At 42.2% G+C, this 144179-nt stretch overlaps 1 protein-coding gene across 1 annotated transcript; it reads right to left on the bottom strand.

Annotated features, from left to right (window-relative positions):
• Window positions 1-60156: 60156 nt before the first annotated feature.
• Window positions 60157-126249, bottom strand: LOC126095661 (myb-related transcription factor, partner of profilin-like). The gene is made up of 3 exons (XM_049910418.1): window positions 126192-126249; window positions 123216-123516; window positions 60157-60514 (listed from the first exon to the last, which is right to left on the bottom strand). Exons 1-3 carry the CDS (start codon window positions 126247-126249, stop codon window positions 60157-60159), a joined length of 717 nt encoding a protein of 238 aa, XP_049766375.1.
• Window positions 126250-144179: the final 17930 nt, after the last annotated feature.

The raw sequence follows: 144179 nt of genomic DNA, 5'->3' as shown, positions 1-144179 counted from the left end.
GCGACTTTAGCGTTTACATGTAATTACACAATCTCTGTATTTTAAAAGAAAAAGCAACGCAGTTCCCCGATCACTAGCATACAAAAGCCCAAGAATAGTTAGCAGCTATCTGAGCGTTGAGAGAGGAGGAGTAGGGGTGGATGGGCAGTACAAACTAGTATTTCACTAGAATGCTACTTGAGAACCCTTTTCTATTATAAGCACACTTTAAATTTGCACTTGCATGAGGGCTGCTGGAGCGAATGTAAGGTATTCTATCGTATTCGTCCATTCCTAGCATCGATCGCTCGAAGTGCAAGTTGCTGCCTGCGTGTAGTAAGGTAGAATACTTTGAATTCCTGCGGAGATGTAGACATTGGCTAATTATAATGGCTGTGCTCCAAAGCTACGATTGTTTCAAGACACGAGATTTCTACGTGTTTTAAAATATCCATTTTATGACCTGTACCAGACTATATGGTTTGCATTGCGTTTCTATTTAGGTCATCACCCCTAATGCTGATTTAGCGCAACGCTTCTTTCGTATAGCTTGCTAGCTGTCCTCTTCATTTTTAGGGTACATGTTGCATCCCACTTCATATACGATCTGCCTTCCATAATCATACTCAGACCTACCCTTGTCCTATTTTCCTGCAAGCATCGCCTCTAATAATGTTTCAGTAACAACTTGTAATGTTGATGCATTAATTTGTTCTGAAAGCGGTGCTGATATTCAAGACAATAAAAGCGGGTTAAAAGCTGTGAGCAACTGTTTCACCAGGTATCCAGTCTAGCTTACCAAATTCCCAACCAGACTAAGATTGATGATCTTAGTTAGGGTTACGGATCATCCACACGTGGTTCCACTTTACTCGCAAAGTAGTGACAAAGCAACTACTGGAAGATATTCTGAACTTCACACTCGAATTATACTGCGTTGCAATTTAAGATAACATTAGATATTTTAGATCTAAACCTGAAATAAGGGTGATTAAATTTTCAGTTAGGCTGAACTTAAAAAAACCATTGTCCTATGGACTTCGCAGAGACGCGCTTAGCCGGAGATCTTCAGACGCTCGCCGCGGACAGACTGCCGTGGGCCCCTACCAAGGGTGCTTTCAGATACAATACGGAAGTGACCAGAGAGGCAGCTTCCTATACCAACATGACAAGGGACGGACAGGGCCATACTAAGAATAGAAACCCCTCTGCTTTTAGAAAGCGTAGCTACCTTTTCCGACGTTGGTCCTACTGTTCTCTAGCAGACAGGCTTGTCTGCTACCATCAAGCATGCAACTAGAAATACATTTGCTCATTCATTCTTTCACACAGAAGGGAAGGGGGATGACAGTATCTAATCCTATATAGTACATAAAAGAAAGTGGATGTAGGTTCCGTATGAGACTGTATGTCATCAATTACATATAAAATGTGTTTTAAAGTGTAGTAGTATGACAGATCGTTCTTGTTTATGTGTAAAAGTAACACGTTCCACTGTTCAGTCTCCTCCCAGATAGAGTCAGAAACACCACAGTAAATTTAGAAGTGTAATATATGCCGTAAATGACAACAGTTTTAAGAAATTAACATAAAAAGGAATCCAAAAGAGTCGTTTCAAACTCATGTCGTAATATTTTATCTCTCTGTTCCATTATAGACATTATTCCCTTTTGACACGATGTAGAAAGTCTTAATTCCTTAGTCGATCAGTCAGTGTGATGGTAAACAGTCTGCTGTGAAACCACATCTCGCAGCTCCTAAACCATGCATATCTGCCTTCCCCCATAATCCACTTTTGCACAGGTGTAGAGCTGAGTTGCAAATATGATTTTCCGTCAGTCTTTTTGCTTGCAGTGTATAGATGTGGATATAATGGAAGTTAGCCTGACCGACAGATTCGACTAGTTTCATGCAGAGGACGAAAAGTTCCACTTAAACGCCGCCTTGCACACCGCGTGGAGAAAAAGTGACAAAGACGACGTTTTATTTGCTTCGGGGGCTGACCTGCGACTGGAACACGTGTGAGGCGGTATGGCGGCGCAAAGGCTGCAGTAGGACCCAAGTTTTCCTGGCATTTATCACCTGCTGTGTGGCCGGCACCCCACGGCGCGGTTTAAAAGTTTCTCCTCCGGGGCAGACTGTACATATTGACTCGTGTACCAGTGTGAGGGGGAGCAGATACCCCTGCTAACCGGCGGCACATCAGTAGCTGATAGGCTTTTCGGAAAGGGTGGAAATACATTACCCCTACATCGTTCTTCCACTTCAAACGTGTGCGGCGTATTATCAGCATTTACATAATATTTCCCAACACAGTAAGTCACGAAGACCGCACTAAGTAGAGAAATGTCGCACAGTGCTGCCGCACAGAAGTAAACGGTTCCATAAAAATTTAGGCCCGTCTGCTAAACTGCGAACGTGTGTGGGCTTAGATTCAAGATGAACAAAGGATGGGAAAATACGCTTGTTTGGGGAACCATAGTTATAGCTTAGATTTCAGTAGATGCCTTCCCGTCATTTATCACGGACAGTGACAGTATTAGCCGGAAGTCAAGAATCCAGTCTCCCAACTGAGACGATACATCATAGTCACACAATTTGATTGGAAGCCACTTGCGAGGACAGGTGAAATAATAATTCGTAAATCTAGAAATTTGGAATCAGCTTGAGATTCCCTGTCAGTAGCACCCATTACTTCGTGTGAATAAAGTGCCAGCTGCGTGAGAAAAGAATTATACTCTTGAAACCATGCTGGTTATGTATCAGTAAATCATTTTAAGTATATCATAGTATGGGAGCGCACTATTTGTTCGAAAACATCATCAGATTCAATCAGCTGTTTTTATTTCATGAGTACTGCCAATATTGCGACTGATGTGGTACGTGCACCACCGGGAATCGCTTGCAGCAAATAACGCAGCAAACGCATACGAATACCATGCCGCTGAAGCGTTTAATTAGTCGAAAGTAAAAGAATACATGCAGCATGTACAGTCGTAATACCTCTTTAATCTATCATGAATACAATGCATTGCTGTAGGCAGCGAACTGCATTTCCGAATATTCACGGCGTGCAATGTAGTTTCATAATGGCACGTACATTTCGAGTATCCACTCGTATTTCGACGTGTAAATCAAATAATGCTCTAAGGACCTGTTATCAACTCATTTGTATTGTCGGAAGCCACTCTAGCATTTGCAATCTGTGGCAGATATACACTCATCAGCGAGAAGGTAATGACCCTCCAACTAATAGGGTGTTTCCAGAATGAGTTTTCACTTTGCAGCGCCATATGCGATGAACAGAAACTTCCTGGAAGAGTAAAACTGCTTTGGCGGAACTGGGCTCAGTCTGAGAGGGCGGGCAAGTGCTCTACCGATAGAGCTATGCAGGCACGACCCACGTACCGCCCTTAAACATTTACTCCATCCGTACCCCTCTTCTCTCTTACAGTTGAAGCGAAAGGCAAAGATTCGGAGTTCGAGTCCTTGACTGGCACAGAGGTTTAGTCTCCCAGAAGTTTTCAGATCACGCACGCTCCACCGTTAAGTGAAAATTTGTTAGTGAAAGAATCCCCTAGGAGGTGGCTAAGCCCAGTCTCCGCAATATCTTTTCTTTCGGAAATGCTGGCCTCACAAGTTATATGGGAGAACTGTGAAATGAGGAGATGAGGTGTTGGCGGAAGTAAAACGGTGAGGATGAATCTTGAAGACTTCATCGACAGAATTTGAAAAATGCCATGCGACATCTGCACAGAATCTCTGACTAAAAGACGATGAAAACACATATCGATAGCAAAACAAAACAAAAAATGATACGGTAAGAAAGGATTCCCCCTGGAATGCAAACGTTCTGGGTGCGAATTCTGTTCTGACACATCGTTTTAATCTTACAGGAAGTTTCTGATAGTGTGTTGTTCCAAATTCATCTCAGAAAACAATTACTGTCATTTTGGCATGGATACTAGAGTTGTTTATATGGATCCAGTGATAGATACTAAATGCCCATGTCACGTCCCGTATATGATAATGAAACGTAAGCTGTAACTTAGCTCTGGATTTGAGAAAAGAAATTTTTTCGATTTTTGTTATTAACTCTCAGACATACAGATACTTAACAATTCAGATCATGATTTTTTTTAAAAAAAGTCAACAGATTGCTTGTAAAGCCATTCGAAGACAGAGCAGTAAAACTTTATGAACTTTTAAAATTATTTACAGTTGCTGCGGAGATAAGACAGTTCGATGAAACTGCAACAGTAATGTAACTGTTATGCTTCACTCGAATGCTGATAGACAAGACATAGAAATCTATGGATGTTCAGCCTTTTTCTAATGCAGCCCCCCACCCGTTTATCACTGAACGTATTACCTTGCACGTAAAAAAAAATAATGTGAATTTTATTCATTCAAGGGATAAGCTAGGTATGAAAACAGAAATAGAGCAGTGGATCATTTACAAGTCGTGAACGATACAGTGAAAGCAAATTACCGTTATGTCTGAAATTCATAGATTTTCAGGAAGCGGTGGACTGAGTTTCAGCAATATCTCAACTGACAGACTTTGGGAAGGACGGCATTGATTGTTGTGACCTTACATCTCCTTTAAACTTCTGTTTGCTTGCGAGCTTAAGGGAGTGCAACTGCCTGCACATTCATTTTCCGTAAGTCTTTTTCCTGTGTATCAGTTTATGTACTAGTGGATATTTGCCAAACAACTTATCTTTATAAAGTTCATTGAAGAATATTAAAAGGCATGTTGCTGTTGTTGCGATCTTTATTCTGAAGGCATGTTTGAAGGACCTCTCCATGCTTGTCTGTCCTGGGCAACGTCTTCATCTTTCCATAACTACAGCAACATTCGTCCATTTGAACTTGCTTACCGTATTCAGTGCTTGGTCTTTCTGTATCATTTTTACGTCTCGTCCCTCCATCCCGTCCCCAACACACACACATACACACGCACACACACACACACACACACACACACACACACACACACACACACACACTTACAACACCGTACTGAAAATTTGCTTTATTCGTGACTGTTATTCTTCAGAGGCGGTTGCATTTTTTCCACCAAAATAAAAATCGATTGCCAGCTGCACAAAAACATTTAATTCATTTTTCGGAGTTCAACAGATTAATCTGTTACCCTCAAAAGATTGATGCAGGATGAAATCGTTGGTAAGCTTATGGCAAATAAGAATCAGACAGCAAAGACTTCCTGCAAACAATAAGTGAAAATGTAAAAAAAAAGGTTAAAAACTAATAACCAGCAATTGGGCATCCGAAAAATCACATACCTTAGTTAAAAAAACAGTTAACTGTGACTCATCGCAAAAAAATACGTATGTATACGATAAATAAGATCCTACACGCTGGTAAACAGAACTGAATTGATCACATTTGTATACAAAGTAGGAGCGCAGGAATCCGTAGAATCTTATACAACCAGCCTAACACCTATAGAAATGTATAAAACCATATAAAGTGTTTAACATAAGCGTAAAAAAAAAATAGTCGTACATTAGGTCAATAGTTCAACGGCCAGTCAAGTACAGAAATAAAATTACATAAAATGGGGGCTACGTAAAAATTAGTGGTGCCCAGAAGTCGATGGTCTTGCGGCAGTTCGTTGTGTATTCAGTATCCTGGGAGACGAGGCTGGCCGCCGGACGAGAGATTGTGGAAACGCGAGGTATGTCAGCTGCACGGCGGTTACGATGCCGGGAGGTAGAGACCGCCGACCCGGAAGCGTGCGAGGCCCACAGCCCATACCTGCTGGTTGACATATGCGGAACGCTTATCTGAGGCTTGTAACTCTCCAGTCACATTAATTGACTAACTGTCAAAAGCCTGAATAAACTGGCTTACGCGGCACTGTCTGCTGCGAGACGCGCAGGAAGGCAGTCAGTGAGACTACGGAAGGTACAGGCAGGGATGTGGAGCCATGCCGACTCCAGTTCCGTGACCTAGGTTTCTCGGTTGGGGTTCGATTGCGCGAACAGCCCGATCGAAGTGGTCCCACAGATTCTTGACTGGGTGTAAATTCGGAAAGTTCGGAGGCCAGGGGAGCACGGTAGCCTCATCCTGGTGCTCTTCGAACCACGCTAGAACACTGCGAGCTGTGTGAGAGGTTGCATTGTCCTGCTGGTAAATGACATCGTGCCGAGGAAAAGCAAACTGCACGTAGAGGTGGACATGGTCCCCAAGGATAGCTCCATACTAGTGTCGATCCATTGTGTCTCTAGAATGATGAGATAACCGAGGGAATGCCACGAAAACATCCGCAGACCATTTCGCTCCCTCCTCAGGCCTGGACCTTTTAGACGATTGTTGCAGGGTGTTTGCTTTCAGACATCTCTCGCTGTACACTCCATGGCCATTTGTCACTCAGTGGACTTCCATTTGTAGTGGTGGTGTGCAAATTCCAACGTTCGTCGCCAACGAACAGCAGTCAGCATGGGTGCATGAGCCGGGCGCCTCCTGCGGAGACCCATACGCAGAACATTGGCTGAACAGTCGTTGAGGAGCCACTGTTGGTAGACCTTGATTCAGTTTGGTAGTCAGGTACTCAACAGTTGCAATTTAATTGTCCATACATATCCCCGCAGCCGCCGTTCACCAGTATCATCTATAGACCATGATACACCACAACTGCCTGGACCCCACTTTTGGATAGTGCCCTTTTGCCATGCGCAAACTTTAACAGTTGTGGCACGAGAACAATTTACAAACAAAACTATTTCGGAAATCCTCCTACCCTGCTCCTGAAAGCCAATGAGCATGCCATTTTGGACGTCAGATAAATCACCCCATTTCCGCATTACGATATTTTGTTCCACGTCTCCCCGACATACTTTATACACCCTCCACTGCTAATGCAGCCACAAGCCCTCTGCGAGCAGTTATTGCTTGTTGTCATCGAACATAGGTGGTGGTCACATTACTCTGGCCGGGCCGTTTATAAATGCTGACGACACCCTAGCATGCAAATGGCTGCAGTTAGTAAAGTGTTGAAATAGTCACTCAATGTAGGCATTTTAGGAAGCTAGACGAAACGTAATCTTGATCGTGTTGAGATCCACAGCTAGTTGACACTAACATTAATGATTAATGGAAACCACTCTAGCTGCAGCTGTACTGTACAAGACCGGTTTGTTCTTTTAGAATATATTCATACCGCTGAGTTGAACCAGTATCACGATATAAAATTCTGGTTGCAATATGTAAAGTTAGAAACTATACTTGGAAACGACGATCACATTAACATTGTTGCAACGGCCTGATGGAAGCGTGACAAGTAGATATGACATGCTGTGTACTCTAGACAGTCCAGACACACTATGTTCAAGTGAGTGTGTGGGTCGTAATGCCGAGAGACATTAGATGACACTCGAACACACACAGAGGCTACGTGGATACGCAGGGTGTAATGCATGGAAAGTCTACAGAAGGCCTTCATCCTACAGTGAATTTCTAATTACTGATGGTGATGTTTTCTAGGTGTTATATACGATAAATTCGAAGGAATGGAACATCAATTGTAATGCACCATAAAGTTTTTTAAATCAGTATTATGTGGTTCTGGATAAGTTCAAATGATTCAAATGGCTCTGAGCACTATGGGACTTAACATCTATGGTCATCAGTCCCCTAGAACTTGGAACTACTTAAACCTAACTAACCTAAGGACATCACACAACACCCAGTCATCACGAGGCAGAGAAAATCCCTGACCCCGCCGGGAATCGAACCCGGGAACCCGGGCGTGGGAAGCGAGAACGCTACCGCACGACCACGAGCTGCGGACTCTGGATAAGTGTTATGTACTGTTCTCGTAATGGGAAAATACCATGCCAAAGCGGGAAGTGATCAGGGATGAACCAGTGTACATAGTAATGGTATACTGATATGGGCTACAGTTTTCACCGTGCCTCCTGTAACATCTGACGCCGCAAGGGAGATACTAGCGAATATTGCAAGCAGTGCAATTCTTGCACTACCAGCCGTGAAAATGACGTCATTTAACTTGAAACGAGAAATTAATCAGGCCAGGAAACTTGCTGACGTTGTTTTATACAGGGCGAGACAAAAGTCCTTGGACACTTTCATAAGTTGGAAGAGTAAAGGGAAAATTGAAATGTGATGATGGGAACATAGGTTTGATGTGGGGCCGTAACTTTTGGAGTGCATGTCATTCATGGCCGCCATCTTGAAATCCACCATTTTGGATTCAAGCCATTTTCTTTTATGGGAAGGGGGTGTATGACACATCAAATAACACTCGCTTGAGCTCTGGAATTTAGTGGTGTAACTTGTTTTTGTCTATATTGTACAGCTTAGAGGTTACTGATGTTCAAAGGTGGGAAATTACCTTCATACCGACTGCTACAACACATGTTCTACTTGTTGTCCATCCCGTGCAAAGCACAACTGTAGTCGCCGCAACCACCCTGACTGCACACGGAGAAGAGTGTCTCCTGCAATTTGGTCACAGGCGTGTTGTATGTGTTCCTCCAGGTGTCTCAAATCACGGATGCTCTTAGCATACACTATCTGCTTATGATGTCCCCATAAAAAAAGGGGCGTTAAGTCAGGGGATCTGGGCGGCCACTCCACTGGACCACGGCGACCAATCCACTTCCCTGGCAATTGTTCCTCCAACCATTCACTGACACCAATACCATAGTGTGGAGGGGCTCCATCGTGCTGAAAATAAGATGGGAAAATGCCGTCAGCGTTCAGTGTGGATGGGAACACAAGGTCCTGCAGCAGCATCAGATACTGTGGTGCAGTTAAGGTGTTGTAAATGAAAAATGGCCCAATGATGCGGGTGTCCTATATGCCACGCCACACTATCACCTTCGCTGGACTATGATCTCGAACTGGGGCAACCCAGTTCGGATTTGCTTCACCCCAGTATCGACAATTATGTCAATTAACCTCCCCATTCCAAGTGAAATACGCCTCGTCACTGAGCAGTATGCCCTTGGCTACGAAGGATTCAGTTCGTGTTGTTCAGTAGCCCACAGGCAGAACTCCAACCGGCGATCAGCGTCATCCTCGTTAAGTCGATGTTGCATCTGCAGCTTGTAAAGATGCCACTTATTGGTGTGCAATATCCGGACAACGGAGGTTTGGCTTATTCCACATGCTAGGGCCACACGACGGGTACTTCGTTTAGGACTTTTCACAAACGACGCAACAACCTCAGTTGCAGTTTCCTCATTGGTGGCAGTTCTTGGTCGCCCACTACGTGCCCTATCGTGAACAGGGCCCGTGTCGAGGAATTTGGTGATCACGTGAGCCACCGTGCTGTGCGATACCGGTTCTTTGTCTGGGTGCCGTCTGTTGTAGTCAGCTGCTATTGTTCGATAGCTGCGTTCCCCTGATAGAAGGATGATTTAGATCTTGTGTCCACGGGTCAGACCCATTTTAGATCACCTGGAACAAAGAGAGACATGATTCGGTATCAAGTTAACGTTTGTAAGTAGACTGTTTAGATTTTTTTTATTGGTAAAGCGACGTAGCGCTCCGTATGAAAATCACTGGCTGTGCTGTGTGCAGTCTGTGGCTGGTTTGCATTGCTGTTTGCTATTGTAGTGTTGGGCAGTTAGCTGTTAACAGCGTGTAGCGTTGCGCAGTTGGAGGTGAGCCGCCAGCAGTGGTGGATGTGGGGAGAGAGATGGTGGAATTTTGAAAGCGGACGATCTGGACGTGTGTCCGTCAGAAAGAGTAAGTTTTTAATATTGGATATCATGGACCGATATATATATATATATATATATATATATATATATATATATATATATATATATATATATAAAATGACTTTTGAACACTATTAAGGTAAATACACTGTTTGTTCTTTATCAAAATCTTTCATTTGCTAACTATGCCTATAAGTAGTTAGTGCCTTCAGTAGTTTGAATCTTTTATTTAGCTGGCAGTAGTTGCCCTCGCTGTATTGCAGTAGTTCGAGTAACGAAGATTTTTGTGAGGTAAGTGATTTGTGAAACGTATAGGTTAATGTTAGTCAGGGCCAGTCTCTTGTAGGGATTATTGAAAGTCAGATTGCGTTGCGCTAAAAATATTGGTTGTCAGTTTAGTATTGATGAGAATAGGTAAAGAGCGAAATGTGTGAGTACGTTCAGTTCTGCTCAGCTGTTTGAAAATCAAATAATGTAAGAGGTTTATCAGCACAGTAATTCATTAATTTTTTTAAGGGGACATTTCATATGTCGACTCTTAGGCGAGGATACCTCACTGGAGTCTTCTGATTTTTTTTGTAGTTTGTGTAATTAGTGTAGCTATTGTTTATTGCTAGCACGTAATTATAGAGAGAATTTCCTTTGTACTTGTAGTTTGCATTGTTGTACAGTAAAACAGTTGTGGCATGCATGTAGATTTGCACCAAGTATTTCGCAGCTGCGGTTGCAATTAACGAGATATTGTTTTCAATTCTATGTTAATGTGTTTTCTTATTTTGCTTTTCAAATGGTGCTGTTCTGTGTTATCGTGTGAAATATTGTGACAATAATGGAGTGTGAAAAACGTAATACTAGGCTCCAAAGTAAACTAAGAAATGACATTGAAGACGAAAGCAGTGTGTTAGCGCCACTGTGTAATTAATTAACTAATGTTCAAAGTAGTAATTTGGTAATTGTGCATAGGGAAATGGAGCGGGCTGCAAATAATGGTGTAGATAGTGAAACAATTAGTGAACAGGGAATCATTATCGATCGATCGGTCAGCAACAGCTCGCCTCAGGAATCCGAAATAATAGGACACAATCTTGCAAATACTGTAGATTCAGGATTTGCGACATCAACGTTTTCTCAAATAAGTCAAGACACATTTTCTGCTTCTCAAAATGCGAATATTGCCGGTTCAAATTCACTTCCGAATAGCACTGAGGAACATGTTTCAGACACCAGGGCTTTGTTATTACAGTTAATGCAACAAATGGGACAAAGGCTACAAAAGTTAGACACAGCGCTTGAACAAAATCAGAAACAAAGGTACGAAAGCTTCAAAAGGTAGACTCAATGGAACAAAATCAGAGACAAACACAGCAAAAGCTTCAAAAGTTAGACACAATGGAACAAAAGCTTCGGAAGTTAGACATAATGGACAAAAATCTTCAAAAGTTAGACAACACGCTTGAACAAACACGTGAAGATTTAACTACTGAGTTACATAACATTGAATCGAAATGTCAAAAAGTCTGTAATGACGTAACAACACAAATTTGTGAGCATTTTCTACCTATTTTTTCGCGGCATGAAAATGCATTACAGAATCACGAAGCAGCCATAAAAGAACTGCAAACTATTGTTCATGAAAATCATGAGATCTTGCGGACTAAAATTCGGTTAGTTGCATCTACCGATTCGGTTACGCTACTTGCAAAAACTCAGGAAAACTTAAAGGACACAGTAGATACTATGAAAATTGGTTCAGAAAGACACATGCAGGAAATTAGTTCATTATCAGAGAAAGTAGTCGAACTTTCGGATCAGCTAAATAATTTATCTACGAAGGTAGATGATAATCTGAATGACACAAAACCGGTATTCTTTAATGATACAGAAGAGTGCGAACAAATTAGGAAATTCAAACAAAATCAGAAACAAATTAATACGCAACACCAAAGAGAAATCCGGAAAGTACAAGATCAGTTGACACAGGTAATACAAGAATTACGTATTTAAGAGGACACTCGCGCTCCAGTACGGGAAGAGGGACATAGAAATACGAAACAGTGACAAAATAATAACACGGGGCACTTCGGAAATTATGAAAGAAATTGGGAAGGTACACCGAATTTTGAGATGGAACCGCCGAAACGAAGTTACAATGACCGATCTGCGACTTGCCGACATGATGATTTTGACTATAAGCTGTTTATTACAACACGTAAATTCAAATCATTTAAGAATTCCGGCAACGACATTCATCCACAAGCGTGGCTCCATCAATTCTCTCATTGTTTTCCTCCCAACTGGTCATTAGGGTACAGATTAGAATTTATGTGTGGCTATTTAGAGAATGCACCAGCTGTAAGAATGCGATCGGTCATTCACGATTGTCACAGTGAAGGAGAATTTTGTCATGCCCTCCTCTCAGCATATTGGTCTCAAGCTACACAAGACCGAGTAAAACATAGCATCATAATGAAGAAACATTTCGAACAATCCGAATTTTCCAGTCTTGTGAAATATTTTGAAGACATGTTGCACAAGAATCAGTACCTGTCAAACCCATACAGCCCCTCAGAACTCATCCACATTTGCTTAAACAAATTAACCTGAACATTTACGACATATTATTTTGGCAGGATGTTGCAAAGACGACACTGAAGCATTTCAGGGACTCTTACAAGAATTGGAAATCGACACTGACACTTGCGGGACGCGAAAACAGAAACACAACAATTACAGGTCACATCCGTCACAATTCCGAAATGAAAGAAATAATAACTGGACACGACAAGGCTATTCTTACAACGTAAATCGTGACCAAAACAGACACCACCAGTATGACAACCGTTGGCAGAATAATATTTACAGAGAAAGACCGCACTTCCGTAGTAATGAATATGACAGAGATAACCATAGAAACAGACAATTTGGGAACCAAAACAATTATTATCAAGGGAGACAGACTAACTTGAGACGCAACAGTTGAGCGCGCAGTTACGATTTAGGGAGAAATTCTCCACCACATGACTGACAATGAAGAAACTGAGCGCGCAGTTACGATTTAGGGAGAAATTCTCCACCACATGACTGACAAAAAAGAAACTATGTAAACTACTGACAAAACGACAGACCTGAATTTCATCAGAACTGACGGGATTCAAACAGGGCAGGGCCCTCTCGACATGGTGAATTTGTAGAAGTTAGATCTCCAAATCCCAATAACGATGCGCGCCAACAAAGAGACAATAGGCAATGACTCACACTGCTGGCAGCCACAAAACGTACTTATGAAGGTGACGACGTAGCTGCCGGGGCTAGTAGTTACATAAAAATGGAAGACATTAGGGACATCTTACTCCAGCAACACGACGTAAAACATAACGACATTGCATATCCTATGATTCACATTACAGTAAATGACGTAAAATTTACGGCAGTACTTGTCTCTGGCAGTCCCGTTTCAGTAATTAGTGAAACAGCCTTTAGGAAATGCAACAAATCGAACGATTGCTCCACACTTCCGTTACGTAAGATTAAATTACAAGGTGCAATCGTTGGAAAAAGTGTAGATGTACGCCAACAAACAAACTTAGAATTCTTTTGTCAAAGCCACAGCTTCTCTATGAACTTTCTTATTGTTCCATTATTGTCAACGGAAATTATATTGGGAGTAGACTTTTTGAATGAATACAAAGCAATCTTAAACTTTCACGATGCTGAAATAAGTTTAGAGAAAGAAGGTAAGTCAATAGATTTGAAATTTGAAGATTGGCTCTCAAACCATGAAGAGGAAAATAATCGGCTTTGCCTTCTGTTACACAACAGTTCGGAATTTTCTATGGGACTAGACATTTACAATCACTCTGCAAGTACTGACAGGGATGATATCGATGGCATATTTGATACTAATGAGTTAATTCAGAATAATATTCAAACAACTGAGAACTGTAATGACACTGATAGGCAGGACCTTTTTGAGATTTTACAAGCACATTCCACAGTTTTTACTCACAAAACCGAAACCATCAAGGAATTTCAATAACAATTTCGTGTTCGTGAGCATACTAAATTTTGTGTTAGACCATACGTAATTCCGGCACATTATAGGGACTGTGTTAGAACAGCAATACATTCTATGATTGGCGAGGGCATTGTTGAGCCTGCTTTAGCTCATACGACAATCCATTACATGTTGTTGAGAAGAAAAATGGATCGATCAGGCTTGTCTTAGATTCGAGACAAATCAATACTATTATCATTCCTGAAACAGACAGGCCGCATACGTTGGAAGAACTTCTTCAAAATTTTAATGGTGTAAAAGTATTGTCTTCTATTGATCTCAGATCCAGCCTTTATCAGATCAAATTTCATCCAGAATGTAAAAAATACACAGCTTTTCTTTGTTTCGGCGTTTGTTATCAGTTTCGGAAACTTCCTTTTCGTTTGAACATTTCTTCGGCAGCATTCATTCGTGGGCTAAATTCCATATTTACTTGAGTTCTTAAAACGTCACATCACCTTATATGTGGGCGATATTCTAATAGCACAAGCCTCATGGGAACAACATAATCACATCCTCAACAGTTTGTTACGTATTTTTGAAGAATCTGGAATTACAGTTAACTTGGAAAAGTCTGAATTCGGTAGATCAAAGATGAGGTTTTTGGGACATATTATTTCTTCTGAAGGCATTCAGCCTGATCCTGAAAAGTTAGAAGCAATCAGAGCGATTCCAGTTCCATCTACAAAAAAACAAGTCCACAATTTTCTAGGTCTCGTAAATTTTTATCGTCGTTTTCTGAATATGCAAATTCTAGTTACACCAAAACTTTGTTCTCTCGCGGGAAAAATACTATTTGGAACTGGGACCAACAGGCACAGTTGTAATTCAATTCTTTGAAAGAAGCGCTACTTAACACGCCAATACTAGCAGATCCAGATCTGTCACAAGATTTCTGCCTTTGCACGGATTCTTCTAAAGTCGGTCTTGGTGCCCATTTATTTCAAGAAGCCATAGAAAATGACACTACTGTTCAGAAAACCATTGCTTTTGCTAGCCGAGTGCTAACAAAATCTGAAAAAAATTATTCCGTTACTGAATTAGAGGCTTTAGCTATCGTTTGGGCATTTAACAAATTCCGTTTCTTTCTTTATGGTAAGCACGTGAAAGTATGCAGTGATCATCGTGCATTACAGTTCCTTATTTCTTCAAAATAAAGTCATGACAGGTTAAAACGTTGGGCATTGTTTCTGCAAGAATTCCACTTCACAATAGTCGACATTCCCGGCAAGGAGAACATTGTTGCGGACGCAATGTCACGAGCACTGCTTTACCACCTATTCTTGTACTGAAGAATGAAGAACCACCAAACAGAATCAGAGAGCTTGTACCTTTTCCGAATACACGGAAACTTCGACACAAAGATATAATTTATTTTTCTATTAAAAATATAAATTCTGCTGCAGACAAAAGGAGAAAACTACACGGTAAAGCAAACACAAAGAAACTATGTATTGGTCAGGAAGTTCTCATTAAGGCTCATTCATTGTCTCATAAGAAGAAACACTTGAGTCACAAATTCTATCTGATTTACAATGGACTTTACAGAATCCGACGAATATCACATGATAATTGCGTTGAAGTTGAAACTCTGCATACTAGGAAGAGTAAAGGCTTGCACCACATTTCACATCTAAAACCGTTTATTGGAAGATAATCTGCTTTTTAACTTAGTCTCTGCCATAATATTTTTCACTTCACGCTACTAGTAAAACTTGTCACACTGAGACACTGTTAACATGCAACTAAGTTTTAAATTTAACTATCCAGTCAAGAACCTAGGGAACTTATTTAGACAAGTAATTACAAATACATTGTTATAGTGTGTGTACATTCTTGCTTGTTAGTTGCACGATTACGTAACGACTATAAGGCTCACATACTTAGAAAATATACTGGTACTGCTAATGTGATTTTAATGCAACATTTTGGTTTGCTTGAAAATACATCTTGGGTTTAAAGTACTTTCTGAGAGATACCAGATGACACAGTGGTTAGTTTATTTGACAGCTACACGATTATATCACGACGATACTAATGAGTGACACAATTTATATTATTGCTTTTGCACTGTATCTGTTTTATATCTGCACAGTTTTTCTGTATTATTCTGGAGAGTAAAACATGTTTTAGTAGTAACTTTTGTGGTATACCTACAATGAGACAGCCTTTTCCGTAGCACAACAATACGTTACAGTACAGTACTTTCTTCATCATGGCAATAAGCGTAATAACTAAGATAGCTATACACAAAGCATTTCACTTTTGTTCATGATGAGGTGAGTACATTGACTTCAGCACAACGTTGCTTACAGTGCACGATAACTATGACACTTCCACAGAATTATCTTACAGCAAGAAGCACATTTGGCGCTACAGGACACGCATTTGAGTGATTAATTTTGTACTTAAAACATTTATTTTTAAAGATTTTTGAATCACAAAGATACGAAGAAAGATTTTGGTGATATATTTCATTCCATTGCTGTAATCTGTAACACCTGAGGGTCTAATTACATTAATCCTCAGTGGGGTACACGCTTACTTTGTGTACCATGTGTTTGGCAAGCACAAGGAGCCCTAACTAATATGGTATTTGCTTATACAACTTTACACATCGGTATCATATTTCTCTAACACATGAATTACACAGCTATCTGATCATTTAACTGAGAGAGACAAACATTTTTTTACTGCATCAGTGACGCATGTTTACGCAATTACACAGTTGGATAACTTCACACTTATGAAATTGTATTTTGTCTGTACTTTGTGAACTCTTCATATTTTTTTGGAACCATTGTGATATTATGAGAGCTTTGAATGATGTATTTGGTATGGGATCATGATTTTTAAAGTACGTTTGAGGTAGATGACACTATTGAAATGAGTAGAGAATTTTTCTTAGGTTTTGAAATTATTGGAGGAAGCTATGACGATTTTGAGATTTGGCTGAGGTTTTATGATATTATTATTACGACAATGATGTGTATTATGCTGTTGAGGTATGTTTACGATCAATGAGATGATGCTATATAAGGAATCTGATTATGCTATATATTTATTATGATGAAATAAGGAAGACGTGTTGATGAATATGTATATAGTAATAAGGTAAGGAATAAGGAGTAGTGGTTAGGGACTCTGATTTATGAAAAGTATGTTGGAAACAAAGAATCATACTTTAAGAGTTATGAAATGTGTGTACATACGTGAATGTTAGTTACCACAATGCTGACAATACTTTTTGGACACTGTTACATATGAGATTTTGTTTCTACACACTTCTAATTAAATTTCTAAGCTTTGAATTTTTTTATTTTATATGAGACTGTCACTGTAGTGGAAACTGCTGACATAAATATTTCAATAAAGAAGGTTGATAACCTTGACGTAATGTGCTGTGGAGGCCCATCTGAGCGATAGTCACCTGGAGAAAAAAGCCATTAGTGTGTGCCTTTCAGGGGCACAGGTGGAAACAACATATGCCATTATCCTCGCTATTGACATTCTTTGTAGAAAGCATCGCAAATACGACATGCTCAAACTTGAAAACATATGATTACACTGTGGAGCTCTTAATTTATAATATTTACTAAAATGCCTAATGAAATGATGAGAAACATTTTTATATCTACTGTCTATCTAGTTGAGAGATTTTTTTACTGCCTTTGGAGCCGCCATTTGCCTAGTGAATGACGTTTCATGCCTTGCTCTATACAGGCTATGTATATTTGCTCATTTTGTTTAATATCTAGTTTCTAGCTGCACTGCAGCATTGGTTAAAATAAAATTTAATAGATGTACTAATATAGATATTTTATGCCAGGAGATCCAGTAAATAATAATTTTATGATCTTCCACAAAAACGAGGGAGCACAAAAGACATTTCCCTACACAGGAATTGCATAAATAATTTTTTTATGATTTCGTAACTTGTCTGTTAGAGTAGTTATCATGATGCATCATTCTAGTGTTAAGATGTGACATAGGTATTAGACATAGCCATCTTTACTGTAATATTTTTTCTGCTTGACCATTGTCATGTTTAGGTATAAGTTATTGCATTTGCTGCTGCTGTTTGCCAGGCATAGTGCTACTGAATTTTAATTTGTGTTACTCTGTTAAGCCGGTTTTACTACTGATTTATTTTTCTTGTTTGGTGCACATTGCATTATATTAGTTGTAATGTAGCATTTCTTTGCTAATTTATATTTATTGATGCTTGCTTTGCTAATTTGCATTCTTTGCCATTGCTGTTTGTGTTAATTGTTTTGTACTGCTGCATTGCCTTGTCCCTTAGTTCAGCATCTGAGCTCAGTAGATTTAAGTTAGCTTAAGATGGGATAGGCTATATAAGAGAACAAGTTGTGATGAATTGGAAAAAATGCATTGAGAAGCTATAAGAAAATGGTTTGGCCCAAAAAGTATTTTGAAAGAGGATATGAACAAAAAAGTAGGGTTTAGGGACAACAGTTTTAGGTAGGATTTTCTTGGAAATAAATGATGAAGTAAGACAATGGAAAATAAATAATGAGGTAAGAAATATATGAACATATGAATACAGAAAGTATGCTTGGATAGGATTTTTTGGTGGAAACAAATGTTGAAATAAGATGAAAGATCTATGGAATGTAGTTTTGGGTTGGACTACAGTACCAAATGTTACACTGAAAACATACCCTGTTCTTTCCTCCTGTGTTATTCTGCTATGTGTTTGTGTACTCTTGTGTATTTGTGTCTTTCCTGTCTTTATGCATTTAGCTGATAAGAGTTATGTTGTTGAATTTTTCTAATAATATGTTATTTACTTTGTAAAGCTGTTTAGACACTATTTATTCTGTGTTGTTTTAATGCTCATGTGTGAAATTAATGTTCCGAAAACTATTCTCATTATTTTATTTGTTTACTTATGTCATAATTCCTGTAACATTGATGTATCTGTTTATTTCTATTCTTTTGTAAAGCCTGTACTACAAATGTTATCTGTATTGTTAAGTTCTTCAATGATGTATATTGTACCTTTGTAATTGTATTCTTATGTTGTAAATTTATAACTGTATAGACAACAAGTTCTTCGAATTAAGTTTCATTTCACTGAAGATGTTTCTGTTGGTCATAGTATATGCACAATATGTGACAAGTTGGGACTGTAAGTGTTTGCACTTGTGTTAATATTTCAGCGAGGGACTGGTTAACAGCATTGTTGGTTCTAAGGACATTTCAAAAAAAATTTTTTTGTGAGTGCACAAGTGGTGGTTCATGGACTTGCTATATTATCCGCGAGACTCTTCGATGGTGATTGTGCACCTGCACAGTCACAACGGATGGCTGCTAGCCATCTCTACAAGGACTAAAGTGGGTCAACACCACTGATGGCCCACCAATACCATTATTTCTACAAGGACTGCAGTGGGTCTGCATCTTTGATGGCCCACTAATACCATAATCTGTACTAGGACTACAATGGGTCTGCTCTGTGATGACCTACCTACCAATATTCTTCAAAACTTCGACTGACTCTGCGATGGGTTTGCTCTGTTGTGGCCTATTACCTGTCTGCATGTCAAGAGTCAGCACTATCTTTCTGTTGAAAGGACAACACTACTTCTTCAAGACTGCATGGAAATCCACTACTTCCGTGTGCATTTTCTTTTACTGCTCAAACTTTGAGAAAAACACTGCAATTTTACTGTGATGAATGATCTGGACTGTCATTATGGACTGTGAGAAAATTTTAGGTTTTGACCAACATTGTATCGCTAAGTGTGTGCATTTGATTTCTTTGTTATTGTAATTATGAAAATTTTTTCAAATCTGTATTGGGCACTGCCCAAAACAATTGGTAAATTTTTTGTAGGGAGCATGGGGGCTATGTAAGTAGACCGTTTAGGTTTTTTTATTGGTAACGCCACGTAGCGCTCTATATGAACATCACTGGCTGTGCTGTGCGCAGTCTGTGGCTGGTTTGCATTGTTGTTTGCTATTGTAGTGTTGGGCAGTTGGCTGTTAACAGCGCGTAGCGTTGCACAGTTGGAGGTGAGCCGCCAGCAGTGGTGGATATGGGGAGAGAGATGGCAGAATTTTGAGAGCGGACGATCTGGACGTGTGTCCATCAGAAAGAGTAAATTTGTAATAATGGATATCTTGGACTGATATATACAGGGTGTTACAAAAAGGTACGGCCAAACTTTCATAAAACATTCCTCACACACAAATAAAGAGAAGATGTTATGTGGACATGTGTCCAGAAACGCTTAATTTCCATGTTAGAGCTCATTTTAGTTTTTTAGAGGCGGACCAATTCCACGGCCTCCACGCTCTCCTGACCTCAAGCCTCTTGACTTTCATTTATGGGAGCATTTGAAAGCTCTTGTCTAAGCAACCACGGTACCAAATGTAGAAACTCTTCGTGCTCGTATTGTGGAAAGCTGTGATACAATACGCCATTCTCCAGGGCTGCATCAGCGCATCAGGGATTCCATGCGACGGAGGGTGGATGCATGTATCCTCGCTAACGGAGGACATTTTGAACATTTCCTGTAACAAAGTGTTTAAAGTCACGCTGGTACGTTCTGTTGCTGTGTGTTTCCATTCCATGATTAATGTGATTTGAAGAGAAGTAATAAAATGAGCTCTAACATGGAAAGTAAGCGTTTCCGGACACATGTCCACATAACGTATTTTCTTTCTTTGTGTGTGATGTATGTTTCCTGAAAGTTTGGCCGTACCTTTTTGTAACACCCTGTATATTATGACTTCTGAACACTATTAAGGTAAATACACTGTTTGTTCTCAATCAAAATCTTTCATTTGCTAACTATGCCTATCAGTAGTTAGTGCCTTTAATAGTTTGAATCTTTTATTTAGCTGGCAGTAGTGGCGCTCGCTGTACTGCAGTAGTTCGAGTAACGAAGATTTTTGTGAGGTAAGTGATTTGTGAAACGTATAGGTTAATGTTAGTCGGGGCCATTCTCTTGTAGGGATTATTGTAAGTCAGATTGCGTTGCACTAAAAATATTGGCTGTCAGTTTAGTGTTGATCAGAATAGGTAAAGAGCGAAATGTCTGAGTACGTTCAGTTCTGCTCAGCTGTTTGAAAATCAAATAATGTAAGAGGTTTATCAGCACAGTAATTCATTAATTTTTCTAAGGGGACGTTTCACTTTGAACAAGAGTAACTTCTAAACCGTACAAGATAGACAAAAACAAATTACAACACTAAAATCCAGAGCTCAAGCGAGTATTATTTGATGTGTCATACACCACCCTTCGCATTAAAAAAAAATGACTTGGATACACAATGGCGGATTTCAAGATGGCGGCCATGAATGACATTCACTTCAAAAGTTGCGCCCCACGTCAAACCTATGTTCCCATCATCACACTTCGATTTTCCCTTTAATCTTCCAACTTATGAAGGTGTCCAAGGGCTTTTGACTCGCCCTGTATTTCAGTTTAGATGTTCGCATGTTCTCTTAAAGCATAGCTCAACAAAACTGCAGGTAAAGAATCATCCGATAAGCAGCACCGTTTACGACAATGTCCAGTGAGCTATGTACCTGGTGACACTTGAACACCACTGTACTTTTTTGTCTGATATGCAACCTACCTGCCGGCCCAAGTGGCCGTGCGGTTAAAGGCGCTGCAGCCTGGAACCGCAAGACCGCTACGGTCGCAGGTTCGAATCCTGCCTCGGGCATGGATGTTTGTGATGTCCTTAGGTTAGTTAGGTTTAATTGGTTCTAAGTTCTAGGGGACTAATAACCTCAGCAGTTGAGTCCCATAGTGCTCAGAGCCATTTTTTTGCCACCTACCTCTTTGTAGAACTAACGTCTCTTGGCAGGATGAAACATGAACTGCCAAGAGGCATAGACGGCCATCGCTTAGCGTTCTACATCTGTCTCGTCTGTATCTTCCCACATCCGGTAGATCACAGTAGAATCCAAAGACTGGACTATGATAAACCGTCTTCTCTAATTTAAATCGTCACCTTCTCTAAACTCCACACAGTCAAACTGTTACATGGTTTTCATGAATTATACTGTGCACTTGTAATATTGCTGATTTTACAGCCATCATATTCAGCTTCAAGAAGTTCTTCTTAGAACAGCTGAGAACGCCGCAGCAGTGGCAAGATGATTTAATGTGGTATGAGGTACCGATGACATATGGTTTGTTCCGTACGGGTAGCTTGAGAAAGACCGGCTAAATTGTGGTCCTTCTAGGTGGTTGGATGCTGCATTCGGAAGTTGCGCGCCAAAGTGATAATCATCTGCTATTAATGATAGACAAACTAAACAGCTTATTTACTTGCATTTCAAATTAAATCATCTCTTTGTAGCGTGCTATCGTTCCATTATTTTACGAGTATTAATAACCAGCAGAATAATACAACTGCTGAATGAAATGGGAGACGAAGCACTTCGGTGATCTTCGAATCGCGCTGAACTTGGATGGCGGGCGAAGTGGTTAGCCAGTAAGATCATAGCTGGGTCTGCAGTCTCGGAAGACAGACATGCTGTCTGCCGCGTCGGCATCAGGTTAAGATTTTATTAGCGCTGTTTGGATATATATGTAACTTAGAGAAATTTGATAGTAACTGCGGAAATACGCAGATCATTATTTTGTTGAAGAATGGAAATTACTTGTGACTCTAAAATAGAATGTAATTGTGCAGTTTCTCGTGTTCTGCCAATAAAAAGGAAGTGGCATCCCATAAACCAAACTAACTGGAAATTTAATTATTCACATCATATCAGTTCCTCACGAAGAGTTTCTTACAGCCTCAAGATAACAGATTCACAACCTACGTGCTGTATTCTGCGCAGGGGACTAAAACTGTAAAAGACTGTTGTTGACGAACATTACTTAGAGCTTATACAATCCACTCAGGGCGGTGGACGCAGGTATGCACCTCGCGTGTACTGCAATCGTAGTGCAAATGAGATCAGTGACACGTCATCTGTGGTAACACAGAGGAGGTATCAAAGAGAGAAGTTTTCAAGGGAAGGGGTTTATCATACACACATAAGTTATACATCACAATCTCTCTCCCTCTCTCTCTTTTTCAACTTGCCGTTCGCTGATCATTGTCACCATTCCAACGGTCGTTCAGAAACGTGTTTCGATCTCGTCGTTTGACAGCGTATAAGGTTTCACTATTGTAAGGTTTGGATACTATGACACGAGTAGGTGCTGAATAACTGAATTGTAGAGACCGGAGAAAGCTACGAATCGTCGTAGTCACGATGTTCTCTACGACTTAGCAATAAGGTAGGGTCGCGTTAATGTTTTACAGATCAGTAAGACATTGAAGGACGAGCCATGTGAGAAACCAGACTGAAATATCTGTTCAGATATCCAATCAGGTTAGCTAGTTATGTTTCGTGCTGCACACGGTAAAGGTTAGGGTTCCGAGTTCGAGTCTCCGTCCGGCACACAATTTTAATCTGCCAGGAAGTTTCAAACGTTAGAATATTGAATGTTTACAGGTCAAATGAGTTCAGAGACAATTTGTTTATGGGCATTTACAGAGTTATTTCTGAGTTGTTACTTGTATCAAGATTTCCTCTGTGATACCGCAGTTCTCGAGGAGAAACAATTCGGTTTACATTGAAAAACGGTTCTGATATCGGTTATATACATACATCAAAAAAAGTTTTGCATCACCCCAGTTCCCAGAACTCCTGAAGATAGACGTTGACTGTTGGTATTGTATCACAGACACAGTCCCTTTGACTGTTCAGAGATGTCACTGAACCCGCACATGGCCAGGAATGGCTCTCAACAAGGGGGAAATCCAGGCGTCTCGGAGTGAACCAAAGCGATGTTGTTCGGACGTGGAGGAGATACAGAGAGACAGGAACTGTCGACGACATGCCTCGCTCAGGCCGCCCAAGGGCTAGTACTGCAGTGGATGACCGCTACCTACGGATAATGGCTCGGTGGAACCCTGACAGCAACAAAAAAAATGGCTCTGAGCACTATGGGACTTAACATCTATGGTCATCAGTCCCCTAGAACTTAGAACTACTTAAACCTAACTAACCTAAGGACATCACACACATCCATGCCCGAGGCAGGATTCGAACCTGCGACCGTAGCAGTCGCGCGGCTCCGGACTGCGCGCCCAGAACCGCTAGACCACCGCGGCCGGCCTGACAGCAACACCATCGTGTTGAATAATGCTTTTCGTGCAGCCACAGGACGTCGTGTTACGACCCAAACTGTGCCCAATAGCCTGCATGATGCGAAACTTCACCCCCGACGTCCATGGTGAGGTCTATCTTTGTAACCTAGACACCATGCAACGCGGTACAGATGGGCCCAACAACATGCCAAATGGAACCGCTCAGGATTGGCATCACGTTCTCTTCACCGATGAGTGTCGCATATTCCTTTAACCAAACAGTCATCGGAGACGTATTTGGAGGCATCGCAGTCAGGCTGAATGCCTTAGACCCACTGTGTAGCGAGTGCAGCAAGGTGGAGGTTCCTTGTTCTTTTGGAGTGGCATTATGTGGGGCCGACGTACGCCGCTGGTGGTCGTGGAAGGCGCCGTAACGTCTGTACAGTGCGTGAATGCTATCCTCCGACCGATAGTGCAACCATATCGGCAGCATATTGGTGAGTCATTCGTCTTCATGTATGACAATTCGCGCCCCCGTCTAGCACATCTTGTGAATGACTTCCTTCAGGATAGCGACATCGCCTGACTAGATAGGCCAGCATGTTCTCCAGACATGAACCCTATCGAACATGCCTGGTATAGATTGAAAAGGGCTGTTTATGGACGACGTGACCCACCAATCGCTCTACGCCAATCGCCGTTGAGGAGTGGGACAATCTGAACCAAAAGGGCCTTGATGAACTGGTGGTTAGTATGCCACGACGAACACAGGCATGCATCAATGCAAGAGGACGTGCTACTAGGTATTAGAGGTACCGGTGCGTACAGCAATCTGGACCACCATCTCTGAAGGTCTCGCTGTATGGTGGTACAACATGCAATGTGTGGTTTTCATGAGCAATAAAAAGGACGGAAATCATGCTTATGTCGATCTCTATTCCAATATTCTGTACAGGTTCCGGAACTCTCGGAACCAAGGTGATTCAAAACTTTTTTTGATGTATGTATTTTTCAGAGAAGACTGTGAAACAGTTTTATAGTTAAGTATTTCATGTGATATTTTATGTGGCTTTTTCCTTCTGCTAATGTGTTGTGAATATTTTTGTTACTACCAGATTGCAGTGGATTTTTAAGAACAAATTCCTCCTGTGAATAAATATATTGTGAGGCTGTGGTTAATATTCTCTATTGGTTAAACAGATGTCTGCTAGATGCATGCATGTGAACCCCATACGTATTCCAAATAGTTATTTTTTTGTTCGACGATACCTCTAGATTATTATCCCATAGGCCACTAATGAATGAAAATATGCAAAATATATTTACTTACTGATATCTGCGTCCTAGAAATTGGAAATTATTATTTTGGTAAATGTAATAGAACCTAAAGGTCTTAGCAGATCCCGTTATAGATGTTTGCTCTTCGAAACTTACTGGTAAGTCAAAAATATGTGCTAGATCCGGACTCGAACCACATCCTTTCGTTTTGTGAAAGTACTCCACCAAGGCACAATTCACTTCCCGTCCTCACAGCTTTATTTGCGTCGGTTTCCCTCTGCTTTAGTGTTTATCAATATGCAAACCCAAGAATTTACAACATTCTACGCTGTTTTTACATTTTGTTGGTACGCTGCATTAATCATTTCTTCAATGATTTGACGTAGTCTATTTGTGCAAACACAATTAACGTAATTTGCTATTTTCCTGTGAGTATTTCTGTGCTCAGCATGACAACAATGACTAATTCTATCACTTGAGTCAAATAAAATTAAGGATCATTAACATGCAGCAAGAACAATAATGGGCCCATGATCGAACCCTGTGGAATGATCATGGTAAATTCTGCCAGCATCTTGCTGCAACTTCCTGTTTTCTGTTTCTTAAATAGGAACTAGCTTTTCCATTAACTGAACCTGATTCGTAGAAGATCCCAATTGGTTATATTTTCTCATTTAAAAAATTTAGTCCTTTGCTTAGTAGAGATATAAACAGCTGCCTCCGCAGAACAGTTCTTTTTCAGTACCTGGCTGTGAGTGACCATCTATACCATTACTATACAGATGGATGACAAACCATGAGGACACTACTTTCTTAACAATTATTAAAAATGATGTGACTGGCAGGTAGTTAGTGATATTTGTGGGGTCAGTTTTTGTAAGGTGTCAGGAAAATCCAACACCTTCCATGAAAACCCTGACATGATAAGCAAATCCAGTAGTATGTCACATAGCTCCGAATAAATCGTGACATTAAATTAACCAAAGTAATACGAGTAATGAGTGAGCAAATGGAATACCACAGACTAACACAAGAGTGCCTAAATGCATGTCTTACCTTCCCACCATGAGACAGACACAGTTCCGAGGGGAGAAACGAGAACAGAAGCCGAGAGCAGAACTGTGTTAAGCTAGAAGGTCCTACGATAAGGGACGGACACCCACGGCGCCAGCTAACCATCAGGACCACCCCCGAGTCCATGTTAAAAGCTAGAGCCCTCCAGAAGAACAGTATAGATCTTACGATAGCACAAAAACCACCCGCAAGTTTTAGCGTGAGACTTTTTTGCGTCTCTGTTACGTTGCAAACGTTAAAAACACTGCCCCACCACGAAAAATAACCGCCAGGACAACCCCCCAGCCCATGTTAAAAGATAGAGCCCTCCAGAAGAACAGTATAGACCTTACGATAACACTAAAAGGGCCACTCCAGCTGCAAATTTTAGCGTGAGACTTTTTCGCGTCTCTGTTATGTTGCAAACTTTAAAAACATTGCCCCACCACGAAAAGTATAACGTTTCTCATTGGATAGACAGAATTTTTGTATGCGGAGCTTAAGGTTAACATTGAGACCCTGATTGGTCAGATGAAAACACAGCCAGATAGTTTTTTTTAAACCAACTTCGGAAAATGGTAGTAAGGAGAAGTTAGAAAAGAGTTGCTTCCGAGACGACGAGATGCGTGGAGCTGTGCCGACCGCCGCTCCCTGACGCTGACTAACCACCGACAAAATAATGAACGCACGCGATGCCGCATAAGCGCGCATAAAGCTTCACTCAGAACTGCAGAAGTCTCATCTGTTACATCCCCTTCTTACGTAATACTAGTGCCGATCGTCAATTAAATCTGATGGTGTTCACATTTGCCACTTGAAGTAAAAATCTGAAACGCGATGATTTTTCTGTTATATAATTATTAAGAATCCACATCAGCCACTGTAATTTACGACAAGACAGATAAGTAATTATAAATAATTGAGGGTCACTTTAGACCATTTTGATAGTTTTCTCTTTTGTGAAACTTAATTTAAACCTAGATTATATATGTGATATGGCATAGGTCATCCTTCGATCCATTGTAGAACTTGGAAACCCACTCATGGAATATCCGTTCATATTTTGTTGAACGCAGTTGGCTTTTATCATCCTGTATTAAAATATTTCCTTTTATCAATAGTGCAATTTATAAACAATATTTTGTGAGTAGAATAAAATTTCCAATGGTAAACTTAACTGCTTTTCGACGTTATTTTACCAGCTAACTAAAAATAGGAAAGCATTGAATCCCTTCCACTAAATTTATTTAGTATTAAGATTTTTTTAGAGGGAGTGCAGTGACGCTGAAATCATTAAGTATTTGGTTATATCATCGCTAGTCTCACTGAACTCTTCTGAACTCTACATGTCATGTGTGGTCTGGCGTCTCCTTACCAGCAACAGGTCCCAGGTTCAAACTAGTCAATTCCCCAAAAAACACGCTCAGAGCTTCATTGCGCAAAAGTGCTAGGGAGACACGACATAGAACAACAGATACCACGCAGAAAGTTAGATTTTCTTATAGAAAGATCTAACAGTCATATATTTTTAATAGTGTGCAGACGAACAACTATGTACACAAGACAAAAAAAGAAAAAGGGCGCACCACGCACGAATTATCCAGAGGGCAGGGAAATCGGTATATACGACGCATATGGACATACAAACAAATAATTACAATTTCAGAAAAGGTGGATGATCTATTCAAGAGAAAGAGCTTCAGAAAATGAAAATACAATAATCCAGTGCTCCACCTCTGACCCTTATGCAAACAGTTGTCCCGCTTGGTATTCATTGCTAGAGTAGTTGGACCTCCTCCACAGGGAATGACGCCAAATTCTGTCCAATTGGCGCTTTAGATGTCTCGAGCTTTTTGGAGGGTTCTGACCATATACCCCAAACATTCTCGGTATGAACGAAGACAAGCAGTAGAAACTCTCGCAATGTGAGGGTGGGGATTGCCTTTCTAAAATGTAATCCCAGGTTGGCTTGCCACGAAGGGCAGCAAAACGTAGCGGGAAATATCGTCGACGCATCTCTGTGTTGTAAGGGTGCCGCGAATGACAACAAAGGGATCCTGCTATGACCAAAGCAGCACCCCAGGCCGCCGCTCGTGGGTGTGGGCCGTATGGCGGGCAACAGCTAAGTTGCTATCCCAAAACTTTTTGGGTAGTCTCCAAACACGTCTTCGCTTGTCATTGGGGCTTATTTCTAAGATAGTCCTGCTCCAGTGAATGAGATTCCAGGCCGAAGACTTGTTTGTAGACGCCCCAAACAGCGGTGGGATCATCCGCGGCACTCTTACAGCACAGCGGTACGTCGAAGATATTCTGTACCCCGTTTTGTGGCCTGTCATGGCAAACCATTCTGGGCTTACAAGTCAGAGAGGTAATGCCCACTCGTACACGGGGAGAGGTTCTACTGTTTGGCTTGGTGCTTGCCAAACCCTACCTTGATCAACTAGTTAGCCAAATCTCTCCCTGGGTTTGAAACATTATCGACAGTACCCTCCAACCCTCCCCAGATTTTGACATTCCAACGGACCATTTGGATAGAATTTGGCCGATATCACCGAGGAGGATATCCAACAACTCAATTAATTAATGCCAAGTGGAATAACTGTTTACAATAAGGGCCAGAAGTGGAGCCACGATTTACTGACCAACTAAATTGGTGAAGCTCTTCTCGCGAATAAAGCGCTTTCTGAAATTGTAATCATTTGTTTGTCTGTACATGCAAATTACCCCTACCAAATTCCGTCGGATTGGATAATTGCTTCGTGGTCTACCGTTTTTTTTTTCTCTCTCATAGTGTAATATAACTTTGACTGGGAACATTACATTTTCTTACTGCACAATTTTTAGTATCTTGTTGGAAATACACTGCTCAACAAAAGTTTTGAACACTATCGTAAAACGTAGTTTCCGATACTAGAGATCTCATTGACTTAGGCACTTCATGCATTATCCAGTTGGAGTTAATCTACTGGACGATGTTTACTATGGGCATACTTTGTAGTCTTTTCTGAGTCATGTTGTAAGTAGGCTGTTTAGGTTTTTATGTTGGTAACGCCACGCAGCGATCTGTATGATATTCACTGTGTCTGGTTGGACTCATTGTTGGAATATTCGCTTGTGTTGGGTTGGGCAGTTGGATGTGAACAGCGCGTAGAGTTGGGCAGTTGGAGGTGAGCCGCCAGCTGTGGTGGATGTGGAGAGAAAGATGCCAGAGTTTTGAGAGATTGCTATAAGCAGAAAAAGGAAATTTGTAAAGATGGATGCCATGAATTGATATATATATTTGACTTTTGAACATTATTAACGTAAATACATTGTTTGTTCCTCTATCAAACTCTTTCATTTGCTAACGATGCCTATCAGTAGTTAGTGCCTTCAGTGCTTGCTGTATTGCAGTAGTTGGAGTAACGAAGATTTTTGTGAGGTCAGTGATTCGTGAAACGTATAGGCTATTGTTAGTCAGGGCCAATCTTTTGTGGTGATTACTGAAAGTCACATTGCGTTGCGCTAAAAATATTGTGTGTCAGTTTGTTGCTGATCAGAATAAGTAAAGAGAGAAATGTCTGAGTACGTTCAGCTTTGCTCAGCAGTTTGAAAATAAAATAACGTAACAGGTTTTCCAGCACTGTCATTTTTAAATTTTTCGAAGTGGACGTTTCAATGTAAACATACCGTTGCCGCAGCGGCTCACAGTGAGCACTCCAGTATCAATAACAGTTTCATTCAGTTTGTGTTCAGCACTGCAGTAACATGCCACGTTTAGGCATGCCACTTTTATAGAATCATGATAGTGATTTTACTTTCAGCAGGTCAGAAACAGCAAAATGTTGCCGATAGGTTACATGTTACTCAAAGTGATGTGTCAAGGTGTGAAGAAAGTACAGGGAGATGGGAAATGAGAACACTAGACTTCACAGTGGTCGTCCCTGTACGACGTTACCAATACACGATTTTTTCCTCCAACTGTTGGATGGCGGGCGCCTAACATCAACTGCCAGAAGTATTGAAAATGACTTCTCCTGGGCAACAGGGATTCGTATCTCAAGACAAACAGTGCATAATAGATTGCATCAGGTTGGTCTTCATTCCAGAAGATCAATAACAAGTTTTACACCGTATCAATATAACCGACACAATCGAAGGACCTGGGGTCTTGCACATCAACATTGGACCATTGCAGACTGGAGTAATGTTATCTTTCATGATGAGACCAGCATTGGTTTGCGTCACGACACTAGACATGTTAGGGTTTAGAGAAGCCCTAGACGACTACAGGAACGTCGGTACATTGAGGACGTTCATCCATTTGCAGGTGGAAGTGTAAGGTCCAGAGCAGCAGTTATGAAGGGACGGTGGACCCCTCTAACTCCGGTCTACGGCAGTTTTACTGGTCCCCGATACCTCAAACAAGTCCTACAAACGGTTGGAAGGTACTACAGACGTGAAGTCAGTGACAACTTCATTACCATCGATGACAATGCGAGGTGGCACCGTGATCTAGCAGTGTCTCGGCATCTTCAAAGATGCAGCATCAACCGAATGCATTTATCAGCACAGTCCACAGACACGAATGCAGCTGAGCATGGGACCTGTTGAATGTGTCCATTGCACAGCTTCCGAATTCACCTGACAATCCTCAGGACCTCACTGACGCTGCCATTGAGGAGTCGGACCTCGTATCCCAAGATAAACTTGATGGTCTCATACATAGCATACCTCGCAGAGTGGAAGAACTCATCCGAGTGTGGGGAGGACACACTCAGCACTAAAGACTGATAATCGTCATAGTGAGGTAAAGATTTTCTCTGTTTTATTTACAAGATGGACTTTAGGAGAGAATCTGTTTTGTAATAATCTTTTGTAACTATGCTAAATCGTTCTTGTTTTCAGAAGGAATATGTTCATTTTGCTAATAAGGTAATGTAAAACCTGAATAGGTTTACTACATGAACTCATTGTAGAAAAATCTATGATTTTCCAAACTTTTGTTGAGGCGTGTATAATAAAGTCGATATGAACTTTTGCTTTTGAGAGTCGTGATGATTTTCCGCATTTCCGATGGACATGTGTGATAACTTTTGGTTTCACTAAATTCTCCCTGTGTTGTTACTTCAGTATATAATTTATTCTATTTCTTGAAGTAACCTACTCACATTCAAAGAAACTTTATCGTTAAAAATACCTGCTACACATGAACTGTGTTTTATAATGTCCCCATTCTCTTTAACAAATGTAGTGTCATAGTTATGCACAACGTGATGGATGTACGGAATTTCTTGTTTCCGAATTCGTGCGGAGTTAGGACTACTTCTACAAGTCTTATGACGTTCAGTTACACAGTAACAGTTTCGTTATATAGATTTCACACACTTCAGCTGCCACTTTCAGCAGAGTATGCTTCTAATCCAGGTCCAGGCACCCAGATTCTGATTTAGTTGGAATTTCCACAATGACGTTCTCTTCAGCACGTTTATTCTGTTCTTCATATTAAATAGCTTTATGCCTCTCAGTCAACGGTACATTCATCTCTGTGAGAGTAAAAACCATTTTGACGGAAAGATGAGAGTGGTTCCAGCTGTCAAAATGAATAACTGGAATGCAAGCGCTACCTATCTCGCTTTAGAAGGCGTTGTCCCGACACCTAATCGAGAATACGCTTCCCGTTAGCCCCGGCGTACACTCCAGCGGAGGAGAAGAGACGAGCAGAGGAGAGCACGCAGGTTGTGGCTCTCACCGCTAGCTGGGTGGACCGCTGCCATGACGCCACGGGCCGGCCACACAATGGCCCCCGGATGCCGCGATAGCGACCATTGTCCACGCTGCGTGTTCTCAAAATTACTATCGACGCCGCTTTTGTGCGCAGCAAATAACTGTTTCCGTTCTCGTTCCGGCTTCTAAAATCTTCATCTGCGAGCACGCGGCCGACAACTCGTTGGGTGCAGTTTAATTTACGATATCGTGCTGGCACCATCGGCACAACTTGGCCGAGTGCCGGCATTTCTCTGTTGGACGATAGGTCATTGTGCGTTGGAGGAAACAAGAATTCGTTGATACAACGGACTGAATAATATCCGCCACAGCTCTTCAGTGGTGTCAATGATCAACGGAGACACGATGATGTAACTCATAGGAGTAACGCTGAAGGTACACTTATTCACTTCTGCTGTGAGTAAGACAGTACCACTCAAGTGTAGCAAGTTCTTGTCTGTGAGGTTTCAACACCTATTTATTCCAATGTACGGTATTTCCTGACCAGTGCACTAGCTGTACATTGATGAGGGAATGCCACATGACAACAACCGTGTTGTGCCTGTTTTAATTTATTATGGAGGTGAAATTTTATATTTGACTGACGTCATTCGACTATATTTTAACGTAACTCTGACACAACGTGTAATCTAGTTGTCTACATTTCCTTCTGATGAAGGCGTTTTTATAATAATTGAAATCGTGGTAAAGGGGTTTTTATAAACCTTCCAATTTGCAACTGATTGACTGTCTACAATTTCTAAAAGAAGATTTCATTCTGCACTTACTGATCCAGCCATATACAAAATTATAAAACTATTTCAGTGAAATTTGACATTAGATTTTAGTGTATGAATACCACGCCCTGATTCAATAACAACTTTAAAATTGTAAGATTCAGTATTTTGCGTCCCCAAGTTTACGACTCACACAGTAATAGAAGCTATGTCTTACAGAAAGACATTACATCACGAGACTTGGAAAATGTACTAGACCTTACACAATATTTTCGAATGTGATCGTGCATCGAATATCTTAAGAAATATACTGACACAAACTATACCCTTCTTTAGCATTTTTTTCACATACGAGTTGAATAAGTAATTTTTCTTTTATTCAACACGCTCCATTAGATTATTTGTAATACTGCATGTTTAGATACCAAGATACATAAAAACGGTCTGTTACATCAGTATGGATTCTTCTATTAATATTTATGGTTCCTGGAATTCATTAATGAATCCATCGTGTGTATTACAGCTACGTGGGTCACTCCAAAAGAAATGCACACTATTTTTTTAAAATCCATCTTTTATTCTACATGTTTTAAAGTTTTACAGTGTGTAGATACATTCTTTAGCAACAATATTTTCATTTCTCCACATAATTTCCATCCCTCTCAACTGCATTACACCATCTTGGAACCAGCGCCTGTATACCCGCACGATAAAATTCTGGACCAACCTGTTGGAGCCACTGTTTGGCAGCGTGAACAAGGGAGTCATCATCTTCAAACCTTGTTCCACGAAGAGAGTCTTTCAGTTTCCCAAAGAGATGATAGTCACATGGAGCCAGATCAGGACTGTAAGGCGGATGTTACAGTGTTGTCCATCCAAATTTTGTGATCGCTTCCATGGTTTTTTGACTGACATGTGGCCGTGCATTGTCGTCCAACAACAAAACATCCTGCTTTTGCCGATTGGTCGAACACGACTCAGTCGAGCTTCAAGTTTCTTCAGTGTCGTCACATATGCATTAGAATCTATAGTGGTTCCACTTGACATGATGTCCACAAGCAAGAGTCCATTGGAATCGAAAAACACCGTAGCCATAACTTTTCCAGCAGATGGTGTGGTTTTGAATTTTTTTTTTCCTTGGGTGAATTTGCATGATGATACGCCATTGATTGGCTCTTCATCTCTGGTGAAAAATGATGGAGCCATGTTTCATCACCTGTCACAAGTCTTCCAAGAAATGTATCTCCACCCTTCTCGTACTGTTCCAAAAGTTCGCTGGATACCGTTCTTCTTGTTTCTTTGTGAGCCACTCTCAACATCCTGGGAACCCACCTGGCACAAACCTTTTTCAACGCCAACACTTTCAGTATTCTGCAAACACTTCCTTCCCCTATCCCAACGTAGCATGACAATTCGTTCACTGTCTGGAACATTGCACATTGTCTGGAGTGTGTGCAGTACGAGGTCTGCCACTGCGAGGACAATCCTCAATATTGCCGTGCCCGCTTTCATCAAGTAAACTGCTTGCCCACCGACTAACTGTACTGCGATCGACAGCAGCATCTCCATACACCTTTTTCAACCCCTTGTGGATGTTTTCCACCGTCTCGTTTTCAGAGCACAGGAATTCTATGACAGCACGTTACTTCTGACGAACGTCAAGTGTAGCAGCCATCTTGAAGACATGCTGTGACGGCGCCACTCACGGGAACAGGTTGAACTAAGTTTGAAAACAAGCGGGAAGGATGTATCTACACACTATAAAACTTTCACTCATGCAGAATGAAAACTGTATTTTTACCAAAATAGTGTGCATTTGTTTTGGAGTGACCCTCGTACCATTTTAACAATTTTTCTCGTGAGTTCTCTAGTTTCTCTAAGGCCTGCGAGATTGCTAACTGTGGTTAATCGTGCACCCATTCTTTAGTGTGTACTTTAAGTGTGTACTTTAACTTCCGTTCTCTGAATAGCTCCGATCGGTATAAATCTGTATAGGATATCCCTTGTGTTTGTAATTTTTTTGTCCGAAGCTACTGTACTTGTTGGTTGGAGCCCCTTTTGTAATCTAAACGAGTGTCCATAGCATGGGACGCGTGTTCAACTTTTGTAATTTTGTATTTTTGGGCTATTGCCTGTAGTTAAAGAATTATTAGAGTAAGACCTGGTAGAATACACAACGCTTCAGTAGATGGCGTTCTGTGAGTCTTAGCAATTTTTGTGTTGATAAAGCGCTGGTTTCTACGAATATTCATGCCGTTGTATTTTCTTCTTAGTGCGTGAATCTAAACAGGAGACGTACATGACAATATTGTAGTGTAACGCCTTTGCAAACAATTTTCATTGTTCCTGAACCCAGTCCCAGTTGAGCCTTCCTGATTTAGATATAGAATGAATCAGTTTCGTGCATTTTTCAGTCATGTACTTTATATGTTCATTAAACATAAATTTAGAATCAATAATTTTAATCGTTCAACTTGTTGCAAAACATTATTGCTTAGAACAGTACTTAAAGTGGTGCTTCGTCTTGACGCCTTTTCCTTGTTATAGCATTACTTTCGATTTTGTATTTTGGAACCAAACTGTGAATTTTTCCATTTCTGTATTGCAGGGCTCCTCAGCAATAATGACAGTATCTGCTTTGGTCAACACGATTATGTCATCTGCAAGTGCTATCGTTTTTATGTTTGATGTGTAATCCAAATTAAGCAGAGAATCATACTGTATATTCCAAAAACCTGGGCCACAGCAAGATCTCTGCGGCAACCCTTTTGTCACCTTTTCTCGTTTGATGCTGTTAAACGCCAACACTACTGCTCTGTCACTAAAATAACTTTTTGCTAGGTTATATACGTTCCTAGGACATTCAAATTTTAGTAGCGCTTAAGGATGCTGGGCCACCAAGCTGCGTCAAAGGCTCCCTGAACATCAAGACTGACCATCGTTATATAACGTCCTTGTGATGTGCTTTCCACTACGAAGTTCTTAACAGCCAACAATGCATCGACCGTCCCTTTCTGTGGAGTAAATCCATACTGACAGTTGCTCAATAGACCCTTACAGAAGACATGGTGCAGAATTCTGTTAACTAATAGTTTTTCCAATACTTTTCCTCCATATCCATATATAGCTGTGCTGTATGCCTTCTTCTCTTTACAATATTGTTGCCTTCGTAGCTCCCTCAGCTGTTCACTGTCCTTTGTCGTTTAATAAAGTCGCCTTAACGCGATGAAACTTTTTTCGCGTTGCAGTTAATTCAGATATCCACCACACCCAGTGCTGTACTTCAGCTGGTTTTGTATCTTTAACGCTTTATTGCGTGAGGCATCTAGAACTTTTTCAAATTTTATGATAAGAGTTTCAGTATTTGTTTCCTCTTGAACTTTTGCTGCCAAATTTTGACCTGTTTCCTTTAATTTGTGTAAGCTCGTAACTGGTAAATATTTGTGCGTGCGTTCTTCCAACAAGTACCCATCAAAGTCTCTCGGATTTCTGTCACTAATAATAATTTTTTTCATTTGAATTATGTTTGCAGCATATGACGTTGGGCACACACCTATATTAAAAGTAATAAACTTATAGTCGGAGCAGCTCTCTTCTTCACCACACGACCATCGGCACGATCATCGGCACGATCATCGGCAGTAAGTGAGAGATGGCCATAGTTAAATCAACATTGCTCTTTCCTTTGCTATTTTGAAAAGTTGGTCTGTGGTTCCCCTCGTTCAGTAGGCACAGGTTAATGAAAGCCAGAAATTCTTCCATCTCCTTTCTTCTGGAGTTTGTTATTGTATCATGCCACATACTAGATCTTGCATTGCTGCCCATAACAGTTACTGAACTACCGCCTTTATTATAGGTTAAAATGTTGGCAACTTTTCTCAGGTCATCTTTAATGGATTTCTGGATATCTAAGTACACACTAGATATGAAAAATCGCAACTTTTATTTCACTATTTCTACAAATCTTTCTCGGACAAGTGGCTAATCATTGCAGAATAAATATCTTAATTGGATATCATTATTGCTGCCTTTTTCCTTGTGTCACCTGCGCTAAATATCTTGTAGCCTCTAGTGATCCCACCTACGTTTTGTTGATCAAAATATGGTTCTTGTATGATAACAATGTGAATCTGACATTGCACAGTAAGCTTCATTAGGTTAGCCACTCCATCTCTGGAGCACTGTAGATTTATTTGTATGCACTTGATTTGTTTTGGAAGAGATCAAGTTATTTGGCTTGCGTTTGTTTTTGCCCTTAGTGCCAATCAGTGTTCTGTTTGCGTTGTGTACTATTTATTTCGGACGTATCCATTCTATTGCATTGTTCTTGGTCGTACGCAGAGATGACGGACACGTATCTCATTTAGTAGCCGTTTCTTTTTAAATCGCACTTCACAGTTGCTCTTGGGGACGACGTTTTTTGATTGCTTTGCTTTTTGTAAATTGTTTATCCATTAATTTTTGAAAAGCTACAAAATCTTTAGTGCATTGTTTTGCAAAGGAAGTATTGTTTTCTGTTTCCTTATGTTTTCAAAAATGCCTTGAATTCTTTTGAAGACATAAAGGGGTCTTTATGGACATCTTCCGTTAGTGGCGCATCTCTCACTGAGGAATAAAATACTTACGAAAAAGCATTTGGATTCCGTATAATGCAGGCAGTGTTTCAGTAGTAGTTGCTGAACCTGGCGCTACGTGAGCTTCAGTATTAGATTCGCCAGTCTCGCTAAATTCACTTAAATCGTTAGCTTCCATAGGAAGGACGTAGACAGTTTCATTTGACACATTTTAATCTGTTGTTCATTTTAAGAAATATTGTTATTAGTGATGACTGAACTGTTGATAGTACCCCTAGTAAAATCGAAATGAGATTAACGTCTTTTAGTGTGTTTGGATGATTTTATAAAGCGGTAGACCCAGAGTGAGGTGTATGTTGCTCTTTTCCAAACCGTGTGGGAGGAAGAGTAATTTTAGGAACTACTTCTTGTATCGATGGTGATGTTTCTAGTACTGTAGTTGAAGAGTCATATGTATGTCGCTCTTTTCCAGACTGTGAGGCTGAGAAATTTTTGGAGCTGCTTCTTGTACCATGGTACAGACTTCTGTGTAGCAGTATTGTGTACGAGAGCAGGAAATTCGCTTTCACCACTTGGAATAGTCAGTGACTGTGAGCAATCTTTCTTGATATGACCAATACATTTGTAGTGATGATATACAACGTCGTCCGTGGTAGTACATACACTGAAATAATTTCCTTTATTGGTGAGCTTTATAGTGGATTGTACCGTGCTCAAATCGCCGAATATGTATTGAGTAGAGCGACGAAATGATTTTATACGAGAGCAGCCCTGAACCCTAGAGCCGGTTGGAATATATCTGACACGCCCTAGTATACCTGCCCATTTCGACTTTTAGTTAACTATTACAGCATTACTAATAAAGAGAAAAGCATTAGAAAAGACAGCTCGAGTTCTGGCGTTCGCAGCTCGTGGTCTCGCGGTCGCTTTCTCGCTTCCCAAGCCCGGGGCCCCGCCTTCGATTTCCAGCGGGGTCAGGGATTTTCACCTGCCTCGAGATGACTGGCTGTTTGTGTTGTCCTCAACATTCATGCAAGTGGCGAGATTGGACTGAGAAAAGATTGGGAATTTGTACGGGCGCTGATAACCGCGCTGTCGAGCGCCCCACAAACCAAACATCGTCATCATCGAGTACTGGCACTTTTTAAACACTTTCTAGCGTCATTATCTCTTTAAAACACAAATTACCCTCTTGTACTAATCGACCTACATTTTCAACAGTTCTTGTAAAAATAAGAATGTTGCCTCTAGATATGCGAGGGCAATGCGTAATACTGATGCTAGAAGTTGTCACTTACTGATTTTACATAGTCATCTATTACGGTATTGAGAGCATCGTCGATGATAACAGATTTTTGTGGTGGGATCACATAATAATTGCTGTTTTGCTGGAGCAGTCGGTGTTTGTTCAGACGAAGTGGAAGTTTCAATAGTGCACCCATAAACGAGCACGTTAGTAGCTTCGATGCTGACAGCTGACTGTAGCACCGCGTTGTAACGGTTTAAGGAGCTCGCCATGTTGACGAAGCTGTCCTATTTAACTCCACTACACAGAAGCTGTATCGTCAGCGCTAAAATGAATTAGACGACAGTGACTTGTGAATTAGACCATAGCACTATCAAGTTCGCCGGCCAGTGTGGCCGAGCGGTTCTAGGCGCTTCAGTGTGGAACCGCGCGACCGCTACGGCTGCAGGTTCGAATCCTGCCTCGGGCATGGATGTGTGTGATATCCTTAGGTTAGTTAGGTTTAAGTAGTTCTAAGTTATAGGGGCTGATGACCTCAGATGTTAAGTCCCATAGTGCTCAGAGCCATTTGAACCATTTTGAACTAAGTTCATGAACTGTTTGAAAGACTTTCGCAACAGCAAACAGACACAAGTGTTTACGTTCGTTGCTAGTCAAAGGCACTCCATGAATAACTAATTCAAGTGCAAGTCTGAAACACGTTTTATACTCTGGGATTATGACCTTTCTCCTCTGTAGGAATCGACATGGATTCATCAAACTACGATGGCGTGAAATTCAGCTTGCTCCGTTCGGCTGCGAGGCTCAGAAGGCAGTGTACACCAGTGTGTGGGGACTACAAGCAAAGTAACTTCTCTGAGAAGTGATTTCTCTTCACAGTCTAAAAATATTTGTCTCGCTTCGTGGGAAGGTAGTATAGGCTATGTCTTCTTGTAACGCGGACGAGTCTTGCTACTGTGTATTAATTGTGCAAATGAAGTGTCGTTACTTCATTACACCGTGTCATGTCTCTGTTGTGTTGTCCGTTATGGCATAAGGACTACAATGGTGACCCGAGACGACCGCAAATTATGCAAATACCAATAGGATGTTGCGCGACAGCAGTGCAGCCACTGTACAGCCATTGTACATCGCAATTCACAATGTTCGCCCACGAGTGCAACGCTACGTCGTACAGTGTTCAACAGTAAACCTTCCCACCAAATGTTCTGCTAAAAAGTGACTGTGACCCACATGAGTGCAGTGAATCACCAAACAATGCCAGTGGCGAACAATGGTGTCCTACCACGGACTTATTGTGGGACTTTGACACCACCACCACTTCACTTGTAGTAGACACCGAACATTAACAACGCAATCTCTCATCCATGCGACCACCTACTGCGATCGATGGTTCTATAGTGCTGCATGAACCAAATTTCGAATCAGTGCCACAACAGCCTTCCTTGTATTCACACGGTTCACTCAAACTACCAATTGCACTACTTACTGTAGTGGGATATTCAGCTGCATTATCGTCACACATGCTGCAATGGCCAAAGATGCAACCAAACACCCACTTCAACCCTTCACGATTTGGTGTTAAACCAAAGCTTCCTTAATGTCGCTCGATTCTGCGCTCGTATGTTTAACCATAGTGGATAGAATTCTTGCCACCCACAAACCACGAGTGGAAAAACTAAATTCGTCAGACTTCAAACCAACCTGGCATGAACATTCAGACTTGATTAGCAACATCATCTCGGCTCTACCATCAGAAAATAAATGTTAGACAGCATGATCAAAACTACTGCAGTGTCTCTCCAGGACACCGGAAGAAGAATTACAACATGTAATATACAATGAATATTGGATGAACATGGCGACTCAACTATGGCACTGATTACGAACTTAAGTCGGCCCACATTTAATTCCTGGTTATACGCGATGGACATTGTGGGTAGCGGGAACTCCAATTCCAGGTTCACTATGCCATGATCACTAACGAGTGGGAACCATTGGATCATAAATTTAAACTTGCGGACAGGATTTTCTCCATGACGCAACACTAGACACTGCATTAACTTGGTTAATAATAGTACCACCACATGCAGCCAGCAGTACCAGCCTTGCCACGCACAGCTTCCTGTACCTGCCAAATTGAACTGACATGCCTGACAGCCGTCGACTGCAATGTCACAGACTCTAACAGTAACAGTGACTTCCACTGAACCAGGACAATACGAGAGACAATTGGCAACCTCACTACACCGGCTAATACTCCACGTTACAACTGGTATCACGCGCAATGCGGCGACGTCACCCGTGGGTGTCATCTTCCCTGTAAGCACTGAAAAGAAATGTGAGGCTCATAATAGGCGCACAGAGTTGTAGCGCTCGCGCATGTCGCCTTGTTTCTAGTGCTGAGGGTTCATCATAGGCCCACCCACCAGGAATACTGACAAGCTCTTTATCCTCGACCTAATCGGGCAACAATACTATTTTACTGACTCTGTCTCAGGTGTTATGGAGCACGTTCGATCACCAATTCCACGACCTAAACTACAGCGGCCGTCCAACTTCCTGCCATGAACAGTTGTTTATTTACTGTTTATGATACTGAAACAAGCACATTGTACCATGGCCTTCTAACAACCTTTCCATGTAACTTGGATATTGAGAAAGTTGCCAAAGCCATCCTTAGAGCTGATTTTCTCCATCATTACAGAGTACTACGAGATACATCCAAAGGCATGCTCATTGAAAGGACACTGGCCATATAGTCGTTGGCATCATCATGCGTACCCACCCTCCAAAGCGACACAACCTCTCTATAGTTACCTGTGATGAAGAATGACACAACACCGATACAGATGAACATTAGTACTGTCTCCTAGATTGTGTCACCACACTTGAACAAATCTAATGAAACCAGTTTCGTTACAATGAAGAATGTGTAGAAGCTCTCCACCTCGAAATGGATAACTGCACACACTGATATGGGATACAAATGACATCCACGAGCTCACCACAGCATATCTTCGTCTTCACGAACTGCAACCAACTCTCGTCATCAGTGACAACTCTGCTACGAAGACACCACATTGCCTCACCACACCTTCACCTACCTCTCAGATCATGGCACTGCCTGTGCTACCTTTGCATACCGATGTGGTTAGTAGCATGCTCCTCGCTCATGTGAACTCCACTCCTCCTCTGCCCATTCTACATCTGCAGCCTCCAACAGCCCATTCACATGTGACTTTCTCCCAATGTGCGCTCCAAATGGTACAGTGCTCTGAATCCTTACCACACCAGAGATCCTGGTTAGGCACAGACGACGGTGTATCATGCCCAATAAACTTCGCACAGAGAGGACAGCAGTTGAGGAACTTTTAAAAGCTCTAATAATTCGACCCTTACACAGACCATTGTTCAAAAATGGTTCAAATGGCTCTGAGCACTATACGACTTAACTTGTGAGGTCATCAGTCACCTAGAACTTAGAAGTAATTAAACCTAACTAACCTAAGGACATCACACACATCCAAGCCCGAGGCAGGATTCGAACCTGCGACCGTTGCGGTCGCTCGGCTCCAGACTGTAGTGCCTAGAACCGCACGGCCACTCCGGCCGGCAGACCATGTGCTTCACTCATATGCTAGCCCCCCCCCCCAAAAAAAGACGGTATTGTGTGTTTGTGGGGCGATTATAGGATCCATAATGCACACACTATCATCGACAGTTACCCGATACCCAACAAACAAGACTTTATACACTGTCTTACGAGCACAAGTATCTTTAGTGTGGTGGCCTGTAAACAGGCTTATCAACAAATTACTGTGCACGCAGAGAAGTTCAGAAGACAGCGATCATTATACCATTTGGCCTGTTTGAATACTTCTTTATGCTGTATGGCTTCAAAACCACAGCCTAGACATGGACACGATCCTTAGACAGCATCCTCTTCTAGCTGTCCTTCAGCTACTCGTACTTGGATGACAATATCATTTTCTTGCAAGATAACAATACCCATGAAACACAACTCATACAAGTTCTCAACTTCCTTTCCACGGCCAGTGTCATTACTAAGGACAAAAAAAGTCAACTACGACAAACCAAAGTTTCTTTCCTTTGTCACATGGTTTCCACCGCTGGTATACACCCACGCCACAGCAAATGAAACTCATCCCTCAAAAATGGTTCAAATGGCCCTGAGCACTATGCGACTTAACTTGTGAGGTCATCAGTCGCCTAGAACTTAGAACTAATTAAACCTAACTAACCTAAGGACATCACATACATCCATGCCCGAGGCAGGATTCGAACCTGCGACCGTAGCGGTCGCTCGGTTCCAGACTGTAGCGACTAGAACCGCACGGCCACTCCGGTCGGCACTCATCCCTCCACTACCTCTCCTTTGAGACTATCAGGAATTAAACCATTTCGCAGGTATGGCAAGTTTTTACCGGCGCCATCTACCAGATGCAGCCACCTTACGAGCCCCACTGACAGAAACACTACAAGTCAAGTACAACAGTGGGAAACGGAAGCTGCAGTGGACTACTGATGTGCAGACAGCCTTCGAGAAACTAAAAGACTACCTTAATCAGGCCCACTGACTCCCTCATGCACGTTATTAACAACTTCTGGTGTGAGTAACTTTGCAATTGGTGCTGTCCTTCGACATGAGGAGCCTGCAGATTACAGGCCACTAACGGACTCCATCGATAAGCCATCAAACCGTTTATCCCCAAGATGTTTCTGACACTTCAGTTACATTGCTCAATTCTCGATGGACGTATGGCATCTTAAGGGTGCAGACAACATCATCGCCTACTATTTGTCATGCATCAAAGCCACCTGCACACAAATTAACTACGATGAGTTCACAGAAGCTCAACTACAAGATGTGCAAATCCAAGAACTGCTCAGTGATACAACAATGAATCTCAAGATCGAAAATCACTTCACCTCATGCGCAAGACAGGTATTGCTAGTGCTTGTCCCCTAATACCATAGTAGTTTGGGAAAAATGTTTTCGACAAAATGCACAACCTAGCACACCCTGACATCCGACGGACGACAAAACTACTTACTGGCCATTTCGTGAATCCATATGTCAAAAAAGACTGCAGCGAAAGGACACGAAAATATATACTTTGGCAGAGAAGCAAAGTAGGATGATATGTACCATCACCTTTTGGCTCATACCTAAAGAGTAGTTTTAAAACATCAACAGTGACCTGGTGGGACCCCTCCCCTAATCCAAAGGTTTCCAATACATAATAACCATCACACACCGAATCACACGTTGAATCGAAGCTGTTCCTCTACATGTCTTCTCAGCAGAATCTACTGCCAGGGTCTTCATTAAGACCTGGATCTCTCGCTACGGATGTCCTGTATCTATTACCACCAACCAGGCGACAGTTTGAATCGGCCTTGCTTTCCACGCTATGCTCCCTCTGAGGCACCCACCATTACCAAAGTACTGTGTACCACCTACAAACCAGCGGTATTGTAGAGCAGTGGTACTGCACACTAAAGGCTGCCTTACTGTGCCACAGAAGCTGTTACATAGAAGCATTGCTATGGGTGCTTCTAGGAATATGCACTACTTGCAAGAAAGAACTAAACAGATCCCTCACCAAGCTATTGTGTAGTGAACCATTCGCCCTTTCTGCTGATTTCATTCTTCAGGTACTGCCAATGGATGCCACTGAACTTCCTGCTCTCGTGACAAGATTGCAGAAACAAACTGTTCACCTTAAAATCCCTCACCTATCATCTCACAATATCCACAAGATATTCATCCATGAAGTGCTCGTAGAATACACTCGTATCGTGCTACCTGACGATATTCTTGTAATTCACACCATGCTGCAGCACCCCTATACAGGCTGGTGCAAGGTGGTTACAATGCGATGTAACACCTCATGTTTAAATCGCACACCTTCGACAGTCTGCTCAATGGCAAACCCATCATGGTGTGAGTAAACAAATTGAAACCAGCGTGGACACTTCTGGATGCTCTGTCCACTGTTGACACATTGACCCACACCGATCCCCCTGACGACGGTACTACTCCCACCATGCATACTGCCGATTTCATAATCACGATGGACACCAACAATATTTAGTCCCATGACCTGAGTATTAAATTAATAGACAACTCCCTCATCGTTGAAGGCAACCTCCCCAAAAGCTACACTGAGGATGAGTCTGTAAGTAGCCACTTCACCCATTCTTACTTACTACCTGTCGTCCTTCACACAGCTGCCGTCGCATCGTGTCTATACTCCGATGGCTTGCACACAATTATCATCCCTCGAATTTCACTACCCACCATGATACCAACGATGTCGAACACAACCTGATCTCAACACATGCCCACACCACTGACCACACTGCAACAATCCCACTTTGGCGGCATACAATGGTCTACTTGCAAGCTTTTCACCTCCATTCAATATGTCGAGAACCTCATCTCCAGCCTCCTAGTGCTCCACTCTATGGAAGGAGGGGTGGAGGCGGGGGTGCTCTTTGGAAAAAACATGCAAAGTAATGCCTCTGGCAGGCGATTTCTCTTCACAGCGTACAATCTTGTACCTCACTGGGCGGGGAGATACTACGGGCTGTGCCTTCTTGTAATGCGGATGTGTCTTGCTACTGTGTATTAATTGTTGCAAATAAAGGACCGTTATTCCCTTACACATGTTATATCTCTATTGTATTGCCCCTATTCTGTATATGACTGTAAGAACATGGGCTTATGATGTGTTCTTCAGTTTCTGGGAGGCATTTGGTACAGTTCTGCATATTTGGCACATGACCATAACACTCATACGAGTGTACGTAATATCACATCAGCTCTATGATGGGACTGAAGAGTTCCTAGCCGGTAGGACACATGTTCTTAATTGAGAGGAATCTCCAGACAGAAAATAAACTTCGGGAATAAACCAAGGGAGTGTTATAGGATAATTGCTATTCACAATGTGACTAAATGAGCTAGTGGATAACGGTGCAAGCTCCATGTAGCTGTTCGCAGAAGACGCCATCGTGAGTAGAGAAGTCACACCTTTAAAAAACCCGCAGCCAAATGCATTAAGACCGGATGAGGTTCAAAGCTTCGTACAGGGAATGGCAGTTCAGTTTCGATATAAATGAAGGCAACTTATTGCACATAATTAGGCGTACATGTCTGTTATTCCATGGTTACACGACTGTCAGTCAAGAACAAATAATATCCATTAAATATCTGACGGTATGCGTGAAGAGTGGTTAAAGTGGAACTGCCACATATAACTAACCATAAAAAAGGCAGATGCCAGACAAAGGTTCATTAGAGTAACGCTCAGAAAGTGTAGTTCACCTACGAAACATGTAGTTAACAAAATTCTTGAATACGAATGGTAGAGGATATAGAGAAAAGCCGCACATTTTGTCACAGGTTCGTTTGGTAAGCATAAGTAACCATAGAGGTACGCATTCAACTCCAGTGGCACACTCTAAAGGAGAGTGTTTCTGCATCACAATGTAGTTTACCGTTAAAATTCTTAGAGCGTACATTCCTATAATAATAAGGAGACTTACTTTAAATCACAATGAATTAAATGCACTAATACAAGACATAAGCCAGACTGTCGAACAGAGAGAGACGCTAACTAATTCGTGATATAATTTTTTAGGGGATGCAGTACATATGTATAAAAATTACGAAAAACAGTAAAAATAAAGACATACCAAGTAGTATGACTGTTTGATTAGGTTTGATGTAGCATCACTTTTTACAAGAGTCCCTCTAGCAGATTTTCTGGCACTAACTGGCAAAAAGTTTCAGGCGGACATCACTATTTTCTTTCGACATGCTCTATCTACATTCTGTTTTATGTTCAAGCAAGAATATGTTGAGAAAACTGACGGCGTTGCCATGGACAGTCCTCTGCTTCCCTTGGTAGCCACCTTTTTTGTGGAGGATTTTGACGAGAGAGCGCTTGAGTCAGGTGCCCCTAAAAAAACAGTATTTTGGAGGTATGTGAACGATACTGTCATAGTGTGGCCTCACGTAAAAGACAAATTGAGGGAGTATCTTCACCATCTCAGCTCAATTCATAAGAACATTCGTTTCACCATGGAAATAAATAAAGATGGTTGTCTGCCTTTCTAGGATGTATTGCTTAGACGAAAGAATGATGACTCTCAGTGGCATTCATTTCATCGTAAGCCCATTCAAACTAATCTGTATTTGCAAGCAAGTTGTCACCACCAGCCGCAAACTATGGGTGTGCTTAAAATACTAGTACTAAGAGCTCAGATTGTTTCAGATCTAGATATTTTACTTAAAGTGCTCGCCCACCTAAAGACAGTGTTTAGGAAGAACGGATATTCCATCCACCAGAGTAACAGGACACTAGAGTTGAAATCAAGAATCAGGAAGTAGATAAAGAGGACAACACACCGGCTAAATCTTTTGCTTTTCTTTCTTTTGTGGGCAACATTTCGTTAAAAATAGCAAGAATTCTCAGTAAATTTCAAGTAGAAGTGATTTACCGTTCACCATCTGAAATCGCAGATCTTTTAGGGACGGTGAAGAACGACATGTTATTGCAGCCGGCCGTCGGTGGCCGAGCGGTTCTAGGCACTTCAGTCTGGAACCGCGCGACCGCTACGGTCGCAGGTTCGAATCCTGCCTCGGGCATGAATGTGTGTGATGTCCTTAGGTTAGTTAGGTTTAAGTAGTTCTAAGTTCTCGGGGACTGATGACCTGAGATGTTAAGTCCCATAGTGCTCAGAGCCATTTTTTGTAAAACGTCCCCGTAGAACAATTTATACAAGACTGTGCTTAAACTGACACACAATATTTTTTTTTAGCGCAACGCAATCTGACTTTCAGAAATCCCTACAAAGGAATGGCCCTAACTAACATTAAGCTGTACCTTTCACAAATCACTTACCTCACCAAAAATCTTCGTTACTCGAACTACTGCAATACAGCGAGCGCCACTACTGCCAGCTAAATAAAAGATTCAAACTACGGAAGTCACTAACTACTGATAGGGATAGTTAGCAAATGAAAGATTTTAATAGAGAACAAACAATGTATTTACCTTAATAGTCATAATATATATAGCAGTTCATAATATCCAGTATAACAAATTTCAAAACTCCGCCATCTCTCTCCCCACATCCACCACTGCTGGCGGCTCACCTCCAACTGCGCGACGCTACGCGCTGTTCACATCCAGCTGCCGCTGCCCAACACTACAATGGCAGACAACAATGCAAACTAGCCACAGACTGCAGACAGTGCTGCCAGTGATTTTCATACAGAGCGCTACGTAACGTTGCCAATAAGAAAACATAAACAGCCTACTTACATTTGTTATTGCAGAAGGCCGGAATTTACAAAATATCTTTATTAAAGAATCCGTGGAAATAAACCTATCGGAAAATTTGATGAACAGTGATAGCAGCTACCAGTTGGATAGTGTGTGTGGAACCCCATCATCTCCACGACTTGTTCTACGCAAAGATGTAAGAGTGCGCCAACGGCCGCGGCGAGCGGTAACGCTGAGGATAGCTGAGTTCCGCGTTTCCGCCAGCGAGAGCGCTGACACCGTAAAGTATGGTCCGTTCGCCAACTTGAATTTTGACGCATGCGCGAATACTCGCAGCGCGCTATATAAGGCGGAACGGAGTATATCCTCGTCAGTCTTCGATGGCTCACCTGAAGACGACTGGCAGGTCGAAATATGCTGCAATGAATTAGTCGACAACCAGCTGCAAGCCCGAAATTTGTTTGAACATTCACTTCGCCCGAAAAATTTTAAAACTCACAATGTTCTTATTGTTCTCTTCAACTTTTATTCATACTCATGCATGCGAGGGCTCACTAGTCGACGTCTGGTGGAAGTATCAGTGGTTCACTTCACTGCTACACATTTATTTTTTGGACACCAAGAAGCAAGAGGGGTGAGAAGATTGATTATCATTTTAGATTCACAAATGTTCTCCTGCTAGGTTGCAATCTCCATCTCCTTCTTTAATTTTTGTAACTCGCCTGAAAGTGAAGTGGTAGGAGAGATAAAGTTGCCCAAGTGAGCACCCAACTCGCAACAAAAGGCTACCTGCCAAGAAAAGTAGAGATGAAAACATAACATAAAACCTCGGAATGAGACAGATAGCCGGCCGATGTGGCCGAGCTGTTCTAGGTGCTACAGTTCGGAACCGCGCGACCGCTACGGTCGCAGATTCGACTCCTGCCTCGGGCATGGGTGTGTGTGATGTCCTTAGGTTAGTTAGCTTTAAGTAGTTCTAAGTTCTAGGGGGACTGATTACCTCAGAATTTAAGTCCCATAGTGCTCAGAACCATTTTGAACTACACAGATAAGATTGACTCAAGGCCAGGGGATGTATGATATATTACAATTAAGGTAGATAAGACTATATGTAGCATCTGTAGCACGGATTCTATTACACGTTTTGCTGATGTGGCTTGTTGTGCACTCTACATTTGGTTAGTCTGTGGTATTGTAAAAAATGAATCAGCTAAGGTATTCTACTGTATTCAACTTTGTTGACATGCACGGTGCATGACTTTTCACCAAAGAGTAAGGAAAGGTACTATTTTGATGACCGAACTGAGTCGCGTGTTGCCATTTGAGCCAAACTAGAAATTACTGCACACAGACGATCTGTGGCGCCTCCTAGTACATTACCGGGTCTGTTCGTGATCTCAGTTACATCAGCTCAATCGGAAGAAGCGTAGTCTGTGTTTCAAAGTTATTTTTTCATGTTTCTATTACCACATAATTTACCGCTCCACATGTTTATGCTCTGTAGTTCAAAAAATGGTTCAAATGGCTCTGAGCACTATGCGACTTAACTCCTGAGGTCATCAGTCGCCTAGAACTTAGAACTAATTAAACCTAACTAACCTAAGGACATCACACACATCCATGCCCGAGGCAGGATTCGAACCTGCGACGCTCTGTAGTTGATTTATATTATGTCGTCATTATGAAGTGTAGCTGTGGGTTGTTATTCTGCTATTATCTACACGTTGTTCAAGAAGGTTCGCTACTATGTCATTTCTGTATTACTGTGTTTGGAAGCTCTGATGTTTTCCCCTTTGCATATTGAGATTTATCTATAATTTAAATGCGTGCACCCGCGTCTCGTATGTGGTGTTTAAATTTGGCGAATGTGATGGCTTGTCTATTTCGCAGTCAGTTAAGCCCAATAGAGCCATTGAATCGGTAGGTCATATGAATAAAATGGAGCAAATGATAGGCAGTATGATTGATTTCTTAAGACATGATTCCTACAGCTACCTACACAGACTGCTGCTTTTTTTACAGGGTTCCTCGTGCACTTTCATTGCGGATCTCTCGCAGATATGCAGTCAAAGTGAGAATCAGAGTGCGGCAGATGAAAGTGTATGCTTCTTAGGTCATTACCTGCCCTCTTGCACAACTCAGCACAGTGCGTGGTGATGGATGGCCCCTGCAGTCTTCACGTACTCGTGGTGTATTTTACGAAGCATGCCGAGAACTGGATGTTCCCGGAGATGGGAGAGTGGGATGCACTCGGAGGTGATTTATGTCATCAAACAGGTTGTGTAACAGCTCCATGACTGACTTGAACGTGAGTAACAACGATCCCCACCTCACAAAAAACATCGGAAGTGATTTTTTTTCTGTATTCACAAAGACTTTCTGAATTATCGTCCATTTTGGAGTACGGGTCACGTTTCTCTTCAGTTACAGTTATCACTGTGCTATTTTCAAAATTTGAGAAGCCTCAGCTGATTCATTTTTCATGTTACTGGAGCAAACGCTACTCGATAGATTCCTAAGGTTTGGCGTTAATTTAGAACGGCTGTTTGTATAATAAGACAGGCAACACTATTCTGACACCTGTATATCGTTGTTCTTACACTATGTGATCAAAAGTATCCGGACACCCCCAAAAACAAACGTTTTTCATATTAGGTGCATTGTGCTGCCTCCTACTGCTAGGTACTCCATATCAGCGACTCAGTAGTCATTAGACATCGTGAGAGAGCATAATGGGGCGCTCCACGGAAGTGACGGATTTCGAACATGGTCAGGTAATTGGATGTCACTTGTGTCATACGTATGTAGGCGAGATTTCCACACTCCTAAACATCCCTAGGTCTACTGTTTCCGATGTGACCAAGAAGTGGAAACATGAAGGGACACGTACAGTACAAAAGCGTACAGGCCGACCTCGTCTGTTGACTGACAGACACCGCCGACAATTGAAGAGGGTAGTAATGTGTAATAAGTAGACATCTATCCAGATCCATCACACAGGAATTCCAAACAGCATCAAGATCAACCACAAGTACTGTGACAGTTCGGCAGGAGGCGAGAAAACTTGGATTTCATGGTCGAGCGGCTATTCACGAGCCACACATTACTCCTGTAAATGCCAAACGACTCCTCGCTTGGTGTAAGGAGCGTAAGCATTGGACGATAGAACAGTGGAAAAACGTTGTGTGGAGTGACAAATCACGGTGCACAATGTGGCGATCCGATGGCAGGATGTGGGTATGGCGAATGCCCGGTGAACGTCATCTGCCAGCGTGTGTAGTGCCAACAGAAAAATTCGGAGGCCGTGGTGTTATGCTGTGGTCGTGGTTTTCATGGAGGGGGCTTGCACCCCTTGTTGTTTTGCGTGGCATTATCACAGTACAGGCCTACATTGATGTTTTAAGCACCTTCTTGCTTGCCACTGCTGAAGAGCGATTCGGAGATGGCCATTGCATCTTTCAACACGATCGAGCATCTGTTCATAAGGCACGGCCTGTGGCGGCTCCTGAAATGGACTGGCATGCAAAGAGTCCCGACCTCAATCCTATAGAACACCTTTGGGATGTTTTGGAACGGCGATTCCTCAAGAAAGCTTCCAGCACCAGGTTGAACGTATGCCTACGAGAGTGGAAGCTGTGATCAAGACTAAGGGTGGGCCAGCACCATACTGAATTCCAACATTACCGATGGAGGGCGCCACGAACTTGTACGTCATTTTCAGCCAGATGTCTGGATACCTTTCATCACATAGTGTATGTCTGGCATTGTGAGGTCAGAGTCGCATATGATGCTGTTACTGACATACACTAGAGATTTTTTGCTTATGTCATGATTTAATGGTATTAGATTTTCGGAATGTGCACACGACTCTAGGAATGCCAAACCAATTCATAAATATATCTTCTTACTAGTCATCCCAAGGCATTCCGCAAAAAAGAGACAAAAATATAAACATTCAACACATTTCTGCATCGATATTTGTACTTCTTAAGCTGCCTAACGGAGTACGGCGGACGATGTTTTGTATACCACTGTCATTTCCCAATTCAGTCGCAAATATTTCACGGGAAGAGCGAATGTTGGTAACCCCCCCCCCCCCCCCCATCCCCGTGAGCTCGACTCTCTGATTTTACGTTCACGATCTTATCGTGAGACATCCGCAGGAGGAGTCAGTAGTTTGGTTTACTGTCGTAGGAACGCACCCACTCGAAATTTCAACAATAAACCACAGCGTGTTGCAGAATGCGTCTCTTGCAATGTTTGCTACGGCAGTTGGCTGAGCATCTGATGTGTAATGGTTCAAATGGCTCTGAGTACTATGGGACTTAACATCTGAGGTCATCAGTCCCTGCCGGCCGGTGTGGCCGAGTGTTAAGTCCCATAGTGCTCAGAGCCATTTATAGCTATCATATATGAAAGCTACGTAGCTGCATCCGTTTTATTTATTGATTTAATACGTCTTTTATAGCTGTTCCATTGTACAAATGTATCTCAGAACATCGTATCCGCCGCAGTTACACAGTAAATGAATATAGCATGAATACCTCATATTTTGGCATACTTGTAAAATTATTTAATGAACAGTTTACTATTTTGCCAGCAGCTTTTTTTAAAATGTTCATTGCAAGTGATATTAAAAATTGTGGAAATTTAAAAATGGTCAGTTGCATATGTTAGAGAACACCACAGTTGAACAGGGATTCTAAAGGCGCTTTTACCAAGCTGGCCAAAGTAATTGTTTCAACAATATATAATGACAATATGTTGTTATTTATCGTGATCCCACTTGCGCAAGAATATGACTTACTTAAGACAAACCTTTATTTGCAGTTATTGTAAATCATCTGAGTGTGGCACCATGTTTATAACATTTCTTTATTTAAATATTGTTGTAATATATTAGTTTAGTGCGGGAAAGTGGTCAAGATGAATCAAATCATGTCTTGCAGCATGCAAGAACTATGTGTTTTTGGTGGGGATGGAAAAGCAGACAATAGCGGAACACTATGGGAGTCAAGTGGAGACCGGGACTTTTAGAGTGTAGAATTCAAATTCTTGAAAAAGGTAGCCATCCCTGAGGTAACGTGCGGAATTCGATCGCGGAGGTGTTCGATTCTGGGCGGAGAACGGCCGCTGCCGCACTTCTGAAAGGAACGAGGTCTGTACATGCTCCAGAATAGGAGTCCTAACTTTTTCCGCTTGCAGTACAGAACTGCGCATAGAGTATGAGAGTATGTTCTTTGTGTCGCCTGTATTAATTTGTGAATGATCATGTTCAACTCTGAACTATTTTCAGTTGGTGAATGTCTCGTCTACTGTGATTACGAAACGGACTTTAGTTTGCGCATACCTCTGATGACTATTTAATTTGGGGATTTTGCTACCATTCTCGTATCGCTCTCAACGTAACTTTATTGCATTCGATAAGGGTATTTTCTGGATGGATTTTAACTGAATATCGTAGGACCACTTCCCGTTTATTTGAGATGTCGTTTTACGAATAAACGTTACTCTACATAATTCTCTGTCGTCTGCGTCAATTACAGACGTGAGAACACAGGCCTTATTGTTACATTAATCGTTTAACTTTTATTTTGTAGTTCTGGATATTTTATTAACCCTCAGTTACAGCCAATGCATAGCCTATTTGACTGCAGAATCGCAGCTACAGGTTATTACTTGCAGCGGACAGATGTGGGGCAAGAAAGCAGACGTCTGCGGCTCGGCTACATCGAGCTGTTCTTCTTAAACAGACCCACGCGTTGCGAAGTACCTGAAGTACGAGTAATCACAGTTAAAGACGCAATTGGTTTGCTAAGATGGGATACTGTTGGGAAGAGGAAGTACTCAGCAGAAACCATTAGGTATCATCGCAATGACCTGTACAATATCCTCATATACTTCCTCTACATCTTCATCTTCGGCATGCGACTTCAGCATGTATACCTAAACTACTATCGTCCGTGTTGGTTTTCTGTCGTTTCTGATGAGAATAACTCTGCCACTGAACTGTTCACAGAAACTCACGCTCTGCTTTATCTTGCTGTTTATAACAAATCCTACTTCCGTTATACCATTTTCTGCTGCTGTTGATATTACCCTAAACTCATCTGATCAGAAATCCTTGTCTTCATTCCATTTCACTTCACTGCCTCCCACTGCAACTAGATTGAGCCTTAGAATTTCCCTTTTCAGGTTTTCTAGCTCCACTATCATATTTTAATTTACGACATTCGACGCCCAGACAAGGAGATTCATCATTACACTTTCTTTCAGTTACAGGTCAAGTTTCCTACGGATACACATTATGGGTCTGATTTCCATTGCCTCCTGCATCCTCATGCCGTCGATCATTGCTGATTCGTCCACCTTTAGGGGCAGTTCTTACCCTCCTTTGGCAGAATGAGTATGACTTCTTATTCCAGGAGTCTTCGGCTGCCTAAATTTAAGCAGTGTCATGGTTCGAACCTGGGACCGAGAATGTTTTGATTAGCAATAAAAGACGCTACCCCTAGACATACTGTTGGGATTTATTGTGGAAACTGGGGATGGGTGTGGGGCAGGCATAGTGCAGCCATGTTTATACTGCGCTAGTTGTTTGGAACTGTCCCTTTGTACGGCTCATTCAGAAATTGGAAATTTGTGGTAAGGACTATGGGACCAAACTGTTGATGTCATCGGCCGCTAGGCTTACGAACTACTTAATCTAACTTAAACTAGCTTACGCTAGGGACAACACACACACACGCATGCCCGAGAGAGGACTCGAACCTCCGACGGGGGGAGCTCATTGGGAGCTGTGCAAGGAAGTGGCGGGTAATTGTTATATTTTCTATTTCGGCAATGTTCTGTACAGATTTACATCCCCAAGGTTCAAAAACCGCGCCGAAACCGCCACTACGACGAGAAAATGTTATAATTTCTCGCGAACAACCTGGAAACCAAACGCTGTAGTATTTATTAAAGCCACTGTGATATCCCTTGATGGCGTCTGACTACAATCGGAGACAATAATCTCTATAAATACGAGAGAATTTTGAAATTAATAAAAAGCTCTGCCACAGATTGTTGGAGTGGGCAAGTGCCCCCTCTTGGCCCCTCTTGCCCCTTCTTGCTTCCTCTTGCGCACGCCTGTACATATGTTGATGTTGGGAGTCAACTGCCAGTCCCTCCACCGATCCTCTGCAGATCTTCTCTCACTTCGCTGCAGCTTTCTAGCATTGCGTCTTCTCTCAGTAAGACAGTATGATACGCGAAAAGTACCATGGAACTTTCGGCTTTATCCGCCAAGTCGCTCATATGTATTGTGAAACGAAATGGTCGTATTACACTCCATTGGGTTACGCCCTAAGTTATTTTTACGTATGAATATTTTTCTCCGTTGAGAATGACGCACTGTATTTGCCTGCTGGTAACTCTTCAGTTAAGTCACACACGTCTGTTATTCTGTATGCTCTTATTTTTTTGATTAGGTGTGAAACTGAGAGAGGAGTTCAATAAATAATGCAACACTTTTTTTTCTTGGCCAATTTAGGTTGAAAAAAATGCGGAATTTTTTGTGATATATCGCAGGTTTTTCTGATTCACCCTCTATAGTTTCAAGAATTTCCGATAGGTGTCGGCGTTATGCGTAGCCTTCAAAATGGCGTCTGTAACGGAGGTGTACTGCAAACAGACAACTGCCGTTTATATGAAACTTCCTGGCAGATTAAAACTGTGTGCCCGACCGAGACTCGAACTCGGGACCTTTGCCTTTCGCGGGCAAAGGTCCCGAGTTCGAGTCTCGGTCGGGCACACAGTTTTAATCTGCCAGGAAGTTTCATATCAGCGCACACTCCGCTGCAGAGTGAAAATCTCATTCTGGAAACTGCCGTTTAGTTTCTTTTGGAGGAAAACCGGAGCATCGCAGATATTCATAGGCGCACGCAGAATGTCTACGGAGACCTGACAGTGAACAAAAGCTAGATGAGCCGCTAGGCGAGGCGTCTGTCAACATCGCAACAAGGCCGCGCAAACATGTCAGAGCTACCACGAGCCGGCAGACCGCATGCAGCCGTGGCTTCTGCACTATTGCAAGGTGTGGACACTGACTTTGGGGGTGATCGACGTGTCACAGTCAGAAACTTCGCTGCACAACTGGATGTCTGGTTGGTAGTACTGAAACACTCGTCCACCCACTGAGGCGCTCAAAGTTCCTCGTCCATACTACAGCCCGGCTCAAGCACCTTCTACATCTACATCTACGTGATTACTCTGCTATTCACAATAAAGTGCCTGGCAGAGGGTTCAATGAACCAACTTCATGCTGTCTCTCTACCGTTACACTCTCGAACGGCATGTGGGAAAAACGAGCACTTAAATTTTTCTGTGCGAGCCCTGATTTCTCTTATTTTGTCGTGATGATCATTTCTCCCTATGTAGGAGGGTACCAGCAGAATGTTTTCGCAATCGCAGGAGAAAACTGGTGATTGAAATTTCATGAGAAGATCCCGTCGCAACGAAAAACGCCTTTGTTTTAATGACTGACACTCCAATTCAGGTATCATGTCTGTGGCACCATCTTCCCTATTTCGCGATAATACAAAACGTGCCGTCCTTCTGTGAGCTTTTTCGATGTCATCCGTCTGTCACACCTGACGCGGATCCCACGCCGCACAGCAATACTCCAGAAAGGGTGGACAAGCGTAATGTAAGCAGTCTCTATGGTAGACCTGTTGCACCTTGTAAGTGTTCTGCCAATAAATCGCAGTCTTTGGTTTGCTCTACCCACAATATTATTTATGTGATCGTTCCAATTTAGGTTATTTGTAATTGTAATCCCTAAGTATTACGTTGAATTTACAGCCCTCAAATTTGTGTGACTTATCGCGTAATCGAAATTTAGCTGATTTATTTTAGTACTCATGTGAATAACTTCACATTTTTCTTTATTTAGTGTCAATTGCCACTTTTGGCACCATACAGATATATTATCTAAATCATTTTGCAAGTCGTTTTGATCATCTGATGACTTTACAAGATGGTAAATGACAGCATCATCTGCAAGCAATCCAAGACAGCTACTCAGATTTTCTCCTATGTCGTTAATATAGATCAGGAACAATAGAGGGCCTATAAAACTTCCTTGGGGAACGCCGAATATTATTTCTGTTTTACTCGATGACTTTCTGTCTATTACTACGAACTGTGACCTTTCTGACAGGAAATCACGAATCCAGACGCACAACTGAGGCGATATTCCATAGGCACGCAGTTTGGTTTGAAGACGCTCGTGAGGAACGGTGTCGAAAGCTTTCTGGAAATCTAAAAATATGTAATCAATGTGTCGCCCCCCGCCGATAGCAATTATTACTTCATGAGTATAAAGAGCTAGTTGTGTTTCACAAGAACGATATTTTCTGAAACCGTGCTGACTACGTGTCAAGAAATCATTTTCTTCGAGGTACCTTATAATGTTCCAAGACAGTATATGTTCCAAAACTCTACTGCAAATCGACGTTAGTGATATAGGCCTGTAATTCAGCGGATTACTCCTACTTCCCTTTTTGGGTATTGGAGTGACTTGAGCAATTTTACAGTCTTTAGGTACGGATCTTTCTGTGAGCGAGTGGTTGTATATAATTGCTAAATATGGAGCTATTTTATCAGCATACTCTGAGAGGAACCTGACTGGTATACAATCTGGTCCGGAGGCCTTGCCTTTATTAAATGATTTGAGCTGCTTTGTTACACCGAGGATATCTACTTCTATGTTTCTCATCTTGGCAGGTGTTCTTGATTGTAATTCAGGAATATTTACTTCGTCTTCTTTGGTGAAGGAGTTTCTTCCATCTGGGAACAATGCACTTCGCTGGAAGCAGTAGATGACTGACGAGGACGTTACCCTGGCGTCGACCAGTAGAGTGGTGCCATGCGGACATACTGGCCTTCCCAGTAAACTGGCGGAAGGCCGTCACATTGAACCGGGACTATGTAAAAAGTAGGGTTTTGTAGCCAAAAGAGTGGGGAATAATACGGTGTATTGGAATCCTGAATAACACCAACCTGCTTCCAGATAAAGCCTGTTACATTACTTATTGAACGCCCGTCGTACCCTCTTGCTCGTAAATTAAGGACAATTGCAGAATGTGGTGCCACACAACGTGGCACTACACAGAACTGGCGCTAATAGCATAGGTACATAGGGAACACACACGACACAGATCTGTAAGTCCACAGTATTGGTGATAAGTTGAGAAAACCATCGCGAAACACATGTGCTACAAAACGCCACTGTTTCCTGTGCATGTGCCCCGACATCAATATGGGATATGATCACTATGCACACGTACACAGGTCGCACAACGGGTTGGCATACTCTGGATCAGGTGGTCGGGCAGCTACTGGGGTATGGCCTCCCATTCTTGCACCAGTGCCTGCCGGAGCTCCTGAAGTGACCTAGGGATTTGTAGGCGTGCAACGATACGTCGACCGAGAGCATCCCATACGCGCTCGATGGGGTTTAGGTCTGGAGAAAAGGCAGGCCCCTCCATTCGCCTGATATCTTCTGTTTCAAGGTACTCCTCCACGGCGGCAGATCGGTGGGGCCATGCGTTATCATCCATCAGGAGGAAGGTGGAACCCATTGCACCCCTGAGAAGGCGGACATACTTGTACAAAATGACGTCCCGATATTGTTGATCTGTTACAGTTCCTCTGTCAAAGACATGGAGGGGTGTACGTGCACCAATCATAATCCCATCCCACACCATCAAACCACGACCTCCATACAGATCCCTTTCAAGGACATTAAGCGGTTGGTATCTGGTTCCTGGTTCACGCCAGATGAAAACTCGGCGAGAATCACTGTTCAGACTATACCTGGACTCGTCCGTGAACATAATCTGGGACCACTGTTCCAATGATCATGTACTGTGTTCTTGATACCAGGCTTTACGGGCTCTCCTGTGACCAGCGGTCAGTGGAAGGCACCTTGCAGGTCTCTGGCGAATAAACCATGTCTGTTCAGTCGTCTGTAGATCGTGTGTCTGGAGACAACTGTTCCAGTGGCTGCGGTAAGGTCCCGGGCAAGGCTACCTGCAGTACTCCGTGGCCGTCCGCGGGCACCGATGGTGAGATATCGGTCTTCTTGTGGTGTTGTACACTGTGGACGTCCCGTACTGTAGCGCCTGGACACGTTTCCTGTCTGCTGGAATCGTTGCGATAACCTTGAGATCACACTTTGTGGCACATGGAGGGCCCGTGCTACGACCTGCTGTGTTTGACCAGTCTCCAGTCTCCCCTAGTGTTCTACACCTCACATCGTCATCAATATGTATTCTTTGAGCCATTTTCCACACACAGTCACCATTAGCACGTCTGAAAACGTCTGCACACTTACTCGCTGCACCGTACTCTGACATGCACCAACACACCTCTGCTTCTGTGGACTGCTTCCAGCGCCACCGTGCAACGACCGCAGGTAAAATGCACCGCAAACCACCCACCACAGTGCTGTTTCACCATGTATCAGCATTATCCTTAATTTATGAGCATGAGTGTATTTGCCGATATCTATTGGATCTCGTGGACGATCAGAGCAATGAGCAATGCACTTAGGCTGAACACCGGAACTGCTACTCTATGCTACGGTCGCAGGTTCGAATCCTGCCTCGGGCATGGATGTGTGTGATGTCCTTAGGTTAGTTAGGTTTAAGTAGTTCTAAGCTCTAGGGGACTGATGACCACAGCTGTTAAGTCCCATAGTGCTCAGAGCCATTTGAACCATTTATTGCTACTTTATGATGAAGAAAATAATCCGAAACCTGTCGTACAAAGAAAAAAAGAGAAAAAACTTAATCAAATAAAACGGTATGGTTCTAGAGACCTTTTCAGGTCTTAAAAATTTGTGATGTATATGTGAATACTAAAGCGATGAATGAAAATTTTTACTAAAGACCATCTTCCGCCTAAACTTAGAATTTATCAGAATTTAGTCAGTGGTTACGTGGCGTTATCTTTATATTTTAAACAGACCGCACGGGAAGAGTGCACTAAACAATTGTGTATGTAAAGTAATAAGGCAGACATAATTCTCTTGCCAGTCGTAATGTTAAGTTACAGATGAAATAAGAGTAAAAGGAACTGCACGTGACACTTTGACGTCCGAGCAGCAGCGCCAGCCGGCGCCGGAATGTTTTAACGATTCGCCTCTCCGGCAGAGGCTTGACCTCGGCGCGGGGACCTCCGGCTGCGAGCCCGTCTGGACACGTGCCGCATCTCGGGGTGGGGGCGGGGGCGGGCGGGGCGGGGGTGGCGGCGGCGGAGGCAGAGGCGACTCAGGCGACGACGGATGGCGGGGGCGGATCCGGAGAGCTCCGCCGTCCCGCGCCTCTGTATTGATCCGGTGACGGCGGTGGCGGTGGCGGCTCTGGAGGCGGTGGAGGCAGAGGCGGCGGCGGCGGAGGCGGAGGCTGGACGCGGGACGGACAGACGGACAGAGCGGCCGCTGTGGCGCTAATTGAATGCCAGGCGCACGCGGCCGGGCTGACGCGCGCCACCGCCACCGCCCGGCAGCCAGCGCCGCTGCTGAGGTCCGAGTCACGTCGGCTGCTCCGCAGCGGCAAGTGGCTGATTAAAGTACCCGCCGGACGTGGCGGTCCAAACCATGCAGCACGGAAGCAACTCTGTGTGTAACTAAATGCATTCAGAGGAAGCTTAACCGTAATTGACTAAAATCCTAAGAAGCTCTCATTTTATGAGAAGTCAGTAACAGAATTTTCCTTCCCGAAAGATCAATAAATCTTACACCGACAGGTAACAACTAACGTCAGACTGCTCAGTTAGAAAGTATGTACAAGGCACGACGAATTGGACTACAGTGAAACGGGCCGAAGAGTCCACGAATTTTTCGCGTACGTTCGAGAGCAACTAGTCATGTAAACCCCGCCAGGGCATGTTTATAGTTATAAAACTGCTGCAGCCTACCGTAGACTACTGTAAGTAAGCGTAGACTATGGTAGGTTTCCTAGTAGCTTTGGTCAGTTAAGGTCGCACACGTGTTACCTTTACGTTAGGTGTGTTTCATACTTATCGGGCGTTACCTCGCGACGTTCGCTTTCTTTACGTATGTCAGCAGTGTCTACAAGAATCCCCTAAAAACCAGAAGCAGCGAACCGTCTAGAAACTGAATGAGGATGTATAAGGGACCAAGTCAGTGTTCAGTTCAGTTTGGGTTGGGTTGATTTGGGGGGAAGAGACCAAACTACGAGGTCATCGGTCTCATCAGATTAGGGAAGGATGGGGAAGGAAGTTGGCCGTGCCCTTTCAAAGGAACCGTCCCAGCATTTGCCTGGAGCGATTTAGGGAAATCACAGAAAACGTAAGTCAGGATGGCCGGACGCGGGATTGAACCGTCGTCCTCCCGAATGTGAGTCCAGTGTGCTAGCCACTGCACCACGTCGCTCGTTGTTCAGTTCAGGCTATAGTAGTAATGGTTGATCCGTGACTTGAAACAGAGGGATGTTGTAAAAATAAAGAAAACGGTACATATTTATCAGATTGCGCTAGAAATCGCCATTTCCGCAACAAAAACGGAAAATTGCGAAACGAAAAAATATCAAACATCGCTTCAATACTTCGTCGACCTTATGTAAAACAGGTTTCTCATAATCATAAACAACTTTATCATTTGTCAGTAACAAGAGGGAACTTATGCCTTTTAGAATGATGAAGAACGTTCTGCTTTGTACAAAATAACAACAACCGTTACGTATATTTTTATGTTTGTGCATGTAAACTATACTTGTGTAAGAAGTAATTGCTTTGGTTGCATAAAAGCGCAGAAGTTATGCGATTAACTAACGTTTGCTACTTACGAAATGCAGTTTATGCTGTATAAGGGAGTAAGATACGCAATGGACTAACAGTGAGTGGTGTGCGATTCTAATTATGTGCAAAACAAGCAACCAAACGCACAAAAGAAACTAAGAAAAGTCGTTAGCATCCGGTTTCTTAAGTAATAGAACCCAGTACGTTGTCCCCGATGGTGAGTGTTTATCGGAGGTGAGGGTATCATCTGGAGTGCCCCAGGGAAGTGTGGTAGGTCCCCTGTTGTTTTCTATCTACATAAATGATCTTTTGGATAGGGTGGATAGCAATGTGCGGCTGTTTGCTGATGATGCTGTGGTGTACGGGAAGGTGTCGTTGTTGAGTGAATGTAGGAGGATACAAGATGACTTGGACAGGATTTGTGATTGGTGTAAAAAATGGCAGATAACTCTAAATTTAGATAAATGTAAATTAATGCAGATGAATAGGAAAAAGAATCCCGTAATGTTTGAATACCCCATTAGTAGTGTAGCGCTTGACTCAGTCACGTCGATTAAATATTTGGGCGTAACATTGCAGAGCGATATGAAGTGGGACAAGCATGTAATGGCACTTGTGGGGAAGGCGGATAGTCGTCTTCGGTTCATTGGTAGAATTTTGGGAAGATGTGGTTCTTCTGTAAAGGAGACCGCTTATAAAACACTAATACGACCTATTCTTGAGTACTGCTTGAGCGTTTGGGATCCATATCAGGTAGGATTGAGGGAGGACATAGAAGCAATTCAGAGGCGGGCTGTTAGATTTGTTACTGGTTTGATCATCACGCGAGTGTTACGGAAATGCTTCAGGAACTCGGGTGGGAGTCTCTGGAGGAAAGGAGGCGTTCTTTTCGTGAATCGCTACTGAGAAAATTTAGAGAACCAGCATTTGAGGCTGACTGCAGTACAGTTTTACTGCCGCCAACTTATATTTCGCGGAAAGGCCACAAAGATAAGATAAGAGAGATTAGGGCTCGTACAGAGGCATATACTACCAGTACTACCGATAATACTACTGTTTACTAAGTCATTTATGTAGCGTACCAAGACTACCGAACCTAACAGGAAACGACGCAAAGATAAGATAAGAGAGATTAGGGCTCGTACAGAGGCATATACTACCAGTACTACCGATAATACTACTGTTTACTAAGTCATTTATGTAGCGTACCAAGACTACCGAACCTAACAGGAAACGACGCATATCCAGTTTATCAGTACAGGATCAACAGAAAAGACAATGACCTCTGTTAATGTTATCATATGAATACTACGGATCACACCATCTTTAAATTTGATACCTACAATTAAAGTAGGGAACTAGTTTATAAGGGGCAGTCAAATGGAAACTAAACATTGAAAAGAGCAAGTGACCTCTTTAGGAAGGTGATCGCCGTTTCTGTTAATACGTTTATGCCACTGTGAGGCAATATCTTCACTGAAATATATTTGCAGGTTCCTACGGATCCAAGGTAGTCGGCGTGCACCTCTTCGTCCGAAGCAAATCGACGCCCATGAATGTCTTTCTTCAAGCCTTCAAAATTATAGAAACTGCATGTGGAGAGATCGGAACTGTATGAAGGATCCTTAAAGGCTCTCCAGAGAAACTTCAGGAGCATGCTCGAAACGATCTTGGCAACACGTGCGGCCCCTCCCTCTCCCTCCACCCCCTCCCTAGCAACATACGGTTCTAACCACATGTTGCCAAGATTGTTTCAAGTACGCTGCAGAAGTTTCGTTGGAAAACCATTACGCGCTGCTGCTACGGTCGCAGGTTCGAATCCTGCCTCGGGCATGGATGTGTGTGATGACCTTAGGTTAGTTAGGTTTAATTAGTTCTAAGTTCTAGGGGACTGATGACCTCAGATGTTAAGTCCCATAGTGTCCAGAGCCATCTGAACCATTCTGAACAGAACGTGTGTGTGTAACCGAGATCATAGGAGCAAATGCAGTAGAACGCAAAGTACCACATCAGCCCCACGTCGGAGGGAAGTGCTTAGTCCATCAAGTGTAATATTATGCACATATTCGTAACTGAGACTACGAAAACCAACATACATTTCGTAAACAGGAATCTTGCAGTGCATAGGTTCATGCCGACGCTATAAATCCTGTCTCTGGTGATGTACAGGATAGCGAACCTCCCCAAGATCATGCAAATTTTAATGAAATACCAACGTCACGCAACGGGAATGTTTAACTGAATGATGAGTGGTAGGGGTAGCCCAATCACGGGTGAAAATATGAGTATCACATCACACATGAATATAATAATGAAGCGGGTCATCTATCTGTGACGGAAACAAGTTGTCACTGTAAAGTTACTTTTATTACCGTAAGACATTAACATATGAATTACCCTCTGAGATAAGTAGGTGGACTTTCAATGAATGAACAAGCCAGTGCTATTGAGCTAGGTCTTGGGAAAAGTAAGGTGTGACCCTTGTCGAGTCAAAGAAAAAGAGATCGTGTGAGCAGACAAAATCCTAGCAATTGCTGACGATGTTATATGCTTGGCGACATCCTAGAGCAAGTACGTGCTGATACTTCCCGATTTCTTCACTTGCGAGGAAAATTGGGCTGGTGGTGAACGGTGATAAAACCGAATATCTCGTTGTATCACGCCGTCGAGCACTTCTTCCTTCCACTGTTGTTGACGGGTACCTTTGAACGAGTTCAAAAATTCAGGCACCTGTAATCCATACGATAGCCGGCCGAAGTGGCCGAGCGGTTCTAGGCGCTACAGTCTGGAGCCCCGCGACAGCTATGGTCGCAGGTTCGATTCCTGCCTCGGGCATGGATGTGTGTGATGTCCTGAAGTTAGTTAGGTTTAAGTAGTTCTTAGTTCTAAGGGACTGATGAGCTCAGCAGTTAAGTCCCATAGTGCTCAGAGCCATTTGAACCAATCCAAACGATAGAAATACATCAACGAATACTAAACGTCTGTCGCATGGTCTTTGGCTTAGACAATTTATTCAAGCCGTATCTAATGTAGCGAAAGAGTGTGATACAGCTGTACACGATATTGGTACTGCCGATACTTTTACATGGTTGTGAAACCCGGGCGACATCTGTCACAGCTGATGAAGCAATCTGAGCCTTCGCGCGGAAGATACTTCGGAAGAGCTTCTACAATACCATGGAACGAAGAACGGAAAACGACCTGTACCAGCGTTCTAGAAAGCCACAAATTGGCGGAAAATTAGGGCAGAAGAAGCCAGTTACTTGGCCGATTTGAATCCCTCCATAGCCGAGTTCTCCATTCCCAGCGTGCTGGGAAACGCTCAAGGGGAGATCCAAGAACGCGATGGGAGTATCAGACATTGACAAATCTTAAACAAATGAGCCGACAGCGTTGGAAGACGAACCTAGAGACCAGTGACGATAGACTATTGCCAGCAGTAGATACACTGTAAGACAAAACAATTGAAGGAGTAATGCAAATTGGTTACTAACCGATATTCATACTGGTATCGACGTCAAATGCAAAACTAAACTTTGGCGGCTGATCCATGAATATGTGACGCTGCAGCGCATTTTCACCACGCAGCTTGCTAGGATAGTAACAGGGGATATGTCGACACCAGGGCATAAAGTTTTTGCGAATTTTTATCCGTGTACGCAGCTGGACAGTAACTAGGTCTAGCATACAGATGCGTTAACAATATACGCAGGTATCAGCATTTGAGAGAGGTAGCGTAGTTGGGCTCAAAGAAGCCGTTTGGAATAATAGACGAATCGCTCAATGTTTCAGTGGGAGCGACGTCACGATGTGCACAGAAATGGGCGGACCGTGGGCGAACACATCGTCAAGCAGGAAACTGCCGACCTAGAGAGACGGGTAACGCGAGGACCGAGAGACCGTCAGAGAGAGGCCGGGGTTCATCATTATCATCGATCCAACTTGCAACTGGCGCGTCAGTGACCACTGAAACCATTAAGAGGAACCACAGGAAATGGGGCTTGAGCTCGCAGCGTCCCTTGCGCCGACTACCATTGTCCTCTGTACGCCAACAAGCCCATTTGCAGCGGATCCGATACATTTGGCCTGGAATATCATTGACTGGAGTAGAACCATCTTCAGTGATGAGTCCCGCTTCGAACTGAGCCCCGATGAGTGGCGAAGATGTGCCTGGACACGCCCTGAACAGCAGTGGGATACCAGCCTGACTGTCGCTAGTCCGACAATCACCAGGGGTCTGCGTCTGGGGTGCAATTTCGTTGAGTGGCAAGATATCTTTGGTCATCACCCGCAGCACCCTTATAAGAAAGCGGAAATCAACGATATTTTACGCCCCGTTTCATGGCCGTTAGTTGGAAGCCATCCTGGGTGTACATCTCAACAAGATAATACCCGTACTCACAAGGTGAAAATTTCTACTGCTTGTCTTCGAGCTTGCCAAAGCCTGCGTTGGCCAGCAGGTCGCCGGATCTCTCCCCAATTGAGAGCGTTTGGAGCATTATGGGAGCGGCCCCCCAATCAGCTCGGGAATTTCACGATCGAATGTGCCAGTTGGGCAGAATTTGGCACAATATTTCTCAAGGCGGACATTCGACAACTCTGTCGGTCAACGCCAAGTCTGATAACTGCTTGCATAATAGCCAGATGTAGACCAAAGCCTTATTGACTTGCTCAACTTGTGAAACTCTTTCTCTTGAACGAATCATCAAATTTTTCTGAAACTGTAATAATTTTTTGAGCATACATGTACATCACATCTATCGATTTCCATCGCATTCGGATGATTTTTTCGTGTTGAGTCTTCCTTTTTCTTCTATATTTTTTTTCTTTTGAGTGTATTTCCTCCGTTTTCGTTCACTGACTTCTCTTTTTTATTGTACTTTTTATAATGTGTTCTTTTAGGTTTTTTTAGTGTCTTAGTTTTTTTATTTTCCATATATAGTATGGTTTTTTCTTTTGTTTCCTGCTGTAGGTCTCCAACGCCCATTACGCAATAAATTATGATGATTTTGGCCGGCGATATATTGCGATCCGTCTGTTCATGCGGCCTTAGGGTGGGGAGTTAGTCGCGCGGGATTAGCCGTGTGGTCTCAGGCGCTGCAGTCATGTACTGTGCGGCTGGTCCCGGCGGAGTTTCGAGTCATCCCTCGGGCATGGGTGTGTGTGTTTGACCTTAGGATAGTTTAGGTTACGTAATGTGTAAGCTTAGGGACTGATGACCTTAGCAGTTAAGTCCCATAAGATTTCACAGACATTTGAATATTTTTTTTTGGTGCGGAGTTATTTCACCATCCCGTCGATATGACACTGGTTAGGAAGTTACGTTTCAGGTTGTTTAAAATAAAATTAAGTGAAAAATGAGTGAACATTGAGTAATAGAGATAGTCCAAGGCCACAAGGAGGGACATTGATTGTGAGGGGTTTTGATTGGTGTGGATACAGGGGAATGAAGAGAAACCGTGAACAGAGTTACAGCGAACCGTCAAACTGAACTTAATACGGAACCGAGAAAGGAAAGAAAGAGACGTGCGCCGTGGGCAGCCACTGGTTTTAATTGGGAGGGTACCGCAGAGCGAGCGAGGACAGGACGCCGGCACTGGCCTCCCTCATCCCTCAGCTCCCCTCGGCTGGAGCCCTGCGGGTGGTCCGCTGGCCCCGGCGCGTAAGCCTCTTTGGGAGAATTAACGGCGCTAATTCAAGGAACCGGGCGCACAATAGCGCCGGCTAATGGCGCTGTTGACACACAAGATGGCGGCCAGCGCGGTTCGGGTTGCGGGCACCCCTTTTCCATTATCGGATAACCGCGGCCGCCGCCGCGACCGGAAGTCGTTAGGACGCGCGCGACACAGTTCGCGCATTACGGCGCGCGCGCTGATTGGCCGATGACAGGCGGCTATCAATTACGGTGGCCTGTCCTGCGTGTGGGTGCCAGGTGCGCGCTGGGCGAAGGGGCGGCGCCCGCACAGTAGAGTGCTCTGGACCACCCGGACACCGGGCGACACGCTTTGTGCTGGCAAAATGTGATTCAGACTACGATATGTCATTAGACGCAAGTACACTACTGGCCATTAAAATTGCTACACCACGAAGAAATGCAGATGATAAACGGGTAATCATTGGACAAATATACTAGAACTGACATGTGATAACATTTTCGTGCAATGTAGGTGCATAGATCCTGAGAAATCAGTACTTAGAACAACCACCTCTGGCCGTAATAACGGCCTTGATACGCCTGGACATTGAGTCAAACAGAGCTTGGAAGGGGTGTACAGGTACAGCTGCCGATGCAGCTTCAACACGATACCACAGTTCATCAAGAGAAGAGACTGGCGTATTGTGACGAGCCAGCTGCTCGGCCACCATTGACCAGACGTTTTCAATTGGTGAGAAATCTGGAGAATGTACTGGCCAGGGCAGCAGTCGAACATTTTCTGTATCCAGAAAGGCCCGTACAGGATCCGCAACATGAGGTCGTGCATTATCCTGCTGAAATGTAGGGTTTCGCAGGGATCGAATGAAGGGTAGACCCAAGGATCGTAACACATCTGAAACGTAACGTTCACTGTCCAAAGTGCCGTCAATGCAAACAAGAGGTGACCGAGACGTGTAACCAATGGCACCCCATACAATCACGCCTGGTGATACGCCAGTATGACGATGACGAATACGAGCTTCCAACGTGCGTTCACCGCGATGTCGCCAAACACGGATGCGACCGTCCTGATGCTGTAAACAGAACCTGGATTCATCCGAAAAAATAACGTTTTGCCATTCGTGGACCCAGGTTCGTCGTTGAGTACACCATCGAAGGCGCTGCTATCTGTGATGCAGCGTCAAGGGTAACCGCAGCCATGGTCTTCGGCCGATAGTCGATGCTGTTGCAAACGTCGTCGAACTGTTCGTGCAGATGGTTGTTGTCTTGCAGACGACCCCATCTGTTGACTCAGGGATCGAGACGTCGTTGCACGATCCTTTACAGCCATGCGGATAAGATGCCTGTCATCTCGACTGCAAGTAATACGAGGCCGTTGGGATCCAGTACGGCGTTGCGTATTACCCTCCTGAACCCATCGGTTCCACATTCTGCTAACAGTCATTGGATCTCGACCAATTCATGCAGCAATATCGCGACGCGATAAACGGCAATCGCGATAGGCTACAATCCGACCATTATCAAAGTCGGAAACGTGATGGTACGCATTTCTCCTCCTTACACGAGGCATCACAACAACGTTTCACCAGGCAACGCCTGTCAACTGCTTTTTGTGTATGAGAAATCGGTAGAAAATATTCCTCATATCAGACCGTTGTAGGTGTCACCACCGGCGCCAATCTTGTGTGAATGCTCTGTAAAGCTAATCATTTGCATATCACAGCATCTTCTTACTGTCGGTTATATTTCGCGTCTGTAGCACGTCATCCTCGTGATGTAGCAATTTTAATGGCCAGTAGTGTAGTTAGCTCTTCGTATACCTGAAGCCTCTCGCGGGAAAGAGGAGGAATGGATCTAGATGGCGGTGTGACCTGGAATTATTCAGAGCCAGAGACGAAACCACACATATACAGAAATAAATCTACAGCCCATCAGACATTCACTGGATTCGCCCCGCGACAACTCCCCACCTGTGGTAACAAACCATACGTGGTGTTGAATCTGGATTACCTTGTACCTCACACTTTGCTTGGAGCTGTAAATTATGAAAATTTAGTTTTTTTTCCCTTGCTTCTGACAACAGTACTTCACAAATATACATGCAAAGGCTTCCACTCTTTATGACTGATAAATGAACTGGAATGAGTACATACTATAAGTATCTAGCATACACTGCGTTACCCATCAAAATCAGTTGCTTTCCTCGCAGAGTAACAACACTATCACATTTACAGACAAAAAAGATAATGAAAAATACAAATCAGGTATCTTTGATGTAGTTAAAAGTAGTACTACAGTCATTTGGTGTTCAAAAAAGGGGTTACGTGGAAAGTTTTCCTAGATTTTTGAGCTTTGGTATTTCTACAGATTCCGACATGCTCTTTTCGACTTTTCACTTTCCTACCTCATATCTTTGACGCTCATGTCGCCATATTGGAAAAATGCCCTCCAGAACACTTTTTTGGCAGTATCTTCATGGTGTGGGTTCCTGTTATCATGTCCTTATTCATGAACCACGGGCAACGTATGAGTGGCCAAGTAAGTGGTCCTGATAGTCGGGAGACCAGTTACTTAGGAATAAGGCTGGACATCTCGGACATATTCTGAGTCGTGGTCACCTTTGTGCTCAGACGGCAAAGACTACCAAATCCACCGGTTAGTCTCTCAATCGTCAGGGGTAAAACTCAATGGGACCCGGGGCAAGTAAGGCTAGCAACCTGCTTCCCTGGTACTTTAAATATGATGCTGGCAACAATCAGAGCAAAATGCCTTGGACCTTTGGAGATGACGGAGTCCCACCTCTAATTGACAAACCAGGGCTCCTAAAATACGACTCGCCAAACGAATGGTAACGAGATGGGGAGCTATTAATATCAATGGGGGTACTCTGGGAAGAAGGTAGAGCTGGAAGTGGCTGGAAGTAAGATGGGGTTGGACGTTTTAGCTGTTAGTGACATTCGGGTAAGGGGTGAGAGAGAAGAGGAAGTGGGAGAACACAAGGTTTACCTGTCAGGAGTCAAAGCAGGAATAGCACAATGGGGTGCAGGGCTTTACATCAGGAAAGAAATGGAGCCCAGCGTAGTTGCAATAAGGTATGTAAACGAACTACTGATGTCGATAGATTTGACAGTGTCTACCAATAAAATTAGGATTGTGTCAGTATATTCGCATTGTGAAGGGACAGATCAAGATAAGATGGATAGTTTTTATGAGGCACTCAGTGATGTAGTTGTTAGAGTAAAGGACAAGGACAGTGTTCTGCTCATGGGTGATTTTAACGCCAGGATTGGAAATCGAACAGAAGGGTATGAAAAGGTTATGGGTAAATTTGGAGAGGACATGGAGGCCAACAAGAACGAGAAACAACTCTTGGATTTCTGTGCCAGTATGGGCTTAGTAATCACAAACTCCTTTTTTAAAAATAAGAACATTCACCGGTATACTTGGGAAGGCTGGGGAACCAGATCTGTCATTGACTACATAATAACAGATCAGGAATTCAGGAAGGCTGTGAGCGACACACTTGTATTCAGGGGATTCTTTGATGACACTGACCACTATTTAATCTGCAGTGAAATTAGTATTGTGAGGTCGAAAGTGCAGGAGGTCATGTCCATATGTAGGAGGATAAGAGTGGAGAAACTTCAGGATAAGGAAATCAGGCACAAGTACATAATAGTGATCTCAGAAAGGTACCAGTTAGTTGAATGTAGTCAATTACAGTCATTGGAAAAGGAATGGACAAGGTACAGGGACACAGTACTAGAAGTGGCTAAATAATGTGTTGGAACAGTAGTGTGTAAAGGTAGGATGAAGCAAACAGCTTGGTGGAATGAGACAGTCAAGGCAGCCTGTAAAAGGAAAAAGAAGGCGTATCGAAAATGGCTACATACTATAACTCAGGTAGACAGAGTAAGATATGTTGAAGAAAGAAACAAACCCAAACAGATAATTGCAGCATCCAAAAAGAAATCTTGGGAAGACTTTGGAAACAGGTTGGAGACTTTGGGTCAAGCTGCTGGAAAACCATTCTGGAGTGTAATTAGCAGTCTTCGAAAGGGAGGTAAGAAGGAAATGACAAGTATTTTGGACAAGTCAGGAAAACTGCTGGTGAATCCTGTGGATGGCTTGGGCAGATGGAGGGAATATTTTGAAGAGTTGCTTAATGTAGGTGAAAATGCGATCAGTAATGTTTCAGATTTCGAGGTAGAATGGGATAGGAATGATGATGGAAATAGGATCACATTTGAGGAAGTGGAAAAAATGGTCAATAGATTGAAATGCAATAAAGCGGCTGGGGTGGATGAAATTAAGTCGGAACTCATCAAATACAGTGGAATGTCAGGTCTTAAAAGGCTACACGGGATAATTAAAATGGCGTGGAAGTCGGGACAGGTTCCATCAGACTGGACGAAAGCGGTAATCACACCAATCCTTAAACATGGAAACAGAAAAGATTGTAACACCTGCAGAGGTATCTCTTTAATCAGCGTTGTGGGTAAAATCTTTTCAGGTATTGTTGAAAGGAAAATGCGAGTATTAGTTGACGTCAAATTGGATGAAAATTAGTGTGGATTTAGGCCTCTTAGAGGTTGTCAGGACCAGATCTTTCCTAGGAGGAAGTTATTGTCTGCTCTACGAGGTTATGGAATAGGAGGCAAAATTTTGCAAGCAATTAAAGGTCTTTACATGGATAGTCAGGCAGCAGTTAGAGTTGACGGTAAATTGAGTTCATGGTTCAGAGTAGTTTCAGGGGTAAGACAAGGCTGCAACCTGTCTCCACTGTTGTTCATATTATTTATGGATCATATGTTGATACTAATAGACTGGCTGGGTGAGATTAAGATATGTGAACACAAAATAAGCAGTCTTGCATATGCGGATGACTTAGTTGTGATGTCAGATTCGATTCAAAGTTTGCAAAGTAATATTTCAGAGCTAGATCAGAAATGTAAGGACTATGGTATGAAGATTAGCATCTCCAAAACGAAAGTAATGTCAGTGGGAAAGAGATATAAACGGATTGAATGCAAAATAGGAGGAACAAAGTTAGAACAGGTGGACGGTTTCAAGTACTTAGGATGCGTATTCTCACAGGATGGCAACATAGTGAAAGAACTGGAAGCGAGGTGTAGCAAAGCTAATGTAGTGAGCGCTCAGCTACGATCTACTCTCTTCTGCAAGAAGGAAGTCAGTACCAAGACTAAGTTATCCGTGCACCGTTCAATCTTTCGACCAACTTTGTTGTATGGGAGCGAAAGCTGGGTGGATTGAGGTTACCTTATCAATAAGGTTGAGGTTACGGGTATGAAAGTAACTAGGATGATTGCAGGTACTAGTAGATGGGAACAATGGCAGGAGGGTGTCCACAACGAGGAAATCAAAGAAAAACTGGGAATGAACTCTATAGATGTCAGGGCGAACAGGCTTAGATGGTGGGGTCATGTTACACGCATGGGAGAAGCAAGGTTACCCAAGAGACTCATGGGTTCAGCTGTAGTGGGTAGGAGGGGTCGGGGTAGACCATGGAGAAGGTACCTGGATTCGGTTAAGAATGATTTTGAAGTAATAGGCTTAACATCAGAAGAGGCACTGAATAGGGGATCATGGAGGAATTTTATAAGGGGAACTATGCTCCAGACTGAACGCTGAAAGGCATAATCAGTCTTAAATGATGATGATGATGATGATGTATCTTCTTTCCGACTTATTTACGACGTAAATAGTTAAGAAATAAATTAAACTACAGAAAGTTTCCTATAAATCATGTGGTAACACATGTTTTTGCCGCAGGTGCGAAGGGTGGCGTTGACTAAGCGTTTGCGACTCCCTTCCTTTCTACGGATCATCTGCCGGCAGAGCTCAAATATTCTGCCTGAACACCAGTACGAGCTATCGTTCTACAGTGTCGTTCGCTTTTTGGGAGCCAAGGCTTCTAAGGAAACGAACAATTGTATTTGTGAAAAACCATTGCAAGGAAGTGAGGTTATTGTAGTGAAGGAGAAAGGTATGGAGACATTTCGTAACTCAAGTATTCGAAGAAAGGCCAGCAAGTTGAAGCTCTTGGAGGGATTGAGGTCGATAGTGGTTCCTATGGGTGTCGAAAGCGCTTTAATAATGAGAAGGTGCGAATAATAATGAGAAATTAAAATCAAGATCTTTCCGTAGAGGAAGCGATGTCTCATCTTCCCATCCAAAACTGCGATCCATTACCCCAACATCCCCGTTCAGAGATAACTTTTTTTGTTTTACGCTGCTGAGATAATACCAGAGTCTGCTGTGAAACAAATATAGGTACTCTTGTAATATTCCGTAAATAATGTGTGACTTATCCATGAAAAACGGCGTTTCAGAACTGGCTAGAGCTCGCAGTGACAATTGTGGTCGAGCGATTGTTCAGCGTGTCAAGCATGTCAATGATTTGGTCGCAGTCCAAGAACAGTACCTCATCTCGTGTAAGAAAAAACTGTACCTAGCATCATCGACTGAAAAAAATTAAAAGAACGTTCCTTACGCAAACGAGATCGACATGTGGATTAGCGCTAATGACGATACAAGAAAACCACCACTTACTCGACCTCACTGGAGGTGCGGAAATAATTTTTTGGCAAAAATACGTGTTGGAGTAGACTTTGTGGAGCTCTTATGCTAAAAATATTCAGTTTACAAAAAGAGCAACGCATAAATTACAGAAAATTTTCTCTAGTTTAATTTATTACTCAACTATTTTCATCGTTAAATGAGTCGGACAGGAGATATTTTCAGAAAACTGTTTTTGGGCGCTATTTTTTTCATGTAGTGGAGCGACTGGCAAAGGTTTGAAGTGCCAAAGTAAAAAATTCGGGAAGATGACATCGAAATCTGCAAACCTTCCAACTAAAGCCACAAAAGCTACCGAAACTAGCTTATTTAAATGATCAGAGAAGCCACTATGGAGTCACTGAAAGGAAACAATCCGAAACTCAATTTTCCCACGTCAGTTTTCATGTGCAATATTTCTGCACCTATTCTTGTTTTCTGTTCATGAAAGTATTAGTCTGTCAATCAGTTTAACAGTTTTCAAGATTCACAGCATATGGGACCCGTGTCAAATGGGACAAACAGGGGACAATGAACCTACAAAAATGACAGCAAGAATGGTCACAGGTGAGGTTGACTCAGGGAAGAACATCTTGGAAATGTTGGAAAAGGAGGAATTGAAGAGTGTTGAAGTAGACGCCAACTATTCAGTGAAAATCTACTTACGATGTTTCAAATAACAGTATTAAGTGAAGAGTGTAGAGAGATTCATCGTCCCTCTATGCATCGCTCCCCTAAGGACCATGAAGGCAAGATTAAGTTATAGCACGCACAGAGACGTCAGTGGTGTCTCTTGAGCCAACCGCAGCAGTCTCGATCCTGTAAATTTAGCAAGACTAATAGAAGGCAGATTTCAGACTACCTAACAGATCAAAACGAAAATTTCTGTTCCGACACTGACAATGTTCAGTGTTTATGGAAAAAGTTCAAGGCAATCGTAAAATGCGTTTTAGACAGGTACGTGCCGAGTAAAACTGTGAGGGACGGGAAAAACCCACCGTGGTTCAACAACAAAGTTAGGAAACTACTGCGAAAGCAAAGAGAGCTTCACTCCAAGTTTAAACGCAGCCAAAACCTCTCAGACAAACAGAAGCTAAACGATGTCAAAGTTAGCGTAAGGAGGGTTATGCGTGAAGCGTTCAGTGAATTCGAAAGTAAAATTCTATGTACCGACTTGACAGAAAATCCTAGGAAGTTCTGGTCTTACGTTAAATCAGTAAGTGGCTCGAAACATCATATCCAGACACTCCGGGATGATGATGGCATTGAAACAGAGGATGACACGCGTAAAGCTGAAATACTAAATACCTTTTTCCAAAGCTGTTTCACAGAGGAAGACCGCACTGCAGTTCCTTCTCTAAATCGTCGCACAAACGATAAAATGGCTGACATCGAAATAAGTGTCCAAGGAATCGAAAAGCAACTGGAATCACTCAACAGAGGAAAGTCCACTGGACCTGACGGGATACCAATTCGATTCTACACAGAGTACGCGAAAGAACTTGCCCCCCTTCTAACAGCCGTGTACCGCAAGTCTCTAGAGGAACGGAAGGTTCCAAATGATTAGAAAAGAGCACAGGTAGCCCCAGTCTTCAAGAAGGGTCGTCGAGTAGATGCGCAAAACTATAGACCAATATCTCTGACGTCGATCTGTTGTAGAATTTTGGAACATGTTTTTTGCTCGAGTATCACGTCCTTTTTGGAAATCCAGAATCTACTCTGTAGGAATCAACAAGGATTCCGAAAACAGCGATCGTGTGAGACCCAACTCGCTTTATTTGTTCATGAGACCCAGAAAATATTAGATACAGGCTCCCAGGTAGATGCAATTTTCCTTGACTTCCGGAAGGCGTTCGATACAGTTCCGCACTGTCGCCTGATAAACAAAGTAAGAGCCTACGGAATATCAGACCAGCTGTGTGGCTGGAGTGAAGCGTTTTTAGCAAACAGAACACAGCATGTTGTTATCAATGGAGAGACATGTACAGACGTTAAAGTAACCTCTGGCGTGCCACAGGGGAGTGTTATGGGACCATTGCTTTTCACAATATATATAAATGACCTAGTAGATAGTGTCGGAAGTTCCATGCGGCTTTTCGCGGATGATGCTGTAGTATACAGAGAAGTTGCAGCATTAGAAAATTGTAGCGAAATGCAGGAAGATCTGCAGCAGATAGGCACTTGGTGCAGGGAGTGGCAACTGACCCTAAACGTAGACAAATGTAATGTATTGCGAATACATAGAAAGAAGGATCCTTTATTGTATGATTATATGATAGCGGAACAAACACTGGTAGCAGTTACTTCTGTAAAATATCTGGGAGTATGCGTGCGGAACGATATGAAGTGGAATGATCATATAATATTAATTGTTGGTAATGCGGGTACCAGGTTGAGATTCATTGGGAGAGTTCTTAGAAAATGTAGTCCATCAACAAAGGAGGTGGCTTACAAAACACTCGTTCGACCTATACTTGAGTATTGCTCATCAGCGTGGGATCCATGCCAGATCGGGTAGCCGGAGGAGATAGAGAAGATCCAAAGAAGAGCGGCGCGTTTCGCCACAGGGTTATTTGGTAACCGTGATAGCGTTACGGAGATGATTAGCAAACTCAAGTGGCAGACTCTGCAAGACAGGCGCTCTGCATCGCGGTGTAGCTTGCTCGCCAGGTTTCGAGAGGGTGCGTTTCTGGATGAGGTATCGAATATATTGCTTCCCCCTACTTATACCTCCCGAGGAGATCACGAATGTAAAATTAGAGAGATTCGAGCGCGCACGGAGGCTTTCAGACAGTCGTTCTTCCCGCGAACCATACGCGACTGGAACAGAAAAGGGAGGCAATGACAGTGGCACGTAAAGTGCCCTCCGCCACACACCGTTGGGTGGCTTGCGGAGTATAAATGTAGATGTAGATGTAGATGTAATATGCCGAAGTCGATCATCAGCGAAGTCAGTTTGATCATAAAATCGGCCTTCCGTTGTAGCGTGTTGTGTGGGCTTTGTGCATGATTTGCGTGTTCTCGGTTTCCCTGTGGCAGCACGCTGTTAGGCAGTGTAAGTGTAGCCATCAGGACCAGTCAGATTAGATGAAATGCAAGGGCTTTTGCACGTCATGCTGTCTGATTCTTGGGTTTGAATTTGCCATAGGCGGCCAGTTTTCCTTTCGACAGAATGTTATGGTATATTATTTTAACACCTATGGTTGTGATTCCCAGATTCAGGATGAAGGGATTATTCGAATGTCTAGTACCTACACAGTAATATGGCGAGTTCTTTGAATTCCTTCTAGAGGGTTTTAGAGGCCGAATAAACTGCTCATGTGCTCGGTACGTGTGTATGACGGAGCGTTGTTTATGGTCCATAGATCTTTGTTCTGTATGGCACGCAGGAGGCGCAGTTGTGCTGACGCTGCGTGTCCCCATATTGGAGCTGCCTATTTTAGTGGTCTAATAGGAAACAGGCACATGTACCTTGTCACCCTCCCGTTTAGATTACTTTTACTGTAGAACATTTGGTAGAGTTGACTGAGCCTCGCGTGTGATTGGTTGGTGAAGTATAGTGTGTGGTCCCCCATATCCAGCGAGAATCGTATTTTCCTTATGGGTAGTTTATTTACGTACGGTGTTGTGTATGCTGTTGTTTCCTTTTTGTGAACAGATACGCTTATCACTCTTCGACTACCCTTAGTCGTATATTAATTTTTGATGGCTGCCAGCGCTGCGCCATGGAGACTGTGTCATCAAAATAGGTGGTTACCATCGTGGCACACGTCATACAGCTGTCATTAACGTAGAGGTTAAACACTAGAGGCCTAGGGCGCTAACCTTACCTCTATAAGGTACTGTGTTGACTGTTTGCCCTGAATGTCAGCGTTGCAAGTTATGTTCGTGAGATGTGAGGATATGAAACATACGAGCCTGTCGGGGAAACCAGCATAATTCAGTTTATGAATGAGGCAGTTGCGCCAGATCCATCTGGTCTCACATAATATTTTTTTCCTCTCTTTTACTTGATGAGATCCATAGTCTCTATTAATAAAAGAACAGAGAGCTAAGTATGAAATTGACATTAGAATAGCGAAGGTAACCACATCTGTGTGTATAATATGTTTCTTACGTGTGCTGTCTCTTATCTCAGTAGCCTCATCACTGGATTAGAGACTAACTGGAATGAGATAATCTTAAGCCCCAGGTTGGTACCACGATGGACAATATATGAAAAATGCTGTTCTCTAAGTTCGGAGCTTACATCTCGGTAAATGCCACTAACACACTCTCATTCAACTCTCTCGTAGGTCAATCATGCCTCGGAACCACTTTGTTTGCTGGCTAGACAGAATTCCTTTTGTCCCCTAAGCTCGTATTTTGATTAGCCCACGCTACCAAACAGGATCAATAATGTGGTTTTATCTGTTGCACTTCAGGAGAAATGTAGAGACACGCGACACAGCACTGACCCTGCACCAGGAATATTGTAACAGTCGGACATAGCGTAGAATGTGAAAAATGCGTAGCACCTTGAAAAGAGTTTGTAGGATGAACATCAGTAGAGATAAAATGAGATTGATGGACTGTAGTCGAATTAAGTCAGGCGATACTAGGAAAATCAGATTAGTGAATGAGTTTGTCAAATTCTATTTAGAAAAAAAAGTAACTGACGACGGCAGAAGTGAAGAGAAAATAAAACAAAGACTAGCAATAACAAGAAATGTTTTCTCAGAAAGAGAAATTTATGAACATCGAATACGAATTGCAGTTTTAAGAGGGCTTTTCTGAAAGAGGTGTCATAACTGTCACATATCGCTATGCTATATTCTTTCATTCTGTGCCACTATGTCATGGTTATTTTGTAAGCACTGGACATGTGTGTTTGGTGTTTCGCGCTGGGACGGTGCACTACCTGTGTGACCTCAGAATCCCGTTATCGGCAGAAGTCAGTCAGTGAATCTCATTAGACAGGAGCGCCTCCATAGTGAGGTGGGCAATTTTCACCGAAGTAACGCAACTGCCTGGTTCATGGTCTTGCTGGCCCAGCTGCAGACTGGGGGCGCCGTGGAGCCGCAGCCGCCCCAAAAGAATAACAGAGTTTGATGCTTTTGCCCTTTCTGTATGAACATCAGAGACCAGCTTAAGAACTATAACTGCTTTCACGCCAAAAGTTTGGTTATCCAATAGGCTCCATTTGTGCCGCCACCGTACTTGTCGCAAAGAGCCTCACCAATCGAAAAACAGTGTTTTGGGCAGATACCAACCTGATGCTTGTTAATTTGCATTATGTGTGCCAATAGTCGGTAGTCTGTGCTGCATTTCCCTGTTTTGTATGAAATAAACGATATTCTGGTCGAACGGAATGGCAACGGCATTAAGTCATCCTCTCCATGTAGAGTTTTTGAAAGTAAAGGGTGGAGGGTTGTCAGCTTAGATTCTGAAAATTTGTCTCCAGGATGTCATCGAGAGCGTGTCATCTCCAGCCGTCGTCTGGTGTTCGTTGGCGCACGCTATCTGGTTTGGAGAAATGTAAGTGTTACACACTGCAGTAACGCGATCTACATTCTGAGCAGATCACTACTTGCTTAATTTGCCACACAACTTGGTATGCTTAATTTCGCTATAAATTTTGGCATCTTGTTGTATGCTCGATTTTTACAGCTGCCCTGACGATCTTTCTCCATTACGGTTTTCCTCAGTTTTTAGTGCCTCTCCACAGAGTTGGAGAGCATTGTAAGGTACCTCGTTAGGGAGGGACGACAAAATGTTGATTGATACACGTATTGTAGTTACTTGGATTCATCCGCACATCAAAAATTAGACAATTAACAATTAATACAAAATGACATTAAAATACTCTAATTGATAATTAATTCTTCATGCCTATTAATGGGAACCTGTGATAACTTCTTAATAAACATTTAATAATGGCAGCCTGGACGAACGCATATCTGATGAATTGAACGTGAGGGTTGGAGGGACTGAGAATAAATTGCACAAGTTCAAAACGGTTCAAATGGCTCTGAGCACTATGGGACTGAACATCTGAAGTCATCAGTCCCCTAGAACTTAGAACTACTTAAACCTAACTAATTTAAGGACATCACACATATCCGTGCCCGAGGCAGGATTCGAACCTGCGACCATAGCAGCAGCGCGGTTCTGGACTGAAGCGCCTAGAACCGCTCGGCCACAAAACTGCACAAGTGCTGTGTGATTATCGTAAAACTGATTAGCACAGAATAGAACTAGTGAAGGTAATACGTAAAATTATTTAAGGTAATACGTCACACCTCTTGTGGATTTTGGAAGTAACCTGCTCATGACTTCGCAAGGTAGGTCTTAAAAGTGAGCTTCAGACACTGCAAAATTATAACTTGACTTGAAATTCCCTACACATCGCACAGTATTGGATCGCTGTCACAATAGGGTAGCTGTCGGTGATTGAAATATTGGTGTATCTATCAGTAGTAGCGGCGGCGGCGCTAGCCTGCGGCTGAGTGTTGTATGACAAAATCCCCCAAATGCACGTGCCTGAGGCTGACGAAGGTGGCGGAGCGGTAGCAGTGGCCCAAGATGAGAGGCAAAATGACCAGATTGAACTTAACTGAGAAGCAGCAAGCGGAATAAGTGTGAGAGCGTCTGACAGGGGAACCTCACTTTGCCACATTTTTCGATACATGTTCAACTTCACTGGTTGGGTACTGAATCTACTGCTCCCCGACCGATCAAAATGCTCCTCAAAGAGTGCATGTGCCATATTCTGGTCTATGTTTTACTTAGTTAATCTGTGATTTCCTTTCTACCACTTATCACTGAAAAAAGTCATACGTCGCCATTCCTGCCTATTTCCACGATCACTGAAGCACCTTCCTCCCAGCACTGTCATGTTTCTCTGTCGCTCCGGAAAGAGTTCACATCAACCAATGTGGCCAATTTCCGTAGATGTCACACCCTTAAATACAGTCTTTTGTAAGAGTTATGCTTTCGGCGGGATCTCACAATTTTCAAAGGCCCAGGCTGGGGCTTTCTTTTCACATGTAAGACAGCGACCTCCAGTGTCTGTCCCAAAAGTCAGGTCTCTGCGTTAGACTGACAATAGTGCTTTTCACAAAAAATTCGTTCTCGCTCGACCCCATAATAAGATTTGGACATGTGGTAGCCACAGGATATCCTAACTGTTGTCTATCTGAACGCCGGTACCGTCGTATCGGGTCAAGCTGTGACAATGACCACCTCCCGATGCTAGCCGTCCAAGAGGGAGTCAGCAGGGTCCCTGATCTGCGGCGTTTGGCTCTGTGCCCGTGTTACATTACATCACAGTAATACTTGCCCCATAGGCCATGAATACGACATATCGTAATGATGTGGAACGTGGCAGTTTGACATAAGTTTTTTTACACAATATGATGACTATTTGCACAATTACTACTTCGTATCTAAAAATTCCTCTATTGAGTAGAAGGAGTTGTCATTCAGAAATTCTTTTAATTTGTTTTTAAATGATAGTTGGCTATCTGTCAGACATTTAATGCTCTTTGGCAAATGATCAAAGATTTTTGTGGCTGCATAATTCACCCTTTTCTGTGCCAATCTCAGATTTAACCCAGAATAGTGTTGTAGTATGCACTTCGCTATTATTTTTGAATTGGAATGGGTTGTTATTAAATTTCGTAAGTGAATATGTGTATTGTGAAGGTACTGTGAGTGCCCCGAATCCCTTAAATAAATCTCTGTAAGAAGATCTCGACTGGGCTCCAGCTAACTTTCTGATTGCACACTTTTGTGCAATGAATAAGTTTTCTCTTAATGATGAATTACCACAAAATATGATGCCATATGAAGGCAGTGAATCAGGGTAAGCATAGTAGGCTAATTTACTGATGTGTTTATCACAAAAATTTGCAATAACCCTAATAGCATAGGTAACTGAACCTAACCGTTTCAGCAGATCATCAATGTGTTTCTTCCAATTCAATATCTCGTCAATACACACACCTAGAAATTTTGAATATTTCGCCTTAGCAATAGGCTTCTGTTCAAATTCTATATTTAGCAATGGTGTTATGGCATTTATTGTACAGAATTGCATGTACTGTGTTTTCTCTAAATTTAGTGAGAGTCCACTTGCAGAGAACCACTTAACAATTCTGAAAGACATTATTTACAATTTCCGCAGCTGATTCTTGTTTGTTGGGTGTGATTACTCTATTTGTATCAACAGCAAAAAGAACTAGCTTTGCATCTTAGTGAATATAGAGTGGCAAGTCATAATATCTACACTCCTGGAAATTGAAATAAGAACACCGTGAATTCATTGTCCCAGGAAGGGGAAACTTTATTGACACATTCCTGGGGTCAGATACATCACGTGATCACACTGACAGAACCACAGGCACATAGACACAGGCAACAGAGCATGCACAATGTCGGCATTAGTACAGTGTATATCCACCTTTCGCAGCAATGCAGGCTGCTATTCTCCCATGGAGACGATCGTAGAGATGCTGGATGTAGTCCTGTGGAACGGCTTGCCATGCCATTTCCACCTGGCGCCTCAGTTGGACCAGCGTTCGTGCTGGACGTGCACACCGCGTGAGACGACGCTTCATCCAGTCCCAAACATGCTCAATGGGGGACAGATCCGGAGATCTTGCTGGCCAGGGTAGTTGACTTACACCTTCTAGAGCACGTTGGGTGGCACGGGATACATGCGGACGTGCATTGTCCTGTTGGAACAGCAAGTTCCCTTGCCGGTCTAGGAATGGTAGAACGATGGGTTCGATGACGGTTTGGATGTACCGTGCACTATTCAGTGTCCCCTCGACGATCACCAGTGGTGTACGGCCAGTGTAGGAGATCGCTCCCCACACCATGATGCCGGGTGTTGGCCCTGTGTGCCTCGGTCGTATGCAGTCCTGATTGTGGCGCTCACCTGCACGGCGCCAAACACGCATACGACCATCATTGGCACCAAGGCAGAAGCGACTCTCATCGCTGAAGACGACACGTCTCCATTCGTCCCTCCATTCACGCCTGTCGCGACACCACTGGAGGCGGGCTGCACGATGTTGGGGCGTGAGCGGAAGACGGCCTAACGGTGTGCGGGACCGTAGCCCAGCTTCATGGAGACGGTTGCGAATGGTCCTCGCCGATACCCCAGGAGCAACAGTGTCCCTAATTTGCTGGGAAGTGGCGGTGCGGTCCCCTACGGCACTGCGTAGGATCCTACGGTCTTGGCGTGCATCCGTGCGTCGCTGCGGTCCGGTCCCAGGTCGACGGGCACGTGCACCTTCTGCCGACCACTGGCGACAACATCGATGTACTGTGGAGACCTCACGCCCCACGTGTTGAGCAATTCGGCGGTACGTCCACCCGGCCTCCCGCATGCCCACTATACGCCCTCGCTCAAAGTCCGTCAACTGCACATACGGTTCACGTCCACGCTGTCGCGGCATGCTACCAGTGTTAAAGACTGCGATGGAGCTCCGTATGCCACGGCAAATTGGCTGACACTGACGGCGGCGGTGCACAAATGCTGCGCAGCTAGCGCCATTCGACGGCCAACACCGCGGTTCCTGGTGTGTCCGCTGTGCCGTGCGTGTGATCATTGCTTGTACAGTCCTCTCGCAGTGTGCGGAGCAAGTATGGTGGGTCTGACACACCGGTGTCAATGTGTTCTTTTTTCCATTTCCAGGAGTGTATTATGTACAATAAGGGACCCTTGATTGAACCCTAGTGTGCTTCCAAAAGATTCCCGCATTTCGAACCAGTATGACATTGTAATTCTGTCAGAGACAGCAAAGGACTTGGAAGAGCAGTTGAACGGAATGGACAGTGTCTTGAAAGGAGGGTATAAGATGAGCATCAACAAAAGCAAAACAAGGATAATGGAATGTAGTCGAATTAGTCGGGTGATGCTGAGGGAATTAGATTAGGGAATGAGACACTTAAAGTAGTAAAGGAGTTTGGCTATTTGGGGAGCAAAAGAACTGATGATGGTCGAAGTAGAGAGGATATAAAATGTAGATTGGCAATGGCAAGGAAAGCGTTTCTGAAGAAGAGAAATTTGTTAACATCGAGTATAGATTTAAGTGTCAGGAAGTCGTTTCTGAAAGTATTTGTATGGAGTGTAGCCATGTATGGAAGCGAAACATGGACGATAAATAATTTGGACAAAAAGAGAATAGAAGCTTTCGAAATGTGGTGCTACAGAATAATGCTGAAAATTAGATGGGTAGATCACATAACTAATGAAGAGGTATTAAATAGAATTGGGGAGAAGAGGAGCTTGTGGCACAACTTGACAAGACGAAGGGACCGGTTGGTAGGACATGTTCTGAGGCATCGAGGGATCACAAATTTAGCATTGGAGGGCAGCGTGGAGGGTAATAATCGTAGAGGGAGACCAAGAGATGAATACACTAAACAGATTCAGAAGGATGTGGGTTGCAGTAGGTACTGGGAGATGAAGAAGCTTGCACAGGATAGAGTAGCATGGAGAGCTGCACCAAACCAGTCTCTGGACTGAAGACCACAACAACAACAACAACACTGCAAGACTGATAGTCAGTCATATATTTAATATCAATTCATTTCTGGGGTTGTAATTAATTCTTCTGGTTCAGCATGGGTCTCCACTATGAATTTATGTGAATTTACATATGTTGCATGACTGTTCGGAAAAGGAGTACCGGAATGTCGTTAGCATACACTGATGTTAGCTAGTGCAACATGCGTTTCAGTGTGTTGCACTTTTAACTGTTACCACCCGGTATCGAGCTGGAGAATAACACAGCGGTGAGAGGGACTTAACTGGAGAGGACTAAGACTTACTAAACGCGGAAATCGCCGTCTTACGTCAGGAGCAGGTGGCCCCAAACGCAACGCAGCGCCTGTTCGAGGCCCAGAGCTTCTAGGCGGGCGACGGCGCGCCGGCCGGCCAATTATGCAGATTTATCCGGCGGACGCCCCGTCCTGCCCCTGATGGCTCTCCAGAATTGAGAAACGTATCAATAAGGCGGCTGCCTCGCCGGCCGAGCTCGGTCGTTACTCGCCTCGCCATCCATCTCTGTGGCGGCGGCAGCTGCGGCAGCCCTGCAGGGACGGCCCGCACCTCTGCCGGCACTCCCCAACTCGTAGTCGACGCAGTATTAAGCCAGCAAGACAACTGTGTAGTATCAAGGGATTCTGAAAAAAAAGTGGTTCAAATGGCTCTGAGCCCAATGGGACTTAACATCAGTCCCCTAGAACTTAGAACTACCTAACTAAGGACATCACACACATCCATGCCTGAGGCAGGATTCGAACCTGCGACCGTAGCGGTCACGCAGTTCCAGACTGAAGCGCCTAGAACCGCACGGCCACACCGGCCGGCTACGGGATCCTGATTTTCAGTCGTAGGACGAAACAGGGATATGCGCTATCGATAGTCAACAAGGCCATCGACAGGTTACCAACGCCTATCCCTACTTTGGCCAAGACCAAATACACTACTGGCCATTAAAATTGCTACACCAGGAAGAAGTGCAGATGATAAACGGGTATTCATTGGACAAATATATTATACTGGAACTGATATGTGATTACATTTTCACGCAATTTCGATGCATAGATCTTGAGAACTCAGTACCCAGAACAACCACTTCTGGCCGTAATAACGGCCTTGATACGCCTGGGCATTGAGTCAAACAGAGCTTGGATGGCGTGTACAGGTACAGCTGCCCATGCAGCTTCAACACGACACCACAGTTAATCAAGAGTAGTGACTGGCGTATTGTGACGAGCCAGTTGCTCGGCCACCATTGACCAGACGTTTTCAATTGGTGAGAGATCTGGATAATGTGCTGGCCAGGGCAGCACTCGAACATTTTCTGTATCCAGAAAGGCCCGTAAAGGACCTGTAACATGCGGTCGTGCATTATCCTGCTGAAATGTAGGGTTTCGCAGGGATGGAATGAAGGGTAGAGCAACGGGTCGTAACACATCTGAAATGTAACGTTCACTGCTCAAAGTGCCGTCAATGCCAACAAGAGGTGACCGAGACGTGTAATCAGTGGCACCCCATACCATCACGCCGGGCGATACGCCAGTATGGCGATGACGAATACACGCTCCTAATGTGCGTTCACCGCGAGGTCGCCAAACACGGATGCGACCATCCTGATGCTGTAAACAGAACCTGGATTCATCCGAGAAAATGACGTTTTACCATTCGTGCACCCAGGTTCGTCGTTGAGTACACCATCGCAGGCGCTGCTGTCTGTGATGCAGCGTCAAGGGTAACCGCAGCCACGGTCTCCAAGCTGATAGTCCATGCTGCTGCAAACGTCGTCGAACTTTTCGTGCAGATGGTTGTTGGCTTGTAAACGTCCCCATCTGTTGACTCAGGGATCGAGACGTGACTGCACGATCTGTTATAGCCATGCGGATAAGATGCCTGTCATCTCGACAGCTAGTGATACGAGGCCGTTGGGGCCCAGCACGGCGTTCCGTATTACCCTCCTGAACCCACCGATTCCATATTCTGCTAACAGTCATTGGATCTCGACCAACGCGAGCAGCAATGTCGCTATACGATAGACCGCAATCGCGATTGGCTATAATGCGACCTTTATCAAAGTCGGAAACGTGATTGTAGGCATTTCTCCTCATTACTCGAGGCATCACAGCGAAGTTTCACCAGGCAACGCCGGTCAACTGCTGTTTGTATAAGAAATCGGTAGCAAACTTTCCTCATGTCAGCACGTTGTAGGTGTCGCCACCGGCGCCAACCTTGTGTGAATGCTCTGTAAAGCTAATCATTTGCATATCACAGCATCTTCTTCCTGTAGCACGTCATCTTCGTGGTGTAGCAATTTTAATGGCCAGTAGTGTATAAAACACAGTTGGCCTTACTTGAGCTCATTTGTTGTTCTATTTTTCTGCCGTTTATTGTTTTTGTTCTGTGTGCTGTTCCGAAAATTTTTAGTTTTGGATAAGTTTGCAGCAAGAAAAAATTATAAAACAGATTTTGATTCGTCCACTAGTGTTATGATGAGTTAAAAATATGTACGCACTGTTGTAATAGCCTAATTACCTATCTGTAACAGTTTAATGTTAGCACTGGAGTCATTGTTTGGAGACTGGTAGAACTTTGAGGTTTGCAATAGACCTGTTTCAATATTTCAAAGGCATTGGAGCGGTAAAGATCATTTCAAATGACATTAAATTAAAATCAGTGCATAAATATACACTTGGCTTTCCCTGTGTCACCCAAAGGTCACGCTAATCAATAAAAATATCGCCCAACGATGATGGTGGCATTTCTTTGAAGATATTGCTCAAAATTCTATCATTATTAGCCCAAACGGCAAAATATTGGGCAATATTTTGCCCAAACAGGTCTTCCGGACGGTACTCAGTTATGAAAACTGGTTCCGATACGGAACGATGGGGATGGGTTCGTAGAGAGCTGCAGAGGTATGTGATAACAGTATATTCTATAGGTCATTCGTTTCAAAAAAATTTTCAGCGGGCTGCTTGAATTCGTCTGAGCCGATAGCCTTTCATCCCCACCTCCCCACTCCCTATGTATATGCTATTGTAATAATGTCGTAACTGAAGCCACGAATTCCATGCAGAATTAAATCTTAAAATATTCATGCATTCATGCACTATCAAATGACGAAAGAACCACAATTTCAGGAAAAACTTGCAGTGTCAGAATTCCATCTTTTGTTGTGATGCATTTTATTTTATTTGAAAACGATGTACAATAACCAGTTTTTCCGAATTCTGCACTGACCTGCGCAGCTCTGCGCCTAGAGGCACTGAGCTAGCAATCCCAGGATTCAGGAGGCGAGGTGGTTCGAATCCATCCATTGTAACCTTGAAAATGTTTTCACTTGGTTTCCGAAAAATGGTTCAAATGGCTCTGAGCACTATGGGACTTAACATCTATGGTCATCAGTCCCCTAGAACTTAGAACTACTTAAACCTAACTAACCTAAGGACATCAGACAACACCCAGTCATCACGACATGGTTTCCATTTTCAGTTTAGGCAAATGCTCGGGTTGGTCCTGTACTACAGGACACAGCCAAACCCTTCCGGATTCCTTCCTTTCTTGGTAGATTCCAGTTCCCTTAAAGATGCAGTCTCTCCCCTTAAATGACAAGAGCTGCGTCGAAGGCGAGCCGAACATCTCTTCGGACACTGCCGGCACTAAAAGGCATACTTACATTGAAAGGCGGCTAGCGATCATCATTTTGTACTCTGTGCATAAAGTAGGCTCACTTGTGGAACGGCGATATACATCACTTCTTCAAGTGCCATACAGAACGATGTTATGCTGTGAAATGTCTTATTCATTGTACCTTTGAACAGTGATTCCCACCGTTACAACTCTAAAATATTTGTAAATAAACGTCATATAAACGAGAAAGTATGTTTTACGTCATAGAGGAGTTTATTTGCATGAAATGCTGTATTATATTATTGCGGATAAATATAATATCATTATGAGATCGCATATAATGGAAGTCTAGCTGATATTAGTGCATGAATCAATCTTAAGATCTGTAAACTGTAGCTCATAGTATTTGTGTATTCCGGTTTGGTTCATAAATAAATTTAGTTGCTATAGTTTCAAGTTAACTGTTGAAATATCAATTTTTTAAAAAATAATCACTGGAAGAAAGTGAATAATAAAAATAAATGGAAGATACTTTAATAATATTTGGGGTTGATTTGAGGAACTTGGGATGCTTTTCCCTACTAAAGAAATTTTGACTTGGTTTCAGATAAGTCGTAAATCTGAAAACAAGATTTTAGTAGGAGGAAGATGGCTATTGTAAAAAGAGATTTGAATCCATTTTACATAAATTATTGAACACAGCATTAGGATTCTGCTACTCTGCTATAGTGAAACTTATATTAGAAGACTGGGCAGAGAATATTAATTAGTTTGGCATTAGAGTGAAGTCATCATATTGCAAATAAAGAAATATTAAATTGTTCATTTGAGTATTTCTTATAATACTACTTCTACAAATGGTTCCCAAAAGCAAATTATGTATGTAGAATTAATAAATAGATAAATGTGTTGTCAGAAGCAACTGAAAAACGTTTGTCTATTTAAGGCCCTCTTTAACAAATCGGACACCTCCTTAGACAAAATCCTGGCTATGTCCTTGTCCTGTGGCATGATCACAGAGAGGTGCAACATTAACACGTCCATGCATATTGGGGTAGAGGGACATTCTTAAGACTTCCCAGTTTGCCAGTACCGTCGGTAGAACCTGCCCACATTTATTGAGAATTTTAAAAATGTACTTATGAATTATCCAAGACGCCAGAAGGCTGGCAACTGGCATCTAAGGAACGTCTAGTGGTTGCCTGCCTGCTGGCGGTTGGGACTAATTCACAGATTTCCTCTGTAAAGATACTTTTCCAAATTTGTCAATAAATGCAGAGAGGTGCCACTGGGGGTACTGCTGAACTTCCGGGGGGGAGGGGGGAAGCTTAGGGGGTCCCTTTGCCATTTTATTCATGCATCTATCAATATCGCACCACTCCTTGAGCTCGTCACAGGAGAGTGTGAAACAGCAGGGGTGAAAAAGCATAAGCACTATCTGCTGACTCAGATCACGTTCAGATTTCTTCGAATGGCTTTGAATAGTTCCTAGTGCTTACAACCTCTACACAAGAGAAAAATTGCTATTTTGGTGCACTCCACTGGCGCACAGTACCACAACGTCGTTAAACAGGGGTTATAACGTTTGTGGAAGTCATTAGCGTCAAGGGTTGTCCAGAACGTCGTTATGTTGCCCATCACACTGACAACTATTGTCACCTACTGCGAAATGTTTGGGAATCAACACCTCAAGCAAAGGGAAGGTCTCACTGACACGTTTTATACCACTCTCTGAGGTCTCTTTGTGTCGAATATGACCGGTGGTGTATCTGAAGTCCGTCGACCACGCGTAAGAAAGCCGTGTGGTTTCAGCGCTGTTTGTCGTGTATGAGACCTCCTTCGCAGAGGCGCGAAAAGAAGGTGTGAATTGTGGGTAAGAGGTAGTGCGGCAATCTCCCCACGTTCACGGTGGCGTTGGGCAGAATTATACGGCAGTTTGGTGATGATGTGACACCGATATCCCATCTTGCGTGTCACATGAACGTCTGAGTTAGGACTTTCTGCCGCACGTGTCGACAACTTGCTATTTGGAACGTCGTCGAGTCTGAGGGCGACGGCGCAGGGCGCCACGTTTTTGCGCCTTTACAGAGGTGGGTTGTAGGCGCCTTTGAGCCAAATATCAAACTTCTGCGTTGCAATGGCAGACAATTGCGGCATTTCGAAAAAAAATTGATTCCTTAATTTGTTGCGCAGTGTAGAATGCCGTTAATGAAAGGAAGAGCCAAAACATCATTTTACACCAAGTCCTTGCCTATGAATCCAATTAGGTGAAAGATGGCTATCAGAAAGTAAGGACCGATCGGTCGCGAAATGGAAACAACCGTGAAAATCACATATGTTTTATTTGCAGCGGTTAGCAACACGTTCCAGCTACTTCAGTACATAGCCGCCTCTCCGATTTAGATATTTGTCGTAGCGTTGTGCCAACTTTGCAATACCCTCGTCACAGATAGCAGCCGCCTGTGTTTTCTTTCTTACTCTGGTCTATAGCTCGTTGTCTGTGCCGAAATGTCGTCTTCATAGCCAGTGGTTCTTGTGAGCGGAGATGAAACTCAGAGGGAACCAATTACGGGATGTACTGTGTGTGATCAAACACGCTACAAGAGCGTGTTCATTGCCCGTGCAGCTAGAGGCCGAGAATTGGCACCAAGAAGGAAACTCCTGACTGTTATGTTCTGTGGGCTGCATGACATCCGGCGAAATTCTCTCGCCAGACCCTGGTGCACGGCGGGAGACAGTATTTCCTAGGCACCTTTAGATGCTTACTGTGTGCTCAGAGCTATGCTATGTGATGCGATCGACGGCCATTCTAGATACACTGTGCAACACATCTCTGCAAAGCTTCATAGGAGTTCCACTGTGCTTTCAATTTCGCGACCAGTCGGTCCTTGCTTTCCGAATAGTCCTCGTATATTACGTGACGCAATACACATATCCATATATGATGCAAGACACGTATGTTTTTTAGATGAATTACTCATACTACTTATGGCACAGCATATTAAGGAGTCCTAGGGTCTTGCCTTGATACTGCACACTGTTCTTTCCAAAAGCTGAGAAGCATATACATGTGAGTCGGTATCTCTTTGCTCTATATTGTTTTTGGAACTATGTTACCTCGGCTCATTATTTACTTGATGCCTCCGGAGGAAAGTACACTTGTAGATGGGACGTCAGTATATGTAAGATAAGGAACGTGTATCGGAGTGGGTGGGTAGTTTACTATATTTATGGTCTTCGTTCAAAACCTGTAGAGATAGTACAAGAGCCAGGAGCTCGCATTTCGGCGAGGTAGTGTGGTTGCGTGTAATATTGTCACTCCATGAAATTTGCTAGTTCTATCATCACTCTTTGTACACAATGCATTCGTCTTCAATGAACATCGCTAAATGAACTTTTTTTAACGCATTTGTGCAAACGTATGGCTACATGAACACCCTCAGAGGCACTCGGTGACACTTGTAGATCTTCTGAAAAACATTATACGTAATGCGCTCGGACTACACCGGCAAAATTTCGGAGGTTCTTCGTAGATATTTTCTGAGTGTTTCCCATCAGGGACACGTATCGATGTTAACATGAAACTAGTTGTTTGCCGAATGAAATTTTCACTCTGTAATGCAGTGTGTGCTGATATGAAACTGCATGGCAGATTAAAACTGTATGTCCGAAAAAGACTCAAACTCGGGACATTTGTCGTTCGTGGGCAAGTGCTCTACTTACTGAGTTACCCAAGCACGACTGGCGACCCGTCCTCACAGCTCTACACAGCTCTACTTCTGCCAGTGCTTGTTGCTGTTGTGGTCTTTAGTTCGAACACTGGTTTTGCTTACAGGATCAAACAATAAACACCAGATATTACAGCGAGCATATTATTAAAGATCCCAATCCCACAACAGATAAATGCAGACTTTGCAAACAACAAATAGAAACAGTTGATCACATCACAAGCAGATGTACAATACTAGCAAATACAGAATACCCAGAAGACATGACAATGTAGCAAAAATAATACATCAACAACTTGCCATACAACATAAACTAATAAAACAACACGTTGCCACATACAAGTATGCACCACAAAATGTATTGGCGAATGTTGAATACAAATTATACTAGAACAGAACCATTATAGCAGATAAAACAACACCACATAACAAACCTGACATCATACTCACCAATAAAAATAAGAAATTAACACAACTAATCGAAATATCCATACCCAATACAACAAAGGTACAGAAGATAACAGGAGAAAAAATTGAAAAATACATCGAACTGGCTGAGGAAGTCAAGGACATGTGGCATCAGGATAAAGTTGACATTATACCAATTATACTATCAACTACAGGAGTTATAACACACAATATCCACCAGTACATCAACGCAATACAGCTACATCCAAACGTATATATACAACTACAGAAATCTGTAACAATTGATACATGTTCAATTACCTGAAAGTTCCTAAATGCAATGTAGCATATTCTGTACAGTTAAAGGGAAGTCACGCTTGATCAAGGTCCGCGTCACTTTCCATTTTTAACCAGACATAACGTCTGAGAAAGGAAAGAAATAATAATAACGCATCTAAAACACCTGAAAACATGCTCGCTAATTGTCAACTGTTGAAATCATACACCAGTCTTTATTTAAACAATTAGAGGCAGCACCACCACCCAGCGTATTCGCCACTGAGTCCATAGCCCAACTGACTTAGTTTACATCGATGCCACTAGAGGACGCTGTAGTGACGTCAGGTGATGATACAAGTACCGCAATCTAAGATGGCGCCACCTAGAGGGGTCACCATGAGATCCAGACCCCAACTGGCTTAGTACAATTCGTCGCCGACAGAGGACGCCACTGTGACACCAGCTGATGACGCAAGTATAGTTATCCATGATGGCGGCAAACGGTGTGTTCTCCACGAGGTGTAGTACTCAGAACCACCAACAGAGGACGCTGTCGACCGTTTCCTGATGTAAACAAAGATGATCAGGGGATATGGTGGGAAAACGACTCAACCTGCTCTGGGCTGCTGGGGAGAGTAAGGATGGAGTGCACTCTACTTTCAAACAACTAATCATAGAGTATATCTGTCACACTGACACAAAACAGCCACCCTGATGTGCCTGGGGTCATGTTGCACAGCTCACAGACACACAACCACCCCGTAATTTCAGTACACAATAGCAAACTGCTCCTAAATAATTCTTTACACTGATTTGTAGACTCGTTCAGTACTCATAAACTGTCCAAATAGCGCATAGCAGGGCCTACAGATGTCGCTCGCGAAATAATGCAAACAACGAGCACAAGTACAGTCCACTGCCCCCTGTTCAGTAGAGTACACATGAGGTAGCGATAAGTGACACATCCATCAGATGTCAAACCACGAAAGGCCCCCTGATCGGCTTCTGCAAGCATGAGGTGGCGGCATCCCCCTTTCATACGTAACACCTGAGAAATTCCTATCCAAATACGTGTTCACCTACACACACGTGCTGATGTGATCGGGCGGGAGTGCAATCGCGAGCTGCAGCCGAACGCAGGCAAAGTTGTATGTAGGCGCTGTTAATGACCGGGGGCTTATTCACATAGCGTGTAACCCAAGCAGAATTGTGCGCGTGGGACGTAAATGTTTTACGGATGTAGTTTTTTCGTTTGACGATTCGATAAGATAGTTCAGCGCAGAGAAACTATGAAGAAGGATGTATGTCTGATAGGCCAGAAAGGTATTCGATTTAACATTGTAGCCTTTTTTTAAGTGCAGAACGTTGTAGTCTTAGGAGTGCAGGTGGTTATCTTCTCTCTCTCTTACCAATACTTTACACGTCAGATCCTGGACTCTGGAAAAATAATTTAGAGTTGAGAATACTCTCTGACTTCCATACACAGAAAGATGGATCGTAAATTAAGTACTATGCTTGAGGTCTTACAAATAATAAGAGCGCTTTCTTGTATACTTTGATGATTTAAGTGTTCGAGAATTAACTGTGAATGTGCGTGCTGAGTAATCTTCTATCCATGTTCGCAATGATACTCGCCGATTAGAGAATGGGTGGTTTAGCTATGATAGTGAAATTGAGGAAACATCCTGTCACATGATTGGCCGGTGCTGAAGTTAATTTAAAATTGTTCGCGCTATCAAGTTTCATGTTTGTTATTAGAGTACATGGATGGTGTCTTTTTCATCGCATCCCTGCATTGGTTAGCAGATAATAATTGACTGATATTGTTTGTTTCAGTTGGGAATGGACGGCAACTTCCGGGGGCTGCTAGCAGAGGAACAGTGATCACGTACATGAGTTCAACATGAGGAATGAGTGGAAATGGAATACGGAGCCATCATCTATTCCGTCACTGTGGCATATGAGTTTAAATGTAGAGGTCATCAATCACTTTTGGATGGTAGTTAGGAAACTTACCACAACGTTGCCAAACTCTTCTAGTTTCCTTATGTTGTAAGTGTGTTTTATTTAAAGATGATCGATTCTTATGCTATCAGCCATAAGAATATTATTTAGAGCCTGCGATGTCTATTTTTCTGTGAGAGGTCGTGGATCAGAGCGCCTTGATGTGACTTTAGAATCTGACACAGACCTCGAAGTCGTGGCAGAAAACGAAATCCTTCGCAGTGTACAAAAGCGTGTTAGAAAACAGTTTAAATCAGGACCAGAGGGAGCATCTCATACGACAATTCGCTCAGAGTATAGGTGATGAAACTTTAAAGTGGTCTATGCGGTGTCTGTATATTTAATAGAATCGTGTCGTAGACACAGCAGGAGTAGCAGTAGCAGATTGAGGTGAGAGCCGGTGAGAAAGGGGCTGTAGCGCTAAGTATGCTTCGATGGCAGCACGCTACGCTGTTCTGGGGACGTATTGTGAAATCTCCTTCTTTGCTCTGGAGGCTGACCGCAGCTATGTGTCATTGCGCCCACATCCGCGCCTTGGTTTTTATCTCTTATGGTGATTGATTTGAATGGACGTGGATCTGTAGTACTTGTATCTAGTTTGGGGGCGTACCACATTGCGTGCATTTCCACTGAATGGTCAAAACACTGTCCTTTTGTAGTAAATCAGCAGGATCTGTTTCTACAGGGGTTGCAGAAGGTATTGGATATGTCTTTCTCCGACTTCTGCTCAGTTCGGACTTAAATTGGAATGAGCGCTTATAGAAAACTATAGAAATGGGCGTGACTGCAAGACGTGTAGGGTGTTATTAAAACCAGATTGTAATTTTACTGTAGCAGAAGGGTTCGATGAAGGTGACTCGTTTAGAGATATGAGAGTACGTGAAATATGACTGACTTGTGGGTGTGAGCCTATGCAAGTATGTGTTTGAAAGGACGTAATTTCTAACATATAGCGTAACATTAGAGATCTGAGAAGGTAGTGTATATTTTTCTTCTTACGACCTCAATCAGCACATCATCTACTACCACTGCCTATCGTCGCCTATAACTCAGTGGGTATATCACGGAACCTCTGATATGATCTCGAACAGAATTCGTTGCAAAAACTAATCAATTATCTACTTGGGTGCGGTGTTATGAAGTCGCAAATACCGCTTACATACCACATTCCTCCAAAGTTCAGTGATTTTAGCCCTAGGCTGCATCGTTGGCTGATAATTCTTATTCCTACGATCGCTGTCACGGTATTGGTCCGGAAAACACCACCTCATTCAGTGGTAATGTCGTACATCGATTCGTAAAGCAGTTATAGGTTTTAACATGGATCCTAGGGTGCACCTGTAGAAACAAGAGCGCCTCTGAGAGTAACATGCAGTTGTTGTTGGGATCGGGATTTTTTCTTTAACATCTGCTCGATTACGTCAATGAAACGGTGGTATGACTCACAGGAAGAACGTAAGAGACATGCACACGGATCGCTGATTTTCGGTCAGTATTATTTGGTACTGTATGCATCCAGTTATTGACGAGGTAATATACTTAGTATTAGTGCTGGGTGCGTGATGTGTTGGCATTTGAGCATCAGGTTTATAAAGCATATGTATAAGGAAATGTGTATGTGCTCCTGTAGGGAAGGTAAGGATTTGACCTGGAGTACTGTGCTAGCGTAGGGAAGAGTATGTCCAGTTGTAAGGACAGTACAGGTGTTTCCAGAGCCACAGCGGCCAACATAGTGTATTTCCGATATTTCGGTCATTGCCGAACACTGTTCAGCTGAGACCACGATCATAGGATTTAATTGTAAGTATAATGATGGAAGATATATGTGAGGGGTTTTCTAGAATGTGTCCATGTATGCAAAGTCAGTGGTGGTATTGATTCGAGTTCCCATGTTAATGGTGGCAGTCTTTCGAATGCAGAGGCCTGTTGGATTGTAGGAATGTATGAGAGTTCACTTTACCATCTTCTAGACGACCGAATAACGAAATAATACTTAGTATGTGCTGGTCGGCTTTGGTGATCAAGTGTAACTTTGAGAAGATGGTGCATTTGCGGTGGAGCGTTATGCCCTCCCATGTAAATTGTTCGGTGGACTGCTACTGCACATTTGGTGCCTTTATTTAGTTGAGGGAAGATCCATTGTGGTGTGTTGGACACACGTTTGCCTGTTCTCTAGACGTGGGATGAGAGCCTATTTGGTTTGTAAAGAATACTGATCATGAGGAATATGTTAGATGAACGACTTCGGTATTCGAGAGTGCGAATATCAGTTTACTCCACTTATTTCTAGTTAGTCAATGGTTTAGAGCACACTGCACCTCGCTAAAGTTTGGTGTTTGTGGAGAAATAATTTACAGTCTATATCTAGTGCATTATGTCGTGCTAGCGATCGGGAGGCTACTGTTGTGTGCTTGATATTGAGAAGTACGGCGAAAATTGTATAATATTATGGCGAAAATAGGGGTGTTCTTGTAATAGACGAGTCTGGAGTTGTCTGTCGAAATGCGAGCAAGAAAGCGGAAACAGTAACGCGTTTGTGCCAATGGGAAACGAGCCTGTCTTTGCACATCAGTTCTGAGAGAGTGACTTCAGTTCGCTGATGTAAAGGGGTTGATTTGGTATGGTGGGGGATATGAATTGCATGTTTACTAGATCGAGACAGTGCTCGGTGATAAATTCCCTGGTTGGAAATCGGTTTGACGCTCCAATATTCTTGAACCTATCGTTTGTATTTGATGATCTGTAGACAACTTTGCGTTGTTTAGTTGTAGGTGCAAAATGGTGATCAGTGTAAAATAGTTTACTACCACATCTGTAGAAAGATAAAACAGGTTACGGGTGTATAGATTGAGTGAACTGTCGGTGCAATTTAGCAATCTTTACAAAATAACGACAGAAAGCCTCAGAAAGAAAAGGTGGATGGTACTTACAAGGGAACCTCCACATCGCATCCCCCTCAGATTTAGTTATAAGTTGGCACAGTGGATAGGCCTTGAAAAACTGAACACAGATCAATCGAGAAAACAGGAAGAAGTTGTGTGGAACTATGAAAAAAATAAGCAAAATATACAAACTGAGTAGTCCATGCCCAAGATAGGCAACATCAAGGACAATGTGGGCTAAGGAGCGCCGTGGTCCTCTGGTTAGCGTGGCCAGCTGCGGAACGAGAGGTCCTTGGTTCAAGCCCTCCCTCGAATGAAAAGTTTACTGTCTTTTGTTTCGCAAAGTTATGTTCTGTCCGTTCGTTCATTGACGTCTCTGTTCACTGTAGTAAGTTTATGTCTGTGTTTTGCGACCGCACCGCAAAACCGTGCGATTAGTAGACGAAAGGACGTGCCTCTCCAATGGGAACGGAAAACATTTGATCGAAAGGTCATAGGTCAACCGATTCCTCCACAGGAAAACACGTCTGATATATTCTATACGACACTGGTGACGGCATGTGCTTCACATGACAGGAATATGTTGTCGAACCACCTAATTTGTTCACTTGGCGAATGGGTAAAAAGATTCTTCTACCTTGCCCGATTTAGGTTTTCTTGTGGATGTGATAATCACTCCCATCGGACGGACGGACGGACAGATAATAATTGTCTGAAAATAAAAAATTAAACTTTTCACTCGAGGGAAGGCTTGAAGCAAGTACCTCTCGTTCCGCAGCTGCTCACGCTAACCGCGGGACCACGGCGCCCCTGGGCTCACAGTCTCCTTGATGTTGCCTATTTTGCACATGAACTACTCAGTTTGTATATTTTGCTTATTTTTTTCGTAGTTTCACACAGTTTCTTCCTGTTTTCTCGAGTGATCTGTGTTCAGTTTTTCAAGGTCTATCCACTTTGCCATCTTATAACTAAGTCTGAGGGGGGTGCGATGGGGAGGTTTCCTTGTTAGATACAGACGCCGTTAGTAATTCGACTGGTAAATTCGATAAGAGCAAATGGGAATGCTCGATTGATTGTGGTGGGATATAGCAGCGGTGAGAACATTTCCGTATGTAGAGAGCAGGGAGGCTATCAAATTATGTCCAGGAGGGATCTCCCTGGTTGATCCTGCCAGTAGTCATATGCTTGTCTCAAAGATTAAGCCATGCATGTCTCAGTACAAGCCGCATTAAGGTGAAACCGTGAATGGCTCATTAAATCAGTTATGGTACCTTAGTCAGACAGTCGTTCTTCCTGCGAACCATACGCGACTGGAACAGAAAAGGGAGGTAATGACAGTGGCACGTAAAGTGCCCTCCACCACACACCGTTGGGTGGCTTGCGGAGTATAAATGTAGATGTAGAACACTGGATTCGGCGATATTTTGGTGAACAAGTTCTGTTAGGGTAGGAATTTCGGCGCATACAAGCTGAGACAACAAGAAAGCGAGTGTTGACTATTTCTGGGGCGCTATAAAATTACGGTGAGCTGGACTTGGCTGACATATTTTTTTCACAAAGCCATGTGACGTAAGAATAACATTGACAATGTTTTAGATGGCGATGTGTCAGTCACTTTGGGGCGGGTACGTGTCAACACGCTCTGTGCCATTCTGCCTTCAATGGTAAAGACAAGTGGCGCCTGGAGATGCCTCGAATATGGGACTGGCGTGAACGCGCTTTGGAATGCAACTTTCACCAGTGTACGACGACGCCAGCTCGAGGACTGTGACGGAGTGCGCAGGACCCGAGCTGCAGCCGCCTCACTTCGCAGTGGTATGAAGCTACACGCGGTGAAGCCTCAGTCAAATGTCACTTATGGTCCGTTAGAATTGCTAAGAGGAAAGCAGTTTCTGCTATTGTGGAATGGAATTCAACAGCGTCTTCGCCGGACCGCAGTTAGAGAGAGGGTAGCGAGGAACGTCCCACGCGCGTGGTTCTGCTTGGATTGCACGCTATGTAATGACCCCCGGTCATTAACGGCGCCTACGTAAAACTATGGGCTGCGTTCGTCTGCAGCTTGCGGTTACGCTCATGCCCGATTATGTCAGCGCGTGTGTGTAGGTGAACACGAATTTGGATACGAATTTCTCATGTGTGACGTATGAATGGGTATGCCGCCTTCTCATGCTTGAGGGACCCTGGCGTGGGCCCTGGGCGTGGTTGGACAGTTGACTGCCTTGTCGGCCGTATGTGCCATCGCGTCATCATCGGTGTCTAGCGGATAGGAATTTCTCATGTGTTACGTATGAATGGGGGATGCCGCCACCTCCTGCTTGCGGTAGCCGAGCAGGGGGCCATGCGTGGTTTGACATCTGATGGATGTGTCACTTATCGCTACCTCGCGTGTACTCTACTGAACAGGGGGCAGTGGACTGTACTTGTGCTCGTTGTTTGCATTATTTCGCGAGCGACCTCTGTAGGCCCAGCTATGCACTATTTGGACAGTTTATGAGTACTGAACGAGTCTACAAATCAGTGTAAAGAATTATTTAGGAGCAGTTTGCTATTGTGTACTGAAATTACGGGGTGGTTGTGTGTCTGTGAGCTGTACAACATGACCCCAGGGACATCAGTGTGGATGTTTTGTGTCAGTGTGATAGATATACTCTATGATTAAATGCGTTTTTTGAAAATAAATAGAGTGCACACAGTCCTTACTCTCCCCAGCTGCCCAGAGCAGGCTTAGTCGTTTTCCCACCATTTCCCCTAACCATCTCGGTCTACGTCAGGAAACGGACGACAGCATCCTCTGTTGGTGGTTCTGAGTACTACACCTCGTGGGGAACACACCGTTTGCCGCCATCAGAGATAACTGTACTTGCGTCATCAGCTGGTGTCACGGTGGCCTCCTCTGGCGGCGACGAAATGTACTAAGCCAGTTGGGGTCTGGAGCTCATGGTGAACCCACTAGGTGGCGCCATCTTAGATTACGGTATCTGCGTCATCAACTGACGTCTCTACAACGTCCTGATAGTGGCATCGATATGAACTATGTGAGTTGGGCTATGGACTCAGTGGCGAATACACTTGGTGGTGGTGCTGCCTCTAATTGTTTAAATAAAGACTGGTATATGATTTCGACAGTTGACGATTAGCAAGCATGTTTTCAGCGTCTTTTAGATGCATTATTACTGTTATTATTATTATTTTTATTTAAGAGTTGTTTGGCTCACTCAACTTATATGTATTGCAATATTTACGAGTGGCACTGAGCACTATGGGACTTAACTTCTGTGGTCATCAGTCCCCTAGAACTTAGAACTACTTAAACCTACTAACCTAAGGACATCACACACATCCATGCCCGAGGCAGGATTCGAACCTGCCACCGTAGCGGTCGCGCGGTTCCAGACTGTAGCGCCTAGAACCGCTCGGCCACAGAGGCCGGCTTATTTACGAGTGGTTCGCACATCTGTAGGCTGTGCAATGCGTTATTTTTGACGTTTACAATTAACATGCGTGTATGTAGAGCCTTATACATGAGTTATGTAGGAGTAGTTTACAGGTTTGTATGATGCAGGGCATGTCTGAGCGTGTGTTCTGTGATACATATACTCCATCCCTAAATAAACTGATCCAAAATAAATAAAGTACACTCCTTCCTCTCTCCATCAGCCTAGTGCAGGCTGAGTACTTTTACCACTCGCCCGTAGGAAGAGGTTGCGACATGGTGACTTAGGTTAGTGGCCATGGTGAGCTTCGTTTGCAACAATTTTATTAGATTGGTGGCGAAAGCGCAAGTGACCTTTCCTTACTACCAGAATTTAAACTCGGCGGTAGTTCCTAGGAAGAGATAGTGGTCTGGACCTTGAAAGGTAGTTCAAACTAGGTAGTTGAAAGTATAGTGAACACCTTTTCAAACCTATATGATGTCGAATCACGTGGCCAATGGGAGTGCAGCATTCTAGGGGTGCTGGGTGCTAGGTCATGAATGAACACCGCGCTGATAGTGGGAAAATGTGGAACTTCTCATTTGATCATTGAATACTGAAATTGTAAATTTAATTATTGAATATGATTAAAATTGAAATGAAATTAAGTACTTAGGTAATTGATAGGTTAGATGCGCGGTGTGGGTGTTGCTTTAGTTAGCATACTTACAGAAGATTAAGTACGGCGTGAGTATAAAGGTGCGGGCTTGAGGCTGTGGGGTCAAACGGTGATGTACAGTTACGCTGCCGCAAAAGGCAGGACCACGGCGTGTTGTGAGCGCGAGCCCATGCGACGGCTGCGGCGACCGGGCAGTCCCACGTGCTCGCTGTCAGACGACGTGGCAGCTGTCAACAGCCCCAACGTGCTCGCGAAATGTCGGACGGCGTGGAGTGTTCGGGATGTCAGAGCAATCATGAATAACGGTACTCGCGTGATAAGCTGCAGTCTGGAACCACGTGACCGCTACGGTCGCAGGTTCGAATCCTACCTCGGGCATGGATGTGTGTGATGTCCTTAGGTTACTTAAGTTTAAGTAGTTCTAAGTCCTAGGGGACTGATGACCTCAGAAGTTAAGTACCATAGTGCTGAGAGCCATTTGAAGCATTTTGAACAGCATCCTCTGTGTACCAAGCCACTACACCGGGTGCAGCCATCTTCAATAACGGCACTTGCGACATTATTTGACGTCACAGTGGCGCTATCTGATGGCGACGATATGAACTAAGCCAGTTGGAGTCCAGACCCAGTGGCGAACACACGTGCTTGAAATTGGTTACATAATAAAGACAAGTCAATTTTTCCCTCCATTTTACTAGGTGTGACGCATTATCATTTTGGGATTCGAACTTCCCCATTTGCTGGAGGGGGGGAGGGGGGTTAGGTTAGTGGAGGTAGTCCAATTGACCTTCTTGCTGCCAAAATCCGCCATCGTGATTGACGTCAATGGGGGTGTGTCTGTGACGACACGGCCGCCATCTTGGATGACGCCACTGGGGGTGTCACTGTGACGTCACGGCCGCCATCATGGATGCCGTCACTTGGGATGTGTCTGTGGCGTCACTGCCGGCATCTTGGATAACGGTACTTTGCGGCAGCCCCCCTGTTGTTCCAATGCTAACGCCCCTCGTATATCTAAACTCCTTACTGGGTTCTTAACACTTGCGCTGTGTGACGATACCGACATTGGGAACTACAGTACCAACGAAGATACGAGCTATATTCTTTCATGTTGTAATGCTACCTCAAACGGTGCAGTCAGAGGTCTATAGTGTTCTCTAATTTCATCTCCGACGTACAAGATAGGAGCGAGCACAACACTGGTGCCTGTCGCATTCACAAGCGAAAGGAAAAAGAAAGTTAATTACTGGAGGTTTGAACAAAAAAGGGGTTTTACCGCGGCGCAAGCAAAGTCGTGTGAGTAAAGAAAACGTCGTAATTAAGAAGTAGCGAGAATTCGGCGTGAGGTTTAATTAGACTGCAGGTGCTGCGAACGTAAAATGGGAATGAGGCTGGCAGCAGAGGACTCGGGTTCAGGTTACCTTCAAACGACCTCTAGAGGTTGAGGAAGTGCACTGGAAAATAAATGAGATTAACCTGTAGACAAACTCGGTTGCGCGGTTCTGAGAAATTCTCATATGGTTTTGTTTGCTTCAAAATAATGTTTTCTGCTATCAGTAACGATTTTTCTTTATTTGCGTTCTGCGCGACACGTTAGGGGAAAAAGTTCCCAGTCTCGTTTCTCGTGTGTTTGGCGTTTCTCATGTATTATTACATTTATAGGCGAGATGTTTGTGACGTGTGAACTGCTGGATTATTATGGTACCTTCAGGATTTCTTGTTGTCCTCTTATGTAGAAACGTACCCGTATTATACATCACTTACACGGCTAACAGTTCGCAGTACAATTTAACAACTTACTGAGGCCATTACACGTGAGTGCACTCAGATATTACCTAGTGCCCCACGTTCCATATCCCCGCACCGTCATCAGTATTAGCGCCTCACTAAATTTTAAAATCAAAAAGAACTTGTTCTGAATATCATCATTTTTACAATAAGTAAAGGCAATAATTAATTTAGAGAAATCCGCTTCAGTGTTACAAATTACTTTTTCAAACCACGGCCGGTTTCGAAATCTTAAAATCCCATCTTCAGGTGCGTGGAACTGTAACATACAAAGGAGAGGGGGGTAAGAAATATAATGTAACATATCTGTAAAAACCAGAAGAGCAGACTACCGAAACAAGGCGACATACTTGTTGTACTTAGTAACACTTAATGTGCGGTCGGGCCAGTCAGTGCAAGAGAAGAAAGGGGAAGGCATAATAATCAATCTGACTTGAAAATGTAACTTCCGGACAGGTGGGGCGAAACAAAAAGAAACCAACAACAAACACTACTCACAGTATCCGCCGCCGGGCAGCCACTCGGTATGAACGCTAACCGCGACTGAGTGGAGGCCCACGCCTGATGCCTGGAGGAGCGGTGTGGCGCAGCCTCCAGCGATGTGCAAGCAAGTAAACTGACCTTATCAGCACAGATATAGAAAATCCTGACTGACTGCTCCGAGCACTTACAATACTCCGTTTAAGAACATAATAGAATTTGAACAAGCTGTGGTATGCTGATAGGCTACATAACTCTGAAGTATGTGGCGTTTTTAGTCAACACGACAATGGTACGTAGGTGAAATGAATGAACAAGGGATAAAAACAATAACAACAGTGATAAACGTTAATGGTGACATAGACCATGCTAAGTAAATCATCACATGATGATACTAAATGGGCTCGAGTGATGGAAAATAAAATATATAAAATGATCACAAATGTAAAATATGAGCTTAGTAATTTAAGCAGCGAAACAGCAAGTAAAACTGATCAGGCTGGGCGCCATACATTATACAAAGCAATAAAGATATAAAAAAATGGCTAAGAGGAGAAGCAACAAAACGAATAAGAGAAAAGTAAGCCTGAACTTCAGACACTTGTAAAAATATGTACCGTATTAGGCAACAAGGCAATGGTAGATAGGCTAAACAAGTGAAGGGGGGATTAGACAGCAAAAGCCATGACAAGAGGAATTGTAAGATAAACTATACGAAGTGAGTCGTTATATACACACATCAAAATGTTTTGCATCCCCCAGCTCCCAGAACTCCTGGAGATAGACGTTGACTGTGGATACTGTATCACAGACACAGTCCCTTTGACTGTTCAGAGATGTCACTAAACCCGCCCAAAGATGTAAACAACCATCCATGGCCGGCCAGAGTGCCCGCGCGGTTAAAGGCGCTACAGTCTAGAACCGCACGACCGCTACGGTCGCGGGTTCGAATCCTGCCTCGGGCATGGGTGTGTGTGATGTCCTTAGGTTAGTTAGGTTTAAGTAGTTCTAAGTTCTAGGGGACTTATGACCACAGCAGTTGAGTCCCATAGTGCTCAGAGCCATTTGAACCATTTTTGAACCATCCATGAGCAGCGCCTGTTAGACGGAGGGAGTCCGACAGCCGATCAGTTCCAGTCATTCCACCAGGAAGAGGGTACACGGCTCGTGTTGACACGAGCCGTGTTCAACCATGTCTAGATGGTCAATATCGCGGTTCAGTCGCGTCCGCATTGTTACTTTGTGCCTGGAAGGGCTCTCAACGAGGGAAGTGTCCAGGCGTCTAGGAGTGAACCAAAGCGATGTTGTTCGGACATGGAGGAGGTACAGAGAGACAGCAACTGTCGATGACATGCCTCGCTCAGTCCGCACAAGGGATATTACTGAAGTGGGTCACCGCTACTTACGGGTTATGGCTCGGAGGAACCCTGACAGCAACGCCACCATATTGAATAATGCTTTTCATGCAGCCACGGTACATCGTGTTACGACTCAAACTGCATAATGCGCACCTTCACTCCCGACGTCCATGGCGAAGTCCATCTTTGCAGCCACGACAACGTGCAGCGCAGTACTGATGGGTCCAACAACATGTCAAATGGACCGCTCAGGATTGGCATCACGTTCTCTTCACCGATGAGCATATGCCTCCAAACGGACAATCGTCGGAGATGTGGTTGGAGGCAACTGGTCAGGCTGAACGCCTTAGACACACTGTCCAGCGAGTACAACGTTCCCTGCTGTTTTGGGGTGGCATTATTTGGTGTCGATGTACACCACTGGTAGTCATGGAAGGCGTCGTAACTGCTGTACGAGACGTTAATGCCATCCTCCGACCGATAATGCAACCATGTTGATAGCATATTGGCGAGGCATTCGTCGTCAAGGACGACAATTCGGGTCCCCGTCGTGTACATATTGTCAGTCACTTCCTTCAGGATAACGACATCGCTCGACTAGAGTGGCCAGCATGTTCTCCATGCATGAACCCTATCGTATATGCCTAGGATAGATTGAAAAGGGCTTTTTATGGACGACGTGACTCACCAACCACTCTGAGGAATCTACGCCGAATCGCCGTTGAGGAATTGGACAATGTGGACCAACATTGCTTGATGAACTTATGGATAGTATACCACGAAGAATACAGGCAAGCATCAACGCAAGAGGACGTGCTACTGGGTATTAGCAGTACCGGTGTTACAGCAATCTGGAGCACTATCTCTGAAGGTCTCGCTGTATGGCGGTACAACATGCAATGTGCAGTTTTCTTGGGCAATTAAAAGGGCGGAAATGATGTTTATGTTGATCTCTATTACAGTTTTCAGTACAGGTTCTGGAACCGAGGTGATGCAAAACCTTTTTTGATATGTGTATGTAGGATACGGGCTCAGTGATGTATGTAAAATGCGTAAATATAAAAACCATCATAAAAATTCTCAAATGTAAGTATGGCAAGTTTAGAGAAATAGACCTGGACCTGTGACTTATCATTTTAGAAACTTGTAATTGTGTAATAGAATCGTGTGTTTCAACGTGCTATGCTCATTTATTTTATATAGTGTTTTCTGGTTCAAATTGCGTAAAATTTCAATTGCTTACAAATAGTTACGGACTCGAACTTCCGGCTGTATATTGAGGATGCTTAGGTTATTACTTCTGCCAAGGATATAGTACGTGTCTGTCTGTAGGTGATTAGTTAAGGCAGATATCGAATTACCTGTGCCCTGATGTTGTTTGACCAGCCCCTCAATTTGTCTGCAAACTACGTTATTAAACTATAAATATTTATGACTCAATACAAGCTTGAAAAGTAAGGACGTTATGTGTACTTTACGCCAAAACGCTGCTTTGTGTAGCAGTTGCTATTATTGTGACTTTATTTTCATTGGCTATAGACCTATTTCGGCTCAAATGCCATTTTCAAGCACTCTGCAATATATAGTACGATATTCAGATCATATATCTGTGAGTTTTCCTAATAAGTAATTATTTTCTACATTTGGCGTATGACATACTTCCATATTTCGTATTTGCGCTCTTGCCGTCAGGTATCTTACTTGGTGCTTTTTTAAGCAATGCACAGGCAACATTATAAATTACTCGCTAAGTAATGTCTCAGCAGTGGAATTTTTATTTGTTGGCCAGTATCGTTAAGATCTTGTTAACATTTTGTAAGTTTGACAGCTTCGAGTTACGTCAACGATGTTGCATGGCTACATCTACGGAGTTGTGTGATAGTAAAATCTTTGCATCTGTATATTGGTGTTCGTTTTCTGAAATTTTCCGTGGCAATAATTTCAATAAAATTATCAAAATACTTTTTATGTTTTAAATCGGTTTGTTCGTTTAGAATTTTTTCTGGATATTTGCGTGTTTGTATATAGATTTCTATCTCTTCCGTTTGGTGTTATGTGGAGAATTTGCATCTAATTTTCAATGTAGTCTATATTGTGATTTTCAGTTTTTATATGGTTACATAGTGTAGATGGGTTTGTGTCACTTTTTCTGGTATGTTCTCGATATCTAATTTGGAAATTTCTGCCTGTTTGGCCTATATAGAATTTTCCGCAGTCATTAAAATTAATTTTGTATACGCCAGGGTATGAATGCACTGGTAGGTTCGTATTTTCGGAGTTAATCTGTGTCTTTAGGTTGTGTGCAGTGCAGTTTGCAATTCTAACTCTATAGATGTTGCCATGTATCATCGCTGACATAACTCGAAGCTGTCAAACTTACAAAATGTTAACCACTGCTGAGACATTACTTAGCGAGGTGAATACAGGTTTATAAATACAAAATCAAATAGGGGTAATGTAGGAGTAGGTAAGATAATGAATAAAAAAATAGGATTGCGGGTAAGCTACTACAAACAGCATAGTGAACGCTTTATTGTGGCCAAGATAGACACGAAGCCTACGCCTACCACAGTAGTACAAGTTTATATGCCAACTAGCTCTGCAGGTGACGAAGAAATTGAAGAAATGTATGATGAAATAAAAGAAATTATTCAGAAAGTGAAGGGAGATGAAAATTTAATTGTCATGGGTGACTGGAATTCGGTAGTAGGAAAAGGGAGAGAAGGAAACGTAGTAGGTGAATATGGATTGGGGGGAAGAAATGAAAGAGGAAGCCGCCTGGTATAATTTTGCTCAGAGCACAACTTAATCATAGCTAACACTTGGTTCAAGAATCATAAAGGAAGGTTGTATACATGGAAGAAGCCTGGAGATACTGACAGGTTTCAGATAGATTATATAATGATAAGACAGAGTTTTAGGAACCAGGTTTTAAATTGTAAGACATTTCCTGGGGCAGATGTGGACTCTGACTACAATCTATTGGTTATGAACTGTAGATTAAAACTGAAGAAACTGCAAAAGGGTGAGAGTTTAAGGAGAAGGGTCCTGGATAAACTGACTAAACCAGAGGTTGTACAGAGCATAAGGGAACAATTGACAGGAATGGGGGAAAGAAATACAGTAGAAGAAGAATGGGTAGCTTTGAGGGACGAAGTAGTGAATGCAGCAGAGGATAAAGTAGGTAAAAAGACGAGGGCTGCTAGAAATCCTTGGGTAACAGAAGAGATAATGAATTTAATTGATGAAAGGAGAAGATACAAAAATGCAGTAAATAAGGCTGGCAAAAAAGAATACAAACGTCTCAAAAATGAGATCGACAGGAAGTGCAAAATGGCTAAGCAGGGATGGCTAGAGGACAAATGTAAGGATGTAGAGGCATATCTCACGAGGGGTAAGATAGATACTGCCTACAGGAAAATTAAAGAGACCTTTGGAGAAAAGAGAACAACTTGTATGAATATCAAGAGCTCAGATGGAAACCCAGTTCTAAGCAAAGAAGGGATAGCAGAAAAGTGGAAGGGGTATATAGAGGGTCTATACAAGGGCGATGTACTTGAGAACAATATTATGGAAATGGAAGTGGATGTAGATGAAGATGAAATGGAAGATATGATACTGCGCGAAGAGTTTGACAGAGCACTGAAAGACCTGAGTCGAAACATGGCCCCGGGAGTAGACAACATTCGATTAGAACTACTGATAGCCTTGGGAGAGCCAGTCCTGACAAAACTCTACCATCTGGTGAGCAAGATATATGAGACAGCCGAAATACCCTCAGACTTCAAGAAGAATATAATAACTCCAATCCCAAAGAAAGCAGGTGTTGACAGATGTGAAAATGACCGAACTATCAGTTTAATAAGTCACGGCTGCAAAATACTAACGCGAATTCTTTACAGGCGAATGGAAAAACTAGTAGAAGCCGACCTCGGGGAAGATCAGTACGGATTCCGTAGAAATATTTGAACACGTGAGGCAATACTGACCCTACGACTTATCTTAGAAGATAGATTAAGGAAAGGCAAACCTACGTTTCTAGCATTTGTAGACTTAGAGAAAGCTTTTGACAATGTTGACTGGAATACTCTCTTTCAAATTCTGAAGGTGGCAGGGGTAAAATACAGGGAGCGGAAGGTTCAAATGGTTCAAATGGCTCTGAGCACTATGGGACTCAACATCTGTGGTCATAAGTCCCCTAGCACTTAGAACTAATTAAACCTAACTAACCTAAGGACATCACACACAACCATGCCCGAGGCAGGATTCGAACCTGCGACCGTAGCGGTCACGCGGTTCCAGACTGAAGCGCCTTGAACCGCACGGCCACACAGGCCGGCAGGAGCGAAAGGCTATTTACAATTTGTACAGCAACCAGATGGCAGTTATAACAGTCCAAGGACATGAAAGGGAAGCAGTGGTTGGGAAGGGAGTGAGACAGGGTTGTAGCCTCTCCCAGATGCTATTCAATCTGTATATTGAGCAAGCAGTAAAGGAAACAAAAGAAAAATTCGGAGTAGGTATTAAAATCCATGGAGAAGAAATAACAATTTTAAGGTTCGCCGATGACATTGTAATTCTGTCAGAGACAGCAAAGGACTTGGAAGAGCAGTTGAACGGAATGGATAGTGTCTTGAAAGGCGGGTATAAGATGAACACCAACAAAAGCAAAACGAGGATCATGGAATGTAGTCGGGCGATGCTGAGGGAATTAGATTAGGAAATGAGACACTTAAAGTAGTAAATGAGTTTTGCTATTTGGGGAGCAAAATAACTGATGATGGTCGGAGTAGAGAGGATATAAAATGTATACTGGCAAGGGCAAGGTAAGCGTTTGTGAAGAAGAGAAATTTGTTAACATGGAGTATAGATTTAAGTGTCAGGAAGTCGTTTCTGAAAGTGTTTGTATGGAGTGTAGCCATGTATGGAAGTGAAACATGGACGATAAATAGTTTGGACAAGAAGTGAATAGAAACTTTCGAAATGTGGTGCTAGAGAAGAATGCTGAAGATTAGATGGGTAGATCACTTAACTAATGAGGTGGTATTGAATAGGATTGGGGAGAAGAGAAATTTGTGGCACAACTTGACTAGAAGAAGAAATCGGTTGGTAGGACATGTTCTGAGGCATCAAGGGATCACCAGTTTAGGATCGGAGGGCAGCGTGGGTAAAAATCTTAGAGGGAGACCAAGAGATGAATACACTAAGCAGATTCAGAAGGATGTACGTTGCAGTAGTTACTGGGAGATGAAGAAGCTTGCACAGGATAGCGTAGCATGGAGAGCTGCATCAAACCAGTCTCAGGACTGAAGACCACAACAACAACAACAACAAACAAACAAACAAACAAGTTCGACATACCCATCAAAAGAAACTCCAGCGTTTACTGCACACACCGACCTTTACGTGAGAACTCGAAACAAACACACGAAAAATGATATTTCTAGTCGCGAATATCGATCTCGGTGATGTAACGGATTCGAAATCATACCTATATTTTACGAAGTCAACTAAAGTCTTTCTGACGTCTAGAGAACCAACAAACTGTCTTTCACCTGCTAGATGGACAAACCACAATCCATGGTTCCTCAATTAAATAAAGTCGCGAAATGTGCAGAAGCAATGAAGCGAACAATTTACAAGGGCTGGAATAATGGTCCAGCGCAAACACACGTCCATATTGAATCTTCTCAAATATCCGCGCGATCACGAAAGTTATCCAACTCATACTAAGTATTTGTTCGCTATTCTGCCGTCTAGAGGGCGACGCAATTAACTCAGCGACATTCCGCATTCCAACAGACCTTTGCAATCGGACGGCTCCTGTCATTTTCTGGAAACGTGAATCAATCCCACGACAGGCCACAGATAGACAGAATCACCTTAGAGAACCGATCACGTATATGTTTTGTCATTATACTTACAATTAAATGTTACGATTGCAGTCTCAGTTGAACGACATTCGACAGTGAGCTAAATATCGGAAATACACCCTGCTGACGGCTGTGGCTCTGGAAATAGAAATATCACTACCTTTCTTATGACCTGACATACTCTTCCCTCTGCTTTCACAGTATTCCACAGTCACCTCCTTTGCACAAGTGAGAACACAAACACATACTTTATAAGCCTGATGCTCAAGGTGAACCTATCTATGCATCCCCTACTACTACTACTACTACTACTACTAAGAATAGTACTTACTGCTAATAGTGCCAAAAATAAATAAATTATTATCATTATTGTTATAATAAATGTTGGTCTATTACATAATTTTTCTAAAGATGTTGTTCTTTCTTGATTATTGATTGAGTTATTAGTATTTATAGTTTCCATATTTTCAAAGAAATCTATAAATATTATTATGTCTAAAATAGTTGATGTTTCTATAATAAAGATTCATATTGTTAATGTTATAATTATAATAATTTATTTGGCTTGAAATATTTCATTGATGCAATTCTTGTGATATAGATAAATAGAAGTGATATACCACCAAGAAATCTTAAGAATAGAATATATGACAATCAATAACTTTCCATTATTGTTCGTTTTATTAATCTGACAAGGAGGGTTTGAAGGATAATGAAGGGTATTATTGATAGTGGGTATCTTAATTTAATAAAATTAATATTTATTATATTTGATAGTGATATAATTATTATTTTAATCATATCAGAGTTTAGTTTATTAAAATATCGGTTTTGGGGACCAATGATAGGAAGCTTTTCCTCCTTGATGTTTAAAAAGTGGGGGCTAGACTTATTTCCGGTTTACAAGACGGGTGGTTTTTTTTGTAAACTATTAAACTAACATTAATATCCTCTATTTTTAGTGTTTTATTGGTATATTTTGCTGGTGTTTATGTTTTTTCTTCTAAACTTAAGCATTTATTAAGGGTTGTATTGAGATTGGAATATATTGTTCTTTCTTTACTTATGTTGATTAATATTTTTCTTATTGAATTTGATTATGACTAATTTTTCCTGTTATTTTCTTACTTTTTTTCTGTTTGTGAGGTAGCCTTAGGTCTTTCTATTTTGGGTTCAATAATTCGGCCTCATAGTAATGAATTTTTAAATTCTTTTCGATTGTCTTTATGTTAAAGTATTTATTTATGACTGTTTCTTTGATCCCTATTCGTTTATTTAATAATTGTTGATGGTTGGTTCATTCTGTAATGTTCCTGTCAAGTTTTGTTTTGATGATTTGTGTATATTCAATGCTTTCGGATTTGTTCATTAATAATTACTGCTAGAGGTTCTGGTTCCAGGTACACTCTGTGGAGTTTAAATACTTTCACTGGCCACCAAACTCCCCAGATATGAACATTATCGAGTATATCTGGGATCCCTCACAACGTGCTGTTCAGAAGAGATCTCCACCCCCTGGTACTCTTGCCGATTAATGGACAGCCCTGCAAGATTCACTGTGTCCCTTCAGCACTACTTCAGACATTAGTCGAGACCAGGCCACGCCATGTCGCAGCACATTCGTGGGGGCCCTACACCATATAAGGTAGGTTTACCTATTTCTTTGGTTTATCATTGCAGATTTTTTGACTTTTGCTCAAAATTTACACAAAACGCGACAAGTTTTATTTTATTATGATACATTTCAGAGGGTGCGAAACAGTTTGAAGACATGATAGAAGATGAAATGGGAATCAGCATCGAAGAATCAGTGTTCAGCAGAGCTTTGGAAGACACAATCAAATATAGCAGAACATCTGTGCGTAAGAACACATTCTATCACTTAACTATCAGTTTAAGCTTCTAATAACTTCCACAGAGCTATATGAATAGTCATTCAAAGTTCCCTGGCTCATCTTCATGCAACTGTGAAGTTCCAAATTTAAATTGCTGTATCCACAAATCCTAGCGATGTGTCTTACATAATATGTCTCCCCAGCACATATTAAGTACAAATTAGTCAGCAACACTTACAGATCTGTTGTATTAGTAATTTTCAATTTTAACAGGTGGGCATGAGATACAGAAGTGAAAACAATTTAATTTTCATTTATTAGCAATATATATTTAATAAATAAAATTTATTTTCGACATTGTCTTCCCAGTCGGAATTTCACATATCATAGGGGGAAGTGGCAACTAAATAATTGTGAAAGTTTGGAGAATAGATGACACAGACATACCATCAGAAAAGTACCATCCACACAATCGATAAACGTAACAACTATGGCAATATCAGCTTAACATCTCGTACATCGATGATCATGACAAGAATGGTATACAGAAGTGTGGGATGAAAAATAACGTGTGGTAGATGACGATCAATTTCGCTTTAGGTAAGGTAATGGCGCCAGAAGGGCAGCTCTTACTCTGCACTTGATAATGGAAGCAAGACTAAGGAAAAATCAAGACACCTTCATAGGATTTTCGACATGGAAAACATGGATGATCAAAGGACAGTGTACTCTTAAATGGAACGATGCACTGGCTCACTTCAAAGTAAGAAGAAGAGGTACAACTATTTAAACGACAGTTTTGTTTTTCAAATGTATTGGAGAACAGGATGTCTTGCTAATTGAATTAGTCTCCAAGCAGTTTTAGTTGTTCCAACTGCTACTTGAAAGTGCCGTGCAATGCAGTGTCCCTCCTCTTACAGGTTGCCTGCGACGAACTGATTAATAGTTAGGAGATTTTATTTCTCGTATAGTTGCTGGTGTGACCGTGTGCGGCCAGGCCACAGGAGCAAGACGCAGTATAACCAGGACTGAGAAAAACTCACAATAATCTTCAAAGAAGTTAAGTCTCTTTCTATTTAAACGAAATTCTGTAATAGCAAATCCTTTTTGCTGACAAGGATTAGACGCATGTACAGTCTGAACGTACAAAGTTTAATTACGTTCGTAGGAAAAGTTTGGGATACTTTTAACACATGAAGATACCATTCATCAATGTTTCAAGATCACGATAACTTCTGGTGTCAATGTTGACAGTGGTGTGCAGGCTCACATGTGGTTCCTCTCCGTCTTTGCTCAAACTCGTCTAGGGGTTGAATCGCACGTGTCGCATTACACGCCCTAAATTAACTTCTGACCCTTTGGTTAAATTTTCTGGCTGATGGCAAGTTTTCGAAATAAAAAGTTAACATAACATATAACAACAGTAATAATAATATCGGGAACTAAGTTAACGACCCATAAATGATGTAGGCCACACAGTTGCGATTTGGTTAGAATAATGTTTATTCAGAGATCAAACTAACAGCGAAAGTGTTTGTATTTAGAGTTACTGTTACACTCGAGCGCATATTCATTTGACACAGTTCGATCATTCACAATCTCATTACGAAATACAAGTTATCTACGCAAGAGGTTAGAGTTCTCACCAGGCGCGTGGCTGCTCACTGCTCAGAGACTAAGTCGTTTCACTTCCTAGCTGCCTAACGACCGACTGTCCGCTTTCGCGTATCAATCCGAACTGTGCCCTTTAGTGTCTTCACCCGAACTGTCCTCTTTGGTGTCTCAACCGGAACTGTCCGCTCGCGTCTTAATCCGAACTGTACCCTTTGGTGTCTCCAACCGAACTGTACTCCTCGGTGTCTAGATCAGGACTACCCTCTGCCCCTCTCCGACAGCGTTTCCCGCGCGTCTAACAGCTTCGCTCAACTGACTAGCGCAGTTCCCTTTCCTGAAGCTGTCAATCTGATTGGCGACAGCTTATTCTACATTACTTTACATTTTAAAATATTTAAATAATCAAAGCTTGACCACTTTTACGTTCTAAATAAAGTAACAATAATATCCATTACGTAATAAACGTTAAATTCTTTTACATAAAGCCAATAAAATTTCCTCCTTAGCTTTGAATGGCATGGCAAGTAGCCTTGCACCAGTGTGCTTTCTGATAAATAAATAAAGAACAAAAGTAACTATTATGCACTAACCTTTACAACAAGTACTCTATTACCTCATCATTCAATAAGGTGTCATGCTGCCTTCGTTAATGTGTTTTGTGTGGAGCGAATGATTTTCTGATGCTTAATTGTAAATATTGATAATTTAAATTGACTGGCTTTTAAACAAATAAAGTTACAGAGTTGTTATTTACAACGTTTGTCATTTTAATGATGCGCTTCTATACGAAATGTCGATCGTTAAGATCGACCAAAGCGTTCAGATTTTTGCATTCAGTTATTTGTTACAAAACTTGTTAATTTCACTGTAACACTGAACGCTGAACTATTATAGATATGATCAGTATTCAAGTTTTTTGGGATCACCATGAATATTTATGGAGGATGGCAGAATAAAATTACTGTGGCTTGATTCCCTGCATTGCTACAGAGTTAAATAGTTTTCATAAATGATTCCCTTTATGACCGATCTTAGGCCCGCCATATTTAACACTGCTACATTTCCTTGGGCTTCTACTGGCTTTCTATATGACATAGGTTCTCGTCTGTCTCACTCGCACACTACATCGCTTAGGCCTCCATAGATAATAGACGCCTATGAGTTTCCCCATCTCGTGGTGAATCTGCGCCTGATGCTCAAAGTGAGCCTATCATACATACCCTACTACTACTACTACTACTAAGCATAATACTTACTGCCAATAGTGCGAAAAACAAATAAATTATTATCATCATTGCAATACAAAATGTTGGTCTATTAAATAATTTTTCTAAAGATATTGCTATTTTTTGATAATTGATTGAGTTATTAATATTTATAGTTTCAGTATTTTTGAAGAAATCTATAAATATTATTATGTCTAAATTAACTAATGTTGATATAATGCCCGACAGGGTTCGTTGCACAATTCCTGTAGGCTGACTCTTAAATGAGAGCACAATGCTCGTTAACTCACCTGGGTGTGACCATGTGTCGCCAGGCCACAGGTGCAAATCATAGTATAACCAGGACTGAGGACTCACAGCTTTACTTCAGCTGTGGCTAAGCCATGTCTCCGCAATATCCTTTCTTTCAGGAGTGCTAGTTCTGCAAGGTTCGCAGGAGAGCTTCTGTAAAATTTTGAAGGTCGGAGACGAGATACTGGTAGACGTAAAGCTGTGAGTACCGGGCGTGAGTCGTGCTTCGGTAGCTCAGATGGTAGAGCACTTGCCCGCGAAAGGCAAAGATCCCGAGTTCGAGTCTCGGTCGGTCACACAGTTTTAATCTGCCAGGAAGTTTCATCTTTTAAGTTCTTCAACAACGTCTAAGTGCCCCATTAATAACTCCATTCGGTTCACTCGGTGTACCTCATATGCACTGAGTTCACGGCAGCTGTAATATCGTTTACTTATTTCCATCAAATCACTATTAAGCTGGTTAGACAACCAATAACAGTTCGTGAAGCTTCATTAGAGTTCAATACGCGTTGAATACTCAAGCGCAAAATACTCAATATAAATCTTTGCAATATTGGCTGTCGGAGATGTTACTAAACTTCCGATCCTGTTTTGTGCATAAAAACATTTTTCTTTCATTTGACTACCAGTTTAAGCTTCTAGTAACTCCCATAGAGCTATAGGAATAGTCATTTAAAGTTGCCTGTCTAACTGTCATGCAACTAGAAAGTTCCAAATTTAAATTGCCGTATCAACCATTTCTCGCATCTGAACTATCTTAATTCTTCTCAGCACTTACTAAGTACAAATCAAGTCAGCAACACTTACATACCTGATGTGTTACAACTTTTTAATGTTAACAGTTGGACATGAGATACAGGAGTGAATACAATTTGACGTTCATTTACTAGCAAGATTTTTTGACAGTTAAAATTTATTCTCCACAATGCCTTCCAAGTCATCTAGGTTCCGCTAGCCGTCGGTGGGTTCTAGTAGCGCCCGTTACACCCGCTGCCGCGTCGTCAGAGCAACATGGGGATACTGTGCCGAATTCGATCGTGCATGATGAAGCAAGTATAAAACAAACATTTTCAGTACATTAACTCACACACACTCTATAATACAAAATTGTAACATATGTTCCTACATGCCTTGTGTCGTCAGCTGCAACACATCAGTGTCTGAGAACAGGCTATCTTGCTATTTAAACTAGCCTTCACACAGTTTTAGTTGTTACAGCTTTCACTTGAAAATGGCGTATTAAGCTGAAGTCGCTTTCGTGGAGAAGGGTTAAGGATGGCTACAGTGGCCAGTGTTGGTAAAGTGGTCGCTCAGTTTTATTCTCCTGGAGATTGCTGCAGTCTGGGGGCGAACTTTTAAAACTATCCAAAGAAACTACTTTAGTTTTGTCATCAAATTTCGTGGCGATGGATGCGCGATCTCCTTTTTTTGTGTTTTCTGCGCGTATGACGAAGGAAAGTATGTATAGTGCCAGCTCCTACAAAGCTTCTGGAACGTTATATTTTGGCAATCGAAACGATGTTTCTATGATTTTCTTAAGACATGTAATTCCGTATTCAGACAACATTTAACGTAATAGTGTGTAGTCTGACGTAGTGCCGAATTTTTCAATGTATTTACAATTGATAATAACACAAAAGGATATTAAGGCATTAATCTTTTAACAACTTGGTGAAAAGCAATGTTCTCGTATTTTAGATAATCACGAGAACTATTTTGGGGATGCAACAATTATTGAATGCTGTAAGAAAAGAAAAGATACTGTAAGTTGGCTGTTTAAGTTTTTATGTTGGTAACGCCACGTAGCGCTCTGTATGAAAATCACTGGTTGTGTTGTGTGCAGTCTGTGGCTGGTTGGACTCATTGTTGGAATACTCGCTTGTGTAGTGTTGGGCAGTTGGATGTGAACAGCGCGTAGCGTTGCACAGTTGGTTGGTTGGTTGGTTTGGGGAAGGAGACCAGACAGCGTGGTCATCGGTCTCATCGGATTAGGGGAGGATTGTGAAGGAAGTCGGCCGTGCACTTTCAGAGGAACCATCCCGGCATTTGCCTGGGGTGATTCAGGGAAATCATGGAAAATCTAAATCAGGATGGTCGGACGCGGGATTGAACCGCCGTCCTCCCGAATGCGAGTCCAGTGTCTAATCACTGCGCCACCCCGCTCGGTGCACAGTTGGAGGTGAGCCACCAGCAGTGGTGTATGTGGGGATAGAGATACCAGAGTTTTGAGAGCGGACGATTTGGACGTGTGACCGTCAGAAAGAGGAAATTTGTAAGACTGGATATCATGAACTGATATATACATGATGACTTTTGAACATTATTAAGGTAAATACATTGTTTGTTCTCTATCAAAATCTTTCGTTTGCTAACTATGCCTATCAGTAGTTAGTGCCTTCCATAGTTAGAATCTTTTATTTAGCTGGCAGTATTGACGCTCGCTGTATTGCAGTTGTTCGAGTAACGAAGATTTTTGTGAGGTGAGTGATTCATGAAAGGTATTGGTTATTGTTAGTCGGGGTCATTCTCTTGTAGGGATTTCTGAAAGTCAGACTGCTTTGCGCTAAAAATATTGTGTGTCAGTTTATTGATGATCAGAATAAGTAAAGTGAGAAATGTTTTACTCAGCTGTCTCTGAATCAGATAAGGTAGAAGTTTACCATCACAGTAATTCATAATTTTTCTAAGGGACATTTCAATACCTTGTGTTACAGCATCCATACTATTCGATGTTTCAAGAAGTACAGATCAAAGAAGAGTTCTTAAAAACTATGATGCTACAGAAGATAAGAAGATTCTTGGAAACTTTAGTGTGTATTCAACCAAGAGCAAGAGGAAGATTTCCTTAACCATACGTTTTACATGGAACGAAGATATAACGGCATTTCGCATGCTGGGCAGAATAATCTACCACAGCAGTTCAAAAAAGAGAAAAAGATGACAGGTTAGTATTGGGTGACACAGTGAAGGAAAAGACATCCATGTCACTCACTATTGGCGCTTTCGCAGTTCCGTCTTCACACACCGCCTGCAATTACACATCCACTGCGCGGACTTACGGTGTTAAATGCAGCCTCTTACCATCTGGTTTTGCATGCGTTGCTTTCTCCCAGTTGAGCTGTTTAAGTAATATGCGATATTCAACTTTATTTCACTCATGTAACTTTCGTGCTAGGTCTTAAAATGGTTTTAATTTGGATTTCATGACGAATGAACCGCATTTTAAGATTGGATAACATGGCTCCTTGCAAGTATGTTTTTTAGGTAATTGAGGGACCAGTGCTACTTAATTTTGCATAATGCCATAGGTGATCATATACGGCCGGTTTTTGATCACTTTTTCGGTTTATGGGGACACGTTAGCTCACCAGGGACTGGTACTGCTGGTGAGTAGAATTTAGAAGCATTTTATCTATCATATTGTTTGTCAGTAGAAAGTTCTTAGTTTAGCTTTCGTCCATTATAGGTATCACAACAGCGTTCTATGTTGTTTTATGCTGTTTTATTGTTGACGTCCGCTGCGTAGTGAAAAATTGCTGATCATGAACGCTGGGTCATCCCATTGTTCATATTGATCAGAACATGATTTGATTTGGTAGGTGTGTTTATCCCGTGCATCTTTCATTTAGTTACGTTTTCCCATCTTTCGTGAATTTTTGTCTATTACTTTGTACAGATTACACATGATGATGCAGCTGAAATGCTGCGAAACCCGTCATGTTTATAAGTAAAGTACTTACAGCTGAAGCGGCTTTACCTTCAAAATACTACATCTTCGCTGTGGCTGCCATGAACACAAAGTCTTCTGCATGCAAACTTAAGTTTTAGAAAACCAGATTCCACTTACACCTGAGTCTTATTTTTCCTTTTCTGTGTCTCTAGCACTCTGCTCTACCTAACAGGCAAAGTGGCCATTTTACGGATTTTCGCTTAAGCTCAGTTTCCACTAAAAGGAGGATCTGATTAATAATACAATTCTTCTGTAGTTATTATATGTGTTAGGTCTACAACTTTGCTTCCGTCGTTTTCTTTCGAAGTTCGAGGCTTTACTGTGAAAACCTTACACATAATTTACGATTCAAAGTATTGGCCATCTCTGGCCACAACTTTCTCCCATCAATCAGGCAGCATACGAATCCCGCTGCAGAAAAACTGGGCGCCTTCAGGAGATTCATGAATTGATTCGATTTTGCATTTGTGCATATTAGCGGAAGTGCTGGTCAGCCGGGACGTGTGCCACTGATCGAAAGAGGTGGAAGTCAGAGGGAACAATCTCTGAAGAAAACGACGGGTGGGACATGACTTCCAATTTCAGCGTTTCCAAATACGTTTTGGAGGGTTTGGCGACATAGGTTCGAGACTGTCATATTGCAAAACTAGCTTTTCTTGTCTATCGCTGTATTGTGGCCGTTTGTCTTACAGTACTCGGCTCAAATGCGTCAACTGCTTTCGATAATGATCTTCTGTGATTGTTTCCGTCGGTTTCGGTAGCTTCGAAAATCTCTCTACCACCACCATGCCGGCCTTCGACGTCAAAATCGCCGTTCTTGAAGCGTTGAAATCATCCTCTGCACGTTCTTTCACTAATTCACTAATGGGTGCTCACCATATGTCTTACCCAGCATTTTAAGAGCCTCAGCCGCAAATTTGTTCATTTTAAAGCAGAAAGTTAAAACTTCCCACAAATGACGAGAACTGGACTCGTAAGTTGCAATCATGATTCAATTACAAACCGACTAATATTTCAATGGCACTGTGTTTACAAATGCCTAAGCTTATTGTAGGACACTTACGACCTACTACATGCACCACCATTTACGGGTACTGCCATGTATTGTAAAACGGCGGTAGCAGAGGTGTAATATATTGCTTAAACAGATACGAGGGTTGTCCAGAAAGCAGTGCACCGCATTTTTTTCTCAGCCGAAAACAAGACTACGTATGTATTATTTGAAATCTCCTGAGTTAGCACGCAAAGTTTCCGTTACTTCCGACAGATATCGTACCTGCAGGGCAGTTTCAAAATGGCGTCTGTTGGTGATGTACGTTACAAGCAACGTGCAGTCATTGAATTTCTCACTGCGCAGAAAGGAACTGTGAGGAATATTCACAAACGCTTGTGCAAAGTCTGTGGAGCATCTGCTGTCTACGGAAGTACAGTTAGCCGTTGGGCACAGAGGATGAGGTTGTCAGAAGATGGTTGGGTGAAGCTCCACGATTGCATGGAGATATAGAGTGTGTAGATAAAACATAATTCTGTCGTATGTATCATTCTCATTATGTTCAATAAAGAACTGTTGAAGAAAATAAATGCGGTGCACTACTTTCTGGGCAATCCTTGTATACTTCATATGCTTATCTGTTACATGGTGTCAGAGATAAACCACGCTTTGCTTAGGTAGCTACATTACCCAGCTTTTACCAACATTTAATGTTACGCTGAGGTGACAGATGTCATGGGATACCTGCTAATATTGTGTCACATCTCCTATTCTAGGCCTAGGGCAACAACTCGATGTGGCATGCATTAAAGAAATCATTGATAGTCCCCTTGAGACCATGCTGCCTCTATAGTCTCCATAATTGCAAAACAGTTCCGGTGCAGGATTTTGTGCACGTACTGACATCTCGGTTATGTCCCATAAATTATCGATGGGATTCATGTGGGACGATCTGGGTGGCCAAATCATTCGCTCGAATTGTCCAGAATGTTCTTCAAACCAATCTCCAACAATTGGCGCATGGTCATGCATAAAAATTCCATCGTTGTTTGGGAACATGAAATCCATGGATGGATGCAAAAGATCTCCAAATAGCCGAACATAACACTTTCCAGTCAATGATCGGTTCAATTGGATCAGAGAATCCAACCAATTCCGTGTAAACACAGTCCACACCATTATGGAGCCACTATTAGCTTTCGCAGTGCCTCGTTGACAAATTGGGTCTATTGCCAGACTTAAACCCTACCATCACTTGGAATCGGGACTCATCTGATCAGGCCACAGTTCTCCAGTCATCTAGAGTCCAACTGATATGATCACAAGCCTAGGAGAGGCGCTGCAGCCGATGTCATGCTGTTAGCAAAGGCACTCGTGTCGGTCGTCCACTGCCACAGCCAAGTAACGCCAAATTTCGCAACACTTTCCTAACTATTACGTTCGTCAAATGTCCCACAGCGATTTCTGCAGTTATTTCAGGCAGTGTTGCTTGTCTGTTATCACAGTCAACTCTACGTAAACACCGCTGCTCTTGGAAGTTAAGTTAGGCCGTCGACCACTGCGTAGTCCGTGGTGAGAGCTAATGCCTGAAAACTGGTACTCTCGACTCCTGCTTGACACTATTCATCTCGGAATATTGAATTCGCAAACGATTTCCGAAATGAAACGTCCCATGAGCCTAGCTCCAACTAGCATCCCATGTTCCAAATGTGTTGATTCCTGGCAGATTAAAACCGTGTGCCGGACCGACACTCGAACTCGGGACCTCTGCCTTTCGCGGGAAAGTGCTCTACCAACTGAGCTATCCAAGCACGGCTTATGCCCCGTCCTCACAGATTTACTTCTACCAGTACCTCGTCTCCTACCTTACAAACTTTATAGAAGCTCTCCTGCGAACCATGCAGAACTAGCACTCCTGAAAGAAAGGATATTGCGGAGACATAGCTTAGCCGCAACCTGGGGGATGTTTTCAGAATGAGATTTTCACTCTGCAGCGGAGTGTGCACTTCTGTAAAGTTTGGAAGGTAGGAGACGAGGTACTGGCAGAAATACAGGTGTGAGGTGGGGGCGTGAGTCATGCTTAGGTACCTCAGTTGGTAGAGCACTTGCTCGCGAAAGGCAAAGGTCCCAAGTTCTAGTCTCAGTCCGGCACACAGTTTTAATCTTCCAGGATATTTCAAATCAGCGCACACTCCGCTGCAGAGTGAAAATCTCATTCTGTGTTGATTCCCGTTGTGCAACCATAATCGCGCTCAAAAGCTTTTCATGTGAATCACGTGAGTACAAATCACATTGCACTGCCCTTTTTTAACTTGGGCACGCGATACCACCACCATCCGTTCATGTGCTTATCGCTATCCCGTGACTTCGTCGCCTCTGTATAGTGTACGCGTATAATGTTGTCCTTTCCAGTACCCTGTTTCCAGTGTTTGTGAAACGAGAAAGTTCGTATTGTTGGTGACGTGTTATCGGCGACAGCATTACCTGCTACCGCGGATCTTACGGTGTCTCCCGTCCCACCTGCGGCGGCTGGCCACTGGCCGGCAGGCAGGTATCGGTGGCACATTCCCGGGCCACGTAAACAATTACGGAGCGCGTGACCCGCGCCGCTGTGATTTATCTGGCCGTAACCTTTTGTGCGCCCCGCCGCACAGGGGTCTGCTCTGCGGGAGGTGCCCCCCGCCTTTGTCCAGGGCCGGGTCCGTAATGAGCCGCTGGCCTTGGCGACTGGAGTGGGTCGCGCCCGAGGCGGTATCGACGGCTGGAACAAGGGAATAACGAAAGCGGGGCCCGGGGAGGCACCGCTCGATGATGAACGCGAGCTGTTTACACGCTTCTCCAGGACCCATTTCTCCTCTCACTGAGAGTCGCTGTTTTCCATTTCTCATCACTAAAATTCACAAAACACATTATTGATTACCTCAAAAGAGCATGACTACAAACGTTTTGAAATGAAAAAGAACGTTTTGAAATGAACAAGAAGTATAGAACAATGTCGATCGATACGTTGTTGTTTTTGTCGTTGGTGTTGTCACTCGGTGACTCAGTGATGAGCTGCCAACTGACGAATCTAAAACTCTCGGTCCGGTTCTTGGTCAGCCCAAGGATTTTTCTACATCTTAAATCTACTTTAACCGTTGGAAATGTTGTTGTTGTGGTGGTTTTCCGTTTGAAGACTGGTTCGATCCACCCCTGTATGCCGCTCTATCCTGTGCAAGCATCTTCATCCCTTTATAGCTACGGCAACTTTACGTCTTTCTTAATCCGCTTACTTTATTCATCTCTTGGTCTCCCTCTACAGTTTTAATCGCTTCACTTCCCTCCAAGCTAAACTGGTGATACCTTGATGTCTCAGAACGTGTCCTATCAAACGATCACTTCATCTAGTCAGGCTATACCACAAATTTCTTTTCTACCCAGTTCTTGTCAGTACCTCGTCATTAGTTACATAATCTACCCACCTAATTCTTCTGTAGCACCACATTTGAAAAGTTTCTATTCTCTTCTCGTCGAAACTGTTTATCGTCCACGTTTGACTTCCATACATGGCCACACTCGAAATACTTTCAGGAATGACTTCGTGGTGTTAACAACTTTGCCTTCTTCATAAACGCTTTTCTTGCCATTGCCACTCTACATTTTATATTTTCTCTACTTCTACATCTACATCTACATTTATACTCCGCAAGCCACCCAACGGCGTGTGGCGGAGGGCACTTTACGTGTCACTGACATTACATCCTTTCCTGTTCCAGTCGCGTATGGCTCGCGAGAAGAACGACTGCCGGAAAGCCTCCGTGCGCGCTCGAGTCTGTCGTGATCTCCTCGGGAGGTATAAGTAGGGGGAAGCAATCTGTTCGATGCCTCATCGAGAAACGCACCCTCTCGAAACCTGGTCAGCAAGCTACACCGCGATGCAGAGTGCCTCTCTTGCAGCGTCTGCCACTTGAGTTTGCTAAACATCTCCGTAACGCTATCACGCGTACCAAATAACCCTGTGACGAAAAGAGGCCGCTCTTCTTTGAATCTTCTCTATCTCCTCTGTCAACCCGACCTGGTACGGATCCCACACTGATGAGCAATACTCAAGTTTAGGTCGAACGAGTGTTTTGTAGGCCACCTCCTTTGTTGATGGACTACATTTTCTAAGGACTCTCCCAATGAATCTCAACCTGGCACCCGCCTTACCAACAATTAATTTTATATGATCATTCCACTTCAAATCGTTCCGTACGCATCCTCCCAGATATTTCAAAGAAGTAACTGCTACCAGTGTTTGTTCTGCTATCACATAATCATACAATAAGGATACTTCTTTCTATGTCTTCGCAATACATTACATTTGTCTATGTTAAGGGTCAGTTGCCACTCCCTGCACCAAGTGGCTATCCGCTGCAGATCTTCCTGCATTTCGCTGCAATTGTCTAACACTGCAACTTCCCTGTATACTACAGCATCATCCGCGAAAAGCCGCATGGAATTTCCGACATTATCTAGTAGGTCATTTATATATATTGTGAAAAGCAACGGCCCCATAACACTCCCCGTGGCACGCCAGAGGTTACTTTAACGTCTATAGACGTCTCTCCATTGACAACATGCTATGTTCTGTTTGATAAAAACTCTTCAGTCACACAGCTGGTCTGATATTCCGTAGGCTCTTGCTTTGTTTATAAAGGCGACAGTGCGGAACTGTATCGAACGCCTTGCGGAAGTCAAGAAAAATGGTTCAAATAGCTCTGAGCACTATGCGACTTAACTTCTGAGGTCATCGGTCGCCTAGAACTTAGAACTAATTAAACCTAACTAACCTAAGGACATCACATACATCCATGCCCGAGGCAGGATTCGAACCTGCGACCGTAGCGGTCGCTCGGCTCCAGACTGTAGCGCCTAGAACCGCACGCCCACTCCGGCCGGCGGAAGTCAAGAAAAATGGCATCTACCTGGGAGCCTGTATCTAATATTTTCTGGGCCTCATGAACAAATAAAGCGAGTTGGGTCTCACACTCAGCCATCATCAGCTATTTTGCTGCCCAAATAACAAAACTCATCTACAACTCTAAGTGCCTTGTTTCTTAATCTAATTCCTTCAGCATCAACTGACTTAATTCGACTGCATTCCATTATCCTTGTTTTGCTGTCACTATATGTCCAACTTACATCATCGTTTCAAGACACTGTCCATTCGCTTCAGCGCACTTCCCAGACCTTTGCCATCTCTGACAGAATAACAATATCGTCGGCAAACATCACAGTTTTTATTTTTTCTTCCTGAACTTTAATTCCCACTCTAAATTTTTCGTTTGTTTCCTTTACTGCTTTTCAGGGTATTGAATGAATAACATGGGCGATATGCTACAATCCTGTTTCACTCCCTTCTCAACCTCTGTTGGTGAATTGGCGTGAAATAAGTCACGTTGCACCGTGATATACAGTCAGCGTCAAATCCTGTCCTTTTCTTCGAACGACAGAGAAAGACAATGACAGAGCAACTCCAGCCGGATGACACCTACTAATGCACTAAGGTTTTCAAAAGAATTTTCGAACTGATCACAGTTTTACCTTTATTTGTACCACGTTGCTGTTGCTGCTGTCTTAAGCCAAAGATGCAGCTCTTCATGCTTGTCTGTAATCTACAACCTCTTCAGCTCTGCATAATTCCTGCAGTCTACTTCTAATTCAACGTGCTTTCGTAATCTGACTTGGCCTCAGTCTACAGCTCTCTCCTCGCTCCCTCCCGCCTCCCCCTATTCACATCAAACTAATTACTCCTTGCTACCTCAGGATATGTTCCATTATCCCATTAACCAATTCCTTTATTAGTCTTGATGAGCCATCAATTGCATTGATTCCTAATTCGATCCAGTGCCTCCTCGTTAGTTACCCGAAGTTCAAAACTAATCTTCAACATTCTACTGTAGCACCACATTCCAAAAGCATCTATTCTCTCCCCATATGGACTGTTTATCGTCAACGTTTCACTCCCACGACGCAATTGTTCATTAAAGATTTCCTATGGCTTAAATTTGGATTCGATGTCAGCAAATTACTCTCCTTCGGGCATGGTTTCAAAGCATTTTATGTCCACTCTACTTCGCCTATCGTCAATTATATTGCTGTCCGAAAGCCAAAACTCATGTACTACGTTCAGCATCTCACTTCCTAATCTAACACCGTCAGCAACCTATATTTAATTTGACTAGCCCGTTACCCTGGTTCAACTGCAGTTTACTTTCATCTTATAATCTCTCTCAAGACACTATCCATTCCATTTAACTGTACTTCCATGTGCTATGCTGTCTGTGAAACAATTTCTGTACTGTCGGTAAACCTTAAGGTTTTCCGTTTTCTCCTTCCACCTTAGTAATTTTCGCAAAATTTCTCATTGTTTCCCTTTACTCCTTGCTCAGTATACTGATTCAGTAACAGAAAGGATAGGCTCACTTGGTTCTCAGTTACCGCTGGCTTTTCGCGTCTTTCCACTCTTAACAACTGAATGGCCTCGCATTCGGAAGAACGACTGTTCAAATCTGCGTCAAAACATCCATATTCAGGTTTTTCGATGATTTCTCCAAGTTGATCAGACAACTCACTGGCTGGTAGCTTGGAAAGGGCGCGGCTGATTTCCCATCCTCTTCATTGGAAAAATTCGACCTTGTGCTCCGTCCCTAATGACCTTGATGTCGACAGGACGTTAAACCCCGATCCCCCTCCCTTTTCTTACAGCTGCGCTCTGGTCTCGATGACAGTGTTATCTTAAAAATCTCAACACGCGATTCTAGACAAGTTTTAATTGTTGTGATCACTTTATGAAACAGCTTCCATTCATTTCCTTCAACCGCTGTAGGTCCACTTTCGTCAACAACTTCTTCAGGGCTTGCAAATAATCCTCCACATGTGCGGTTTATCACTGTAGGAAACTATCATGGTGTCAGGTCAGAACTGTAGGGTGAACGTCAGAAGTTTGAGTTCTGTGGACTGCAGCAAGTCAGCAGTAAGGTTGTTTCTACCTACGGACGCCTCCTATTGATTTAAGACGCCCCCGCTTTTGAAACGAAACCTTTTTTTTCGTTCGGCTACGTAACTAACTGCCATACCGAGGACACGGGTTCAATGGAAAGCACTCGTGCGATAACCAGATATAGCCACCTTGGGTCGAAAAATAAGATTAGATAGCTTGAAAAAGTGACTCTGCTAGTTAAACCCGAGAAATATAAAGAAGGCATGAGGCTTGCCAAGAAATATATGTCAGACTCAGATGTGGAATTATATCATAACATACTCCGTGACAGGACTATTGTAAGACGTATGTGTTGCCGGCGATGGGCGAGGCATGGCAGAGTCTCTGACCAGAGAGTAGTATGTAGTTAGTTGTTGCTTGTCGCTAGTCGGCAGTAGTCTGCAGTAGTCTTGAGTAGTCTGCTGTAGTCGACAGTAGTCGGCGCGTGCCTGCGCGTGTCGGCAGTCTGCTCTGGTCGGGACTCTGGAGGATGAGTATTATTGTAGAAGGTAAAGAAGCAGCCTTGCGCATGTCTAGTAATGTATATTAGCTGTCATTAATTTTTTTAAAAAAAATTTTTTAACGAAAAGCATTCATTTCAATTTAAAGAATATTTCCAATGCATGATCATTCCTTCCAAGAATCAGAAAAAAATATAGGCCAGCATTGCACGAAGCTGTGCCAAAAATTTTTTACGTAAGAGCAGATATATTCGCAGTTTTTATTGAGGTAAGAATTTTTCCTTTTTTTTTTTAATCCAGAATACAGGGCCGAGGCGCAGCGCTGCTGTCGTCATAAAATTTACCAGGATGCTGAATTTTTTTCTTATTTTGGTGTTTAGGAATTGAATTTTGTGGTTACATTAAATGTGAATGCATTTCTGCACGGAGACTATAAATGGGAACCAATTTTGTTCAGAGGTTACAATAACCAAAAAAAAAAATCATTTAATTGTTATTTTTGTGGGAGTTTACACATGGTTCATATTATAAATAAAAAATTTCTGTAGGGAGGTTACACTTCGTTCATGGTTCATATTGTAAAATTAAAATTTCTGTGGGGAGGTTACACTTGGCGACATCCGGCCAGGAACGTATTTCTTTGTGAATCTTCTGTTAACTAGTTATATATCTGCTTTTATTTACTTAAATGTAGTTTGCATCTGGCGCAAAGCATTTACTAATTTGTCACTCTTTCTTTCACAGATCATCGGCAATTTGTTGCTCTTTGTTGTAATTGTGTTTGTTGCATTTTGCAATGCCTTGTTTCATTTGTGCTTAATTCTGATTTGTGAAAAAATGCCGCGACAAACTGTTAACAGTACATCGCGATGTGCAATGAATGAAACAGCCGATTCGAATAATTTGACCGATCATACTAGCGACAGTTTGTGTAACAATGATAGTCCTCCATTTACAGACAATCAGTGCGTATTGATCACTAGTAATGATTTTAATGCTAATGATGAGCAAAGAAATTCAATTGTGTCCTCTGTTAATTTAACGACAATTGATCACGCGGGACGTTCTGTTACAATGAACGGTGCCCAGTTCGACACGCCCGATTTGCAAAATTTGAATTGTGAACAGATGAATTTTTCTAACGAAAATGAACAGTATACTCAAAATACGACAGATAGTGACTAACAGTGCACATCCGATGAGCAAACATTTTCAGGAATCACAGAATGTTGTTGTTGTGGTCTTCAGTCCCGAGACTGGTTTGATGCAGCTCTCCAAGCTACTCTGTCCTGTGCAAGCTTCTTCATCTCCCAGTACCTACTGCAACCTACATCCTTCTGAATCTGCTTAGTATATTCATCTCTTGGTCTCCCCCTACGACTTTTACCCTCCACGCTGCCCTCCAATACTAAATTGATGATCCCTTGATGCCACAGAACATGTCCTACCAACCGATCCCTCCTTCTGGTCAAGCTGTGCCACAAACTCCTCTTCTCCCCAATCCTATTCAATACTTCCTCATTAGTTATGTGATCCACCCATCTAATCTTCAGCATTCTTCTGTAGCTCCACATTTCGAAAGCCTCTATTCTCTTCTTGTCCAAACTATTTACCGTCCATGTTTCACTTCCATACATGGCTACACTCCATACAAATACTTTCAGAAATGACTTCCTGACACTTACATCTATACTCGATGTTAACAAATTTCTCCTCTTCAGAAACGCTTTCCTAGCCATTGCCAGTCTACATTTTATATCCTCTCTACTTCGACCATCATCAGTTATTTTGCTCCCCAAATAGCAAAACTTCTTTACTACTTTAAGTGTCTCATTTCCTAATCTAATACCCTCAACATTACCCGACTTAATTCGACTACATTCCATTATCCTCGTTTTGCTTTTGTTGATGTTCATCTTATATCCTCCCTTCAAGACACCATCCATTCCGTTCAACTGCTCTTCCAAGTCCTTTGCTGTCTCTGACAGAATAACAATGTCATCGGCGAACCTCAAAGTTTTTATTTCTTCTCCATGGATTTTAATACCTACTCCGAATTTTTCTTTTGTTTCCTTTACTGCTTGCTCAATATACAGATTGAATAACATCGGGGAGAGGCTACAACTCTGTCTTACTCCCTTACCAACCACTGCTTCCCTTTCATGTCCCTCGACTCTTATAACTGCCATCTGGTTTCTGTACAAATTGTAAATAGCCTTTCGCTCGCTGTATTTTACCCCAGCCACCTTTAGAATTTGAAAGAGGGTATTCCAGTCAACATTGTCAAAAGCTTTCTCTAAGTCTACAAATGCAAGAAACGTAGGTTTGCCTTTCCTTAATCTTTCTTCTAAGATAAGGCATAAGTTTAGTATTGCCTCACGTGTTCCAACATTTCGACGGAAGCCAAACTGATCTTCCCCGAGGTCGAATTCTACCAGTTTTTCCATTCGTCTGTAAAGAATTCGTGTTAGTATTTTGCAGCTGTGGCTTATTAAACTGATTGTTCGGTAATTTTCACATCTGTTAACACCTGCTTTCTTTGGGATTGGAATTATTATATTCTTCTTGAAGTCTGAGGGTATTTCGCCTGTTTCATACATCTTGCTCACCAGATGGTAGAGTTTTGTCAGGACTGGCTCTCCCAAGGCCGTCAGTAGTTCCAATGGAATGTTGTCTACTCCGGGGGCCTTGTTTCGACTCAGGTCTTTCAGTGCTCTGTCAAACTCTTCACGCAGTATCGCAACTCCCATTTCATTTTCATCTACATCCTCTTCCATTTCCATAATATTGTCCTCAAGTACATCGCCCTTGTATTGACCCTCTATATACTTCTTCCACCTTTCTGCTTTCCCTTCTTTGCTTAGAACTGGTTTTCCATCTGAGCTCTTGATGTTCATACAAGTGTTTGTCTTATCTCCAAAGGTCTCTTTAATTTTCCTGTAGGCAGTATGTATCTTACCCCTAGTGAGATAAGCCTCTACATCCTTACATTTGTCCTCTAGCCATCCCTGCTTAGCCATTTTGCACTTCCTGTTGATCTCATTTTTGAGACGTTTGTATTCCTTTTTGCCTGATTCATTACTGCATTTTTATATTTTCTCCTTTCATCAATTAAATTCAATGTATCTTCTGTTACCCAAGGATTTATACTAGCCCTAGTCTTTTTACCTACTTGATCCTCTGCTGCCTTCACTACTTCATCCCTCAAAGCTACCCATTCTTCTTCTACTGTATTTCTTTCCCCCATTCCTGTCAATTGTTCTCTTATGCTTTCCCTGAAACTCTGTACAACCTCTGGTTCTTTCAGTTTATCCAGGTCCCATCTCCTTAAATTCCCACCTTTTTGCAGTTTCTTCAGTTTTAATCTACAGGTCATAACCAATAGATTGTGGTCAGAGTCCACATCTGCCCCTGGAAATGTCTTACAATTTAAAACCTGGTTCCTAAATCTCTGTTTTACCATTATATAATCTATCTGATACCTTTTAGTATCTCCAGGGTTTTTCCATGTATACAACCTTCTATCATGATTCTTAAACCAAGTGTTAGCTATGATTAATTTGTGCTCAGTGCAAAATTCTACCAGGCGGCTTCCTCTTTCATTTCTTAGCCCCAATCCATATTCACCTACTACGTTTCCTTCTCTTCCTTTTCCTACACTCGAATTCCAGTCACCCATGACTATTAAATTTTCGTCTCCCATCACTATCTGAATAATTTCTTTTATTTCATCATACATTTCTTCAATTTCTTCGTCATCTGCAGAGCTAGTTGGCATATAAACTTGTACTACTGTAGTAGGTGTGGACTTCGTATCTATCTTGGCCACAATAATGCGTTCACTATGCTGTTTGTAGTAGCTTACCCGCGTTCCTATTTTCCTATTCATTATTAAACTTACTCCTGCATTACCCCTATTTGACTTTGTGTTTATAACCCTGTAGTCACCTGACCAGAAGTCTTGTTCCTCCTGCCACCGAACTTCACTAATTCCCACTATATCTAACTTTAACCTATCCATTTCCCTTTTTAAATTTTCAAACCTACCTGCCGGATTAAGGGATCTGACATTCCACGCTCCGATCCGTAGAACGCCAGTTTTCTTTCTCCTGATAACGGCATCCTCTTGAGTAGTCCCCGCCCGGAGATCCGACTGGGAGACTATTTTACCTCCGGAATATTTTACCCAAGAGGACGCCATCATCATTTAATCATACAGTAAAGCTGCATGCCCTCGGGAAAAATTACGGCCCCTTGCTTTCAGCCGTTCGCAGTACCAGCACAGCAAGGCCGATTTGGTTATTGTTACAAGGCCAGATCAGTCAATCATCCAGACTGTTGCCCTTGCAACTACTGAAAAGGCTGCTGCCCCTCTTCAGGAACCACACGTTTGTCTGGCCTCTCAACAGATACCCCTCCGTTGTGATTGCACCTACGGTACGACCATCTGTATCGCTGAGGCACGCTAGCCTCCCCACCAACAGTAAGGTCCACGGTTCATGGGGGGGGGGGGGGGGGGGGATCACAGAATAACGAAATGGTTACACAAAACGTGATAATTGCAGGTACGCCATCAAACAGCACAGATAATAGAGTAGGTAATATTGGCTTGGATCAAATTATGGTAGTATTGCTACAACAGAATGAAAGACAAGACAACAATTACAAACAACTTAGTGAACAGAACAAAACACTTAATGAAAATTTCAAACAACTTAGTGAACAGAACAAACAACTTAGTGAACAGATTACAGCCGTTGCCGCGCAATGTCATGATACTAAAGAACAATTACGTGAGGAAATAAAGGCTTGTGCTAGGAAAAGTAGTGAAGAAATTAGATCTGTTGCTCAAGAATTAAGGAATACGCAGGCAGCTGCAACAGAATCACTTAGAGACGAAATTATTGCAGTCAGTAAACAATGCTCTGAAAACGCAACACAGTTACGCGACGAGTTTAAATTAATGTCAGCAGAACTTTCGCGCACACTGGATGCAAAAGTAGACGCGAAATTCGACCAACAGAACATTCAAATTGACGAACGTTTTAATCACCACCTACAAAACAGTGAAACGCGTTACCGTAAATTCATACAGGAACAAAATCAAGTAAAACGACAAGTCATGGAAACTATTACCGCACAGAGACAGGAAGATAAACGTAAATTGTTTACGAAAGCAAAAACATACGTAGACAACAATATTGCTACAGTATCAGACGAAATTAATACAATCAAACAGTTGAACACCGAATTGCGTGATGAAATTTCCGATCTTAAATCAAAAACAGATACACACACAGTAGACTTTCAGACAGTGACCGACAGACTTGAACAATTTGAATTAATACAGGATCCCGATGCCATCAAAGCAGATGTTAAAAAATTGAACGAAACCACACGTAAAATACAAAAACAAAGTATTGCTTGTGACACTAAAAACGAATATCAGGTAAAAATACTGACTGAAAAATATGATGAATTGGCCAGTCGTATTGACGTTATTGAAAGTAATAGTGACAGCAAATCAGACGATACTTCTCCGATTTCGTTTAATCAAACACCTGAATTTCAAAATTTACAGCAGACGATCAGTGAGATAATTTTGTCGAATAATACATTACGTAGAAAATTGTCAACTTTACAGCAAGAAGTGACACAGATGAAAAATGTTTCAGTCAATAACACGTCACAGCATACGGCACATTCCGAACATTTGTCACACTCACATAGCCAGTATAATTTAGGTAATTTACAGAGACCATGCGACTTAGAATCCGAAGAGACACAGATAAATAGATTCTCACGCAATCCTGAACCTATTCACACATTCAAAGGCGATAACGTTAATTTCAAGCAATTTCTATCCGTAAGAAAATCTAAGGTATTTAAAAATGACAGAGCACAGGTACACGCTTTAAACTGGATACGTCGATTAATTTTTGTACTTTCACCGCCATTTCGTGTAATGCAGAAACTAGAATTAGCATGGATACAGCAATTTGCTTTTGAATTTTCACCGGCATTGCCTGTAACGCAGAAGTTAAAATTTATTTGCAGCGCGTAATTAACCTCAGGGGATTCATTATGCTTTAATGAATATGTGCCGTAGCGTGCACAGGGCCCCGAGCCGTAGTAGTGCTATTTCATCTTTAGTTTTCTGCACTGCTGCCTTCTCTTCTACTATCCTTTGTATCTATTAAAACAGCTCTTTAACTATCGATCTATCTATAATTATGAAAGTGTAAAGAAAACCCGATAAGACAAATTTTACCGAAAGTGACAGTTTTCATTAGACGCTCCAGGAATGACAACCACGAGAACTTTAATGCCAGACTAAAATTTAATCATCAGTATGTGCAAAATTATCAGCAACAGGAACCACATTTTGGTAACAATAGAGGTTTTTCCCAACAACAGCAACAAAACCAACCGGTTAGCATACCTAACCAACAATGTACACGGTCGACCAAGCTTTAATGTTTCGCCGCCTGCACGTATAGCGTCAGCTCCAACAAATAGTAACGCACAGCAACAAGGAAATCAGTACGTACAGAAAACACACCATTTCAATTCATATCGTAATGCACCGTATAGAAATGATTATCATGACAGACGTAAAAGTAATGGGCACAATTTTCAGCGTACGTTTAATAACAGTCGGTCTTACCTACAGCAAAATCATCCGCAACAACATATTATCATGAATGAACCAGACAGTAGATATCATCCCGAACGTAATACGTCAGGAAGAAATAAGAAACAGTTCAAATAGTCGAAATGCCACAGCATCCTCCCGCAAATAACAGCACGTCAGAAAGAATTTGACTACATACAGTACAGGTTGCATCTTCCAGCAACGCAAGCAATACTTTTGACACGGAGAATCTTGTTCATGAAAATGTTATTACTTTTGACGACATCCGATACACACTTTTGCATAAAGACAGAATCACAACGCATGTAGATGACATTCTTATTGCAGAAGCAAACTGGTCTGAACACAATCTGATTCTTGAACAACTGTTGCAAACTTTTCGTGCTCAAGGACTCACAGTTAATCTCAGTAAATCGCACTTTGGTAAAACTTCTATAAAATTTCTTGGACATGTAATTTCAACAGAGGGCATTACGCCTGACCCAGAAAAACTTCAAGCTTTTCGTGACATTACTGTTCCTACGACGAAGAAACAACTACGCAGCTTTTTGGGTTTAATTAACTTTTTTCGTAAATTTATTCATTACTCTACTTTAGACACCCCTAGATTATGTCAATTGACAGGTAAAATCACTATTTGGTCCTGGGATATGCAAGCACATTCTGAATTTATGAACCTGAAACATGCTTTGTTGAATGCACCACTTTTATCGCACCCAGATCTTGCTAGAAATTTTTCCATTGCCACCGACTGTTCTAACACCGCTTTAGGCGTACACATGTTTCAGGAAATTGAAGAAGATGGTTCTACAGTAATTAAAAACATCGCCTTTGCGAGTCGCATTCTGTCACCTGCTGAACGTAATTATTCTGTTACAGAACTTGAAACATTATGCGTTGTATGGGCATTTACGAGATTTCGGCTTTTCCTTTATGGAAGACATACGACCGTTTATACAGACCATAGAGCGATACAGTTTTTACTTTCCGCTAAATTTACACACGACAGATTAAGCAGATGGAAACTTTATTTACAGGAATTTAATTTTACAATTGTTCACATTCCCGGCACACAAATTATTGTAGCAGACGCACTATCCCGTTCTCTCAGCAACAATCAGCAAGACATTGCAACCAACTTCTGCAAAGCAAATTTCAGCGTCATGTATATTCAATAAGTTGCATTTGAAAATTTCATTTCGTCGTCATTACAAGACAAAGCACAAGAGCAGAGTAAAGACAACGGATGGAAAGAGATTAAACACCTTTGGCAAGATAGGAATAATGTTACCATTAGAAACCATTACACTGTACGCAATAATATTCTGTTTCGCCGCCCTCACTCTGACAGCAACAATTGGTTATTATGCATTCCTGACGAGCTTGTTAAAAAATTAATCTGGTATACTCATTTAAGTTACGCACATTACGGAGCCAGAAAATGTTTTCTTATACTGAGACAGAACTGTTATTTTACCAACATGGAGAAACGTATTCGACGAGTTTTAGCGTCATGCAAAATCTGCCAGAAAGCTAAGTCAGATACGACTTCACATATTCCTCCATTACACCGCATTGTACCTGTTAAATTGAGACACATGGCCTCTGTAGACATTTTTGGTCCGATTCCCAGAACTAATAGAGGTTTTTGCTACATCTTTGTCGCCGTTGTAATCACTTCAAAACTTGTTACCATCACTCCGTTACGCAAAGCTACTGCTAAAACTGTTTCGAAAGCATTTGTAAAACATTTTCTATTTCAAGTAGGGCATGTGTTGAAAATAATTTCCGACAGTGGACCACAGTTTAGATCTGCTATATGGACACGTATGTTACGAGCTAGAAGCATTTCTCCGATCTATATATCCAGGTACCATGCTTCTTCGAACCCTTGTGAACGATTAATGAAAGAAATTGGTAAACTGTGTAGAATATACTGCCATAAAAGACATATTGATTGGGACACATACATACTCTCATCCCAGGATGTAATTAATTCCATACCAAATGAATCTACTATGCTATCTCCGTCTGTTATACTGAAAAATGTTGAACCATCTAACAAAATTAAAGACTTAGTATTCTTTCCTACATCGCGTCGGCTACGACACCATGAAATAATTGACATTGCGCTGAACAACATCAAACGTGCCGCAGAGCGCCGGAGAAGACAGCAAAAACAGGTTTGTACACGCCGTGACTTTCACATTGGTACACACTATTTATCCAACAGAGGAAAGAATAGATGCAGTAAATTTGAGCTTCTATATGCAGGCCCATATCGAATTCGCAGCATTCCTCACCCCAATGTAGTACACGTCGAAACTTTGAGAACCAGAAAAAGCAAGGGCAATCACCATGTCTCCAATATCAAACCCTTTATTGAATGAACATACTGTATGATTTATCACACTGTAATGCCATTTCCTAATTTTTTTATGACCACTTATGCAATTATATTGACATGAACACTTACTGATGATTATCGTATTTTTTCTTGGCAAGTGCCCGGCAAGGTAAGGTTAGCAGGTCGCCTTTCTTGTGGTTACACATCAGACCGTGCACATTTTTCATGTATGTATGATTGTTTTCCTGTTTTGTTTGTATGCACTATGAAATATTTAAGATATAACAAACACCAGTTGACTTTAACATTTTGCCTGATGATATCTCAACATCGTGACTATTTTACATTTTTTTTTTTTTTTTGCTGCTACATTGTGATACTCTGTGTACATTATTTGCATCTGAACACTGTCTATGTTTTTGACATATTACGTTTTCTGTCATGCTATGCTGTATGCTCAATTATGTTACTATAAACCAGTTTTTATTTAATGGGTATATGATTTAAATGCAAGACATTAATTATTGTTCATCATTTTCAGAAAGCAATAACGTATAAAAGAAATAAATGAAACAAACCACAGTGGATTACTATCAAATGGGAATTTCACCTTCGGAATGAACGAAAGAAGATGCAATACCTCGTGAGGAAGAGTAAATGGATCAGAATTAACAAGCATTAACAAGAATATACTATACACATCGTAGAATAGCAGTCTTAACTAATTTTTTCCTTCAGAATACGAGGCGATTGATGCAGGCTGTCAGACATAACTACACATCTTAGATTTAGTGATGAAATATGGTAGAAATAAGGAACTCTATACTATGAATAGTTGAATAATGAAGTGACTTTTTTGCAGATTATAATGAATGATGATGAATAGTGATGAAGAGTATGCTGCTATGGATAATGAAGTTTTTCTTTACAGGTGATGATAATAATGGGGTTATGATGATATGGATAATGAAGTTTTTCTTTGCAGGTGATGATAGTAATGATAATGAAGTTTTTCTTTGCAAATGAAAATAATGATGAAGTTTATATATTTACTGTTAGTTAAGAAATGCTCTGTAGTTATTTAGGTATTTGTTGCAGTTCGTTTTGACAGTATGTGTTATGTCGCATGGTATGATGACTGATGGTTTTGGAAAGGACAGCTAGAGAACATATACAGGGTGTTTCAAAAATGACCGGTATATTCGAAACGGCAATAAAAACTAAACGAGCAGCGATAGAAATACACCGTTTGTTGCAATATGCTTGGGACAACAGTACATTTTCAGGCGGTTAAACTTTCGAAATTAGAGTAGTTACAATTTTCAACAACAGATGGCGCTGCAAGTGATGTGAAAGATATAGAAGACAACGCAGTCTGTGGATACGCCATTCTGTACGTCGTCTTTCTGCTGTAAGCGTGTGCTGTTCACAACGTGCAAGTGTGCTGTGGACAACATGGTTTATTCCTTAGAACAGAGGATTTTTCTGGTGTTGGAATTCCACCGCCTAGAACACAGTGTTGTTGCAACAAGACGAAGTTTTCAACGGACGTTTAATGTAACCAAAGGACCGAAAAGCGATACAATAAAGGATCTGTTTGAAAAATTTCAACGGACTGGGAACGTGACGGATGAACGTGCTGGAAAGGTAGGGCGACCGTGTACGGCAACCACAGAGGGCAAAGCGCAACTAGTGCAGCAGGTGATCCAACAGCGGCCTCGGGTTTCCGTTCGCCATGTTGCAGCTGCGGTCCAAATAACGCCAACGTCCACGTATCGTCTCATGCGCCAGAGTTTACATCTCTATCCATACAAAATTCAAACGCGGCAACCCCTCAGCGCCGCTACCATTGCTGCACGAGAGACATTCGCTAACGATATAGTGCACAGGATTGATGACGGCGATATGCATGTGGACAGCATTTGGTTTACTGACGAAGCTTATTTTTACCTGGACGGCTTCGTCAATAAATAGAACTGGCGCATATGGGGAACCGAAAAGCCCCATGTTGCAGTCCCATCGTCCCTGCATCCTCAAAAAGTACTGGTCTGGGCCGCCATTTCTTCCAAAGGAATCATTGGCCCATTTTTCAGATCCGAAACGATTACTGCATCACGCTATCTGGACATTCTTCGTGAATTTGTGGCGGTACAAACTGCCTTAGACGACACTGCGAACACCTCGTGGTTTATGCAAGATGGTGCCCGGCCACATCGCACAGCCGACGTCTTTAATTTCCTGAATGAATATTTCGATGATCGTGTGATTGCTTTGGGCTATCCGAAACATACAGGAGGCGGCGTGGATTGGCCTCCCTATTCGCCAGACATGAACCCCTGTGACTTCTTTCTGTGGGGACACTTGAAAGACCAGGTGTACCGCCAGAATCCAGAAACAATTGAACAGCTGAAGCAGTACATCTCATCTGCATGTGAAGCCATTCCGCCAGACACGTTGCCAAATGTTTCGGGTAATTTCATTCAGAGACTACGCCATATTATTGCTACGCATGGTGGATATGTGGAAAATATCGTACTATAGAGTTTCCCAGACCGCAGCGCCATCTGTTGTTGACAATTGTAACTACTGTAATTTCGAAAGTTTGTCTGCCTGAAAATGTACTGTTGTCCCAAGCATATTGCAACAAACGGTGTATTTCTATCGCTGCTCGTTTAGTTTTTATTACCGTTTCAAAAATACTGGTCATTTTTGAAACACCCTGTATATTTTATACACATTTAACTACCTGTTAACTGGATGTTCACTACTTTTCAGCATAATATGCGTTTGTTCTTTCAGTTTAATAATCCATTTTGTATTTTTTTTGCAGGAGAAATTATTCACGAAATTAATACGCTACAAGCAGTTAATCATTAAACCTGTTCTAGTACTTGCATTTTTCTTACCCATTTGTGTGTGTCATTTATGAATGTGATCACATATACTCGTTTCATAACCTTGCTACAGCTGACTCATGACGAATGACGTTACACATCTTCATTTACAGCAATAACTCAAAAGCAAATATTGTTATTCCCCAGTAATTAATTATCGATCCCAACGCAATGCATTGCTAGCACAAAAAAAAATGTATTAACTGTCCCAAATAATGCTACCAGTTTAAGAGAGTTCTGAGTAATATTATTATTATTCTGGATTTACAATGTGAGTACATTTTTCCAGCACCTATTCTAGATTATAGTAAGTTACTAATTATTGTTCTCCACTCTTCTCTATTTGTCCATAAATCTTCAGGAATGTTGTTCTTCCTCATTGCTGACTGAACTCCCTGTTTCCATGTATCAGGTGGTCATCCCCTTTTTCTTCTTCCAATTGGTACCCAGTCGATTACGCATTTTGGTAGCCTTTCCTGTTCCATTCGTCTGATGTGTCCATACCATTTAAGTTGTTTGTGCTCGATGAAATCAATAATTGAATTTTTACATTTCATCTTGTCTCTGATTACTTCATTTCTTATTCTTTCTCGTCTTGATATTCTTGCTGAATGTCTCCAGAAATCCATTTCTGTGGCTAATAATTTTGATTTCAGTTGCCATTTTGTTGTCCACACTTCTGAACCATATGTAATAATGCTCCTAACTATTGTTTTAAAAATCCTTATTTTGTTATCAGTTGTTATGTGTTTGTCCCAGAGAATTCCATTCAATAAAGAGATTGTCATCTTTCCAGAATTTATTCTTGATCTAATTTCTTTGCCCTGTTTCCCATCATTTGTAATTTTCACACCTAAATATTTACATTCCTCAGTAGCTGTTATTGTTCCCATCCCTTCTTCTAATATTAAGTCTCCATTCACTCCACCAATTACCATGTACTTTGTTTTATTCATGTTTACATTTAGACCTGATCTTTTATATTCTTGAATTAATTTTCTGGTCATATACTCTATGTCCTCATAGTCTTGGGCTATAATCAGTTGGTCATCTGCAAACTGTAACGAGTATATTTTTCTATCATTTATTGGTATTCCCATAGCGTGACATTTTTTCTTCCAATTCTGTAAAGTTACTTCTGTATATATTTTATACAATGTAGTGAGATGCTACATCCTTGACGTAATCCTTTTGTGACTTGGAATCCATGTGATAGATATTTACCAATTTTTATTTTTGAAATAGAATTTTTATATAAATTTTGAATTGCTTTAATTATTCTTGGATTTATTCCTATTGATATTAAAGCTTTCCATAAACTGGATAAAGGCACACTATCATAGGCTTTTTCTATATCTATGAATACTAAATGTATAGGTTGTGCCCGAACCATTTTTTTTTTCAATAATTTGTTGTAGGCAAAAGATATGATCAATTGTTGATCTTCCAGCTCTAAAACCTGCTTGTTCTTCAGCCTCCTTTTCTTTGTATTCTTGTTCTAACAAATATTTAATAATTCTTCCATATAATCTACTGAAGGTATTGGTCACTGTTATTCCCCTATAATTTTTACACTCATCTTTCGCTCCTTTTTTATGTATCACTGAAATATATCCTACTTTCAAATCATTTGGGACATCTTCCCCATTTAAACATCTTTCGAAATGGTTTCTTAACAATTCCATTAATTTCTTTGTTCCTAATTTTAATAATTCTGCAGGAATAGCTCCAATGCCTGTAGCCCTTCCATTCTTTAAATATTTTATTGCAGTTTTTACTGTCTCTATTTCCAAATGGATGTAATTCTCTGCTTGTAGATCTATCATTTCATTATATTCAGGGTTTCCCAAGTATTCTTCCTTGTTTTCTGTTAATAAACTTTTAAAATATTTTTCCCAAGAGTCATGAGTAATATATTTAATATGTGTTGTTTCTTTGGAATTCCTTCTTAAATTTTTTATAGTTTTCCATGCTTCTGTGTTTCTTTTACCACCAATATAGGATTCAATTTTTTGACATGACTGTTCCCAAACTTTGTTTTTTGCTTCTGCAACCTTTTTCTGGATTTTCGCTTGTTGTGCATTAAGCTCTATTTTATCTTGAAGATTTCTGGTATTTTACCATTTTAAATATTTTTCTTTCTTTAGTTTCACTTCCTTTTTAATTTCTTCATTCCAGTAGTATAATGGATGGTTTGTACGTGTTTCTTGTGTTTCTCCTAAAGCTTCCTTGGCGGCTTCATGTAGTTTATTTACAATATAATGATATTGATCTTCTGTATTATTAAACTCTGTTTCTACCAGTTTTTCATCTAATCTCTTTTGATATAAAAATATTGTGCTTTCATTCTCCAAACTATTCAAATTATATTTAGGAATATGGATTTCTGTTTGTATATTTTCTATAGGACAATTTCGATTTTCTTCAGTGCTTTTTCCTCTGAAGGGGAATAAAAATTTGGAATTTACCAAGTAATGATCGCTAAGAGTTACCCCTCTATTTACTCTTATGTCATGTATTTTTATCCTCATTTGCTGTTTAATTATAATATAGTCTATTATTGATTTTTGATTCAATGTATCTTTATGCCATGTGTATTTATGTATTTCTTTATGTTGATAAAAGCCATTTAATATTTTCAATGAATTTTGTTCACAGATATCAATAAGTCTATTACCATTCTCTTTTATAACATTTTCTCCAAATGGTCCTATAATTTTATTTCCATTTTTTTCCAGTTCTACTGTTAAAATCCCCTGCAATAATAATCTCCCTGGTTTTCCCGATATCCTCTATGATTCCATTTAAATTATTATAGAAATCATCCTTTTTACAAATTGGTTCATCTTCGCTTATTCCATATACTCCTATAATAGTAATTTTGAATCCATGAATATCAATATTAATTTTAATCAGATTTTCATCAATAGGTTCCCAGTTTGTGACCATTCTTTTGAATTTGTTATTGATCAGTATCGATATCCCCCGTTTTGCTCTTTGATTTTTTGGGACACCACTATAGAAATGTGTATACGATCCTATTCGTTCAATACCTCGTCCTTTTTTCTTAGTTTCTGGGAGTATAATAATATCTTGATTTCTAGCCTCCATTTCTTTAATCACTTCTCCTACTTTATTTTGTAATCCTTGTATATTCCATACACCAATTAAGACAGTCCGTTTTCTTAGCCTTTTTCGTCTCCTATTATATCTGTCCTGCTGTAATCTTATAGGCTTTTTAACCAGTGAGGTTTTTCCAATGAATGGGGAGTTGGCCCATCGCATTAACCCCCAACCTGGAGGACCAGGTAATTTTTGCTCAAGGTTTTCTTCCTTTAGCCTTTGGTAATCCAATACCTAAACTACAAGGCAGTAGTTGCTAGTTTTGGTCCACCCCGGGTATTTTATTTCCCCGGTACCCTCCATATCTGGTGGGCATTCCGCTATCCGCCACCTGGGGAGGCGCCCGATGGGAGACTAAAATGATGATTTCTAGTCACAGACGTTGAATAATAGTTACAGTATGTTACATTTTCAATATGTCACTGGAATGATCAGTTCTGAGTAATATTGAATGATGCTTTGTAATAATGCATAAATACTATGCCAATAATTTCTGTAAATAATATTTTGTTATACTCTGTAAATGCTATGCCAATAATTGACTCTCATTTTGAATGATAATTTCTGAATAATACTGAATAAGGTTTTATAAAAACATAAGAATACTTTGTAATTGGCCAATGAGTGCCAATAATTATTTTAAATATGTCGTATGTCACTTGAATGATGAAAAATGTTTTGTACTATTCAATGCTTGCTATATGTTTTGTAACTGGCCAATGAGTGCCAATAATTATTTTAAATATGTCGTATGTCACTTGAATGATGAAAAATGTTTTGTACTATTCAATACTTGCTATATGTTTTGTAATTGGACAATGAGTGCCAATAATTATTTTAAATATGTCGTATGTCACTTGAATGATGAAAAATGTTTTGTACTATTCAATACTTGCTATATGTTTTGTAACTGGCCAATGAGTGCCAATGATTACTATAACTAAGTGAATTATAGTAATACTGTGCCATTCATTAGCTCCTGTTTTCAATGATGACTTCTGATGGTTTGTAACTGGCCAATGAGTGCCAATGTTCACTGTAATCAGATGATTTATGAACATTAATCTGTA

Source organism: Schistocerca cancellata, chromosome 8 (assembly GCF_023864275.1).
Source record: "Schistocerca cancellata isolate TAMUIC-IGC-003103 chromosome 8, iqSchCanc2.1, whole genome shotgun sequence".
NCBI lineage: Eukaryota > Metazoa > Arthropoda > Insecta > Orthoptera > Acrididae > Schistocerca > Schistocerca cancellata.
This window is presented reverse-complemented; position numbering and strand designations above follow the sequence as displayed.

Excerpts from the sequence above, each read along its gene's own strand:
- LOC126095661 (XM_049910418.1), bottom strand. The coding sequence starts at position 126,249 with ATGAAGAGCTGCATCTTTGGCTTAAGACAGCAGCAACAGCAACGTGGT. Across the intron at positions 123,517-126,191 it reads GCAACGTGGTACAAATAAAG|TGATGAGAAATGGAAAACAG; the intron begins GTAAAACTGTGA and ends TGTGAATTTTAG. Across the intron at positions 60,515-123,215 it reads CGGCGCGGGTCACGCGCTCC|TTACACACAGAGTTGCTTCC; the intron begins GTAATTGTTTAC and ends GAATGCATTTAG.